Below are 121,896 nucleotides of genomic sequence, written 5' to 3' on the forward strand. Positions count from 1 at the left end.
TACGCTTGACATTGTGCATATTGATCTTCCACTTATATGCAGCTGCTTGACCATGGAAACACTTTTCATGAACCTCCTAATGACACTGCTTATGCTTCTGATGACCAGTACCTTAGTAACTTACGTGGTTTTAGGTATTCAATCTCTAATGTGTATTGTGCGTAATTGTACATTGTAGCCATCTTATGCACCCATAGCCTATTGCCTTGCAGGAAATGAGTTCTGTTGCGTCTTCTGCCCAGCAGTGCTCATTTCCAGTAAAAAGATTCTGTTAAGTGTATATTATTGTTTTGATCCTTTTTAAGTTCATGAGACCTTGGTACAAGAAGTTTATTGAATAACTTAGGCAGTTGAGAAGAGGCTTCACATCCATGTAGGCCACAGTAGCCAGCTAGGGGGTTGTAAAATGTATTCACTAAGCAGAGAGTCTACAGTTAGGATTTCACCTTCCTGACTATATTAAGCTATATGAAAGGTCAACCTCAGCGAGATTCTCCTTCAAACAGAGCTTGGGTGGTGGGGAGGTTAGTTGGAAGTCTGGTACTAACCATGTGTAATGCAAGGCCAGCTCAGCCCTTCTTACCGAAGAAGCTCAATGGGGTTAGCGCATAGAGATGTCCAGGAACTGAAATATTCCGTTCTCTTGCAAACTGTTTTCTTTAAAGTTTAGTGAATACACCTGTAGGAATACGACCAACAGCTAGAAGGCTATACCTGTACAAACATGTGTGAATGTATGTTCCATTTAGTATATCACAAGTATTGTTTTATTTAGCAATAAACTTGATATGCATATGGAAAGTTACCTTGCTATTTAACATATAACAATCATTGACTGACCCCTTCTTAAAAACATTTGCTGATAAAATCGTTATTTTAACAAGCAACATTTGCCTATGGATTTCATGGCTTCATCGTGTATAAATCTTCCTGTGACAAGCTCATTTTCACATAAGATACCATGCCATATTTGTCCAAGAATTACTCTGTGACTCACAAGCAAGCGTTCTGTGATTCTGGATGCATCCCAAGTTTTCTTTTTGTCGGAACAAGTCCTGCTAGATGTTCGAATTAACTTGGATCTCATCATCTGAACTCTTGTAGTACAGTCCTTTCCCTAAAACAGTCATCTTTTCAACTTTGAAACATGAGCCTTGAGACACCAATGTAGAGAATTTCCTTTTTTTTCTTGGCAAGAAACAAGAGGCCTTTTTAAATTAAAGATAAGTAAATAGTCCTTCAGTGCTTATTTTCATAAGCACACACGGTATTTCTGGCAGAACCAATAGCAAAATAAATTGAATTAAACATGGCCACAAACCAACAGTAAAAATGGGTTGGTTAACACTATATGTCCCCTTATTTGACAACAACTGATATATATTTACAATTATTTATTATACAGCCAAAAGTAAAATTGATGTAATTGTGATTACGACTTCTATATTATTTTATTCCTAATCCATTTTAAAAAGGCTGTGAAAGACAATAGGTTTTTAGTGCCTAGTAGGTCATTCCAAATCTATGGGTTTATTCGCTAAACAGTACATTACATGAAAGATGTCAGAAGCAGAAGCTTGCCAGGCTAGGCCCTTCATAGAAAGAAATTATACCACCCCTTTGGTGAAATGTCAGGGTGAACTTTCACGATAAAGTGTTCCTCTTTTAAATCTTAGAGAGTATAAGTGATCCTTACACAACTTTATATCTAGACCAACTTTATATCTAGACCAAGTTACACAAACCCATGTCAACCCACCCAAAACTCCATATTGCAGGTGACAGCACAAGACCTGTATGAGTTGTGTTTGTTTGTTTGCTTTCTCGTCGGCAAAGTCGGCAGCAAATCAGGTGTGGGCAAGTTCCTTGAGCGTTAAGAAAAACCCTGCAAATGAGAGCAGATGCGTTTGATTCCGCAGTTCTGCTAGATTTCCCTTAGTGTGTTCCTGTTCATAATTGTCAATTTTGTTTGTCCAAAAAGGACTGCATTTTAACTGAGCTAAAGTCATCTTGGGGCTCTGTGAAAAGGCCTGAGCACATCTTTTTGTACTCTCTTTTTGTTGCTGGTTTCATTCTTTAGCTGTCCAAACACAGCTTACTATTGACAGTATGTAAATTAGTGTTGATTCTGTTTCTGGATTGTACCTGACTTGAAATTGTAACTTTAAAAGTTTAGTGCCGAAGCGAAACGTTATCGCTTTCCCTAAAACAGTGAAATATGAAACAATGGCATTTTATCTGTGTTTATTCAAATAAATTATCTTCCTGTTTATGTTTTGTTTAGTTCCTCCGTTCTACTTTCAACATCTGGACCACATTGGCAGGAGAGTCGACTACTATGAAAGGCCGGAACTATCTCTTGGATCTTATGAATACGTTGCTTCATTGGATTATTGCAGAGTAAGTAAATTGTTTATATGAACGCTGGTTGGTTTTTTAGCCAGGTGACCTAGACTGTCTGCTAGCTTAAAGGGGAACAATGTTAAAGGGGAACCATTGGCCTTAGTGGTTTAGCGATTGCGTAATACTTGGTACCTGAATGAAAGCAGGTTATTCTTGTGCTAAAACCCTGAAATATTGCTTATTTGCTGACCAAACTCGTTAAGAAGGTACAAATGTTTCTAGAAACAAAATTGATGTATGGAGATAAAGCGTGAGCTTCGCAGATGTTCGTGATTTTGTTTTGAGCCCTAGGTGGGTTCTTCTGTGTCTTACGTAAAATACACATGTGGTTTCAAAAATGCAGCTGTTAAGGACCAGGGTTGTTAATAACTTTATATCTTCTTTTTTGACATTGCAACTTAACATACATAAAAGCATGAAATGACGTTAGGTATCCAATTCTTTTTTTTCTGTTTCATTGCATTTGTTTTTAATAAAATAAGAGTCACTGTAGTTTGCTTACCTGTCCAAACGAGGATCACATGTGCTTTATCAGTGATCGAAAACCAAAAGCGCATACAGGCCTTTTTTTCTTTATGTTTTTAATCTCCGTTTCATCCACACGAGAAGTACATCTGTTTTATCTTTATTTTCAGCCCAGGGGGAATAAGAGAGTAGATGTACTGATCCTTATAAAATTGTTACAGGGCTATAATGGTAAGAATCATCAGTTGCCTATTTAGTTCCCGCCACTTGTCACAGCACGCACGTAATGCCTGTAGAAGTTTTCTGTGTCCTTGGTAAAGTAACACACCGCTTATGAAATGCTTCCCTTGAACTCTCTAGTTTGTTATGAAATGAACAATCATTTCAAAAAGAGTTTGCTGGAAAACGTAATTTCAGGCATTTCTTCCTCTTTAAAATAGATAACATTATTTCCCCTGACATTTTAACATGTATAAGAAGGTGATGTGTCCAAACAAGGAGTGGAAGTTTATTCACATCTGATGATTGTTGCTGCAATTGACTGGGGTTTAGGCACTAAAGATGAGGTTGGCATAAGAGTTTACTTGAGAGTTGCAGTTTTGTCTCATTGGGCTTTACATGACGAAGGGTCTGTGCCAATGAGAGTTTACCACATGGATAGCTTGCATGAACCAGTACCATGCATTTTAAAATCAGGGAGGTTTCTTGAAAATACCCTCAATGATTGAACTGTGCATGATGCAGGGCCAGCTAAACCCTTCTTGCCAGGTCAACAATGCTTAGCCAGTCCAGTGAGATGAAACTTCTCCCACTGGCAACTCTATGTAGTGAATGAAGCCCAATTATCAGACATGTAACAGTGATACCCATTCATTTCATGGATGTTCTGCACAACGTATAACAGGGCGAGGTGCGGATTTGACCGGCGTGGTCTGTTAGTGAGTAGCCATTCCTAATGCTGACGGTTCTAGAGCTCTGCACAGCATCGTCTGCCCTCCCAACAAAGGTGGGCCTGACGGTTTGTTAAAAAAAAGAACTTTCACGATTATGTCACAGAATGCAGCTTTTCACGCACAAACGTTTCATTATTACGGCTCTTTACATGCAAACATTTGGTTCAAGCCAGTACCAGCATTAAATGTCCTGCGAACCACTGTTTGGGAACAGGAATTATTCTCGAGTTACTTAGAATCTATAGTAGACGGAAAGGAAATAAACTTTCCAAATTGTACTGAAATGCTAACGTAAGAATTGTTACAATTCAAAGCTTCCATTGACTTTATTGTCATAACCGGAAACTGCTAATACGTTATTGTATTCCCCCCGACAATTTGTCTGCTTTCTTGACAACTTCTGTAATTGGAACATATTAGTGTGTTCAGGGACGCATTTATTTCATAGGTTTTAGTTTGCCTCCATATCCCCAGCTGCTGAGACTGGAGAAGTGTAATGGATTGAAATCCACAACAAGTATACTGTTCTGTGGACACCGCTCTGGGGTTTATAAGGTTTCTATAAACTCAACCGTTATATGGATGGATTATGGCTGCGGCAACGGCTCAAATGCAAACACTTTTAACGGGACAAAGAAATAAGAGTTCTTTATACCATTAAAACATGAAATAATCGTGATGGTTCAGTCCTGTGCTGTGGCTAAAACATTGTTCGCCAACGAGAAGAGCCCTATATAGCTGAACATGTATAACACATGTATATATTTTATACATATATATATATATATATATATATATATATATATATATATACTGTATTTGCTCGATTATAAGACAAGGTTTTTTTCAGAGTAAATGCTCTGAAAAATACTCCTCGTCTTCTAATCTTAGGTCTGATTAGGAGACTAAGATCCAGATCCCCCGCACCGCTGCAGGGGACCTGGATCCTCCTGCCCCCCCCCCATCATACACACACTTACCGGTGCTTCCTGCTGTGTTGCCGGGGCAGCGGGTTGACGTCTACGCGATCCGCGTAGACAACGTCCGCTGCAGCCGGAAGGAGGTGTGGCTAGCAGCGGGGGTTGTCTGCGTCCGTCGCGTAGACCTTCCCTGACTGTCAGAGATCAGAGCTCCCCGCACCGGTGCGGGGAACTCTGATCTCTGACAGCCGGGGAAAGTATATGCGACGGACGCATACAAACCCCCGCTGCCAACTCCTTCCGGCTGCAGCGGAAGGCGACGTCAACCCGCTGCCCCGGCTGGAAGCACCGGTAAGAGAGGGCTGAGAGGGGGGGGAGAGAGGGGAGAGAGAGAGAGGGGAGAGAGAGAGAGGGGAGAGAGAGTGTGTGTGTGTGTGTAATGGGGGTATAGGGTGGGTGTGTGTGTGTTAGTTAAATGGGGGTATAGGGTGTGTGTGTGTGTGTGTTAGTTAAATGGGGGTATAGGGCATTTCTGGAGTGGCGTTAAGGGGGCATTTAATAGAGCACTCTCCCTCCTGAAATGCCTTATACCTCCCTATATGGCACTCTGCCCCATAATATGCCTTTTAACCCCCTAAATGCCAGAGTGGCATATAGGGGTATAAGGCATTTCTGGAGGCAGAGTGTTCTATACAATGCCTTTTAACTCCCTTAATGCCACTCTGCCTCCTGAAATGCCTTATACCTCCCTATATGCCACTCTGCCCCATAATATGCATTTTAACCCCCTAAATGCCAGAATGGGATATAGGGGTATAAGGCATTTCTGGAGGCAGAGTGGCACATAGGGGGTCAAAAGGCATACCATGGGGCACAGTGGCATATAGAGGGTTAAAAGGCATATCATGGGCCACAGTGCCATATTGGAGTGGCAAGCCTGGGGGCACATGTGCGTAACTGGGGGACAGGTTGGAAAATACAAGAAATAAAAACAAAAAAAATATTTTTCTCAATCATAGCTTTTATTAAAAAAAATAGTTTACATGAATTAACATTTGCTGGTAAAACTTTTTTCCTTTGGGGTCGTCTTATATTCAGGCTTTTTCTTTTTTTCCTAAGTTAATATTCAGATTTTGGGGGGTCGTCTTATAATCAGGGTCGTCTTATAATCGAGCAAATACGGTATATAAATGTAGCTACCCCTTTTAAGTCTATTTATTATTATTATTCATCTTTAGAATGCAGAATAAGGATACGTATTTGTTTATAGGTTTGTTCCCCTATTATTGTTCCAACATAAATACAAACTTTAAGTTCTCTAGCAGATCATCCCCAGAACAAAAATATTTCATTACCGATGGTATGTAACGTGTATTCATAAAGAGCACACAATCAACGTGGCCTTTTGCTACCTAGTGGGTTCGATTTTGGATTACTCTGTGCGATATACTGTCCTGTTTTCAACATTTCTACCACACATTTGAGGTTTTCTACCAAAACAACATTTGAGAGTTCATGAACAATTTATTTCCCCACAGAAAAATAAACCGCCAATTGCACCTGCCTACATCTTCATGATCGACGTCTCCTATAATAACGTGAAGAATGGGGTTGTCAGACTGATTTGTGAAGAGCTCAAGACTCTGCTGGATAGACTTCCAAGGTAATTCTCACCGTGATAAAAACTGTGGAAATATATAACATCGGCATGTATTATTCCCTTAGCTATTTGAGACGTTTATTTCTCTATTCATACCAATTAACACAATTTGCATTGCAATGAGGATTCTGGTGAAAATACCATATACAAGCACTATATCTATTATTCTATATATGCCCATTTTTAAACCGGAGTGTGCTTATTGCATAGAATAAGTAATTATATGGAAGGTCTCATCTGGACATCTTTAGCGTATTTGTTTTCTGGAATGTAGGACTTTTTGTACAATCAAAGGTCAGATTGTGCTATTGATTTTCACATACGCACTTATGCAATCTTTTCGTAGGGGTTTATTCACTTAATTATGAGCTGACAAATGAGATTACATTTTTAACGCCACACTTCGCTGTGCAGTATGAAGCTTTTTTTGGTAAAAAGGGATGCATCACTAAGTCCATGAGATTTCTTGAATGTCTTTTAACCAATATAATCATGCATTGTGTATCAGCCAGTCTTGGATGGCAGACAAACTAGGATAGCCCTTACTAATGCGTAGTGAAATCAGGGAGTAAAAATGTTAATTCTTTCCTCAACCTACCTGAGTTGTAGTGTGTAAACCTCATAGTATTCTGTTTCATAAAAGATCAGTTTAGATAGTGGAATAAGGGTCAATGTAACAAAAAGAAAACAGAAAGTGATAAAAAGAAAAAGTGATTCATCAGACTAGGCCACCTTCTTCCATTGCTCTGTGGTCCGGTTCTTACACTCACGTGCCCATTGTAAGCGCTTTCGGCAGTGGACAGGGGGTTATGTATGGGCACCCTGACTGCTCTGCCGATACGCAGCCCCAAGTGGATGTTACTTTGACACATACCACCTACCTAAGCATTGTTGCAGACCATGTACATCGTTTCATGGAGACTGTATTCCCTGATGGCATTGGCCTCTTTCAGCAGGATAATGTGCCCTGCCACAAAGCAAAAATGGTTTGAGCAACACAAGTTCACGGTGTTGACTTGCCCTCCAAATTCCCCAGATCTCAATCCAATCGAGCATCTGTGGGTTTGCGCTGGACAAACAAGTCCGACCCATGGAGGCCCCAGCTCGCAACCTTATGGACAGCACACCTTTAGGGGTCTAGTGGAGTCAATGCCTTGATGGGTCAAGGCTGTTTTGGTGGCAAAAGGGGGACCTACACAATATTAGGCAGGTGGTCATAATGTTATGGCTGATCGGTCTATATGTACCCCGTGTTAGCTAAACCACTAGCCAATGTATGTGTGTATGTATGTATGTATTTTTGTGTGTGTGTGTTTGTGTGTGTTGCCTATATCAAACTTGTATTTTCAAACAACTTATAGTGTAAAGTGTTTTTAAAATGTGACACGTTTTGATTAACCCATTAATGTTTGTTTGCATGTAGTATCTCTGCAATGCTGCTTAGTTTAATCCATAACATAAGAAATATTATTATGCATGCCATCGCCGTGTGTTTAAAAACACGAAACACTTACAACTTTATAACATAGACTCCCCCGCTTGCTAGTGCTACTGACAACAGATTTGCTTCCAGTCCATCAGTAACGGCTCACGGATGCTCATGTGCCGTATTTGCTAGTTAAATTGGGCATTCTAAACCAAGGAACTGAAAATCTATAAATTTCAATGGCAAACTTGGTTTGTAAACGGAAACGCAGATAGCTTGGTAAAGTTCCATTTTTGGCCAATCTTTTAAAGACGCAAACCATAATCAGACATTGGTCTCGTCCTATATTCTGGATAGCTTTATGTGTAACCCATGCAAATTTAAATGTCCTTAATGTGTCAGCATCTACCACCTCTGTTGGGAGGCCGTTACACTTATCTCCCACCCTTCCAGTATAGCAAAGCTTTTTTGTGTTACATCTAAAGTCAAGGTGTTTCTTTCCAAGCATCCGGGTATCCTGGAAAGCAATGCCATACTCACATACTGTGACCAAATTGCAATTGTTATTTAGGCTAAAGCTGGATATCTTGAATCTGAAGTTTCTGAACAGATCCCATAGATTTAACTGAGTCAGGAATACAATGTTTTAATTGTACGGCTGCGTATTCGTTCTTTTTTTTTATCCGCACCAAGTGCACACCTCGTCACTTTAGAGGGATGTAATCAGTAGGTTTTGTAAAAAGCGGTAATTATTTCCAGCTTAATATGGCGTAATTATATGTCTACAAAACTAGGAGCTTAGTTCTTAAAGCGCCACGACCTCACTGCCAGAAACTGCGCTGATGCTTGTTCTCTTCAGCCCGGCATTTAAAGGGTGTGCTTAGCGGCGCAATATACTTTTTAACAGGCGGGCGATACTGTATTCACATACATTGTCGCTGAGACTTGTTTACAATGATTAGAAATATTCGCCGCGCCCGCCAAATTACCGAGCAGCGACAACGCAGCGTACAATATTATAGCCGACAGGACGGAACGGAACAGGCACTTCCGGACACGTAGCTGACATACGTCATTTCGTCATGTGGTATCTTGCAGCCAACTGCAGCGTGCCTTTTTTTAATATCACATCCTGCCACACAACCCGGAAGTACTCTGCTATCGCACGGTCCGGACGGAGGCGCGTGTGGATGCGCATGCACGGCAAAGGAGTGCAATGAATCCGTTAACAAAAATCAAGTTGATCAACGAGCTGAATGCCCGCGAAGCGAGTCTGGGAGTGAAAGAGTCCGTGTCTTGGCACAAAGACTATAAGGACAGCGCCTGGATCTTTATCGGCGGACTGCCGTATGAGTTGACCGAAGGGGACATTATCTGTGTTTTCTCGCAGTATGGAGAGGTGGTGAATATTAACCTCGTCCGGGATAAGGCCTCGGGACGCTCTCGTGGCTTCTGCTTTATCTGTTACGAGGATCAGAGGAGTACTGTGCTGGCGGTGGATAACTTCAACGGCATCAAGGTAAAGGGCCGTACGATACGAGTGGATCATGTGGCCAACTACCGGCCCCCCAAAGACTCTGACGATATTGACGACGTGACTAAACTTCTCAGGGAGGAGGGCTGTGGGGTACGGACACCCCCACGTCCACCCCCATCTCCACCCCCATCCTCTGAGGAGGAAGAGGAGCCAAGGGCTAAGAAAAGAAAGAAGAAGAAGAAGAGAAAAGATGACAAGGATAAAAAGAGCAGCAAGCACAAGGAGAAGAGCGAGCCAGGGGAGACTGCTGTCCATGTCAAGCAAGAACGTATAGATCCATCGTATGATAAATACAATACTAAGGAGTCCGACTGCAGAGCGACAAAAGACAGACCCCAGGAGCTGAGAGAAGACAGAGACTCTAGGGGTCTTAGTAGGCACTCTTCCTACGACCGGCACAGAGACAGTCATAGAGAGAGAGACCGGCACGCAGACGGTCACAGAGAGAGAGACCGGTACAAAGAGTCTCGCCCAGAATACAAGAGGAGATAGGCCTTCCAGAGACTGTGTACAGTGTTTAGAGAATCTTGCTGAAATCTGTTTTTTGTTTCTTTTTATTAAATACGTCCAATCTGAAACTGGAATTGTCTGGTTTATCGGCTGCTCTATAACTATGAACTGACCATTAGCCATCTATAGAGTGCCTCTTCAGCCAGTGGTTGCCATGAAAAGGCAAACTGCTGTTATCTCTACCCATTTCACTTGTTTGGCTAAATGTATTGTGTGCCTAAACCAGATATGCAGCATCTTTCTAACTACCCCCAGGGATTCGTGGCATTCTACCCCTCAGTAACACCATATAACGTAACTGCCCCATATAGTAGCCGGTTTCTAATGAATCACCTGATTTAGTAGTTGTGGTACAGATAAAAATGCAATGGCTTTTTAAGTTGACTTTTTTTGTTTTTAAATACCGTTTTCTTTGTTTTAAAAAAGGTTTTTACATTTCAGTATATTTTTAACGTATTAAAAGTGCTGAGCGGTTTTCCTCTAATATGGGTGATTAAAAAGAGATTTGTAATCGCTATCATCTACCAACGTTCTGTCTGATTATCTTCAGAGGTATTCTTTGATAAGTGTGCTTTTTACAAGTTTTAGATTATAATGTGTCAATTTCTCTTGGGAATTAAAGTATCCGTTCCAATTTGTGTTCTGTTGGGTTCCTCCGCGGTGACTGCATCTCACTTGTAATGTTCTAGTGAATGACCTTAGTTTTCCCTCATAGCAACATTTATAAAGCTTATATATTACATCACATGAGATGGAAGATCACGAGTAACCAGAACTAACATAAGGTGGACTGTACTATAGCTCAGTACATGAAGTAAATCTAAAATGAGCTGTTTGTGTATTAGAAACACACTTTCATACCATGGCTGGCTGACTGACTATCGCCCTGCTTGCTTTCCATCACCATTAGGTTATCTCTCCCGTACAGCTAGTTTTTGATTGGTCCAGTCAGTCTTTGTATGGTAGGTGAGCAGACGGGAGAGAATTAGAGGACGAGGAAGCGATTAGAATATAACCCTACTTCCTTGAGAAAATGAACCTTTTAAAAGTAGCAATTACGCTGATTTAAAATCAAAGGGCTTCATTTATTAAAAGAAGAGTTGCGCTTAACTCTATTACAAAGGGCTAACGTTGGCAAGTTTCTCCAGTAAGGAAGGCTGAGCTGGCCCTGCTTAATTATAATGAAACGTGCATGGAGACTTTGGAGAAATCTCACTGATAAAAGTATAAGTATCTTTTCTGATGATTAGCTTTGAGATGGTGATATGGAAAAAAACACAAACACCGACTTAAAAGTGTGCTGTCAGAGTTCAAAATAAACTTGGCGCTGCCTGAAGCATCTGCATTTGCTACTGAAAGGGATCAGCTCAAAAATGTGACCAGTCCAAATACCTGTCCTCGTTACCTGCTGCTGCTTGTAGAAGTCAATTCTTCTCTGCCTGGTCTGTGTGGGATAACATAGCAGGGGCCGAGGACACTAGCACAATCCGCGTGTATTCCACTTAACCTCATAACTGCAATATTGTATATGTCAAAGGACGCAGCTTAGGATAACTGGTGTGTGTATGTCGGTTCGCATATAGACAGTTAACCTTGGTGTGTGCATTACTTACTTACTGAGCTCTCGGTGCAAAGCATAAGATACGACCTAAGTCCATAGACCCTGTCCAGGTGCAGCTGTTAGCAACAGGGTCTACGTTAGAGAATACAAATATTCCTGTTTCAGAAAAAAATCTTGTGGCATTCTAGACTGCTCCCTGACTTTGAAAGGAACGTAATTTATAAGCATTGAAGAGTTCTTTACATATGTTCCCCTCCTCAACTGGGTACGTGAACCTTCCATGCAGTGCGTGATTCGGACAGAAGATCATACACAAAGCACCACAGCTGTTACCTCTCTATTCCTACTGTCTGAAGGATGGATGTCTTCTCCTCTATCTGCTGTCCATACACATTCCATTTTGCTTTTCATTTTTTTTTTACATCAAATTAACTATTACCAAACAGGTCTGCTTCAGTTCTAGTTTACATTTGCTTTTTGAAAACAGACGGGCTCATAATTTCTCTTAGGTGGCGCTCATTTATCATCACCATTTCTCAATAGTCTTTATCTCATTAATTTAAAGGCACAGTCATAACAATTTTTCCTTTTACTAAATATTGAAGTCCCTTCCTTGTGAATTTGCCCCTCCTATTCACATGCCCCTGGCACCCTTTTTAGGGCCACTAGCTGACAGCCCTGAAAGGGCCACTAGCTGGGTTCCTTGCTGAGCCCAGTTGGGAGTAGGTAATGCATTGGGAATGCCCAGATGTACTTTCCCAGTCCATGGGTGCACACAGACATCATAAGCAGCTGCTACATGCGTTTGCTACTATGATTACCTAGAGGTCGAGGCAGTGAAGCAAACGTATGTCGTACTTGGTGGCATGGTCACCACTGGATAAATCTGTCTGCTATAATGAAACATGCGCATCCCTGCAAAACGACAGAGGGAGCGCGGGTCTGTAGATAGAGGCACCGGTAGCAGAAATCAGCATAGATAAGTATAAAACTAAATAATATCACTTTTAGGGACTAGCCAACTTTATTACTTATCCCTAGAAAATTTCACCAAAACCTACTTCGCCATATAGGGTATTATCAGGGTATTGTCTGGAAGATCTGTACAAAAGGGTGAAGGGTTTGCCTTCCTTTGTATCAACAAGTGCTGGGGCTAAAGGCCATGGTGTAAAATTTTAGGGAAGCAAATCAACTCTGCATGAACACCTACCTCCGAGCTGCCCTCTGACCTTGCGAGTTCACTGAACAAACACTGTAAGCAAACCAGCAGCAAAAACTATCAGACTTGGGTGTCAGAAGGGACCGAAATTTGCTTACCCATCATATGTTACCCCCAGGTTAATATGGTATTACAGCTTCTTGTGTATTTATCTTTTTATATATTCACGTTTTATTCCAACATTCATTGGTTTCACTCTGGGTAGAGCTCTTTGTTCTATGTGTGCCAGTGATAAGGAACATATTGGTGAGTAAAACATATTTCCCTTTTTTCCACAGTGAGGACAACGCGGAATCATCTGCTATTCGCGTCGGATTTGTCACTTACAACAAAGTTCTGCACTTCTACAATGTGAACAGTAATCTGGCACAGCCGCAGATGATGGTGGTTACAGACATGGCTGAAGTTTTCCTCCCTTTGCTCGATGGCTTTCTTGTCAACTTTAAGGAATCAAGATCTGTGATCCACAAGTAAGAAGTCATGATGTGTTTTAAGACTGGTGGATACACCAAGCTGTTTGCACTGACATTCAATGCTTTGTGCTCGATACTTAATAATAATATTAATTTATTTCCTCACAATAATGTATATAAATAATGTGAGTTGGACTGCTTGTACTTTCCAAACCATGGTGTCTTAAGTGTCCTCCTTCTACTGGTCCAATCCAATGTACTAATCCAGTTCCCATCTTCTACAGCTTATTGGGTCAGATTCCAGAAATGTTTGCAGACACAAATGAAAGTGAAACTGTCTTTGCTCCTGTTATCCAGGCTGGCATTGAGGCATTAAAGGTTAGTGCACAGTATCCATGATACATTCTATTAATTGGATTGCTGTATAAGTGTACACTCAGACTAAAGCCATAGCAAAGGCACAACAGTTTGAGATCTGTGACTCTTTTGCTGCTTCTGTTATTTGGCTTGACTTTACCTGTCTTTTAGAGGGAGACTTTAGCCATATAATTGGTGATGCTGCAGAATCCCCCAAATGCATTTGCCCCCTTCCTCATCCCCATGGTTAAATGCCCTGCAGGACATGCACTCGGCCAAGTGAATCTCCCTGCACATGATGTACTCAACTCCGGTCAGCTCCTGCTCTGGCTCTGCTGAACATTGCATGAAGGGATCTGTTTAGAACTTAGTGCACATCTGTAAAGTCTTCCCATTACCTTCAATGAGGGCACTTTCTTGCCACTGATTGACAGCTTAAGCAGCCAATCAGTTACAGGAATCCTCCAATTGGTGCTTTACTACCAATGATTGACAGCTTAAGCAGCCAGTCAGTATCAGAAATGTCAGATTATAGAGGAAGATAAGTAGTATATAACATAACAACTTAACTGGAGGGCTCTGCTCAAACACGCTTACAGTCTAGAGTTAGAATTAAATATTTAATCTCACTAATTATGAGTGAACAATTCAATTAATATTACTCCTAATTTACTCGGAATTTAGTGAATATAACCCACTGTTGATTTCTGTAATATCAAACCCAATTGATTACATACTGGACTGTTTGATATGTATGTAGAAAAAATACAGACAGGAGGGGGATCAGAAGTGAAATAGGATGAAACACATTAAAATAGCGAAGGCACAATAACAGCAACAGACATACAATTAAGAGGTGATTTTGTTAAAGGGGAAGCAGCGATGTAAATAATGGTTAAGATGGAGTGCTACACACAGTATCTAGAATGGTCCATGGGGGTTATACGCAAGCTTTTTGACACAACTCTCTGTAACAGGCAGCGGACTGCGCAGGAAAGCTGTTCATCTTCCATTCATCGCTGCCAACTGCCGAAGCCCCGGGAAAACTGAAGAACAGAGACGACAGAAAATTGATCAACACAGACAAGGAAAAGGTAATTTTCCTGAAGATGACAGATAACGAAGCATTGCAGCCTGCCTATATTTTAATATTCTAGGGGACAGGCCTTGGATGAGCACCGCAAGTTGTAATGTTTTAGCAGCTTCTGTTCCTGCAGCTCAGCAATCCGTTACTGTCGAGGTGTAGCTAATTACATTAAATTACGTGTGCTATTTATGCCACTTAAGCAATTGTTTACCAGCGATGTGAGTCTGCGGCTACCTATCCTGACATGAAGAGGCTGTCATATAACACGTCTAACCATTTCAATATTTACAACTCGCTGCAAACACCTAAACAATGCAATTAACACAAATATCCGCCTGACAGTATGCTCTGTTAGTTCTTCTCTGAATTCATTTGCTTAAGGATGCTAATTATTCTACACACACACACATATACTAATTCACTCTAATACCATGATAATTATGTTTACTTTAGTCATTCAGACTAATAATATGTTCACCTATTTTGCACTCAGAATTAATAGTTTGGTTTGACAAGCTAATTATTCCATCTATGTTGGTGTTAAATGACACTAATGCTAATTACTCTGTTCTCTTATACCGTGGATCAATGCTATCTTATGCACTTCTAAATATTCTTCTTACTGGTTTATTAATTTCTTCTGTCTCACTTCATTATTTATGTGTGTATGAGAAACTGCCAAAGTACAGCTTTGTTTTCTATTTCATTTAATATGTTATCAGTTCTCTCTTGCTTCTGGTTCTCCTACTGACCAGATATTTAGCCGTAGCAGCCCCACTTGGCCGATTAATGATAAATCCACAGCCATCTCTTTGATTACATTTTTTCTGCACGTGGCTACTGTATCGAGCTGCTGGCCGCCTAGTAAAGGATGGGATCTGCTATTCAAGAAGCAATTAGTGACAGCATATTTCCCATTTTTTGTCTAGAGACATCTAATGTTTACGTGCTTCTTACACCTATTAACATTTTCTCCAATAATGCAGAGAAGCACTTAATAGGTGAGGATCGGCAACATGTAAACATTAGATGTGCCCAGGAAAAAAAATGACAATATGGAGACCCTGGGGGTAATTACGGGCCACTGGTGTTTCAATTTGAATATTTTTCCAGTTATGTTCCTGAATTTTTGTTCCCCATATGAATGGAGAATTGTAAACAAAGAACATTTTTAGAAGGGTATAAAGAATGTATACTTTGAGAGAAACTGGATTTCTACATGACAAACAAACACATGGGGGAACTTCATGAATTAACAGAATGCAAGACTCACTGTATTAACTTTATTTTACGCCACAATTTTGAAGATGTTTTTCTTTGTTCCACAGACACTTTTCATGCCTCAGAACAATGTTTATGAGCACCTGGCCAAAGACTGTGTGGCTGCTGGGTGCTGCGTCGATCTATTTCTTTTCCCCAATCAGTATGCCGACGTGGCTTCCATGGGTCTTGTGACCATGCTCACCGGAGGAACGATGTACAAGTACAATCACTTTCAGGTAAACCTGAGCTTTCATTCTCACTGGTGCGGGGTACCATACAACTCGTACACAGCATATTTAGAGATATATTGGATGTCCAGTTATTGAAAGCCCTGCTACGTTGAGTCAAGTGTCCATTGATGTCAACTAGGGTCACCTTTCTAGATCCCCAAAAGCTTTTTCCTTTATTTAACCCTGTTTTCAAGAGATCCCTCGGTGATTAACTGGGCTCCTCCCAAGATGCACCATGTCAACCTTAGTGGATGCTCTAGTGCAGGGGTCCTCAAACTGCGGCCCTCCAGCTGCTGCAGGACTACATCTCCCATACTCCTCAGCCAGCCCCTTAGCTGAAGGAGCATTATGGCAGATGTAGTCCTGCAGCAGCTGGAGGGCTGCAGTTTGAGGACCCCTGCTCTAGTGGGAGGTGATTTCTCCATAGCTTTACAACCTGACCTACTCAGAGCTTTTATCCTAAATGTTAAGTGACCACATACCGGTTTTGCAGTATATAATGACTTTAGAGTAGATGGACTGGGTCCAGTAAAGTATGGTTTCCTGCTTCCAAACGTAAGAGAATTGTTTTGTTCATGCTTAAATTTAAAGCTTCTTTGAAATAGATATCACCGGGAACAAACATTGTGTTTTGAAGCCATCTACCGTGACTGTATATTGCTTTACAGTTAAATCACCTTTCCTTCCCGTATCATTAGGTGCACACTGATGGTCCGCAATTTATAAACGATCTCAGGAAGGACATTGAGAAACAAATTGGATTTGATGCCATCATGAGAGTTCGAACAAGTACCGGTAGGTATTACAAAAAAAAAAACATTTCCAGTGCTTCAAAGTAAAGCCTTTTGATTTCTGTTACTCTTTTTTATTTACCTTCAAATCAAGGATTTCTCAAACTTGCAATAATGGCCAGAGGGACTATTTGGAAGATGTAAACTATTTTCCGAACAACATCCGAAATGGAATATCATGAGGACTGTGTGCATATGCTTAATAGGCTTCCATTCAGAACATTCATTAGTGCCTCTCTCTGTTTACAGGCTTCAGACCAACAGACTTCTTTGGTGGGATCTTTATGAATAATACTACTGATGTTGAAATGGCTGCCGTGGACTGTGACAAAGCTGTGACAGTGGAGTTTAAACACGATGACAAACTTAGTGAGGACACAGGGGCTTTAATCCAGGTAATAAAACAATGGGACTTAGGTTCTGTTAGCTCTGTTACACCTATACTCAAAATTGTGTTACTTTTCGGCGTCTGAATTGTACACAACACTGACATTTCAGTCTTGTGTGTAAAACGACATTTATTTAAGGCGTTTGTTAGACGCTTGCTTAAGAAGGCATTACAATGTTGGGAATGACCAAGTTGTGCTTGGAGATACATCATGAGATACAATGCATAGTAATACTGGCGCTAGTATGAGGAGTCACCTCTTGATCTTGTCAGTGTGGATGTTAGTTACTCACATGTTACCTGGCTTTCTGAAGATAGTCGTATGGGTGTTTTCGCTCTGGGTAGGCTTTAATTGCCTCTTTTGTAAATCTGTATCAGTTCAAGTCCTTACTAATTTGAGCCATGAACAGTTTGGATGCTGAACCAGCATAGCTCATTGAGTCAGTACCTGCTGTTGTTTCCAATACTTACGTTGTGTTTATTTCATTCCAGTGTGCCCTGTTGTACACGACAATAAACGGCCAAAGACGTCTGCTTGTACACAACATTAGTCTGAATTGCAGTTCCCAGATGGCGGATATCTATAAGAGCTGCGAGACAGACGCCCTCATCAATTTCTTTGCTAAATCAGGTAAAATGGAACACTGTCTTAAATAGCTTTTTTGGGCTATTCTGCAAAATCTGGTTTATCGCAAAATCTGGTTTGTTTTTTTACTGCAAATAAGATCACTATGAAAATCACTGCTAAAATGCATTTCTAAGCTATAATAATTATAAATATAAAGGGTATAAATATTAATGTTGTTGGTATCAATGTTGGCTTAAACGGATTCTGTGGGGCTACTGGGAGCTGAAGTCACATATTACACACATTTAGGCTTCTAGTCTTTTACAGCTAAACCCTTGTCTCTATTTTATTGTGTGTGTACTTTAATGTCAGTTTAATGTAAAGCTTTTTTGTTTTGGGGTAAATATTCACTGTATGTCCTTTATTTGTAGCTTACAAAGCAATACTGCATCACCCATTGAAGACAGTGCGGGATGTGCTGGTCAGTCAGACAGCACACATACTGGCGTGTTACCGAAAGAACTGTGCCAGCCCGTCAGCCGTCAGTCAGGTGGGCTGTGGTGTCTTACTGCCTGTATTACTGCCTGTATCCTTTCTCTGCTCCCTCTACCTTCTTTCTTCCCATTCATTACCTATTAATTAGTCTTTGGTATATATTATGTAGAATTTTCCCCTTCTTAGTCCATTTAGTCATCATCTAATATACTGTACCAACTCATTAGCCAGTTGCTCTTTTAAACCCACACTAGATATAGACACATTTATGCTGGAAATATGTGAGAGCGGAAGTTCCCCAGATACAGAGAAGTATACTGATGCTAGGAATATGGCAGTTAATATGGTATCTGTGGATATTTAAACATCTTTCTTTTCTCATTACCAATAAATATGCGATGAGGCTTTCAATTCTTACATAGCACCAGATGTGTAATAAAAGTAAGATCCTGTATATTTTTGCAGCTTATCCTCCCAGATTCAATGAAGGTGCTCCCCGTCTACATGAACTGTTTGTTAAAGAATGACGTGCTGATCGGAAGCCCAGAGGTTCCCACCGACGAGCGAGCATTTCAGAGACAGCTGGTCATGTCAATGGATGTAGCCAGTACTCAGCTCTTCTTCTACCCATTGCTTCTTCCAATTGTAAGTCAATCTATAATATGTATGGATATACTGTGTCTCATCTCATGAGTACAATATATGTAAAACATAATAAACATAATAAATATAAAAACAAATAATAACACTCAAGTGATCACCTTATCATCAATTAAAAGGATCCCTTGACACAGACCCCTGGAATACTCTACAGCGGGTACACTTGTTGTTACAGATACTATAGTGGGGACATCTTGTGGTCAGCCATTTAATCGCTCATAAAATCCAGAGGATAAAGTATAATTTTGCAACAACCGTAGCAGTCATGATGCACTAGTCATGAACAATATTCTAGAATTACTTGATTGTCAATGTTCAAGTAACGCTGTTAATGCTTTAAAAGTGAGAGGTGGCCCTTGACGTTTAACAATTGTTTTTCACTTTCTCGTAGCATACGATGGACACAAAGAGCGATGCTGCCCCGGCAGCAGTGCGCTGCTCAGAGGAACGGCTGTCTGAAGGAGGAATGTTCCTGTTAGCCAACGGAATATGTATGTTCTTGTGGCTGGGGGTCAGCTCTCCTCCTGAATTCATCCAAGGAATCTTCAATGTCCCTTCATTTGCACACATCACACCAGAAGCAGTAAGTTTTTCTTTACAATATTCATCTTTAGAGCCGCTCGCACTCTGTTCCCTACGTGATCCCGCTGGGCACCTCTTTTAATGTTGTGTCTGGGAGCCATGCACCCACCTTAGCTGGCCCGTTTGGCCCTTTACAGTAGTGCAATGATTACGCTTTAAGCTACAGAGCTTAGTGTTGTGGGTTCATAGATTCTTTACTAGACAACTTTGTCACACTTAATGTATAAACCTTTTCAATGAGGAAACTCATCACCCATTAAATTTTGCCTGAACGTTATAATTTGAATACTTTCAATATAGTATGTTTATATGGTTGGTTAATTGTTTAATTACTCAAAGTATAAATTAAGTCAGCTTTTTTAAATTTCAAGGTGTACAGAACAGCACTTTTTTTTATATGCTCTCCCCAATAAACGTAACTTCTTTTACTTCTACTGTATGGTCAAGCACAGCAGTCCAACTGTGTAAATGCATACATTAATTATCATGTATCAGTCTGATCACAATGTATTGATATTTTATGTTTATTTTATGTTTATTTTTTTATTAAAATTTTTGTATCATCTTGTTTTACTAAATATACGCTTTTATCACAGACATTACTTCCTGAAGTGGACAGCCCTCATTCTAAGAAACTGCGCTCAATTATTGAAAACATCCAGAACAAATGTGAACACTCTATGAAGGTAAGTTGTATGCTTTGAGTGTGTGTTGCATGCTCTGAGCGTGCAACACTAAAGGGTTAATACAGTATGCTGCTCATCAGACCTTTTTATAATTCCCTTCAAACACATCGTTACCAGATTACTATGGTTACCATATAGGGTATGCTGTAAACAAGCACATCAAATAAGGCATGTCATAGGAGATACTATATATATATTATATATATATATATATATAGTATGTACAACATTTTTGACTGGATCTAATTTATATTAACCTGCAACATCCCCTATTATTCTTCTTCAGCTCGTCATAGTGAAGCAGAAGGATAAGGCAGAGATGCCGTTCCGCCAGCTCCTCGTAGAAGATAAAAGTCTGTTAGGAGGAGCCTCTTACATGGATTTCCTCTGTTGTGTTCACAAGGAAATACGTCAGCTTCTCAGCTAAAGAAGTGCAGATTCCTTTGAAGATGTCCGTATATATATTTCTATTTCCGAGTTGTTTCTTCAAGTCTACCCACCCTTTTAGTGCCCCAGCCTGCTTGTTTATATCACTGCCTGCCTTTCACATGACGTTCCTTCAGCTGGTTCTTAATTTCTTGCTTTAGAAGACCTCAACATTTTCAGTAGGTAGTCCATTTGTTGCGTACGGAGCAGGAGTAACTAAAATGGACGTGGCCTAATAAAAATTTCAATGTTCTTAAATATTTTCTGTAATTTTACTAAGAAAGTTTGGTTACTTTTTTTTAACTGTTCTTTACCTGGTGCTTTCTTTAATCCACATACCCTGTGAACCATAAATATGCTGCATCCCCATCATACAGAAATATATGAACCGACTATGTCTTAACTATGGCGGGTTGCATCAGCATCCAGAAATGGCTACCGATTTAATGATAATACACGAGGATTGATCATTGGATGAGTTCCCTTGACGGTAGTATTTATGCGTTGGATGTATTTTAGAGACAAAATAAAACATATCCAGGAATTAAATATGTAATTTATAATTTCAACATTTAGCATGATGACTGTAGTTTTATAGAAATTCCAAGTATATTTTTAAGATTGAACAGTGAGCAGTATTCACAGCTTGCTGATTTGACTTTGTTAATGTTTTGCGTGATCAATGGATTTACTCCATAACCTTTTTGCTTCTGCAAGTTTGGGCATCTTGCACCAAGAAGCATTTTATAATTCATAAAAAATACATCAACATTAGTTAGTAATTTAACTATTAAAAAAATCCTTCAGATCACCACACAAGTAGGTTTTCAATTTCTGCATTCATTATGAATTACGATGAATGTCAAACATTGTCTTCTGTGGCAGGATCTGCGGTAGTTAGTAGATTAGAAATGACATTAAGCTTTTTCATTTGTAACCATCTATGGTGGTTGTCCATGAAAGCATGAGTTTAGTGCTATGGTAAGATGAATCATTCAACATCACTGACTTCAATATTAAGAGGCCAACCCTGCGTTTCTCCTGGAAGGATAGAGCTGGCCCCATCTTGGTGGTTAGTTAAATTGATGAGGCGTTATCCACAATTCACGTTGGTTATGCAGGACTGGCTTGGCTCTTCATAATTCATAGTGAAGCGGATTCATTGAAACAGTTTCTCTCATCTCAAGATGTGATAGATAAATCCCTACGGGTATGAACGATAGTTTGCAATGTGTCATTGAATGGAGGTGTCCAGGTTGCAAAAACAACCTTTTCATAGAATGAGTAGTTTTCAGTTGAATCAAACTGACTTTGTTAAAAATAAATCGGTTTTGCGAGCCATAATCAGATGTCATAAGGACCGTTATAACCCACGCTATTGGATTTGTGTCACTCTGTGGTATGTTCTCGTTTGAAAAGATCACAGTAAGAATACAATCAAGTTTTCTTGCAGTTGGATGAATGGTTGCAAATACATTCCATCCCACTTTAGCCATCGACTCAATATCCGACACTGCAGGCTAAAGAAGCGACATTACAGTGCCTTATAAGTAAAATGTTTTGTAAAGTCTGTGTGTTTTATCCTCTGCGGGAAGATATTTTGTGATTGTTAGGTCTTTAAATAAATGTACGATACCTTGTGAAATAGCAAAATGTTTTCATTTTTTCCTCGTTTAGGACAATGTTCCACACAGTATAGAAATGAAGCTGTCACCATCCTAACATTACTCAGGTATAGCAGATGGTGAACAGATCCCACTGATTTGAAAGCTTTAAAAGATGCTTCAAGCAGGGTAGTATGGATCGTAATGGAACCCCGCAGTACCCTTGGTTAAAGAGAATATTAGAAAAACAGCCGAGCATCACTAGTGCGCTTGTATAAAAGAGACAGAAACATGTCGTAAGGCTGAAATTTGTACAAAATCAGTACAAGTTATAAAGGTGTCCTAAAAAAATGTTTGGAACAATTAAGGTAAGGGGTGTCCCTGTCTGAATCAATGAATGAAAGAACTACATTTTAGCACTGTGAAGGATCACAGAAATACATACAACAGTTTGCAGGGGCTCTTTTTTGTAACCAACATCATCAAAAAAAAATTTCAAAGCTTTATCGTTCTCAAATAACTGGAAAGGAAAATGCAAAATGTGCTTAATGCTTTGCGAGCATTTAATGACCTGTGAGTCATGAGTCCATTCCTTGTTAAATAAAAAAAATATTTATTAGCAAAGAGTTCTGTAAGTACAATTCTTACAGTTTTCAAAAAGTTGCATCACATTCAAAACTTTAAGCATCCTTTCTTAACTTAATGAGTTTTTTTTGTAAAGGATTTAGAGGTTAAAACAAATTTTTTTTTAAAAAAAATCTCATTTTGGAATGAATCAGCGAGGGGCAAATCCTCCCCTGTGTGGTCCACCACGTCCTCGGAAATTTCCCCTATCACCCCTAAAACTGCCCCGGTTCCTTTCTCTTCCTCTTTCTCCACGGCCCGCCGAAGGTCCACCTCGCCCACCGCCTCTGGATGCACCAAACCCACGGTCTGATTTAGGTGGAGGCGTCTTGGGGCGCAGTCTCTCAATCTCCTCTGTGCATCCAGTCAGAGGGGTATTGGGAGCAGTGAAATACGAAGCAAAAGTCTCTGAAATAAAGTTGCTGTTTGTAAGTGTAGGACCAACGGTCAGCCAACCTAAAAAGAGGAAAAAAAAAACAAAAAAAAACAGAATAAGGATATGTGAGAGAGGAAAAATTAACAAGTTTATGTTGGAGGACAAACAAGTATACCCTTATAGTGGACCCGTCATACATAAAATACCACATGAATATTTTCTGCTACACACCCAACGCTGTAAAAGATCATTTGCTTTTATTTCTGCATATTTGTTACACTTGAATGTTTCAAATCAAACTAATTTTATTAGACAAACATAAGCCGAATAAACACAAAAAAAAGCAAAATCAATCCTACCTGGCCCCATAGTTACTAAATCAACCAATTAACCACATTATTCATATCGTCTTGCAAAGTGATGTGGGCTAAAAAGGTATCAAAAGCCAACAGATGACATTTATCAGCCTTTAAAGGGTTAAAAAGCCATTAACTAAGGCTCTGGGACTTCAGCGAACCACAGTGACGACTCACCCAGGAGATCACAAAAGCACCCAAAACGGTCTCAGTTAATATCAGTGTTCACAATAACACAAAGGGAAGGGACATCATTTTGTAACGTTTAACACATTAAAACAAGTTTCAAAATGTATACAAGAAACGAGGACCTGGTCTTATTGTGCTGTCCCGTCCGAAAAGGTGGAGTCGTCTCCTTCCAAGACAGAAATGTTCAATGATGTGAAAAATCTCAACTGGCTTCTCTATGTTGCCAATTTCGGGTTCCTCAGTGATGATGAGGTCAATGTCAACATTTGCATGGATGAAGTCTCCGTCAGTACTGCGGTGCACGGTTCCTCTTATACCCATGAGGCAATGCTCCTATAGGAACATAGAAAGTATTAGCATGAGCTACGTACCTAGATAAATGTAGCTAAACAGTGAAATACTTTTATATTAGTGCCATAAAAAAAACATTCTTTCTATGTTTCAGCCTGCTTGGATAACTCATGAATAAAGCAGACAGCGGTTGAACTAAAATAAGGAGGTACCATACCTTCGTCCTCTGAAATATCGCCTTTGGATCCAATGTCTTCGTTTTTCCAGGGTTGTCTTTGTTTGTTTTAATCCAACAAATATCTTCTGATCTCCTAAAACCCCATTTGCGCAAACACTTCAAAAATGGGAGAAAATAGAAAACAATGTTTGGCTAATCTTACTATATAATCTGTAGAAGTTATCTCGAAATACAAATATTCAGTCTCCAAAGAACATTGCGTTGGATTTCTTGCCTGATATTTCCAATATTCAATGTATATGTATATGAACAGAAGTCCGCAAAGCAATCTTGGACAGGACTTAAAACAAAATTTGGCTTAAAACATCTAAAACAGTTAAAGGTCTTAAGTCATCAAAATAAAGACACAATGTCATATTTTCATCCCACCGGCTCTTGTCCTCTACTTTTTATGTTGCTTTGAGCAGAGCATACTAAAATCTTTTTTTTACATTTACCTGTTAAACTGGGGCACTATACCGGGGGATTAGCATTATAATTCCTCACCATTCTGCCAAAATCCAGACCTTCTCCGGAGCCGCACCACAAAAACACAAAGGCTCTTGAGCCCGCGATGCCTTCTATATCCAACTTCATGATCTAGAAATGAAAAAGAGAAAGGCGCAACGAATAACTCAAACTCAATTATAGAACTCTTTCATATAGCCAAAGGCCCCCCTACTTCTGTACTTCGTGCTAAAGCCCCAAAAGGCTTTTTAATGGAATGCAAGTTTTCACAATAACATATTCGATTTGTAAATGCAGAAGCAGCTCAGTATCCGTAACAGAGAGCGAAAATAATTATAAAAAGAGAAAGCGTGCACACGAAACCCGCTCGTGAAATTAACCTGCAAATTTAAAGGATCAACGGGCACTTCAGATGCCTCACAAGAGGTAAACATGGTCAAAGCTCTAAAACGACCAATTAAAAAAACTAAATATATTATGCGTAACTTATTTCTGCTCAAATTCTTGTGGTATGTTATTAAAAAAAAAAAAAAATATAGGAAATAAAAATCCCGAGAAAGAATCAAGCTGTTTGAAGAGTTGATTTCTCTGGACAAGCGATACATATGGGGTTTCAAGCAATTCCTTTTACTGATAATATGTCTGTGGCCGAGCTGACCTTTGCTCACAGCACTTATCCCACAGCCGGCAAACACAATAAAAAGGAGATTGTCTGGCAAAAAGGAGATAAAAGGAGATTTTCACCCAACACACTGCTGCAAATCAATGCAGCATCTCAGGTGGAGCCTCAAAGATAATCCTCTTAATCCTGAATTATTCACACCGATTTAGACCGATGTATCAGGTACCGGAAAGATGATTTCCGTGAGCATATACATTTAAAGTTAAATTAGACCTTCTTACACTACGGCATCAAATCAGTTTATAAGCAGCATCCAAATACAAGCAGGAAATAGGCGGGACTCACATTTTATCGTAATACAGACTTTTCTTTATGAATCTGCTTGGCTATAAAAAGAATCACCCATGGATGCATTTCATGGGGACAGTGCTTTTTATATTAAGTTATTATGATCATGATGTGCATGTGTGATGTAACCATTACTCAATGTACTGTATTAACTCATTCACCTCCTCGTACCATTAAACATTTTGCAGCCAACACAATCGTGTGTTACTATATACACACAATGTACTTTTTTAAATTTATTTCTTTGGCTTATTTCATTATATTCCTTTTGGTGATATGTATTCACGATAAAGTGTGCTTGTTTATACTTTGTGTACACAACATTGGAGAGCAGTGTCATGACAGCCTACACAATCAGCGTACAACATACTGTGTGTAGATTTGTATGAAGCATACTGCTAGCGCCACCTATTGGATGCTCCTTTACTCTGCAGTGTGCCAAGGATTTTGATGCTGTAAGAAGGCCCAATACATTTAATTTAATTGATCGTGGTAGCCCTTGTTGATATTTTTTTTCTTGCAATACTATTTAGGGGACCCAGAAGGCCCACTTGAGCATAATTCAATGTATAGAATATAAAGCCAAACAACTCAAACACAAAACACTGAGCATGTTTCGCCAAATACAGAGCAAAAAAAAAAAGGTATAGCATTGAGGCTGGCTGTGGAATGGAAGTTAGCTGATTTGGTAAAAATTAGACCCTTTTTTTGGATGACTAATAACAAATTGTTCATGTAATCTTAATCGTAATTTTGCTGTGACTGAGTGAATATAATTTTATAAATATAGGAGCATTTCTGGTTTTAGATCTGAGTAGCCTTAATAAATGTATCCTATTTAGCGCACACACAGACATTAGGATATATATCGTATAAAGCTCGTTTGAGCAGGGCCCCCTCACCCGTTGTCTCTGTAAGTCAAATTGTTATTTAATATACTACTTGTTATGTCCTGTCCACCAATTGTACAGCGCTACAGAATTTGATGGCGCTATATAAAACAATAAATAATAATGATAATAATAAACACTACCGTAAGTGGCATATTCACAATTCCCACAAAACTCAACTTGACAGTCCCTGCATGGCTCAGTAGTACACTATACAGAAGTACATGCAGGAGAGTCACTGTGTTGGGTTAACATAAATATTAATGAAACTACTATATGCGACAACTGTTATGTACGTACTCGTATTACATACAAAGCACGTTTAAACATGTAAACAATAATCCCGAATTAAAAAGTAAATCAAGAAACAATATTCATAACTTACATCTTCCCAGGTCCACCACTTTTCATTAGCTGCGATACCAGTCTCTCTGTAATACTCCTCGAGCGGAGGCTCCAGAAGGATCACATCAAACTCGCTTTTCAGCTCTCGCAGATCAAAGGTTTCCAGGTCTGCTTGTAAGTACCTTATTTTGAAATATAAAAAAAATGGGCATTGTGGTTGTCATGGAAAGTGGTAAAAAAACAAAAACGGCGTAGATTTAACCCACTATAAGATGAGGAGTAAAGGATGAAACGATTGTGATTCAAGACTATCTAATCTCAACAGACCTCAAAAGAAGCAGTTCAATTAGATGGTCTCTACAATAGGCATTAAGTCTGTGCGTGTATGAATTTTGCTGTAGCAACCAATGGAATGGTCCAATCAGCAGGAAGCTCACTTTTCAAACTTTGCATTAGAATCACTTTTTATAGATAAGCTCATTATATCTTCACGTCTTCCCACAGCTTCACTACTGCACAAAACCAGAGACACTACACAATTACCTATAGAGACATTTACCAGCGTACCCCAAACTATACTTGCGCTTGCACTGTTCTAGATACTTTCCATTCTATAGTACATACAAGGTAACGGCAACACAAAAACTAGAATACATGTGATCGCACTGTTGGAACTCTTTACATGCAGATAGAGTTGAGAAACGTGCACTTACATTGGTGGAGTGTTGGATTTACTTATTAGTTCATCCTTCAGCCTGATCAGCTCCCTTAATTTTGGGTATTCTTCAAATCTGTCTGCTAATCCTGTAGAAATAGAAATCCGATAAAATATGTTCTATAACAAAAAATAAAGTGTAAGGTATGTACAGAACTATCATGTCATGTCGCTTGGCACATTAACTTCCTGTATGCGTCACAGCCTGAGTGATAGCTGTCTGTTAATCATCCAGATCATTCAAGCATTCTGGAATATCAGGGTTCCAAATACGACCATTTGCTTGTAATAACAGTTCTAGATATTTAACCTGTCGTCATTAAACAGTTATGACCAAACGAGTCAGCAAGATGTCCCGGCCTTGTAACGTAGCACAGTTTCAACAAAGGAAAAGACCCGATGAATTACGTACACGCTGTTTAAGGGGTGCCTGCATGAAACAAACATACCAACATCTCGAATGAAGTTCTGCGGTCTGTGTCCTGTATCAACAAAATGCTGACAGTAATCATTGTGAGGATTCAGGCTTTGGGTTCCCTGAAAACAGAAATAAAAACTCATATTTTGTATGATTTGGATTTGCGTTTAATCGTCCACCTTATAATGTGTCAACTGTGCAAAGAGAAATTATGATAGAACCATCGATATTATTTTAAACATATGATGGGTTTGGATTGAATTAGACACTTTGCAATGTTTACCCACTCACACACTCTCACACATACTCTATCCCTCTCACACACACTCACACTGTACAAGAAACATGGAACGTTTCTCTTTTAGAACACACTGAGTAAATCTAGAATTTTACTGCTATATCACTGGTCATTACTGGATAAGAGACGCCACATGGAACAAATTCAACACTTAGATACTCTGATGTTACTCAGGTCTCAAATCAGAATCAGAACATAAATCGAACACATCCCGTTTTAATCTTGAAATGTTCTTGAATACTTCATTATTGATCTTTAAAGGCCAAGTCACCTTAATATAAACCTACCTTGCAGTAAGCGTTCGGAAGTATAGATTTCTTCCAACAAAGATGACCTGATAGGACAGTGTACCCAATTTGGTTTGATTTAACGTAAGTGCATAATGACCAGATGTCTACATGTATAACCATTACAGATCCTAGTGAGCTCTTCTCCCAGGTGGCTGGATTTAGCGCTAAAGCAGCACTATGTTTATTAATGCAGACATCAGTGAAAACGTCACTAAACTGCATGACATGAGCTATGCAGCACATCCAGCAGCATTTACACATTATTCAGGAAAACACACATTTCATTTGGCTCTCTACAATGATATCATATATAGTTATTTGTAAAAAGTATTTCTTTACATACCTTTAAAAAGGTGCTGGAGTCTTTATAAATTTCTTCCTTATAAGGCAGATTTTCCTCCTCTTTTTGTGGTTCAACTGTATCCTGAAAGGGAAATCAGCACAAGTGACTTTTTGAACATTAGATTAACGAATGTACATAGATTTTCCAACAGGGACATGCAATCTCTGTCTCACTCACTGCTGTGTACTGCTACTCCTAAGACTCTCAGCCATCTTATCAGCTCCACCAAACTCTTACAGTTGAATGTTTGAAAATGAATAACACTAAACTTTACCTTTTACAACACTACTTGCAAAAGTATCTACCCCTCTCGCCATTGTTCCAATTTTTTTGCATTACATGGAAGGAATGATGGCGCTAAATACAGGGAAATTCTTGACGGAAACGTATTTCAGTCTTCCAGAGATTTGAGACTGGGACGGAGGTTCACCATCCAGCAGGACAATGACCCTAAGCATACTGCTAAAGAAACACTCAAGTGGTTTAAGGAGAAACATTTAAATGTCAAAACCCAGACCTCAATCCAATTGAGAATCTGTGGTATGATTTAAAGATTGCTGAACACCAGCGGAACCCAACCAACTTGAAGGAGCTGGAGCAGTTTTGCCTTTGCGGCTGGATGTGGCAAGCTTATAGAGACATAGCCCATGAGTCTCGCAGCTGTAATTGCTGTAAAAGGTGGCTCTACAAAGTGTCGAATAGTGAATAGTTATGTATGCTCAAGCGTTCTGATTTTTGTATTTTTTCTTGTTTGTTTCACAATACAAAACATTTTGCATGTTGTGTAAATCAAATGATACAAAACTCCAACAAACCCACTTTAATTCCAGGTTGTAATGTCACAAAATAAGAAACTAATTTTGTGACATTACAACCTAGGAAGCTAATTGGGGCACTTTTGCAAGGCACTGTATATAAAAATGAAGGCGAGCACCATTGTTATCTGAAGAGTTTGAATAAAAGAAAAGCCACACTTCCAGTTTTCTCTTGAAGCCAGCAGGCACAACAAAACACCTTCAATATAGAGGCCAGCAGTGTCCATATGTACCGTCAGATCCATACTGAAGCGTGTTATGGACACTGCCGCTGCCTGTGCCATTTGGGACCAATTCCTTATTCTTATTCAACTCAACAAGTAAGAATGGCTAAACATGTTGTATTTATTGCTAAAAAAAAGTATTTAATGTTATCTGAAAAAGAATTGTCAAGATACTGTAAATGAGCAGCACAATAAGTACTAAGGTCATTTCTCATTGCGTATGTTAGAATCACCTTGAGACGTAATACCACAGAATAAACTAACTTTGAAAATATAAGCATCATTTCTCCTTAAGTATTTACCTTGCATTCCTCCACCACCTCTTCGTTGGCTTCCTCTTCAGGTACCTTGCGCTTTGAACTTGAAGCTGCTGTGTCATACGAAGCACTTCACAGAACAAGAAAATATTTATTAATGGCCACTTACATGATTATTGGTGTCTGGGCATTATAACAAGCGGTGATTCCAGGTGTGTGACAGTAAGGTAACAAAAGGTAACACGTTAAAGCTTCGAACTATATTTAAACCAGTATTTGAAAACAGCTCTTATCTCCATAACTCACAACGGAATGTTGCTTCTGATCAGATCAGGTTGAAAACAGCTTTTTTAACTTTGTAGAACAATCAAATTTTTATACGTAACACCCAATGAAATTTGATCTTTCAGGAGTTATATATTTGCTAGCAATTTGGCACAGCCTTTAAAGTATACCATCATCATATTGAATGATAGACTCACTTTACGACTTGCACTTACCCCACCATCTACAGCATGCATTCAAGATTCAAAAGGTTCACCTTTTAAGATGCATACATCGTACGGACACCAGACTGCAGAAATCTAAAAGATCTTCACCGCACAGAAACTAGTTTGGTTTTAATTGAGGAGCTAGTCCAGGGCCATGTGTTTAGGAAGTGTCCACAGACTCTACAGCCATATTTTATTGGGGCACATTGAATACATCAAGTCGTAGCTTAGCATTGCCAAAACTACAACTCCCATGATCCTAAGGAGGCAAACAGCCAGGTGTAGACTTACCGGCAAGTTTCTCTTGTTTCTGCTATCTCCCTTTGCTCCTCTTTGCTGTTTAGTACAGCTCCAATATTGTCGGCACTTTCAGCTCCCAGCTGCAAAGGACAATAAAAAAATAAATAAAGTGTTATTACAGCTACAGAGACATATAGAAGCGACATAGTTTCTACAGTACAAAAATAACGTTGAATATCAATAAACCGTAATTTCTGTACAACCTGAAACAACACGGTATCAATCATTCAAAAATTATTTGGATTTACTACTAAATTCCATGGTTCCCAATCATTTCCAAAGTAGAGGACCAAACTTGGGCTGTCTGCAGCTAAATATAGACTATAATGCAATTCCCATTATTTACACCAGGTACAGCACATATAATTCAGAGACAATTAATTTTACCATGTTAAAACAAACTTAATTTCCCGTTGAACTATAAAATTGATAGAAAATGTCATTTTTTTTCCATTCTAGTTTAATAAACAGATTTATTATCAGACCTGTCTGGCTCTTGTTACATTGTGCAGATCAAAGGAAAGCGTATGCTCTGAAAAAAAAAAAAAAACACCCCTCATCTTATATTCAAGGTTGTCTTATAATCAGACCTCACATAGAGGTCTGACTAGAAGACTAAGATCCAGATCCCTTGCAGCGCTGCAGGGGACCTGGATCCTCCTCTCTGGTAGCCTCCGCTGCTGCCAGCACTTCCTCTGGGGGCTTCTATGACTGGCACTGGAAGGTCATATCACGCCGGTGCTCTGTCATAGAAGCCCTCGCGGAAATAACGGGCAGCAGAGGATGTCTACGCACATTGCCCTGACGTCCACTAGCTGCCCCCACTAGACACCAGGGAGTCTGAAGTACTTGGGACAAGTCTGGGGAAACAGTGGTAAGTCGGGGGGGGGGCAACTGGCATATGGAGGGACATAAGACATTCTGTAGGCAGAGCAGCATATAGGGGGTTAAAGGCATTTCGGGGGGGGGGAGGGCAGAGTAGCATATAGGCAAGTATAAAGCATATCTGGGGGCCAGAGTGTCATATAGGGGGTTAAAAGGCATTTCTGGTGGGTAGAGTAGCAATAAATGGGGGCAGGTTGGCAAAAAAAAAAAACACATTTTTTTTCAATCAGTTTTTATTAAATATGAAAAATAGTTTACATGTGAATTAGTATGTACTACTAAAACATTTTTCCTTTAGGGCAGTCATATCCAGGCTCTTTTTTCCCCTAATAATTGAGCAAATGCGGTATTATCCACCACGCTACCATCTTTCAGTAATCATACGCTGGTAGGAGAGCAACAACTGTTTCATTTGTCAACAAGCAACACGTGCAGGATTTCAACATATACTGTATTTTAACAAATAAATGTGCAGAATGATTCCAATGTGTAACACACACACACACACACACACACACACACACACACACACACACACACACACACACACACACACACACACACACAACTCCATGAGAAAGATAGATACCTCCTGGACATGGCTGGCATGACTAGATGACAATGGGGTGTGTTGTAGGAGGAATCAGGGCCTTGTGCCAATTGTTTGTCACATAAGACATGGAGAGGAAGGAATTAAGGCAAACTAAGGTTTAACTACATTTTCAATCCACTTTGCAGAGGATCTCTGTGACAAAGCTCTATTGCTCTAACCTGCTAAAAGAGCAATGCAATAAACGACGGACTGTTTCTCGGAAACAATGACACTTGGGACGTATGAATTTGTACAACCTGCTGGGCGAGCAGCTTCCTGCGCAGTTTCTGCCTGGCGCGTATTTCCTGCAGTCGGTTGTTCATCTTTTTTACGTTATCGATCACTCTTTAAAACCCAGGGTATTCTTCTGGACTTCCCAGCTGATCTTTCGAGCGTGTAGCGGCGCTTGATCTGACTACGTCACAAACATGCGCACTTACCCAGGGGTATAAGCGTCATCCATGTTTGACACTGGCACAGTAATCGTACTTTTTCCTAGTTTGTTATGTTACTTTCTTACGCCATGGTGAATACACTATACAGGAAGCCGATAAACGTTTATATGTGTTTAAAAGTCACTAACTGTTTTGACCTATTAGTAAATAATTTCAGCATGCCATTACTAAAAATGTCCACCGAGTCCTTAACAAGAAAGACTACGCCGCAAACATTCACTTATAGCAAAAAGCCAATATTGTGTATATAATACTGGGTTGTATGAGCGAGGTTTATACTGTTCAGTAATTTTGACATGAAACGTCCACCGTTTTGGAAACAATTGTAAAATACTGTTTGTCTCGTGTGTTTAGAACCGCCTCAGTGGGCGTTTCATCATAAATTCGCGCGGTTTGGAAGAGGCGCGTTTTGTAAACGCGTGAGAACTAGAAGGGAGCGTGTATGAAATCAGAAAAAGACCAAACCATAACAAAACAAAACAAATTTTATTCCTTTAGCATAAAGGAACTGTAATTTATTGGTATCAGTGCTCTCTATTACAAAAAACAACAACAAAAATACAGGGGATTTTGGTACCTCAAGTCCTGGAGCAATTTTGCCATTTTTGCGATATGTCAGTTCAGCGATTATTCTCTTTTGCTGTGAATAGTGTACCCATGTAAACTATATATTGTTTTTTAAGGAGAGATAGATCTTTCTTTTGATACCATAGTTAAATAATTAGCAGAAAATTTTGGATGAGAAATTTAGTAAAAACGAGCAAAAAAAAAAAACCTTTTTTATATAGTTTTTCTCTGAATCCTCACAAAATTAGGTAAAGTGATGGAAAATCCCCTCCAAGTTTATCAAGTCAGGCATCCTGATTTCATAAATACGGTACCTGATTTATATAGATTTTCCATACTTTTCCAGAACTTATAGGGAACATACTTTAAGGTGTACATTATTCATAGAATTCCTGGGCTTATGGCTTAACGGTTTGGGGGTTGTGAACAGGGGCAGGAGAGTTATACTGGGTAGATGTTGTGTTGTGGGCAATGGGATGTAAGGTTTTTTTTATTATTTTTTTTATATATTTTAGTATTCTTCTATATATATATATATATATATATATATATATATATATATATATATATATATATTTTTTTTTTAAATGGTTAGAGGTCCTCTTAGGGACCTCTTGAACATGTTATTAATGCCAGTGATTCAAAATAGAAAAAGGCTCCAGGCACTCAAGGGTTCCATCAGGCAGATTTATTGAAGGAGAAGGACAACAACGTTTCGACCTCACGATGAGGTCTTTATCAAGTTGTCACAGTGACATCACTTAGATCACTTTTTTAAAAAATTATTTATTATTTATTGTATTATTTTGGTGATTTACTAATTTTTAAAGAACTAACCTTTTTTTTCCCCTTAGTTTCGTGTTTCAGCATGGAAGGAGGGTTTCTCACACTCCTCTCTGCGATCCCCCTGCACCTATCACACTGTGATCTCTATGCAAGTCCCCACAGAGGCGCGTTCGGCGTTAAAAAATTTAACAGTTCGTGCCAGAAGCTGTTACATCAGATCAGGCAGCAGAAAGCCGGTGATGCTGGCTTCTGCTGTCAGGGAGAGCCCAGGCTGTCAAATGACAGCTTGATCTCCCGTTCAGCGGCAGGGATGTGTCCGGTATGTCCATAGAGGATTCTTGGAATGTGTTTTTTGGATGTACTGGTACATCCATAGGGGACTGAAGGGGTTAAATAGAATAAAAAGAAATTCCTATTTGTCCATGTAGATTTTGTGTTTGTGCCCTTAGCAGAGGCGTATCTACTGAAAATAGCGCCTATGGCAAGCACTGAAATTGCGCCCCTGTCCAAATATCTAAAACCCATTTACTAGCCCCTGCTGCCCATATATATATATATATAAAAAAATATTAGTCACTGCTGCCGATAGCAGGTATAGATCAACACACAAACCCAGATCAATTGAAATTCACTTGTGATCTCAGCACTGACGGTATATATCAAATAAACAGAATCAGACATACAAATCCTGTATTTGCAGGTATACAATAATATATGAAACCTAGCATTGCAGGTATAGATCAAATGCATACATGGAAACAGCATTGCAGGTATTAATCAACTGAATAAGACATCTTAACCCTGTATTTGCAGGTATACACAAATAATGTATGGAAACATAGCATAGCACATATGGATCTACAGAATAACACAAAAACCCAGCTTTGCAGGTAAAGATCAATTGGAATTCACATAAAAACTCGGCATTAAAGGTATACTGTATTTGCTCGATTATAAGACGAGGTTTTTTTCAGAAATACCCCTCGTCTTATAACCGGGGTCGTCTTATAATCAGACCTCAAAGTCTGACTATGAGACGACTAAGATCCAGATCCCCCTGTCTCAACCCCCAGCTACATGACAGGAGACTCAGAAGTACCGGTAAGTGGGGCGGGGGGGGAGTGTTAAATGGGGGGCATAAGGCATTTCTGGAGGCAGGGTGCTCTGTGAAATGCCTTTTAACCACCTTAATGCCACTCTGCCTCCAGAAATGCCTTTTTAACCCTCTATACGCCACTCTGCCTCCTGAAATGCCTTAAACCTCCCTATATGCCACTCTTCCCCATAATATGCCTTTTAACCCTCTAAGTGCCAGAGTGGCATATAGGGTTAAAAGGCATATCATGGGGCACAGTGGCATATAGGGTTAAAAGGCATACCATGGGGCACAGTGGCATATAGGGGGTATAAGGCATTTCTGGGGCAGATGCGCATAACTAGGGGGCAGGTTGGAAAATAGAAGGAAAGAAAACCAAAATATTTTTCTCAATCCTAGCTTTTATTCAAAAAATAGTTTAAATGAATTAACATTTACTGGTAAAACGTTTTCCGTATAGGGTCGTCTTATATTCAGGCTTTTTCTTTTTTTCCTAAATTAATATTAAGATTTGGGGGGTCGTCTTATAATCAGGGTCGTCTTATAATCGAGCAAATACGGTATTTAAAACCCCCTAAATTACAGGCATAGATCACAGGTTGCACACCCCAAAGTCAGCCCTGGCGTCCACACTGCCAACACAGAACCTGACCAGCACCCAGATAACACACATAAGATTTGCAATCTTTGTCCCCAAATAGCCCAGCACAAGTCAACTTTGTCCCCAAACAGTCCGGCATGTGCCATCTTTTTCCCATATACACCCTGCCTGTGCCATCTTGGTCCCCAAGGCTCAAACCTCCTGCTAGTGCCATCTTTGCCCTTCCACAATTATACATCTGTGATACACAAACATTTTTACAGTCACTCACTAATTCACACTTTAATTCAGACAACTCATCCACACATTAACTCATGCTCTCCCTCATTCAGATAACTCATCCACACATTAACTCATGCTCTCCCTCATTCAGACAATTCATCCACATATTAACTCATGCTCTCCCTCATTCAGACAATTCATCCACATATTAACTCATGCTCTCCCTCATTCAGACAACTCATCCACATATTAACTCATGCGCTCCCTCGTTCAGACAACTAATGCTCTCCCACATTCAGACAATACATTCACATATTAACTCATGCTCTCCCTCATTCACTTAATGCATCCACACATTATTTCACACTCTTTACTTATATCTACCCCCTCTCCTTCTCTTATCACTTTCTAACCCCTCTCCTTCCCTTATCACATTCTAACCCCTCTCCCTCCCTTATCACTTTCTAACCCCTCTCCCTCCCTTATCACTCGCTGGTGCCCGCTGCTTGTTCTCGTAAGTGGAGTTAATAAGAACCTGCTTTCTTGTTTAGCTTTTGCAATGGAGTGGCATGATCGCAAAAAACCCACTAATATTCGCTGACTATGTTGTAAGTCTACTAAATGACTTGTTTTCCAGTTTCCAGTGATTGAGCATTTTGGCAGGGCCGGCCCGACAATGGAGCGGAGTGGGGGCGAGTTGGCTGCCCCAAGCCCTTTTTTTTTTTTTTTTTTAAAGCGGAAGAGAGAGAGGGCGCCGAGTGGTTTTCACTTACCAAGTTGTCAGTAGCCGCTCGGCGTCCCTCTCTCTCTCCTCTGCGAGCCCTCTAGCTCAGTGCTGGCTTGTAATGCTGAGCGCCGGACGATGATGTCATTTCCGGCGCTCAGCATTACAAGCCGGCACCGAGACCGAGCAGGGAGACTCGCCGCAGGACTGCTGAAGGGTAAGTACGGGGGAGGGGGAGGAAGGGTAGACAATGGGGGGGCGGCAGGGTAGATAATGGGGGGGGCGGCATTTTAAACTTCGCCCCAGGCGGCATTTTGTCTTGGGTCGGCCCTGCATTTTGGGGTACTTAATCAAAAAACATTTTATTTTTATTAGAGTCACCTAAACTCAGTGAAATGTGCTAGTTCTATATACACATCTGCTAACAAATAGGCTGTCTGGATTTTTTTTTAATATGTAGATATCTGTCAGTAAGACTGGCATGTTTTCAATTAGCAGCATAAATTACTTTCTTTCTTTGTATATTTCCTGAGATTATGCTGGGATTACTATGACCCAAATAATTATACAAATTGGACAGGAAGTACACATTCTCCTATTGCACCTTGATTACCAAATCCTACAAAAAGCAGTATTTCATTTTTATTTATACAGATATTTTTTCTACAATATTTCACTGCGGTCATCACCTGTGTTCTGCTGGATGCAGAATTTAAAAGACACTAATAAATGGTTTAAATGAACTCTCCAAGAACAAGGGATTTTTAGATAACTACTATGAAATTTGTATTCTCTATGTTAATGATTATTATTATTTAGTGTTTTATACAGCACCATCATATTACGTAGCGCTGTACAATGGGTAGACAGGACACAACATGTAGTATTTAACATAACTATTTGACTTACAGAAACAACAGGTGAGGAAGGCCCTGCTCAAACGAGCGTACAATCTGTATTAAAGTAAAATGGGTCATAGCTGCAATTAATCCCTAGCTAGGGCAAAATCTGTTGTGATTTTTGTGAGTTTAGGGCTGAAATTCTATTTAAAAAATATGGGATACAATAATGAAAAAAACAGACATCTACAAATCCAAAATTTCCCTGCTATTGACCACAGATTTTTCCTTTCAGGTATATGAATCATCATATGGAATATTATTTTCTTGGTTTATTATTTGAGATACCTTTCCAATCCTCAAAATATGGAAATGATAATAATTTTGTCCAATGGGATGCCAGACTATCTTTTATGGGAATTTTATTCTCATTTTCTCTCTGTTCAACACTTGCCAAATTTTAGTATGAGGTGTCACAAGACAATGGGCCTTTGTCTGGACAACTGATACAAGTGCAAATCCAGAAATGGGACTGCTTATTAACAGACCCTATGGCTTACCGCAGCTGCACAGTGGCTTTCTTACACCACTCTTTTAATTCATTTCACCTTCTTAACAATGCATTTTCCATGCATTACGTCGTAACACCTCTGAATAATGGATGGTCATTTGAGGTTTTGGATACCTGTTAAATCGATAGTCTTGGAAAACGACTACAGTTATAATCTGTGTGCAGACAGGAGCTATATGAAAAGAAAGAATGAGCTATGCAATCTTCAAAACATGCAGCTAGAAATCTCTAAAAACAAAACTAAAGTGGAACCAGTGCACCATATAATATAATCAATTATAACAATGATTTATAAAAAAAAAATAAGTGTATATTGTGTATAGTTATGTATGTGTTTAATAATAACAGTTAAAAATACTGTGTAGTTTAAATGATCTACATGTGTGTGCAAAAAATAAAAGAAGAGGAAACATGTTAACTCTAGACTAGGATATTTATCAAAATAGATGTCCTTAATGTAAATTAATGATAATATAATAACTTAAGCTAAAGCTAGCAGATAGATATAGACAATAAGAAATCAGAAGTGGTGAAATAATGGCAATAAGAGGAACAATAAAAAAATAAAATTAAAAGCAAACCGTTCAACCGTCTGTGAATGTTTCTACAATAATTTAGTCCATAGAGAAGAAATGTCAGCATACTGTCACGCACAGCAAGGCTGGAGACACTGATGCAGGTTGGACTACAAGAAGCAGACTGGAGCAAGGTCAAAGTCAAGCCAGAATACAGGGAACAGCGAAGAACGAGCCGAGATCAGAAATCCAGAGGTCAGAATCAACAAGGTCAAGCCGAGGTCAAATACTGGAGACTGTAACAGACCACGCACTAAGGAGTAGGCAGTATGAAACATGGGCATGACCGTAGCCTATGAGTATAGGCACCTGCAGTTCTCCGTGGTGGCAGTTGTGGTTCGGACCATTCTCTGTAAACCCTAGAGATGGTTGTGCATGAAAATCCTAGTAGACCAGCAGTTTCTGAAATACTCAGACCAGCCCGTCTGGCAACAACCATACCACGTTCAAAGTCACTTAAATCCCCTTTCTTCCCCATTCCGATGCTCGGTTTGAACTTCAGCAAGTTGTCTTGACTACGTGTGTGATTGGCTTATTAGCTATTTGTGTTAACAAGCAAATGAACAGGTGTACCTAACAAAGTGGCCAGTGAGTGTATATGTACACACACCCACCTTCCAGTTCCATGGTGCTGTAGCTTATCCACACCTCACACAATACAAGCTGCTGCACTATTACTGTTGGATCATACAATGTCCCTGTCACAATGTCACAATGACCCTGCTGAGCACTGCCTTTATGAGCGGGCTGGCCCGAATTGGTACTCAGGTTATCCCTTTTGGGAGAATTAGGCCTGGCCCAGACTCTTAACAGTGTTATTACTGCAATGTTAAAAAAGATTCTGCTGATGTTAATACCCTAACCCTAATATTAGTTATTTATAATTTTTGCTGTGAAAAAATACAGACACTAATAGGTTGTTGTCACAGAAACTAAAAAACTTCTTAAATGTTTGCGTGGTGTGATTTAAGCCTTTCAAAAATAATATTTAATCTAAGTAGAACAGCACCTTTAACACTATTTTCACGTCTCTCTGAATTTCTTTAGTCCAAACAGGATGCATAATAATGATATTTATAAATCAAAGGTATCACTGCTTCTTAAGTTACAGAAAAGACTTCTGATCCATGTATTACCGGATGTCTTCATGACCTTATGTCAGCGATCGTAGTAGCTTGTGTGTAATTGTAGCCTCACCCTCATGTCGGTGCTTCATTTGGCCTATTGGTACTGACAAGGGATACTAATTTGATGCAATCTTGTGTGTCAGTAATAAGAGGATACATCTAACACCTGTGGAATTCTGACATTTTTAATAACAATGCTGCAGGTTAGTCTTAAAATATACCGTATTGGCTCGGATATAGGCCGCCCCCGTATATAGGCCGCACCCTAAAAGTTTGGTGCTTTTTTTAAAGGAAAAGTTTTTTTCTTTAAAAAAGCACCAAAAACATGCTGCCACTCCGTCCCCCCCCCAGATATGCTGCCACTCTGTCCTCCCCCCCGAGATATGCTGCCACTCTGTCCTCCCCCCCCGAGATATGCTGCCACTCTGTCCTCTCCCCCCCCGAGATATGCTACCACTCTGTCCTCTTCCCCCCCCCTCGATATGCTGCCACTCTGCCCCCCCCCGACTTACCAGAGTAGCCTCCCGGGTGTCTTACGGGCCAGAGGGGGACATCTATGATGCACATCGTGTATACAGCTCCCGGTGCCGGCACTCAGCGGAAGTGCCGGCACCGGAAGTTGTATACGCGTATTGCGTAGATGTCTTCCGCCGGCCCTGCAAGACACTCGGGAGTCTGCTCTGGTAAGTCGGGGGGGTTAAAATGCATCGTGCGGATGTTCACCGGCAACGGCACATCGCCGCTGCCGGTGAACGTCCGTGCGATGCGCTTAGACAACCTCCCGTGCCGGTACTCCCCCCGTGGAAAGTGCTGGCACGGGAGGCTGTCTGAGCATATCGGGGAGTAGGATGCAGGTCCCCTGCACCGCTGCGGGGGATCTGTATCCTAACCCCGCTGCCTGCCCGGCGCCCGGGACTGCATGTCCCGGGCGTCGGGCGCTAGACCCCGAATATAGGCCGCACCCCCACTTTAAAGACTTAAAGTGGGGGAAAAAAGTGCGGCCTATATTCGGGCCAATACGGTATATATTTTTAACCACAATATACAAAAGCACACACCTAAAAAGCATATAAATACAGACTTTGGGTTGCTGCGAAAATGAGCAACATCTACAACAACAAACTAAGGAATCATTTATATTTATCATTTATATTATAGGGCAAAATGAACCAAGGTGCACATAGAGTAAAAGGGGGCTCTGAGTCTTCATTCTGTGGTACACTTTCTTGATTTGTAGTATCCTGAGATGTTCCACTGCTGTCATAAACAGCGCTGCCTGTGACATCTGGATTGTTTTATTTAGGTTGACATAAAAAGTTTTGGGCACAAGAATAGGGGATCGTTTTGTATAAATGCTCCAGGGCCCCAAGCTCCATTATTACTTCAAAGTACTTCAAAGTCCTATTGATTCCTAACATGGCTGTATTGCTTGCCATGGTAGCACATTAATACAGCTGTATGGGCTAAGGGATTGAATTCCATAAGTATGTCAAAGCCGGAAAACCCCACTTCCACACGTATGACACCATTTTACACCTCTGATGCGCACCCATTTTTAAGGGCTACAGCTCCCATCACCATCACTTTCCATTCTATTCTGGTTCAGGGTTACAGGAAGTGTTGTTCATTTGTCTATTAGTTTTATTTTTCCATTTTTATTATGGGGGGATGGTTTTAATGTGAGGAGCATGCTGGCCATCTGACCTCACAATAGATCAGCTGGCTGCCTCATGTTTTTTTTTTGGTTTTTTGCATATTACCCATTACAAGCTCTATAAAAAAATAAAGCCCAGTTGTCCGTCTTTTTTTTTGTTTTAATTGACAATATGAAGAAAAATATAAGGGAGAAATCGACACAAATGGCTTCTAGAAATAAACTTCTATTTATACTTTAAAGATTCTATTTGCTTTTGGTTTAATTGTGGGCTTCAATTACAACTAATTTCTAAAATAAACAGTGTAAACAGCCTAATTGGCTTGTATACTATTTTATTACACTAAAGTACACACTTTGTTATTTCAGATCAGGCTTTATAGGAGTTAGTAATACTGGTTAAATATTTTGCCAGACCTGTTCTCCCTTTTGTAAGTGCAGATTCTCTCTTTTCTGTAATCATGTGGTCCTGTGTGGCGACGATGTAAGTGCAGGCAAGGAAGGTGGTTATTCTTCATTGACTACACAAATAACTATGGCAACATTTGGAACAAACATAATTTACTAAATCCGAGTTCCTTTGATATTGTATATCTTATTTGTGGACAAATTTTTTTTGCAGTTTAAATGCATTAATGTGAAGTTTTAAAATGCCAACATACCAAGTTGTATATTAACCCGCTATGGACTGAGCAGTTTTTTTTTTTTCTTTTTGTACCCTTTGTGACCGAGGCTGTCCCACAGACAATATATATTGTTTTTTTTCAGAACAAGAAGGACATTATTTTGATCATATCATCTAATTTACTATAAAAAATTAAATATGGTGAAAACTTGAAAGAGAGCACTTTTCATAACTTTTTATTTGAAACATATTTTACTAATCTATACAACATAATGAAAAAAAGCTAAATAGATTCTAATATTTGTCCTGAGTTTAGAAATACCTATTTTTCTGAGAGTTATAGGACAATAAGTAGCTTATTGTTTTTTTAAACCTTAGGCTTTTTCAAACCTTGTATTCCTGCTCCTATGTCTTATTTGGGACATCTCTGAAGCCGGCCAATTCAATTTACCCCCATCAAACCATATATGTTTAAAAATTAGACACCCCAGGGTATTTCAAATGCTGGTATTTTAACTCTTTCCATCCACTAATTGTACCACCAATTTGTAGAAGTAATTTGTCTTGTGTTTTTTTTTTCACACAAATTGTTCTTCAGGTATACCCCAAGATGTGTTCAGTAACATGTCCTGAGTACAATGATACCACCTATGCATTGGTTTGTCAGGTTCTCAACTTTGAAAACTGTTTCCCATCATTATGTTTTAGTGGATAGACTAAGCAAACAAGGCTGTGATATTTTGTTAAGATAGCATGAGCATGGCTGATCCTATCAATAACTTATTAATAGCAAAAATGGCTCAGACAAGCCATTTGTGGACGACACTGAAGCATCACGGGAGACTAGTGACTCCTCTGCCATTGATTTACTATTATTTATTATCACATAGACACTAAGTCACATATACACACACACTCTTATGTACACAAAAAATACATTTTATATTATAGAAATTGTTAGGAAGCTTTGGGAACCATGCTTATTTCAGATTTAATAATATATTTATATTATAAGAAACATACAGTCATTACCAGAAATGAGCAGTCTTAGAAAATTAACCCCCTCCATGACCAGACATGAGCAGTCTCAGAGAATGAATCCCCTTCATTACCAGACATGAGCAGTCTGACGTTTTGCGTCAGTCCATTGCACATATAAATGCAAAAGGTGTTTTAAGGGCTAAAGCAAATGAAACTTTATCTGCCATATCCTTCTTTAGCAAAACCAAGGGGATAGTAGACAATACAAATAACTTTATTGCACTAAAGATTATGAAAGACTGGAGGAGATGTAAGAAAGCTGTCATAGACAGGAGGCAACTAATCAACAAGGAAATACTTTTGCAGTTGCTGGAAGAGATATATCGTATTGGCTCGAATATAGGCCGCACTTTTTTCCCCCCACTTTAAGTCTTTAAAGTGGGGGTGCGGCCTATATTCGGGGTCTAGCGCCCGATGCCCGGGACATGCAGTCCCGGGCGCCGGGCAGGCAGCGGGGTTAGGATACAGATCCCCTGCAGCGGTGCAGGGGACCTGCATCCTACTCCCCGATATGCTCAGACAGCCTCCCCTGCCAGCACTTCCCACGGGGGACCGTCCGCACGATGCGTTTTACCTCTGCCCACCCCCGACTTACCGGAGCAGACTCCCGGGTGTCTTGCGGGGCCGGCGGGAGACATCTACAGAATAGGCGTATGCAACTTCCGGTACCGGCACCGGAAGTTGCATACGCGTATTGCGTAGATGTCCCCCGCCGGCCCCGCAAAACACCCGGGAGTCTGCTCCGGTAAGTCGAGGAGGGGGGGCAGAGGAGGACAGTGGCAGCATATCTCGGGGGGGGAGAGGAGGAGGACAGTGGTAGCATATCTCGGGGAGGGAGGACAGTGGCAGCATATCTCGGGGGGGAGGAGGAGGAGGACAGTGGCAGCATATCTCGGGGGGGGACAGTGGTAGCATATCTCGGGGAGGGAGGACAGTGGCAGCATATCTCGGGGGGGGACAGTGGTAGCATATCACGGGGAGGGAGGACAGTGGCAGCATATCTGGGGGGGGACAGAGTGGCAGCATGTTTTTTTTGGTGCTTTTTTAAAGAAAAAAACTTTTTCTTTAAAAAAGCACCAAACGTTTAGGGTGCGGCCTATATACGGGGGCGGCCTATATCCGAGCCAATACGGTATAAGTATTTGCATAAATAGATACAATGTGTAGGACATCTCTCTCTCTCTTGCATTTCACAGAGCCTTTAGGATAAGAGAGCTGGTGGTCCCCTCCAAGAGGGTAGCCGGGTCGGTGCGTTTGTACAAATACGTTAAGATGTCAGGCATAGCAGTCCTATGCTGTATCCACAGGTCAAAAACTGAACAGGAAGAGCGCAGGAGATGGATCACCCTGCAAGCAACTTCAAGTGTAGCATGTCCAGTCTCCATGGTAGGGGTTTACTCTTATTAATTGAGATCAGTCCTGAGAAAGGCATTAGCATACAGCAGGGTTAGACCCCAAGCACCTCTAAACTTGGTTTACAATAGGTGCAACAACACCAGAAGGTAGGCCCAGGAAATGAATTCAATGTCTGGGCATATTATGCTCCACTTCTTATAGGAGATACATAAGACCCTTCAGTTAATGTAGGCACTAATATAGCGGTTTTCCTTAATGGAATGGTCATGCTATTTCTCCTAGTTTCCCTAAGGAAGGAGGTGCTGATTGTTGGACACTCCTTCATCCACTGAGCCGACAGGAGGACAGCAGCTAGATCTTACGGGAAATTCACTGGCTTAGAAAGTGATTGATGACTGCCTAGCATGTAAGACTGTGCTGAGTCCAACAGGACCATGTTAGCTTGCACACCAGGGGTGTTTTACTACAGTCTTTTAATTTAGAGAGGAAGTCATAGCCTTTTACTCAGAAGTCAGGGAAGCAAACTGAGTGACATGTCAGTTTGGAATACATGCATGTACTGGCATTGGGAACCCATACATTTTCCCTAGGGACACAGAGTTAGGTTTATTTGATGCTTAAAGGCCAGTTAACCAAATGTAATGAAGGATCTCACACATACACTACTGTTTAAACGTTTGGGGTCACTTAATAATGTCCTTGGTTTTAAAGGAAACGCAAATTCTGTGAATTAAAATGACATCAAGTGGATCAGAAATATGGTGTAGACATTGTTAATGTTGTAAATGACTATTGTATTTGGAAGCGGCTGATTTTTAATGGAATATCTTCATAGGGTACAGTGGCCCTTTATCAGCAACCATCACTCCTGTGTTCCAATGGCACGTTGTGTTTGCGCGAATCCAAGTATTTATATATACGGAATATTATAAATAGTTTATACACACATACATACATACATCTGTGCGTAGCTGAAATATTCCTTGCTCATGCCATTCCAATCCTACGCTGTGCTTAAATCTGTATCTAACAGTATGAACATGCAAATGAGGGACCCCATTTGAACATGGGTAAAGAATCAAAAAGTGACAAACCTTGTGTCAATATTTGCATGTCTTCTCCTAGCAAGCGTTGAAAGTTCCTGGCAAGCACTGGAAACTCTGGACTTCTACAGATTCAGAGCATAATAGTTTTAGTTTTAATAATTTAATTTTAGACTGTCTTATATATATATATATAAATTACCACAATACAACAATTTTCTCCAGAATACCTAACATACCCTGAAGCACAAGCGGTTAAAACTTAACATAGAGGCTGCAATTTAAATGCTAATATGCATTCCAGTGAATAGGTCTGAAGAAAACAATAGCTTTTAAAGTGAATTATTTGCACTGCTGCCAGCGTCAAACAACTCAAGGTTATTTTCCCTTGTTTTGCTATGTGGCCTTTCATAATGTAGAAGATATTATGACGAAATATTTTTATATTTAACATTTTCACTATAAAGCTTCCTTCTCGTTCGATCATGTATGTAAGATATATTCATCAAATGTCTTGATATCGAAAATTAACCTGAAATATAATAATAAAAAAAAAAATAAAAGTTGCTGGGACGTTTGTATTCCCCTTCCCCTACTTAACAATGCCACAAAAGTGGTTGGCAATCATGTAAGTAAATGGCAATGTCTTCACAACTTACTTGGAATTAACTACTATAATTGCTCATAAACAAATTTATACGCAAAATGTTATTTACTTTATTAATTTTGTTGTCATGTGAACTACTGTCTGCCCAAAGCCCAGCCAAGGCGTCTGTTGAATAGTATCTTGACCGTTCTCAGAGCTATCAATTTTAAATAACTATCCGACTGTTCTAATGTCTTCAAAATATGTTGCCACATACAGAATTTTACATTGTCCAAACCCGTCTTCTGGTTCCAAGCGTCACTGCGCATTAATGCTAAGGAAAAATATCATATAAAAATGATATGAAAATATCAGATGATAAATATCATATATCACTAAAGCCACTTTGTGAAACGTCCCTGTTGGAACAGTTCGACTTAGTCTTCTCCCAAACTAACTATGAACACACTGTAGTAAAGCAAGGGGTGGTATTTATTTTTGTCGCTCTAATCACTGCTTGGACATTGCCAGCATTGGTATCATCTGACGGCGTGACTTGCTGTACTTTCCCTGACTGCCTGCTCTTTAGAGCTGCTGGAACACACAGACCGAGAGGGAGAGGCACAACCCACTGCCTTTATTCGACTAAATGAACTAAGAGCCTTGCGATCAATAACACAGACTAAAGCAAGTACTTTGGGAATAACTCTGGTAACATCAGGGGATGGAATACTCGTCGGCAAGCTGGAAGAACCCTTAGAAGGACACAGACTTACACGCTCAGTCGACTGAACTGTTCTGACAGCTCCATTCACCTGCGGTTATTACAGCTCTGTTGGAAACACGGATATTGCAGAGACACGAAGGGGCATCATCCATATCTTCCAGGTTGCTTGGAAATCAAACATCTCCTAGGAGCAAAAGAGAAAAAAAAACATAAAATGGTTGTAAATCCTGATCTGAAATTTCTACGTTTAAAGTTGTTGTTTTGTTACATTGTGTATACTTATTGTATATAGTTGGATAGTTTTGGTGGGATAACAGAGTTGTTTTTGTTTGGGAAAACTATTGCGCTGTTTCCTTTATAATAGTTTGTGGATCGTTGGACTGTTTGCAGCCCTTTGTATGTTGAATGCCCCCTTTTCACACAGGAGTTGAATGTCATGTATTTAGTGATTAGCACTTCAGTTAGAAAATGTAATCTCTTCTACTCCCACAGTCTTAACAGAAGAAAGAAAAATGGAAAAAAAACCCACACATTTTTTACCATCTGTCTCTAATTCTGTTTCAGAAATGTTAACATTGCAAAAAATGCAAGGACGGAACAGCTCTGCAGATGTACAATAACCGACACTCAACGTTAGCTGGCAGCCTCGCTCTCCGGACACCTTCAACTTTACTTTTCAAACAAAATTTGAAAACAAAACTTGGCTCCAAGAAGTATTTATGAATATCGGAGACATTCAAATGTTGAGGGTTTTTTTGTTTAAAGAAGGGGAAAAAGGAATGTGACAAACTTTAAAGACATTTTTGTTCTGTGCAGAGGTACATATGATTTCTGATGTTTTTTTTCTTACAATAAGTAACAGAGCCTTCTTCTAGTCTTTCCTCCTATTGACTCCACTCCACCTCCTTCTTCTGCTTCGCCTTGTCCTCAGCTGTGGATTGGTCACTCTCTGTCAGTCTTGGTTAACTCCGCGCTCTGCACTGGAGACCTGCGTTTCTCTTTGCATGAATATGTAATGGGCTGCTTGAGATTAGGGGGAAGTGGCAGCTCCGCCTCCCCCATCAGATGCAGGACCAGATTAGTTGTGGAGATGGAACACAACAGACAGTACTGGCAGCATGACAATTACCAGCTTTGCTGTGGCTCTTATTTTTGGGAGCATCCCTATAGTGTGCTGCTTCGACAAGCCTTCAAGTACGTCTATTTACCATCACCAGCCCTTACGGCCACCGCTTGCCTCTGTCCAGCACCAGCAGACCCACCACTCTCATCGCCCTTACCACCACCACCACCACCATACAGGTTGCCCTAAGTACACTGGAAAATGGGGCTCGGTTGGAGACTTTGTAAATGTGACAGAGTTTGGCGCGAACTGTTTAAACTGGGTGGAAGTGCCCACTTACTTGGAGAGAACGCCGGGCAAAGGCTTAGGAAACCACAACTTCTGCAGGAACCCGGATGGGAGGAGTAAGCCGTGGTGCTTCTTCAGGAACAGCCATGGGAGGGTCGACTGGGGCTACTGTGACTGCAAGCAAGGTGAGTGACCGCAATCCAGGTTTGTCTATAACTCCTGTAAAAAAAAGAAAATATGACCATTTGAAAGCTGAATTTATCCATATTTACCAAAAAAGTGGTTTCCTAGCTCATCAAAACACACTCGAAGCCTCGAAGCCTCGAAGTGTATTGCTACGTAACTCTAAAATAAAAGAAAAATAACATAAAAAGTTGAGGGCTACCTGAATCCTTAAAGTAAATGCAAAAATGATGATACTCCTAAAGGCACGTCAGACACATTTGTGAAACATATTGAGTCGCCTTGAGGCACCGTTGAGAAGCTACATTCCTGTTATTGAAAAATAAAATCTGCACACAGGGAAGAAAGCATTTTGACTAATTCTAATAGATCACTGCTGCTTCGCCTCGGGCAAGTTTACAACAAAGTTATTATTTAACGTGTAACATGTTCAATGATACATTGTCACTGTTTATACTGAACATATTGTTATTACAAATAATGAGCGATCTCGGCTGTTAGGTAAGTATGTTTTCTCGATTTAATATAAAATAACTCTCTGGATGTAATGCAAGGTGGATGAATGGAACAGCCTCCCTGCAGAAGTGGTAGAAGCTAATACAGTGAGGGGATTTAACCATGCATGGGATAGAAATATGGCTATCCTGAATGTTAGACAAGAGCAAGGACCGATTAAGGTGCGAGTTCTTACATGTGTATGTTTTGGAAAGTTTTACAGCTTGGTAAATAAAGACTATGGGAAATAGTACTATATGCATTCACGCCAGGTAAATAATCACAACTTATTCTATGGGCATAATATCCCTTTTAATGCTTAGGTATCTAATTAGCGTCGTCTGGTGCGTGGCAAGTTTCCAGACACAATAACGTGTTATGAAGTAACTGTGCCAATAAGGGCGCTAAACCCAAGATAAGGAGCGCAAATATTTACGCTGTGGGGGGAACAAAAAAAAAAGCTTTAGAGCGTAGTACTAAGCCTTGGATATCAAGTGCTAACACCTAGACTTAGCCAAGGCTTAGTACTACGCTCCGAACATGTCCTTCCTAGATAGAAGTGCAAAACATTACATTAGAGTGTAAGCCTTTAAGTATCTAGTGGCGTACATTAGATAATGGGTGATATATGTTAAAGTGCTAGAGTGATATTAAATAAAAGTCTCCTCCTTTAGATAAAGATTGATCCACACGAGATGCTAAACTTAGGACGGGGAGTGCTAAACACAAGGTGAACATGCTTACTCTTACATGATGGAGTGCTAAACCCAACATGAAAGTGTTTTCCCTGAGAGAGGGAGTGCTAAACACAGTGTTAAAGTGTTTTCCCTTAGATGCTAAAAGATGAAAGTGGTTGGCCTTAGATGAGGGGTGCTAAATGCGACATGGAAAAGGAGTGATAAACACCAGATGAAAGATGGTTGGCCTTAGGTGAGGGGTGCTAAATGCGACATGGAAATGGAGTGATAAACACCAGATGGAAATGTTGACACTCAGATTAGGAGTTGTGAACCCAGGATGGATATCCCGAGGGGTGGGAATTAGAAACATAGTCCCAAACAAGAGTTTACAAACCTTTTAGTTAAGGAATTCCCTCCCTGAACTGCCGCTTCATAGATATATACCGCTGGAATAATGACTGATGAGCCATAAAGCCGAACAAAAGAAATTAGAGAATAGGGATTGTCCTGCTGTGATGTCTCCGCATTATTCAACAGAACCATTCCTTACCACTGCAAGCCCTTGTCTGCAGATCTAAAACATACTATTGCCTATATATATATATATATATATATATATATATGTATATATATATTCGCAATGACACTGCATTGGCATCAAATTCATAGTATATAGAAAAATAGAAAACACTTATATGTAATTTTAATTGTTATGCTGTATACTGCTTGTTATGTCCTGTCTACCCATTGTACAGTGCCACGGAATATGATGGCGCTTTATTAAACAATAAAAAATAATAATCTTTATTATTATTATTATTAAGGACATGCATCGTTTTTTTATGATGTGCGTGAAACAAGTTATTTTCAATGATTTTTCCATGTTACCATTAAAATGCCTGTGCTATTAGTTATTGAGTTTATTATTGGTTAGAAATTTTTTCACGGTGGCATTTAAATAAGTTATCATTATCTGTTCTTTTACTTTGCAATGTAAGGAAGTTTCTCACTGGGAGGGTAGTAGATAAGGGGAACAGCCTCCCAGCAGAAATGGTAGAGGTTAGCAGTGGAATTCAAACAGGCATAAGAAGAAACCAAGGGTTGAGTGTTTACAGCCATCAAATTCTATGTTTCTATGCTTTTATTTATATTATGAATTTCTGTTTCTCATTATTATTTATTGCTTTATATAGTGCCATCAGATCCTGCTTCACGTATAATTAACGCAAATTTCCACTTTGTAGAAAAGCTTAGAGGTCACTATTTAATGAATCAAATAACTCCCTTTTTGCAAAAGTTTCTTTCTACATAGCAGACTTTACTGCAGTTAGGTATACAGAATGCCAGGTGTTAACAGGAAGAAGAAGCCTAGAAGTAATGGTAATTATATCATCAGCGTCAACAGAGGTGCAAGAGACAAAGTTACTGTTCACCTTAAGTGGATACACAAAACCAGTTACATAAAGTTATGTGTCGGAGAAATATGTGTATAAACAGAAATGGAAGTTTAAAATAATTTAAACATCTGGTAGTTTTTTGGCCGGCACACACCTAAAGTGTTTCAGTCTGTCCGTCTGTCCTGGATAGTCACAAGTCTACAATATGAGAGGATCAAAGATGAAGGGGGGGGAAGAACTGCATTGTTATTTCTTATGAGACAAACAATATGTGTTTAAAAAGGGTATTTTTTTGGGGGTGGGGGTGTAGAATGAATGTGTATATTTGAATAGATCTGCAACGTTCTGCCCAAAGTGTGAATTCATGAACCAGATCATGTAAGAACCTACCAGCGACCTTGATGTAGACAGCAAAGAGCAGAAATAAAATCAAGAGGAATATGCTGGAATATGTTTTTTTTGTTATCTTTCCTTTAACTGTTAAACAAGAAAAAAACAGTTCATGTGGACTGATCATAGGCATGTGCTGCATTGGAGCTGTGTTGGCTTATTCATTGTAGTGAATATATTTTTCAATATATTTTATATATTTATATATATATATATATATATATATATATATATATATATAAAATAATATAAAATAAATATATATTGTATATTAAATATTTTATATGTCTATAGCGTATCATTGGAAAATATCTATGGTATCTATAGATGGTTTCTACCTCTTAATTTAGTCTCATTTAGCTCAATTACTGTGACGAGTTACAGATCTGGCTGAGATACACTAACAACGTGTCGATATACAATTTGTATTAAGGCTCACCAAAAAAGGGCTTAACCCTTTAAAAGGTAACCTGACATTTAACAGAAGAAGGGAAGGAGTGGAACACTAACATTGGCATTTATTTACATCTAATTAAAATAATTACTAACCTCTATGGACCAACTTTGAAATTTAATGCAAACCATCCATCGAGTGTAAGCACTCGAACCACAGTAAAGTGTTGCGGTTCCTACCTACCTATTAAGTATATTAATAGAAATTGTAATTTGTATTAATATATTTAATATGTAGGTAGGGATCAAGGATAGTATCCAAGATGGCTAAAGGTTATTTTTGTTAGTTTGGTAATTATTTTAACTAGAAGCAAATAAATGCTAGGTCTTTCCCTTTTCTGTAAAATTGTAACAAGGTGTCAGTACTAGAAAAAGCCGAGCAAGAACACAATCATTTATAGTTATGTATAGTTAGTTAACTTGTATACACACATATAGAGATTACCCCGAAGGACTGTTGCCTGAGAGGTGAAGCGGACTTGTTTGAACTTCTTCGCTGTCAGCTAAGATTGCACAAGTGAAATATAAAAAGGCACAAAAGCGTTTGGACGGAAATCAACCCCCTGAAGCACGGCGTAAGCCCTTTATATGGTATGCAAAATATTCGGCATCCTTTCGATGGATATTACTTTTGCTCAAGTGCCATAGGTCAAATTTTCAAGTCAACAAGATTATTTTGTTTAAAAAATCCAGAAAGTGGCATTGAGCAAAAGCCCGCACACTGAGTTGTTTCTATTGTGATATGTCTTTGTGACATGCAGTAATTATTAGACTTGGGCACCAGGGGGCTCTTCGTGTTCGTCTTCGTGCTCGTCTTCGGGGAAAAAAAAATCTTCGTATTCCGCGAATATTCGCCCGTTCCTGTCTTCTCTTCGGGCGAATATTCGCGGACATTCTTCGTGCTCGTTTAATCTTCGTTTTCCTCCTGGTTGCCTAGCAGGGGTTAATACGGGGTTAATAACACATCACAGCAGCAGCAGCTGCCGTGAAGGTACGTGTGTGCAGCTCTATTGGTCGTTTCGGCAGGGGGCTGGTCTGGCATCAACGAGTGAATTGCAGAACTGCAGAATGCACTTCATTCGTTGATGGCAGGCGAGCCCCCTGCCGAAACGACCAATAGAGTTGCACACACATACCGAGGTGTACTGTCCATAGATGTTTAATAAAAGAATAGGGAATATTTTACATTTTTAAATTGATTTTGGACCACTTTACATGCCTAACATTTGCTACCTATTTACAATGGCATACTTTGCAACAACCCAACTTACTTATTGGACAGGACTGGAAAATAGCAGGACTGTCCACCAAAATCTTGGGTGTGTTGGCAGGTATGCTGATGGAAAAATGTTGGACAAGAACTAAAAAATAGCTTAGGGTTAATGTACGGTTATGTTTAAGATTAGTAGCAGTGCACTGGTTTGGTTAAAGATGGATTATGTCTAAATAATAATAATTTAATTTTAATGTTTTTTTTTTAAAAAAAAATAGGGGTTTATTTAAATGTATTTTAAAGTTAGATTTATTATTTAGTACTTGATTATATTTATTAAATGTTTATAGTAGCGTTACCTACCAAGCTATAACTACCTATGTGTATTTGCATTTTGCATACCTAGTTTAGCTAAATTAGATGGGACAGGACTGGAAAAAAGCAGGACTGTCCCTGAAAAAGTTGGGTCTGTTGGCAGGTATGTGGATGGAAAAATGTTATAGGGTGAAGTGTGAGTTATAGTGTTAATGTAATGCTATTAGTGAGTGAAGGCCAGGGCAAATAACAAGGAAAACGTCCTTGTGTTTTGTGCATTGTAAGTGTGTGTGTATGTGTGTTATGTGTGATGTCACTGTGTGTTATATGTGTTATATGTGTTATTGTGTGTGTTATGTTTGGTTGGTTGTGTATCAGAAGGAAAATAATGAAATGGAAAAGGAAATGGGAAAGGCAAATGAGTGGGCAATTGGCGACCCGCTCACCTGTTTCACCCCAGGGCAAAGCACCCAAACACTGTCAGTCTTAGACGTTTGGCAGCAGACTTCCAGAGCTCAGACACAAGGCCCTAGCGTAAGCTGGCCACTCCGGCGGAGGTAGCAGGCGTTGCCACACCGCAAACAGAGGCAGCCAGGGGGGAGAAACTGCCCTTACCATTAGGGACATTTTGGGCATGACTCTAGCCAGGAAGCGAACTGGCAGAGAAGAGATGCTGGCACCACCACCAGCAGCAGCATTGAAAAGGCGAATGAGTGGGCAATTGGCGACCCACTCACCTGTTTCACCCCAGGGCAAAGCACCCAAACACTGTCAGTCTTAGACGTTTGGCAGCAGACTTCCAGAGCTCAGACACAAGGCCCTAGCGTAAGCTGGCCACTCCGGCGGAGGTAGCAGGCGTTGCCACACCGCAGACAGAGGCAGCCAGGGGGGAGAAACTGCCCTTACCATTAGGGACATTTGATTCATGACACTAGCCAGGAAGCGAACTGGCATCGAAGAGACACTGGCACCACCAGCAGCAGCAGCAGCAGCAGAATTGGGAAAGGCGAATGAGTGGGCAATTGGCGACCCACTCACCTGTTTCACCCCAGGGCAAAGCACCCAAACACTGTCAGTCTTAAACGTTTGGCAGCAGACTTCCAGAGCTCAGACACAAGGCCCTAGCGTAAGCTGGCCACTCCGGCGGAGGTAGCAGGCGTTGCCACACCGCAGACAGAGGCAGCCAGGGGGGAGAAACTGCCCTTACCATTAGGGACATTTGATTCATGACACTAGCCAGGAAGCGAACTGGCAGAGAAGAGACACTGGCACCACCACCAGCAGCAGAATTGGGAAAGGCGAATGAGTGGGCAATTGGCGACCCACTCACCTGTTTCACCCCAGGGCAAAGCACCCAAACACTGTCAGTCTTAGACGTTTGGCAGCAGACTTCCAGAGCTCAGACACAAGGCCCTAGCGTAAGCTGGCCACTCCGGCGGAGGTAGCAGGCGTTGCCACACCGCAGACAGAGGCAGCCAGGGGGGAGAAACTGCCCTTACAATTAGGGACATTTTGGGCATGACTCTAGCCAGGAAGCGAACTGGCAGAGAAGAGATGCTGGCACCACCACCACCACCACCACCACCACCAGCAGCATTGAAAAATTGGAAAGGCGAATGAGTGGGCAATTGGCGACCCACTCACCTGTTTCACCCCAGGGCAAAGCACCCAAACACTGTCAGTCTTAGACGTTTGGCAGCAGACTTCCAGAGCTCAGACACTAGGCCCTAGCGTAAGCTGGCCACTCCGGCGGAGGTAGCAGGCGTTGCCACACCGCAGACAGAGGCAGCCAGGGGGGAGAAACTGCCCTTACCATTAGGGACATTTGATTCATGACACTAGCCAGGAAGCGAACTGGCATCGAAGAGACACTGGCACCACCAGCAGCAGCAGCAGCAGCAGAATTGGGAAAGGCGAATGAGTGGGCAATTGGCGACCCACTCACCTGTTTCACCCCAGGGCAAAGCACCCAAACACTGTCAGTCTTAGACGTTTGGCAGCAGACTTCCAGAGCTCAGACACTAGGCCCTAGCGTAAGCTGGCCACTCCGGCGGAGGTAGCAGGCGTTGCCACACCGCAGACAGAGGCAGCCAGGGGGGAGAAACTGCCCTTACCATTAGGGACATTTGATTCATGACACTAGCCAGGAAGCGAACTGGCATCGAAGAGACACTGGCACCACCAGCAGCAGCAGCAGCAGCAGAATTGGGAAAGGCGAATGAGTGGGCAATTGGCGACCCACTCACCTGTTTCACCCCAGGGCAAAGCACCCAAACACTGTCAGTCTTAGACGTTTGGCAGCAGACTTCCAGAGCTCAGACACAAGGCCCTAGCGTAAGCTGGCCACTCCGGCGGAGGTAGCAGGCGTTGCCACACCGCAAACAGACGCAGCCAGAGGGGAGAAACTGCCCTTACCACTAGGGACATTTTGGGCATGACTCTAGCCAGGAAGCGAACTGGCAGAGAAGAGATGCTGGCACCACCACCACCACCAGCAGCAGCATTGAAAAATGGGAAAGGCGAATGAGTGGGCAATTGGCGACCCACTCACCTGTTTCACCCCAGGGCAAAGCACCCAAACACTGTCAGTCTTAGACGTTTGGCAGCAGACTTCCAGAGCTCAGACACAAGGCCCTAGCGTAAGCTGGCCACTCCGGCGGAGGTAGCAGGCGTTGCCACACCGCAGACAGAGGCAGCCAGGGGGGAGAAACTGCCCTTACAATTAGGGACATTTTGGGCATGACTCTAGCCAGGAAGCGAACTGGCAGAGAAGAGATGCTGGCACCACCACCAGCAGCAGCATTGAAAAGGCGAATGAGTGGGCAATTGGCGACCCACTCACCTGTTTCACCCCAGGGCAAAGCATCCAAACACTGTCAGTCCTTGGCGTTTGGGAGCGGACTTCCAGAGCTCAGACACAAGGCCCTAGCGTAAGCTGGCTACATTGGCGGAGGTAGCAGGCGTTGCCACACCGCAGCAAGTGCAACCAGGGGGGAGAAACTGCCCTCACCATCAGGGACATTCGAGGCATGACACTAGCCAGGAAGCGAACTGGCATTGAAGAGAGACACTGGCACCACCACCAGCAGCAGCAGAATTGGGAAAGGCAAATGAGTGGGCAATTGACGACCCGCTCACCTGTTTCACCCCAGGGCAAAGCATCCAAACACTGTCAGTCCTTGGCGTTTGGGAGCGGACTTCCAGAGCTCAGACACAAGGCCCTAGCGTAAGCTGGCTACATTGGCGGAGGTAGCAGGCGTTGCCACACCGCAGCAAGTGCAACCAGGGGGGAGAAACTGCCCTTACCATAAGGGACAATTAAGGCATGACACTAGCCAGGAAGCGAACTGGCAGAGAAGAGATGCTGGCACCACCAGCAGCAGCAGCAGCAGCAGCAGCAGCAGCAGCATTGGAAAAGGCAAATGAGTGGGCAATTGACGACCCGCTCACCTGTTTCACCCCAGGGCAAAGCATCCAAACACTGTCAGTCCTTGGCGTTTGGGAGCGGACTTCCAGAGCTCAGACACAAGGCCCTAGCGTAAGCTGGCTACATTGGCGGAGGTAGCAGGCGTTGCCACACCGCAGCAAGTGCAACCAGGGGGGAGAAACTGCCCTTACCATAAGGGACAATTAAGGCATGACACTAGCCAGGAAGCGAACTGGCAGAGAAGAGATGCTGGCACCACCAGCAGCAGCAGCAGCAGCAGCAGCATTGGAAAAGGCAAATGAGTGGGCAATTGACGACCCGCTCACCTGTTTCACCCCAGGGCAAAGCATCCGAACACTGTCAGTCCTTGGCGTTTGGGAGCGGACTTCCAGAGCTCAGACACAAGGCCCTAGCGTAAGCTGGCTACATTGGCGGAGGTAGCAGGCGTTGCCACACCGCAGCAAGTGCAACCAGGGGGGAGAAACTGCCCTTACCATAAGGGACAATTAAGGCATGACACTAGCCAGGAAGCGAACTGGCAGAGAAGAGATGCTGGCACCACCAGCAGCAGCAGCAGCAGCAGCAGCAGCAGCAGCAGCATTGGAAAAGGCAAATGAGTGGGCAATTGACGACCCGCTCACCTGTTTCACCCCAGGGCAAAGCATCCAAACACTGTCAGTCCTTGGCGTTTGGGAGCGGACTTCCAGAGCTCAGACACAAGGCCCTAGCGTAAGCTGGCTACATTGGCGGAGGTAGCAGGCGTTGCCACACCGCAGCAAGTGCAACCAGGGGGGAGAAACTGCCCTTACCATAAGGGACAATTAAGGCATGACACTAGCCAGGAAGCGAACTGGCAGAGAAGAGATGCTGGCACCACCAGCAGCAGCAGCAGCAGCAGCAGCAGCAGCAGCATTGGAAAAGGCAAATGAGTGGGCAATTGACGACCCGCTCACCTGTTTCACCCCAGGGCAAAGCATCCAAACACTGTCAGTCCTTGGCGTTTGGGAGCGGACTTCCAGAGCTCAGACACAAGGCCCTAGCGTAAGCTGGCTACATTGGCGGAGGTAGCAGGCGTTGCCACACCGCAGCAAGTGCAACCAGGGGGGAGAAACTGCCCTTACCATAAGGGACAATTAAGGCATGACACTAGCCAGGAAGCGAACTGGCAGAGAAGAGATGCTGGCACCACCAGCAGCAGCAGCAGCAGCAGCAGCAGCATTGGAAAAGGCAAATGAGTGGGCAATTGACGACCCGCTCACCTGTTTCACCCCAGGGCAAAGCATCCAAACACTGTCAGTCCTTGGCGTTTGGGAGCGGACTTCCAGAGCTCAGACACAAGGCCCTAGCGTAAGCTGGCTACATTGGCGGAGGTAGCAGGCGTTGCCACACCGCAGCAAGTGCAACCAGGGGGGAGAAACTGCCCTTACCATAAGGGACAATTAAGGCATGACACTAGCCAGGAAGCGAACTGGCAGAGAAGAGATGCTGGCACCACCAGCAGCAGCAGCAGCAGCAGCAGCAGCAGCAGCAGCATTGGAAAAGGCAAATGAGTGGGCAATTGACGACCCGCTCACCTGTTTCACCCCAGGGCAAAGCATCCAAACACTGTCAGTCCTTGGCGTTTGGGAGCGGACTTCCAGAGCTCAGACACAAGGCCCTAGCGTAAGCTGGCTACATTGGCGGAGGTAGCAGGCGTTGCCACACCGCAGCAAGTGCAACCAGGGGGGAGAAACTGCCCTTACCATAAGGGACAATTAAGGCATGACACTAGCCAGGAAGCGAACTGGCAGAGAAGAGATGCTGGCACCACCAGCAGCAGCAGCAGCAGCAGCAGCAGCAGCAGCAGCATTGGAAAAGGCAAATGAGTGGGCAATTGACGACCCGCTCACCTGTTTCACCCCAGGGCAAAGCATCCAAACACTGTCAGTCCTTGGCGTTTGGGAGCGGACTTCCAGAACTCAGACACAAGGCCCTAGCGTAAGCTGGCTACACCGGCGGAGGTAGCAGGCGTTGCCACACCGCAGCAAGTGCAACCAGGGGGGAGAAACTACCCTCACCATCAGGGACATTCGAGGCATGACACTAGCCAGGAAGCGAACTGGCATTGAAGAGAGACACTGGCACCACCACCAGCAGCAGCAGAATTGGGAAAGGCGAATGAGTGGGCAATTGACGACCCGCTCACCTGTTTCACCCCAGGGCAAAGCATCCAAAAACTGTCAGTCCTTGGCGTTTGGGAGCGGACTTCCAGAGCTCAGACACAAGGCCCTAGCGTAAGCTGGCTACACCGGCGGAGGTAGCAGGCGTTGCCACACCACAGCAAGTGCAACCAGGGGGGAGAAACTACCCTTACCATCAGGGACATTCGAGGCATGACACTAGCCAGGAAGCGAACTGGCATTGAAGAGAGACACTGGCACCACCACCAGCAGCAGCAGAATTGGGAAAGGCAAATGAGTGGGCAATTGACGACCCGCTCACCTGTTTCACCCCAGGGCAAAGCATCCAAGCACTGTCAGTCCTTGGCGTTTGGGAGCAGACCTACAGAACTCAGACACAAGGCCCTAGCGTAAGCTGGCTACACCGGCGGAGGTAGCAGGCGTTGCCACACCGCAGCAAGTGCAACCAGGGGGGAGAAACTACCCTTACCATCAGGGACATTCGAGGCATGACACTAGCCAGGAAGCGAACTGGCATTGAAGAGAGACACTGGCACCACCACCAGCAGCAGCAGAATTGGGAAAGGCGAATGAGTGGGCAATTGACGACCCGCTCACCTGTTTCACCCCAGGGCAAAGCATCCAAGCACTGTCAGTCCTTGGCGTTTGGGAGCAGACCTACAGAACTCAGACACAAGGCCCTAGCATAAGCTAGCTACACCGGCGGAGGTAGCAGGCGTTGCCACACCGCAGCAAGTGCAACCAGGGGGGAGAAACTACCCTTTCCATTAGGGACATCTGAGGCATGATTTCAGCCAGGAAGCGAACTGGCAAAAGATACTGGCACCACCACCAGCAGCAGCGTTGGAAACGGAAAAAGGTGAATGAGTGGGCAATTGACGACCCACTCACCTGTTTCACCCCAGGGCAAAGCATCCAAAGACTGTCAGTCCTAGGCGTTTGGGAGCGGACTTACAGAGCTCAGACACAAGGCCCTAGCGTAAGCTGGCTACACCGGCGGAGGTAGCAGGCGTTGCCACACCGCAGCAAGTGCAACCAGGGGGGAGAAACTACCCTCACCATCAGGGACATTCGAGGCATGACACTAGCCAGGAAGCGAACTGGCATTGAAGAGAGACACTGGCACCACCACCAGCAGCAGCAGAATTGGGAAAGGCGAATGAGTGGGCAATTGACGACCCGCTCACCTGTTTCACCCCAGGGCAAAGCATCCAAAAACTGTCAGTCCTTGGCGTTTGGGAGCGGACTTCCAGAGCTCAGACACAAGGCCCTAGCGTAAGCTGGCTACACCGGCGGAGGTAGCAGGCGTTGCCACACCACAGCAAGTGCAACCAGGGGGGAGAAACTACCCTTACCATCAGGGACATTCGAGGCATGACACTAGCCAGGAAGCGAACTGGCATTGAAGAGAGACACTGGCACCACCACCAGCAGCAGCAGAATTGGGAAAGGCAAATGAGTGGGCAATTGACGACCCGCTCACCTGTTTCACCCCAGGGCAAAGCATCCAAGCACTGTCAGTCCTTGGCGTTTGGGAGCAGACCTACAGAACTCAGACACAAGGCCCTAGCGTAAGCTGGCTACACCGGCGGAGGTAGCAGGCGTTGCCACACCGCAGCAAGTGCAACCAGGGGGGAGAAACTACCCTTACCATCAGGGACATTCGAGGCATGACACTAGCCAGGAAGCGAACTGGCATTGAAGAGAGACACTGGCACCACCACCAGCAGCAGCAGAATTGGGAAAGGCGAATGAGTGGGCAATTGACGACCCGCTCACCTGTTTCACCCCAGGGCAAAGCATCCAAGCACTGTCAGTCCTTGGCGTTTGGGAGCAGACCTACAGAACTCAGACACAAGGCCCTAGCATAAGCTAGCTACACCGGCGGAGGTAGCAGGCGTTGCCACACCGCAGCAAGTGCAACCAGGGGGGAGAAACTACCCTTTCCATTAGGGACATCTGAGGCATGATTTCAGCCAGGAAGCGAACTGGCAAAAGATACTGGCACCACCACCAGCAGCAGCGTTGGAAACGGAAAAAGGTGAATGAGTGGGCAATTGACGACCCACTCACCTGTTTCACCCCAGGGCAAAGCATCCAAAGACTGTCAGTCCTAGGCGTTTGGGAGCGGACTTACAGAGCTCAGACACTAGGCCCTAGCGTAAATTGGCTACACCAGCGGAGGTAGCAGGCATTGCCACACCGCAGCAAGTGCAACCAGGGGGAGAAACTACCTTAAACATTAGAGAGAAAAAATTTAACTTTCCAAGCTAAGAGCTGGGTAACCCAATTTGGGCAGATTGAATTTAAGAAAGGCAATCTGCTCCATCAGATGAGGTGCCATGCGTGAGCGCTGTGGACTCAGTATGTTTCCAGTCATAGAAAACACGCGCTCACTTTGAACAGTGGTTGGCGGACATGATAGAAGCTGCTGCGCAACCCATGAGAGTGCAGGCCACACACTCTTCTTTTCATCCCAGTAGCTAAGAGGATCAACATTAGGAGCAGAAGGAACTTCACAGAGGTAAAGTTTGACCATTTCAGCAGCACTACTCTCCTTTCTGCTGCTAGCTCTGTCAGATGGTCCAACTATACTGCCAAGTGCCTCTTCCCAAAACGCAGCTGCTCCACTCAGCTGTGTTGTGCTGCTTGTGGCACTGCTGCTGATGCTGCTGCTAGGGGTAGCAGACCACATCATCTCTTCCTCCTCCTGCACCTCACCCTCCTCGGACAGCATTCCCATTTTACGCTGCCAGTCACGCACCTTGTTGACCAATTGCTCCCGGTAGCTACTGAGAACATTGAATTTCAAAGCTAGCTTTCCCTTAATTCTTGGATCACAAAGGCACGCTAGCATCATTTCGGGACTCTCTTCCATTCGCTTGCGAAGGTGTACTTTTAGCAGATCCTTCAGCTTCCTGACTATGGCTGCTACGTCAGGATGTAGAGTGCCACCTTGAACAGCCTCACGGTTTCCAAGGAACACATCCATCTTGCTGCCTAGATGGGAGAACACTGGGATTACCTGGGCCAGACTGGCAGTGTTTGAGCTTAAATTTTCTGTGGCATCCCTGAATGGTTTAAGGACTGCCACTAGCTGGGCGATCACTGTCCAATCCTCCCTATTCAATGGAGAGGTAATCCCTATATTGTGCTCTGAGGCAAGATTATGGATTGCCCTCTGCTGCTCCAAAATCCTCTCTAGCATGTCTAACGTGGAGTTCCACCGTGTACTGACATCCTGACGTAGGCAGTGTACGGGAAGACCTGACCTCTCTTGCTCTTCCCTCAAAAGTTGGCTAGCCTTAACACTATGGTGAAAGTGCCCAGCGATCTTTCTGCAGCGGGACAGAACTACTGCTGCCACATTAGTTCCTTCTGACATTGCTGCCTTCACTACAAGATGGATGATGTGGGCTGCACAGCGCACACCAACAATATGACCATCTCGCAGCGCTTTCACCATATTGGCACCTCCGTCAGTTACCACAAAACCAACTTCAACATTGGTGCCCGCCTCTGCTCCCACCCAAAGGCTAAACATTTTCCTAATCGCATGCAGAATATTTTGGGAAGTGTGCTTTTCATCCATCACTTCTGCATGGAGAAGGAATGATCGGTAGCCTGCTGCAGCAACTTCCTTAGACACACCGGGCTGCCACCAGTGTGCTGTCAAAGAAAGAAAGGCATGCTGGGCGCTAGGTGCACTCCACAAATCTGTAGTGAAATGAACACACTGACCAGCAGCCTTGGAAAGCTCCTCTTTCACTGCTGCAACACAGGACCGATACAGCGAGGGGACAATGTTCCTGCTGAAAGTGGAACGTGACGGAACTGTGTATTGTGGAGCCACAGCCGCCATCAATTGTTTGAAAGGCTCCCCTTCAATCATGGAGAAGGATGCCCCTCCAACAGCAATGAACTGACCAATAAGTCGCGTTACTTTATTGGCCTGCTGTTTGGGCATCGTTCTCTTGGAGTGGAATGCCCCAAATTCTTCCAGGGTGGGCTGGGCATGCAGTGCTCCAACCTGCCTTGGTCTCTGGCTGCCAGCACTAGTTGCTGCTGCTGCTGCTGCTGCTATTGGCTCAGAAGAAGAAGCTGTTGGGGTTTTTCCACGGCCACCAGCTATGCTGCCTGCACTAAGTTTTACCTCTGCATCTTTCCCCAATAGCACAGCGTTGTGTTGAGTGCTGAGGTGATGCTTCATGCTAGCACTGGTAAAATGGCCAGACACTTTCCCTCTGCTTATTAGCTTCCCACAATGTTTGCACTTTCCATAGCGCCCTTCTTCAACATTTTCAAAGTGCTCCCAAATTGGGGCGCGCATAGCCTTGGAGTGTGCCTTGGGTGCTGCTCTTACTGCTCGGGGTGGATGAACAGAGGCAGAACTAGTGGTGGTGGGACTGGTGGTAACAGTACTGGCCATAGTGGGACTGCTAATTGCTTTAGATTTGCTAGGTTTTGCTGCTGCTGCTGGTGGTGGTGATGGTGATGATCGTAGCGGAGAAGGTGGAGGCTCAGGGGAAAATTGTGCACTAGTCATTTGGACACTGCTCCCTGAGGAATCTGATTCCTGACCACTCATCTCCTCTACTTCCTCTGGCTCATAGTCTAGCTCTTCATTAGCCAGATCGAATGGAATTCCTGCTAGGCTGGAGCTAAGACTGATATCGTCGTGAGACTCGTGACTAGTAGTAGTGCGAGCAGGAAGAATAGACTCTGCACTTGGCCTCTCAGTCTCAGGCTCCTCTGCTACCTCGCTAGGTGGAGTTCCACTATGTGTAGCCCTCTCTCTAACTGTCTTTACAAAAATTTTGTAAGGACTTGGTGGCTTGCTAGAGGTACTAGGAGGACATGGCGTGGCGGTACCAGTGGGAACAGTAGGCGCAGCACTAGTGGTGGTAGAGGCGGTAGAGGTGGGGGTGGTGGTGGTGGTTTTCCCTACAAAGGAATGAGATCGCTTTGGTTTGGGACCCCTCTGAGTCTTGCTGCTAATTTGGCTCTGCTTGGTACCTTGCATGCTGCTGGTGGATGGGGAAGATGCTGCTTGGGGCAAAAGGCACTTCTTTTTAGTCACTGGGCTGGTACTACTTGTGCTACCCTTTAACTTTGAACGTGCTTCTGGTGCTTTAGGCTTTCCGTAAAAAACCATAGAGCTTGTGGGCCTAGCCGCACTACTACTGCCTGCTTTTGGTGCCTTTCCTTTACTTGATGATCCTTCAAGCAATGCTTCCCCAAATGATAAGCGAGAGCTTGGCCTACTTGGCCGACTAGACTGACGCAAAGGCTGCATCTTAGAACTGGTGGTGGTGCTGGTGGTGGTGCTGGTGGTGGTGGTGGTAGATGGAGCTTGTCCCTCCTTAGTCCCAAAAGGAGGATCCATTTCAAATTTTGTGTTGTGTGTGTAGTGTAGTGTAGTGTAGTGTAGTGTAGTGTTTAAAAAACTATAAAAAAAAAATAAAAAAATAAAAATAAAAAAAAGGAAAAACGAATTAAAGACAAAAAAATTAGAGGAAGTTCTCTTCAGTGCTACTGCTTAAAAAGTAAAACTATGCACTACTGCACTGTGCTGTGTGCAATCTGCCAAAATCCTAAAGTTATTTAAATTATTAACTCAAGATTAACTATTTAATAACTAGCAGTATTTTATTTTTAATTTGAATTTACACGGGCCTAAGAGCTTAGCCTACTACTATGCTAGCCTAAAGCTATATTTCCTTACTATAAGTCTACCTCTAGGCAGACGCTCTCAAACCCACTAAGCTAAAGTGAGGTTAAATCAGATTCAGTATATGATTTATTAATTAATATTAAGTTATATAATATTAATAGATTAGAACTAATTTACTTATATATTATGTATTATAGATAGAAGAATATAGATTATGAATTAGAATTTAGAATTAGAATTACTTATATTATAGATTATGAATTAGAATATTATTATTTATAATATATTATAGATTAAGATTAAAGAAGATTAGAATTATTTTAGTACTACAGCTAGTAGCTTGAAGCTTTGCTTAGTACAGCTCGTCACAGTCAATTTTTCTTGAAAAGAATTAGAAATAAAATAAAATGTCACAGCAAAACAGTTATCTTCACTGCTTGCTGCACTCACTAGCCCAACAAGTTCACTTCACTGATGGACTGAGGTGAGCAAAACACTAAGGGTACTTTTAATAAAATTGAAATAAAATGTAAAATAAATGAGAAAATCTTTGCAAAACAGTTAACGTCACTGCTTGCTGATCAAAAAAAAACACAGCACTTATGCGGCTGCACTCACTAGCCCAACAAGTTCACTTCACTGATGGACTGAGGTGAGCAAAACAAATGAAATAAAATGAAAGATTAATTAAGAAAAATTGACTTGGTCTCTTACTGTTGCTAAAACAAAGCACAAACTATAGAGCTGCAGCACCAGTACTAATAAGATTAGCTGAACTATACGCTAGTAGTAATTAATTAATATTATTACTTTTATTTATAGCTAATTTAATTAACTATTAAGATAAGAAAGAATTAGAGAATTATTGATATTACTGATTTTAGATTAGACACTAGTAGATGTTCTGAATGTCTACAGTACACTCTACACTAGTATACTATTACTAACTATAACTGACAAATATATATATTTTATAATGAATTCAATTATTAATTATATTAATTAATATTACTGATTTTAAATTAGACACTAGTAGATGAATGTCTACAGTACACTCTACACTAGTATACTATAGTATATATATATATATGACTGACAAATATATATATATATATATTATAATGAACTATTAAATTATAGATTCTATTAAATTGTAATTTATAAATTCTATTTAATTTATTTAAGCAGGACAGGCAATAGGCACTAGTGCCAGCCCAGGGCAAGGGCACCCCAGTGCCACTGAGGCACTGGGTGCACTGTCAACTCAACAGCACTTACACTAAAGTTGATGACAAATTAATTTTAAAAAAATTAAATTAATCAAATTATTATTATTAAATTAATTATATTAAGTAGCACTGAAGTGAGGATGAAGTACACTGTGAGAAAGGCTTACCAGTCTCACACAGAACAGAACAATCTCTCTCTGTAACGCTCGGATGCAGCACAGCAGTGTTGCCAAAGCAGTCACAGCGAAAAATGAATGGATCTCTCAGGCAAGCTCTGGTCTTATAAAGGCGCCTTCAGAATTCAAAAAACAGCAGCACAGGCATTGGACGAGACCCTTAGCGTTACGTCACAAGAGTGAGCTGATTGGACAGACGAGGATCAGCTCACTCCTGTTTGAAATTTTGGCGGTTGCGCGGCAAAAACGAAGACGATCACGAAGAATCTTCGATTCTTCGTGATTGTGAGTCTTCGTCTTCGCCTACGGTTTGCCGGCACTGTATTCTGTTCTACGTTCCTTCGGAACGAACAAAAAAACGGCCTCTTCGTGCTCGTTTTCATGTTCGCCCGAAGACGAATGCACAAGTCTAGTAATTATATTCTCTCTCACTATCGTCATGCTGTTCATTCATTTGATTAAAGGAATTGCTATGTGCCTTTTCATGCCAACAAGTGTCCAGGGGTTCATTCATTAACATCAGTTGTGATCCAAGCAAACTGTGTGAGGGCTATGTACTGGCACGGCGTGATCATTATTATTATTATTATCTTTTATTTATATAGCGCCAACAATGTACGCAGCGCTTCTTACAACACATATATTCAAAGGGTATGACAAGACGAGAATTGACAGACTAAAGCAAACCAATATATTAGATAAAAAGGGCCCATAATTAAATAAATTTTGCTAAAATGCTGAACAGTTAAGGAAAAGATGTGTTTCTAGATTGTATGCCAGGCTGAACAGGACCCTTCTTTCCTTTTAATAAGTACAAATTGTTATGTGATGCTTATGCCATGTTTGCCCATTGGATAGTACTTTGGAATAGGATGGACCCATAAATAAAAATAGTTGATAGAATAAGTTGATGGCCAAAAGGTTGAGAACCAGTTTAATCTTTTTTATTCATTCATTTGTTGTGATGAGCTAACGCAGTAAGCCTGCTAGTAATGAAACCGCAACAAGCAGACTCTTTTAATGCTACAGGATTACCAATGTTCAGTCTTGTAATTGCAACAGAATGAGTGACAAAGGAAACTCTTTAAACACTCAAGCGAACACCGAGCCTGCTCTGTCTCATCCGCTGAAAAGGTTATTAGGATCCGTGTAAGGACTGCATGAATAATCCGGGAGAGATAGTCCCAGGCTGTGAGCTCCGCAAACCATTACCGAGCCGTCTGTAATTTAAAAGATACCTACAAATGAAAAAGTGAGGAAATGACCCAGGAAACTATTATCCTCGACCAACCTGAATCTATTATTATTATTATTATTATTATATTTTATTTATACAGTGCCAGCATATTGCATAGTGTTATCACAAAAAGAACAATTACATTAAGATTAACAATATGCAAAATTAATAACATGAACAAATGTAAGACGCATTAGTAAAAAAACAGAAAGGTCTATAATAATCTATGTGGCATCCAACACTAGCAAAAAGTGATGCATATTGTTGTGTCCTTTTGTGTTGTACATGCTTGTATCTGGATTGGGGTGCCTTACATTTTGTCAATATTTACACAGAAAACATTTTTGTCATTCTAGAATTCCTAGAGTAAGGCGGCGTTTCTTTGATACTGGATCCTTTTCTGCACCATTAATGAGTTTTCTGTACATTACTTTTTTTTTTGTAAACGTTGTTTTGGACATGGCTGGATATTGCTCACCGAACACGTTTTCTGCCAGATGGGTTGTAGGCAGCTTTATTACAGGGGCCGCCATGTTGGATTTGCCTCCTGAGCTGAATATATGCAGTCTCCCCCTGCATATGCATATCTACAGCTATTATCTATCTTAAACAATGCAAACTCCGCTGACAGAGAGCAACCCATGTTGGTAAAATAATAATACACAGTCCTTGCATACAGGACTGTGATGGTTTGTTACTGCAGTGTAGTGTGACCACGTCGGCCATGTTTTCCAGGATACATATAATTTTTACATATTGCTGACACACCCAGATAAAATGCCGCTCTGAAGTATGGGGGATTTATAACTGACCAATTGGTTCCCTTCCATAAATGTATACATAAATGTATACATCCCAGATACTGCAGGGCAGCATTTTAATTTGGCTGGGCAGCCATATGGAAACGTTATATGTGTCCTGGAAAACATGGCCGATCCGGTCTTCCTAGGGCATCCCCACTCTGCGTCCCCGTAGCCTCCTACAAATAATATTAAATCTTACTAAAAACCAGGGTTACCAAGTACTTTTAAAACACGTGTGAGACCGTTTTATTACAAACAGAAACGAAAAACATTACTGTGCTCTAGACTGCCCAACGGTGTGTTTATCTAGCAATTCAATAGCGCTTGGTGTTTAAAGGTGCGCTACACAGTTTACGTAGCTTTTTGTTTTTTCAGGTGTTTAATGTAAAGGAGTAGTTCACATTTTGGCTAATGCTACCCCTGCTAATGGCATTTCCTCCGCTTAAACGATTATTTAGCAACCGAGGAAACTTAGCTGTAATTTTCACATTGTTTTTGTGTCGGACATCTGTATTCTGGTAACTGCTAATCTAATGCCATAAAGACCTTCCAGACCCTGGGAATACACGGATTTATGTTATTGTAGACGGCGCTTTCGTTGGCCTGATTGAACGAGTTGTGTTTGACATTAAATAGTGTTATATCTTTAGGAAGAAATATTTCCCAGACTTTTGCAGTCAACTTGGCCACGCTGATGGAGCGACTGTCAATTATTAATTGACTATATTAAATTATGTCTGGCTAGAATTCCCTAGCCGATTTGACACTCAGTAACAAAAACGAAAAGAAACATAGAATAATTGCCAGGTGTATTCTGGAAGAAAATAATTGGAGGCTCAAAAATTAATTTATAAATGTTTAGTGTGCAGTGACACAAGGGTTAAAATAATTATTAATTCGTTTAATTAAACCTGCAAATTTTATTTATTTTAATTCAATTTTTTTAAGTGTTTTTATTGTGTTATTATGATTTAAAAGTCAATAGATATACGTTACGTTAACACAAAATGATAACTGGCTGTATGAGAAGAATTTAAATATAGAATATTATGTGTAAAAGGCAATTTTGATGAAAAGAATAGAATTCCGCTTGATATCTAAACTTCTTAGTATCTTTGATAATGAATTGTATGGTGATCGACTAATTGATCGCTAATGTTTGTAATTAATATTGAGTAATACATGAGATTTTGAATCTGTAAGTTATCGCCGTCATATATAGGGTGCAATGTTTTTTCTCGTTTCTAAGAATTACATGAGACCGGTATTTGTCTAGACTGTCGGCAAGGAAGGGGCACATTTACACTAACAGCTAATCATTTTCGTCAGAGGTATAAACATCAGAGTTTGGAGGTCAGTGGTGGAGGCTTTAGAAACACGCCAGTCTCTGGAACTTCCTTCTTTAAGCGATAATAAAAATCCATATATATATATATATATATGAAAATCATATGGATTTTAGCCATTCCAGAAAAATAGGACAATAAAATAAATATATTGGTATATATTTCTTAGGATATACTGGTTGTATTTATGCTCTAAAAAAAAGATATTTTGGGGAAATAAAGTTCGTCCCCCTCGTTCTATTTTATTCTTACTCTATAAAAGGCTCCATAGATGAAGGTGGGATGTTTAAAAAAATTAACTCTAAAATGAAAATAAAACGGGATGTAATAATCTGTTGGGGTACAATAAAGGATGATATAGCAAAAATGACGAAATAGTTTTGAGGCTAAGGTTTATTATGGCCTTAGTCATGGAGATGGGGTCAGATTAGGTAACTCACCATCTGAAGACCCAAATAAGTATCATGATGGACACCACAAGGACCAAGTCGTGACCTGAGTGCCCAGCTGTAATAATTGATACCCGTTTTATTGCAGGTTTTAAATTTAAATTGAGCAGTAGCAGGTTGCCTAAATATTTTGGTGTTGATAGGGTCAAACCAAGCAAAATCCGTAAAATTACGTTAAGAAACCAATGGCGTTGTTTATGAAAAAAACTCTACGTCTTTTCTTTTGCCATCTATGATTTTTCCTTTGGAAAGGACAGACACCTTGCTTATAATGAAAACCAAAGCTTTATTTTATGCAGAGGAGCAGCTTCAGAAATGTAAAAAAAAAAGTTAAACTAGAAAGCAATTTTCTTATAGCTAAACACTTCCAGATGCCAAGAGCTACTCTTACGTTTTACAAGGATGTAGAAACTTTAAAGAGTAAAGCACTAAGAGAGTGTCCTTGAACCATCACAATTATTTCCTTTATGACTCATGCATTTTATAATAAAAAATTTGGACTGCAAAATGTTTTGCTACAATTTAGCTGGAATAAAAATAGTAACCTAACAGACAGTTGAAATGACTTTAAATGTTTCATCTCATCATATTAAAGTTGATCTTCACCTGCACGGCTGAATTTTAACACTTTTGTAACACAGATTCAGCATTAGAAAAGCATTCCTGGCACTCTGGAACACCCGAAACGTGCCTAGAAATAATTCTTTAATTATACAAAATTTTGCCTCATTCATAAATTTTGACAGGAACACCTAATTGTCATGTGACACAAAAAAATGCAGTGATAGGTTGCTAGTATAGAAACGGATATGCATGATATGTGTGTAGTATGTGGTCATATTTCCCCAGTAGGTGGATACACGCATGTGATTTGTGATTTTGAGGCCGTTAATTTTAACGTGTTAGGGCCAATTTTCATCCCCTGTTTCTAGTGGGGGTGCAATTAATGGTTATATACATACATATATATATATATATATATATATATATATATATATATATAGTAATGGCAGTTATTAGAGGTACTGTTTAGTAAATAATCCCCATAGATATCGATTACGGTCCACTGGTTTCTAAGGAACATTTCATAGGTGTAGGACACAGAACAGTTTGTCCGTTTCCCCTCCTAGCATTTCTCTTCCATACTATCTTCTATGTTATATGGTGACGTGCGTATACGATGCCATAAAGAAGCAGCCTTTTGTTATATTGCTTTATAGTTGTAACTTGTTCATTTGTACTCCAGTTACTCTACTTTGATAAGATCATACATATTATTTTTAAATTGAATGGAGGGGCTGTAATACTTACTACAAAGTATACTTTTACATTTTAGACCAAATCAGCTATTTATGTTAATTCGCAAGTATATGATGAATTTGTGACACAAGCGTGGAAACAAAAGATGGCTGGCCTCAACTAATTATGTTGGTATCTGATATATATCATTGTAAAGGAACATGTTTTATTTGTTGCTGTTTATAAATGTATACCATAAAAAAAAAAAGCTTAATTTTTTTTTTTTTTTATTTTGTTCCCATTTTTATAAAAGGTACACAGGCTCAATTATGTAAAGTAGAAAGGTTACAAGATGGGGCCAGAAAATAAATTTCTTTGTTGTTTTTTTGCTTGAGTTGACATTCCTTCTCAAATACTTTTGCTGACTTTAAAATTTATGGCTTTACTCTTGAAGGTAATTGTGAGTAAAATCTTTTTCTTTTGCCTTCAAGCAGAGAGGAGATATCTGGGGAATACATGCATCACTAAATTGTTCTATGATGCCATTTTTTGTAAGTAACACATTGCCTAAATGCCTTTTTAACAATTAACAGGGTCAGTGCGTCTGCGGAACAGCAAAAGTGAGTCTGATGGGAGTGCAGTGGAAGTATATATGAACGGTGCCTGGGGGATCATCTGTGGCGGCCAATGGGACGATAACGACGCATCAGTAATATGCCGTCAGCTTGAGCTTGGGTAAGCTTTTCGTTTGCAACAGCACTGTACTATACAAAAAGCAGACAGTGTGTGACTTACTGAAACAGAACATATGGCTGTAGAACCATTTTTGTCTCAGCTTAAAGGGACCATCAAACGTCTCTGACATCTCCTCTAAAGAATAATGCATATAAAAGCACTCTGTGTCTATAATGAGCATGGTTCCAAAATTTGTTTAATAAGAGAAAAGAATAAAGCACTTGACCTAGAAATGCCCTCCTCCTCCTCATTGGTCTGATACTTCTTGCCACAGATTGGCTGTTTGAGGCAACCAATCAGTTGCAGGAAAGCATTCCCATTGAAATCAATGGGAATGCTTACCTTCCATGTGCACGAGGGTCTAAACAGCCCCCCGCCGCAGCATTTGCCAAGCCAATGCTGGAGCTAACTGGAGATGAGTATATGACTGCAAATAGCTGGGAGACAGGCAAGAGGCAAATGCATATGGAGGAATTCTACAAAGCCTTTACAGCAGGAAAATGGGCAAACTAAATGGGCCAAATAGTTCTTATCTGTCATCTCATTCTATGTTCTATATGTGCGTCCAACTACGCTCTGGGGACATCAGCAGCACCCAGAACATGGCTGTGGTGGCATCATCACCTTCTAGAACGTGGCTATGACCACACTAATATTTCCAGAAAAAAATCCTCTTACAACTATTCCTTCAGTGTAATTATTATTATTTATTTTTTTAAATAGTGCAATCAAATTCCATAGCGCTGTACAATGGGTGGACAGGACATAACAAACCATAACATAATAAGGTGTAAAAGTTTCCATTGCCCAACCGATGTTTCTAAATGGAAGCGGCTCATTGCAACCAACATTGGACAACACTGGCCTAAGGGATTGATGTTTAATAGAATACCTCAAAGCTCTACCACCTCTGCTGTTTTGGTGAATGGAAATATATGGTCATTTTGATGTGGAAGTTTCACAAGTTGAAAAACATTACTATATGAGTTGTCTTTCACATGTACCTCATTTAATTCTTCATGTCAAATTCCTAATGTTACACTGCACAGCACACTAGTTCTTTTTTGTTAGCAGACAAGTAGATGATGAATTAGTGATCCATTTGGCATATTTGCAATGACCCTTAACAAGAATTCATTTAAAAACTTCAATAGGTTGTTAAAATGTGGAAATATAACCTTGTCTTAGAGCTTATAGCTTTCCCAGCAGACAGTGTCCATAATTTCCTGAGGATGATCGTTTTTTTTTTGAATTTTTAAAACTGTGTTTATTGTAAAGGCATATCAAGTGGTCAACAGGGAGGCTATGTTGTAGATAAGGGTGAATGCCTTGAAACAATCTGTGTATTTAAATTGTGCTCTGTGAAGAAGACAGCTTGCAGCAGGAATGGTGAGAAGTTCTATTCATTCCTACACACTCTTGGGAGCAGAAATTCTGGAGCTCCACATGAGGCACGACACTTGCAAGATTAAAGCAGCTACCCTAAACTTATGGTAGTAAGGCACCACCAATGGCGTCTGAACAGCTAAACCCTGGATGTTTTTAAAAGACTAGAAAGCTGTTGGTCAATTATCTTCTTGAAAATCAGTGACAGCTTATCTGTGCAAGTGATGATTCTAGTGACATAGTTAAATATAGCAAAGTTTGTCATCTAGACCATCTTTAACACTGTGGAAAAGGAGCAGCAGTGGCCCTGGGCCCAGGCTTAATGTAGGATCTCCTAATAGCTGTTCCTTGAACAGCCACTATTAACCTTAGGGTGGAGGTCTGTGCAACCGTAGGCACAAACAGTTCATTGTGTCCTGCATATGATGCTATTGGTGAGAATGCCAGGGTAAGTCATGATATCTTCAACAGCAGGAAGCATGCCAACCTCAAAGGAGAAATAGTTGTTGGAGATGTAAGTACCAGCGGCTGCACAGATCTTTACCTGGCACTTTGGTACGATTTGGTGTTAGTGACACAAAGCATATAACATTTTGTTAGTAGCATACATTGAAGAATGGAGTAAACATTTACCATTGTGTATCTTTTGACAGAAACAAAGGAACAGCAACAAAGGTGCCATTATCTGGTCTTGGCATAACTTCTTCTTTGTGGAATGATGTGCGATGCCGTGGCAATGAGGAAAATATATTACAATGTGAAAAAAACATCTGGCAGGGTGGGGCATGTCCACAGAACACAGCAGCTGCCGTCACGTGTAGCTTTACGCATGGTAAATGTATACATCAGCCATATATGAAATCCAGGTGTCTAGAAAAAGTAGTATACTGCTAGATTTGGTAACGTACTGGGTTCTGCTTGATTGGATTTTGTGTTAATGATGTTAATCTCTCTTTTTGTCTCCAAGTATGTAAATCTTAAATGTATATCTTGTTATATTATATCTTAAGAACAAAACAACGCAATGTGGTTTGTGTAAATTTAAGTTGCATCATGTTCTGGTGCAGGACGCCGCTCCCTATAAAGCTTTTGGCCAAGTTATGGGTTTGAGTCATGTATTGAGACGGGATTATATATTTAGTTGATAGAAGTGAAATATAGGGATGGAAATGCTTAGTTCTTAGACATGTTCTGGGAAAAAGGAAAATCTAAGATTGGGCGCATTGAAGATTTTGAAGGTCAATTGTTGACCTTCACTGGCTTTTCAAAAGGGTTCCCATTATTTTGGTTAAATAGCATGGACGCCTTTGTGTCTATCCCCTCTGGCATACAAAAGGAAAAGTTTAAACTTTTTGTTTGCTTCTCTAAGTGTTCCTTAGTATTCTAGAAGACAATATAGCTGGCCAAACCAAAAGGACAGCAGAACTCTCAAAATAGCTAAAGGGCAACAGCACTGTCAAAATAGAAAGAAGAAGAAGAAGAAGGAAAAAACAATTGTCTGCCAGCTGGTTACTTCATCATGCAGCCAATCAATTACGGTAGCCATAGAGAGGGGGAAATAGCCTGGTGTTTCATTTATAATTCAAGACTTATACATTAACGCTAGAAAGTTAGGTTTAATACCTTTAAGTAACATCAAAAAGGAGGAGGAAATATATTTTTTCATTCTAATTGTTCCTTTGTTTTATGAAATGAAATAGTAATTCGAAGAGACCCAATATATCTTTTGCTTGGCACTTGTTATAAAAAAGCTTTCTACCCTTTATAGGCTTCAGGGCAGCCAATATGATTTATTAACAGATGAGTTCATATTTATTTTTACATTATGTATGCCACATTCATATATATAATGAGTAATGTCTTTGCATGCCAATGTCCATTGACCTTTTTTAACGTATGAACATAGTAACCTTATAACATATACTGTGATAATAGTTTTGTAAAACAAACTGGTCTCTATGGATACAGTATATTCCTTTCTAGCACCAAAACCCCCCAAAAAACTAGCAGGCTACTAAAATTTTCTGGTGTCCAGATCCTACACATACAGTAATTGCCCAGCACCGTAGAGCAATTTAATAGGCGTTATCTAAACTGATCCTGGTGCAATAAGTCTTAGCCAACCAACAAAAGAGTCCTGGTGATGGCAACCAATGGAAATGCTGACAGGAACCAATGGATTATATGTTGTTCTGCGAATTCTTAATGGAAGGAGACTGATGATAACCAACCAAGACACATACTTTTTCTCCCCTTAACATTAGAACACTTGCACTGTGGGTCTGTATTTTACACAGGTATAAGGTATTTAGTTCTGATGTTAGCATGTACAGTATACTTGACATGAATGTATTTAAGACTTAAGATAGGACATAGACTTAATCGCTACTAACATGAATAACAAGACAAATGAGAGATTTAGGCTCTTTTAATAACTGATTAGATACCATCTAATGTAGTATTTTTGTCCGGTAGAAAAAAACGTTACAGCTTAAACTCTGAATGTTCAAAGACATTGTTAAGTAATATATCACAAGCTGTAAAAATTCCTCTTCTTCCAGCCTCAGACTCTGTTTTTGTCCCTGCCCGTCTGGTTGGTGGGACCTCTGCCTATGAGGGAAGAATAGAAGTCTATCATTCTGGCCAGTGGGGAACAGTGTGTGATGACCAGTGGGATGATGCTGATGCCGAAGTGGTCTGTAGACAACTGGGATTTGGGTAAGAATCCAAGACTGTAACACCTATTTTACAGCTTGTAAGAGAATAGCTGTTTTTAATCATTCTGATGGTTCTTATTACAATTATGTCCTTCGTGCTATAAGATGGTAAGTAAGTTCCAATATGCTATTAGGGGAGAGTATAAATCCATTTGTAATTTCGTATTAAGATGAATTCTCTTGCAAGTAATACATGTTCATGCTAATTGCTATACTTTTCACACTTTGCACCAGAATTCTATTTATACATATACAAAATGAATTTTCAAATGAATAAATAAAGCAAAAAAAGCTGTTTCTCAGTAAAATTCAAGGGGCCAAAAATGTAAAAATGTACAGAATGGGCCCGATCTGTTGCTGGAGCGCAGTATGCTCCCCTACGACCACCAGGCCTGGTGTGCCAGATAGTCAGTCTGGGCCCGGATCTGTAATTTTCCAGTATTTCATGTTTTTTCTTTTCTCTCACTTTTACTTTTTTATTCTTCCTTCCTAACAATACATTAAAAGTGATGTACAAATGATAACAGATCATTAATATATTTATAGTTGGCAGTTAATGTAATCAGTTTGAAGCTACATAGTTTCACTAAATGGAAGCTGGGCCTCAACATTACAGGGCCATCATAACCCAATCAATTTCCCATCAGCAACTACATGCAAGGTGCAAATAAATAAAATAAACATTAATTTAAAGTAGTTTTAATTGATTGTTATAGACTTCTAAAAACCTCCACCAGCCATCAGAAAGTGCCATCGATCTGTACCATGTAATATTTAATTATGCATCAGTATGTTTCTTGCGCTCACTCACATCAATATATATTTAGTCTGCTCTAATATGCTGCCAATATATTGGTTGTTGTTTAGAAGTAGCTTGATATAGTATATTACGCAATAAACACATTTTTTACATGGTTTGCTGCCATCGGATTTTAGTTTTTTTTTACACATTTATGCAACTGGAAAGGATCTGTTGTGTTGTACACTGTGCTGTGATTTTCATTTCCCATAAAAGTGCTAATTTGACCTTCGCTTTTTTTCACTTCAGTCTTCCTCATACAGCAGTTTTGACAGCGTTCAATGAATGTGTTAAGTCTTACTTCACGCACCTTTCATGAATATTTTGAGCACATGAGCTCATAAAGACTGTTACATCCAGACAGAGGGTGTTGATGTGTAATTAAGGATTACGTCTTTTAGCTGGCAGCATGTGTTGTATCGGAGATCCTACAAACAGATAGTTGCTCTTTTGAGAGGAAAGAGAAACGGTTCTGGCATAACTTATTGGTAAAGTATAGTTGGAGACAATGTTCCATTGGGGCTTTGGGAAATGAGGCAGCCAATGTCTATACTGATATACATATATTAATTGGCAGACTAAGCGTCCAGAATAGTTCTCATCTGCTGTGAAATTCTATGTTCCTAAGGCATGATTCCATGTGTGGAAAGGGTTGTGAAGCGCGCAGGACCATATAAGATGTATTTGGCATTTTCTTACAAAAACAAACAGAATTAGTGTATGCGATATTGTGTGCTGAAAATTTCACGGTCTGTTTAAATGATCTGTTCTTGCTGAGCAATTTTCTGCCAATAAATGAATTTTGATTTCCCAATTTTCCATCTATAAAAGACCTCATCCGTATCTGTTAAATTAGGATTCAATGCTCTTATATATGGGTCATGTCATGTAAACACACTTTGCTAGTATTTTTGCTCACACGCTTCATCTTTGAAGGTTTCTTAAGGATGAGCTCACCAGCTCTCAGCTAAACATGTGTAAATCTTCATTTCTAATGATAATATTGTAAGGTTTTTTTTTACATTAAGTACTATGTTTCTTTGATTGACAGGGGTGTTGCTAAGGCATGGAATCAAGCTCACTTTGGGGAAGGCGCGGGCCCAATTCTTCTGGATGAAGTTCAGTGTACGGGGAATGAACTTTCTATAGAAGAGTGTCAGCGGAGTCCATGGGGAGAACACAACTGTGGACACAAAGAAGATGCAGGAGTGTCCTGCACACCACTGGCAGGTATCAAGTTTGTACACAACAAAAGTGACTATTCTTTGTTTTATTGTTGTTGGTAAACAATGTTTAATTCTGGAAACAGTATGTGAGAATGGAACTTTCATTTAATGCTTAAAAAAATATTCTTTGCAACTAATGTATGTTGAGAGTCACTCTTAATGTTTAGCTTCTTGTGCTTATCAGAATTCCTTAGTCCATAGTCTTTAACTAAATGATGCCCTCTAGTTCCAGTACTTTTTTTAAAAAAATTATAAGGCAGTGAACAATAAAATTATCATTCTGCTGGAATCTGTAGTAATGATGTTCTCTGTGTATTTTCATGCAGATGGTGCTATAAGGCTCGCAGGTGGTAAAGGTAGCCATGAAGGACGCCTGGAAGTTTTCTATAAGGCACAGTGGGGAACAGTATGCGATGATGGGTGGACCAACCTGAACACACAGGTGGTGTGTCGCCAGCTTGGGTTCAAGTAAGCTTCTCTGGGTCTCTATGATATAATGAGTAGATAGAATAAAAGTGTATAGGGTTTACGTTCCTTGGTGTAGCTGGCGTACCAGCCACGTTATGTTAGTATGTTTAATAGCTGCTCCTATGGTAAGAGAAAATCGAAGCAGCAGAATAGTTTTCTGTATTTATGCAATTTATGTTTTTCTGTTTCCAAATCACTATGTGGTATCTTAGTTGTTATGTCCTGTTTACCTATTCTACATAGCTGTAGAATATGATGGCCCTAAATAAAATAATAAATAATATTAGTAATAATAAAACTATAACCAGTGTTCCCTAAGGAAAAAGAAAACTTGCTTTTTTCACATATATCTAGCTGTCTGCACCAAGGAGTACCCTGGAAACCTGCTATTTTTTTAATGGTCGATCAAGTATTTTGTTTAATCATATATTATTACTGCACTGTAATGTGTAGCAGCAAGAAAGAGTAATCAAACCCCTTGGAATTACCTGGTTTTCTGCATTAGTTGTTCATAAATATGATCTGATCTACATCTAAGTATAGACAAACACAATCTTTATTGAACACACCCATTCAACATTCACAGTGATTTAAACAGGTCTATCTTCCTTTGGCAGCAATAACTTCAGCCACTGGAAAGGGCTTCCAGTGGCTGCAGATCAGACCTGCACAACTTTCTGGAGGGATTTTAGACTCTACTTCCTTACAGCACTGCTTTTCTCAGCCATATTCCTAGGATGTCTGGTGTGAATGGCTCTCTCAAGGTCATTTCACATAATCTATAATGGGTTATGGTCTGGGCTTTGACAGGGCCTCTACAAAAGGCAGCAAAAATTTTGGATACCCCAGCAACATTTTTGGATACCCCAGGTTTAACATAGTCTCCTCAATAGCAATTAAACTACTTGCTTTCAGGCACAGATATAAGACTTTTGGGAACTGGAATTGTGCAGCTCATAGAAAGGAAATGTTTCAATGATATTGGCCTTGCTAATCAGGGGAACACATGAAAAATAAACTACATTTTACGTAATTATCAACCTACAATTTCTGATCACAATAGAGGACAGAGGTCGCATAATTATTTAGTCACCAAAACCAAGACAATCTAGTTTGGAAATATTTGGTATTAAAATGTGACACAGTTCCTCAGTAGTTGTGAATCATGTGACTGATGGACATAAAATGAGTATTTTCAATTCACCTTTTAATCACAAACTCACTTTCTAAAGCTACAGAGGAGGACTAGCAAAGATGACAATTGCTCCTTGACATTGTGAGCCACTACCAGAAGCCTTGTGTGTTACTATAGTCCAACCAAAACATGTCTTACTTAACCAGGATTTTATGCAGCTTTTACAACATGATCCTTTTTTGTGTATCTGTTATGGGACCTCATTTCTATGTAGACCCCTCGAGGTTTTATGTTAAATCCCAGATATGTTCTATTCTGCTGTATTAATTGGCCACCTGGCTGCCCACCACACCCTCCAATGTGCTCCTCTACAGACAGTCGAAACTGACCTGGTCCAGCAAATAGTAGAATAATGTAATGGGAAAGAATAATATGTAATACTTAAATAACTGTAATATTAGGCAATTAAAAGGGTACATCCTGTTTAACATCTGTCCTATCTAGTGTTTCCAAGTGGCCTCTATGTGACCACCCTGATTACAAAATTGTAATGTGGGTAAATTGTGAATGGATAAGGAACAAGAGATGCGCCTGCCGTGCATTTTGCCAATATGAAGATTAGCTTTGTCGGGGTAAAAGTGTCAAGTGGCTTCCCAGAATATTTAATAATTATATGACCAACTTGGTAATTAAAGTACTTCCCACAGTTGCGTAATTGGTGTTTTCATTTATCGCATGCTATACATCCATTTATAACTTTTTATGTTAAACAACATACCAACGTAGCACTAGCAGATACAAAGCTTTTATTCAGTGTTCTGTTCGTAGCATATCATGAATGTATCATAGAATAAACATACACAATTATATATAAATGTGATATAGCCTATTCTTTAAGAAATGAGGTATACTTAAAATCTTCAGTTAACACTTTTGGTGATAGGGTCTTCATTTTGTAAATCCAAAAAGATTCATATTATAACAAGATCTGATGCACCTTATCAATCGCCATAAACATTAAACAATCAGGATTAGAAGGATCTGTGGTCAAAATTGGCCAATATCTCATTAATATATCTCTCTCCTTCTCCCAAACACTATCATATAAGCAAATACAGCATATGAGATATCTTTTTTCATTATTTGGGATTTTAAAGTATCAAACTGCAGAACCCTCATATATGCCTTTTTTTAAAACATTTAAAAAAAAAAACAGTTGGCCTATAAATAAGAAAAATTGTGAGTCAATGCAAACTGTAAGAGATCCAACAAAAAAATCAGTATAGCCTTCTGTAAAATTGTCCTCTGACTCCAAAAAAATCTCTCGTGAGGAATGTTACTATAAAAAGATTCTAAATCTAAACTAGCCAGATAGCCATTAGTTGTAATACAGAGCTGTTTAAAATGTGCAGTTGTAACCATAGTATCATGTAAAAAAGAGGGAAAACAATGAAAGAATGGTATAAATACATTTTGGGCCAAACATTGGTTTCCTGAGACTATCGTCTGCCAGAAGGATTATCCTTACCCTTATGAATTTTTGACAAACAATAGAAAGTAGCTATTGTTGGTTTTACGAGTAGTCAGAATTTAAACTCATCTTCAGTGATATATTTACAATCTCTTGTAAAGTCATTGTTAAGTGTATTATGTCACCAAATTCCTCAAATTAAGGAATCACATATTTTCATAGTCGAATAAAAATATATTTCCTCATTTATCCAAGGGTTTTATAAAAAAAAACATCAGAGCTTCCTGCTTTTGATACGACAAGTTATATGAGAGTTGGAAGATACATCCTCTATTAACATGAATGGTCCCTATAGATTTAAATAGGGCCCAATCAATGTAGGAATCGGATACAGGTGCAGGAATGCACATACTATAATATACTAATACTATATTTTTATGCCATGCCTATTTATGAGGCTGTATCATCCCATTAAACATTTGTTACAGCTGTCAGTGTTTATGTCTTCATATGTTCTGTGTTGAGGTAGACTAATTATTATATTATATATATATATTTTTGTATCATGCTCAGACAACAGTAACTGTGATGAATTAAAAAAAAAAACATAAAGAACAAACTTGTACCAGGAGGGCAAAACTAAGAACTCCTTTCCATTATTCCTTTTGGTAACCCTGTATAAAGAACAATGCCATGTAATATTCTCATCTGGTATCATCTGGTACCAACAGGAGCTTCAAAAAACCATTATAGACGTTATACTGTATATGCATAGTGTGACGTAATTATTCACTGGCACAGGATATTAAGTCCATTTGTTATAATATGATTGTCAGCACTGCGAAAGAGATTACTGGCAGCCAAAATACACGTTTACTTCACATTTGTGTAGAGGAAGAGGACTGTGAAGATCAGAACCATTTCATAGACCTCAGGACTCTCGCATCTGGAAATGAAGAGGCACTTTTTATGAAAGTAACATAGATGATATCTAATATGTATGGAAACAAGCCCTATAAACGTTTCCAGAAGCTTTCAGTCAGAACATGATGGAGTAATGGGGCTGCCGAAAGGTACCAAGAGCCTTCATGTTACGAGGTGATGTTTTGACACGCCATTACTCATGTGTGTGCTGTGCTGGGGCTTTCTTTTATATTATTTCCACACATCATTCATGAGTTTCACAGGCTTCAAGTTATCTACCTAACAAGCAGATATGTAAGGGATCACAGCCTTCGTCTGTCATATAGTTACATCCAAATTCATTATCTTATTTTTTCCTCCCATACCTTGAGGTCATGTCAGTTCAGCAACATATGACATCTTGTGCCGTGATGTGTGTATAGAGACTATGAAAAAACATAAATATATATATAAAATTATGTTTATTTTTTGTTTTTTTTTTACCATTCTTCACGTTGCTCTCCTCCAAAATTCACATAAACAAAAAAACATACAGTAATATTGAACTTAAATGTATATTTATAAATTAATATTTGGTTAAATCACTCATAGGCATGGAAAGAATGCATTAGAAAATCGCTTTGAAGGAAGCACTGGAGTTATCTGGCTGGATGACGTTAGCTGCACAGGAAAGGAGTCCTCCTTTGTCCAGTGCTCTAAGAAAGACTGGGGGAAGAATGACTGCAGCCATCAGGAGGACGTCCACATCACCTGCCATCCCGACACTGACAATCACAGGTCATTCACAGGTAACAGACTCAAACGAGTGAGATTAATCACAGTTAGATCATTAGCTACAGTATATACAAGTAGACGTGAAGCCTTTACATGTTGCAGAGAGAGAGAAAGAACCATATTTAGCAGTTTGCGTGTTCTGTATGTGAAGCTTATAATAAGGTGCATCTTTGATTCTGTTTCTTAAAATATATAAATAAGAAAAAAAACACAGAACAATAACACTGTTTAATGCTTGCCTTACAATCCAAAGACCACCTTTTTGCAAGTCAACCAATCAAGGCCAGCCCTTGTTATTGGCCCGGGTCCAAAGATTAAATGCTGTCACCCCCACATACGTTTTTTTTTTTAATGAAAGGAAATATCTCAGCCTCAAAATCATGCAAAAAATGTATATCAAGCCCCTTGTTTTGAACACCCCTTTTTCATTTTCTATCCTGTTTTTCTTTATATAATATCTGCTATTTCTCTTTATCGCTCCTCTTATTTCATTTGATCTCTCCCTTCTCTTTTCTTCCTGCCTCTCCCCTTTCTCATTTATATTCCCCCTCTCTCTTTATCTCTCCTCCTCTTTCTTTTCATCTCTCCTCCTTTTTCACTTTATCGCTCCTTTTTGTTCCTGTCTCTCCCTTTTCTTATTATCCATGATCTCCCTGTCCAATCCCTGCTCCTCCAGAGGTGGGAAGTCCAGTTTGCCTGTGGAGAGAGCCGGCGGGGTGATGGACTGCACACACACAGGGCGGCACCACCTTACCAACCCCTGATTGCTGACCCTTATGGACCCATTCAGGCCAATGTAAGGGCTAGCTCTACATCCAATAACCACCAGTGAAGTATTTCTATTTGGTAATTTGATCTTACCCGAAAAAAAATGTGATGTGGCAGTCCATATCATCAAAAATGACCCAATTTAGCCATTTTTCTTTTAATTCACCCAAACGTGGAAGGGAATGGACATACCATTTTGAGAGCTTGTGTAAAAACAATGAATAAGCACAATTGTGCTTCTGGAGATGAGTAAACAGGCCATTGCACAACACAAGCTGACCAATGGCAGATCATATTTTAGCATGGCTAGCTGAGCCTAAACATAAATGTAAACCCAATAGTGCTATAAAATTATTGTATTTCAAATGTAAATGTTTTACGAAACTTTCCATAAAACTAACAAAAGGACCGCATTTATTTCTACTACCGCATTAAGGCTGCAAAATACGTTTTGACAAAACTAGGAAAAGACAAAAACCAAGATGTATATAGAAGGACAGTGTGTACTGCCAGAAAAAGAAAACATAACACCAAAATAAACCATTAACCATTATGGGAATATTTATGTTATGACTTGCACATGCATTGCATTGTTCCCACTGTAATCCAGCACAGTCCTCATACTCTAACCCCAACATATAAAATATACAGCTTTCTGAAATAAATTGTATTTGCATATACAAGAGCTAGAACATTTTATACTAATTATAGGTAAGAGCTGTTCAGACAATAAGCCAAATAACCGTGCATGTTTCTATACCTATACAAATATTTTGGGTCATATTGGACATGGTATATTTAAAATATTATAAAATCATACAAACTATGGTTGGGGATTTAACATCTGGGAAGACCACGGCTGATAATCTTTGGTGCGTCTCGAGGTTTACAACAGGGCCTGGCCTGAATGTGAATAAAGATAACATTATGCTGTTATTCAAGGTCTCCCTGCCAAATCATTGATGCAGTAATGTCAAGAGTATTGTCAGCTGCACTTGGCTTGTATTCTCATTTTGCTTTCTTAATGCATACACTATTTGAGCAGAAGGCCATATTTCCCATGAGGCAATGCAGACACGTGCCTGGGGGGCTGCCTTTTTAATAGTGTTTCTTAAAAGCTCCATGCTTTTTGAGTCTCTGCGTGTATGTGTGTGTATATATATATATATATATATATATATATATATATATATGTATATATATATATATTACACTATTCAAAAGTTTGGGGTCACTTAGTTGTTTCCATGGAAAAGAAGGACATTTCTAGCTGTGCTAATATAATTGCAAAAGGGACTTCTAATGATCAACATGCAGAGCCAATGTGGAATCTTATGTTTCTATCATGTAGTGAACGCTGCTGGACCCCTGAGTCTTATACCATCTTGCCAAATGTGTGGCCCGCCTTTAACAATAGCAGTTGAAATACATTGATAATTTAATTACCGGTTTGGTAGGCATTTTCTGCTTTTGGTATCTCATCATTCCCAATGAATAGAATTTTTCCTGCGTGCAGGTCAATGATTAATTTTACAATTTCTATGGGTAAATGTGAACATTTATTCAGCATCCCTTAGTTGGAAGGCGGCTGAGATGGAAAAGGATAGGCTATTCGAACAGCTGGGTTTCGAGGCAAATTGCAATGCAAGTGAAACAACCAAGAAATGATTGACAGCCACTCATCAGACCCTAGAGATTTGCAGGCTGCCAATTTTCTGCCTGACTGACTCCCTGGAACAGATTTACACCGTCCGCTAATTACGTCAAGTATAGCGCGTTCCAGAACTGCCACCAAATGGGAACCTATTGCTCTTGTTTTCTATGAACTTTGTTTCTATGTAATAGAACAAACCTCGTCAGCTCATAATCTGTTCAGTTGGAAGATTTAGCGATGGCAGTACATTACTTTGGAAATATGCATGTATAAATCCCGGTATGTTGGAATATAAATAAAATTAGCCGCAAAGAGGGGAAGAGTAGGTGTAATCCCCTTTTATAGCAGCTGCTTATAATTTGATGGCCCCGTATCTTACAGAACCACGCAGCTGCCTCCTATAAAATAAAAAAAATATTACATTACCAAGCCTGCGACAGATAACAATTACAGATGTTTCTTGTGCACATTTACTGGTATTGTAGTCCCAGCATAAGTGGTTTTCTCTCTCTCCCGAGAAATAATAAGGGCAATAATTATGTGTGACTTTGATAGATAAACTTAGGTTATTGAAACAGTCTATCCAGCCAAAGAGTAATAAGGACAAAGTATTCAACCTGTCTGCAAAGACACGGACCATCTGTCCTGCCTCCACCAATATCCCATAGAATGCAGTATCTGCAAGGCCCCGTCTTCTTAACACGAGGTCTGCTCATATTTCCCCATTTCATTACCTCAATTTCCCTGCTGCTAATGTGAATTGCAGGGCTAGGAACAGTGCCTTTAACCACAGAGGATTAACTGACACATGCTTTTACTATATACGTGAACATTATTTATTTAAGCTTACATATTTTCATAACTTTTAAACTATGTTCACATGCATTGGAGAATGGTGGAAATAGCGGAAGATAGACATAAGTTGTATTGGCTTATTAACCTTTTTTGTTGCTGTCATGGTTTTGTAGGTGCTTTTTTGTTTAATATTTGGTTTTCCAGTGATCCATATCCTTTAGGTAATTTAGGGTAAATCAATATTTATTGAAGTTTAGTATTTTAACGAAGGGAGAGGGGTACAGAAAGAAAAAAAGGGGGGGGAGGGGAAAATGGCATGAGGATTCAATCGAGATACAAGAAAGAGCAACAATGCTCCCAGCAAGTGAATACAACATGGGCTGGACAGCAAGAAGTGCAAAACGTAGTTGACATAAAATATATAACACATCTAGCCAGGACGGTCACAAGAGCATTCAACAGACGAAAACCTAGCGTCCTCGTCCGCGAGAGAGACAGGAAGTGAATAGAGCAGGTGCTCAATAGCAAGGAAGACACCTTGGAGGTGGCGTAAAATATAACACATCAAACCAGTACGATCACAAGAGCATACCACAGGTGTAAACACGGCGGCTGCGCCCCGAAAAGAGACGACAAGCGAGTACAACAGGAAGCGAGCATCAGGCCATACCAATCAACAATGCCTTTAGGTAATTTATTATGTAACCGCCTGGTCAAAGTTGCAGGGTTAGTGTTGAAATTTGATGCGGAAACCACATTTCCTGTTTAATTCGTGGAACAAAATATTCAAAGGTCAGCGTATGATTAAAACAAATTTAGACAATTAAGGGCTGAATGACATTTTGAAGTATAAACCAATTCAAACCTCAAGCAGTTTCCTCTGTTTACATGGTTTCAGCGCACACACATCTCTGCTATCTTGTGCTCTGAATGCATCTGTCCTCATATCACAATTGCTGTCATTTTAGGTCCTCCTCTGAGATTAATGGATGGGGAGACAAAGAAAGAAGGGCGTGTGGAGATTTATCTCAATGGCCAGTGGGGAACTATCTGTGATGATGGATGGACTGACAAAGATGCGTCTGTTGTGTGTCGGCAGCTTGGCTACAAGTAAGACTAATGATTTTTAGCAAAGTATATCTTTATCATTACCAAATCTCTTGAGAACTGGAAGAGAACATGAAACCGTCTTAAAAGACAAACCACCGCCCATCATTACTCAAAAACGCCTTAATCTATATACCAACACTTTAGTCTTCTTATAGTTATTTTATGAATTTTAAAATACTATATATTGCATTTTTTTCTTCAGATTTTAGGGTCTAGTATTTTTTCTGTCCATTAAGGCTTAGGACCCGTATCATATATTATTCTACCTTAACTGGAAAATGAGGAAACATCCCAGTGGATGTATGACTTATGCCAATGGTGCAAGTGGCACTGTAGATACATTTATAATATTTGTGACTGCTTAGTTGCTAGTAACACAACATAATTAAGTATCGTAAGGAGTAGTAAGCAGCCTATGCTTGTCTGGATTGTCTTTAGCCAGAGGGCCAAATAGCTAGCTGCCTGGCCCCATGCTTCCTTTAGAGGCCTAAGGCAGCTGTAATTTGGTTGAAGCGGTAGGTTGGAGAGCTGACCTGGTAGCTAAACAGACCTCCTCATCAAATCACGTATGGTTGGGCTGAGGTGCTCACAGAGAGCGTGCCTCAGGACCCTTTCTATTAAAGATGGCTATGATGTTTGTAGATTTAAAAATATGCGAGTTCCAAAAAGCACAATAAAGTTTTATAGTAAGACTAAACTAAAAATGCAACTGATATCTCTCTATCAACCTCCCATTGTTATGTATGAAAAACTCTGAAGAGCAGCTTGGCTCAACTGTTTCAATGTGATGTCTGCTCTGTAGAGAGAAAATGGCACTGAATATAAACTGAATGCCTACGCCATTTATACGTTATTTACTTATTTTACAATTTTTAATCTATAACTTTTAGAAAAAACAGCAATTTTGGAGAGATGGCTGGAGGCACTATTTATGATACTAATTTAATCCCCTTATTATTCTTCTTTGTTCTTTAACATATGTATAATGGCTTTTTAGACATATAACTATATTTCTGCACTTTTTTTGTATTTTAGTATCGTGACTTTTTGTTCTTAGACATAGTAGGAACCAAGTCAGCTGTGCAAAACAAGCCTGAATATTTTGCACTTTTCATCTTACTAACGTTTTTGAATATCAGTTCAGTTCTTATTTTGCCACTAGTTTTTCTAACAACCTTTAAAAACCAAGCAGGTGCTGATTGTAATGCAGTCACTACGTTTAATTTGGATCTGCTAGAATTTAGTAGTGCTTTTTTTTTTTTAGCATATTTCCTTGCTGCAATACATTTCTATTTCACAGTGGGAGAGGTTTTAAAGTATTTATATTTAACTTTGCCTTGCGGTTTAAAATTTTATCTACATAGTGAATGAAAAATTTCCTTTCGGTGCTGTACTATCAGCAGGAAGTCAAGAGTGGAGTTTCATACACTTTGGGAATATGGGGTTTCCTAAGGCAACTCTTTGTATGTCAATTCATTTTCCATATGGTTTCTTTTAATAATTATTACTAATGTACGGAAAAAAAAAACGTACGAAACAATAGTTTAAACTGGAGTTCAAGAAGAATGTTTAGAACGTTATTTCATTCTTTCAGGCTTGAGATGGTTATTATTGGTGAGCCCTTAATGTCATTGTATAAATCTGAGCTACAAAAAAATGTAGATCACATAAAAGCCCTGTCTTCTAAATTGAAAAGAGCTATTAAAATCTTAACTGCATCATAATATCTAATCACAATGCAGTGAAGCATCACATGAGATCACGCACTCATTATCTGTTGTATTACATAATGTCTGAAGTCTGACAACACTAAGCCAATTTGGGCAGGAAGCCTAAAGATCGGCGGTGAAAGGTTTGACATGAGTGACTCTAAATGGATCTTGTATGTCATTGCTCCTAAAAACAAAATGATGTATTCCACATCTGTTAAGGGAGATGGCAGTGTTCTTCTTTATTGCAGTGATTACTTTGATGGGTGAGATGTACCATATCAACCTGATTTAAAGCCATTGTTTAAAACACAGTAAAGTGTTTCTTATAATTAGTTTTTCCCAACAAACTTATAACCTTTAAGTTAACCACACAAGTATTATATATATATATATATATATATATATATATATTAAAAAAAGAGTACTGCAATATAAAATAATACTTTTTTATTTGACTAACATTCCATTTTAAGGACAAGAGTATAAACCTCCCTGCATCAGTGTGTCAAAAGTTTATTGCTTTTGACTTGACAAAAGGAAGTTTATACTCATAAAAGCTTGTCCTTAAAATGGAATGTTAGTACAATAAAAATGTATTTTATATTGCAGTACTCATTTTTCTCAATGTGTATATATATGTGTATATATATATATATATATATATATATATATATATATATATATATATATAAGCACAATATAGAACTGATTATAGTAACTGATTATCATAACTTTTGAAACAAAGTGCTTCTTTCTTATGGAAATATATGTATGTATGTGTATATATTATTATAATTCATGACATCCTATATATATATATATATTTCATGACATTATTATTTTCCAAAAGAAATCCAAAACAAAAAAGTCAACTAAAATCATCAAAGCCCAAACTCTACCCAGAAATAATTCTTTAAATATGTAGAATTTTTGCCTTAATCATATATTTTTTGACGGAACACAAAATTGTCAAGTGACAGCAAAGAATGCACAGGTGGTGTTGCCATAGAAAGCGAAAATGCCTCTGAAGAGTTTCTCTGTTGATTTTATATGATTAAGATTTAAGAATAAATAATAAAACGATAGCTCTGTTAAGGTTAATGTGCTTAATATGCAAAAAATGAATATTTAGTGTTTTGTGGCAGTATTGCTTGCAAAGTGTAAGTAGGTGTATAGATGACATTAATGCCATATAGTGCTTTGGAACAGTGTGTTACATGTTCTCCTACAGAGCTGCTCAAAGCAAAATAAATCATAAATACATTTCCTTCCATAGCAGTCTGTTAACCCTCTGGCACTGAAAGGGTAAATACTGGCCCATATCAGTGTGTACTGAATTCTCATATGACTGCTTGGTTTATATTGGGAAACTTTATACTGCAATCTGATGTGCTAATAACCTGAAATGACAGCTGGTGACAATGTTTTATGTCCTATTACTCCCAGGTGTCACATTAACGGACAGACATGATAAATCCAACTCTGCGCCGAGAGTAATAGAGAGGGAAAAAAACCACATCTTTTTTATTGTCTTTGGTTTTGAGCATGATTCTGTCTGACTAGTGGGAATAGTAGAGTCTGGGGGGAAAAAACGCTAAATTCATTTTTTGGGTTAGTTATTTGATTCGCTGACAAAGGAATCAAGCGGTAGTTAAAATATGTGCTTGGTATGATTTTGATTATTTTATGTCCCTTCTATTCTTTTGTCCAAGGATTCACGCCGTATGTTACCTATATAATTATATGATCTTTTCAGAGAATGGTAGCTAGACCATCCTATAAAGTTAGGAGGGTTTATAAAGAGTAATTAACGACATTAGTAAATTCACCAAGATAAATGATCCTACTGGGTACTTGGGTATGAACCAATTTTAGCAGCTCAAAGTCAACTCAGAATAAACTCTGCAGGGTCTCAATCCTGGAGGGACACATCCAAACTCAAACCCAGTGGATAGTCGGGTTGTAGCAGAGATTGTCTGAAGTTAAATGATCTACACTGACACATTTTTTATTGCTGAACTTTTGGAGCATTAGAACGATGTACCCCCCAGCCATGTACGGACGCAGGATTTCTTTCAACAACTAATGGTGCTTATACGGTAATTTAATTCTAGGGGTCCAGCAAAAGCCAGAGCAATGGCTTATTTTGGAGAAGGAAAAGGCCCAATCCATGTAGATAATGTGAAGTGTACGGGAAACGAAAGGTCTTTGGCTGACTGCATTAAGCAAGATATTGGACAACACAACTGTCGACATAGCGAAGATGCTGGTGTGATTTGTGACTACTTAAGCAAAAAAACAACAGCAGGTGGGATTAAAGGTATGGACACATTCATGCAATTTTTGTCTGAATAACAGGGATATGAGAAACTATGATACCCGAGTTTAGTTTTTGCTACAATATATTTTAGCTGTAGTTTGCTGTATAATTTAACAGGCGCTTTTCCACTTATTATTATTATTATTATTTATATAGTGCCATCAAATTCCGTAGCGCTGTATAATGGGTAGACAGGACATAACAAGTAGTATGTAACATAACAAATTGACTAACAGAGACAACAGGTGAGGAGGGCCCTGCTCAGACGAGCTTACAGCTTAGACTAAATATTTCACTCTCAACAATTTTTAGCAGGAAAACCTTAGTTTTAATCCTTTAAAAAGAAACCAAAAAAAAAAAAACATGCAGAAGCTTTTCAGAAGTCTAAGAATAATCCATCAATCCTGCTATTCTCTCACGTGACAAGTAAGTGTTCCTGGACCAAATATAGATAAGGAAGAACATACATCCTGCAGTACTAAGAATGAGATTTCAAATGCTGCATTTACTTACAAAAATTTGGAATTCAAGAGGGTGGATAGAAAAGTTATTATGAGTTTTCCAGAAACATATTTTAGTAGGAATCCTGAAATACTAGCTAGAAGCTACATGTCGTTTTAACACTAAGATGGTTCCTCCTGTACTGAGAAGCAAATGGAAGGGGTGGGTGATTGAGATGTAGTTTGATAATGGTGCCAGTCTGGTCTTGGTCATCCTATTCCTTGGGTACATTAAGCATTATTCATAGTGCAAAACATATTTGCTATTGTAAATGCACTGAAGAAAACATTGTTACTTTGCAAATATAGAATCGCTGTTCTCCCAGACCAAATAATACAGCTAGCTTTCTGTGTGGATCTTTTCTGTTTTGTTTGCAGACACTTCATCGTTTGTTTGTGGCTCAAGGTTACTGCATCGTCGACCTAAACGTATTATTGGTGGACAAAATTCTCTAAGGTTTGTAAATTTATACTAAATTACACGATTACAACTGAATTACACTATAATGATTGGTGACATTGTCAAATTATGTTAAAGTCTCATTTAGGCTCAGCACATATCAGTGTAAATATGTGTGTGTGTGTGTACGTGTACAGTACCATTCAAAAGTTTGGGGTCACTTAGAAATGCTAACTTTCTCCATTAAAATAACATCAAATGGATTAGAAATACAGTGAAGACTTTGTTAATGTTGTAAATGACTATTGTAGATGGAAGAAGCCGATTTTTAATGGAATATTTTCATAGGCGTACAGGGGCCTTTTATCAGCAACCATCACTCATGTGTTCCATTGGCATGTTGTGTTCCCTACTCCAAGTTTAAATTTAAAAGGCCAATGGATCATTAGAAAACCCTTTTGCACAGCTAGAAAAATCCTTGTTTTCCATGAAAACATCTATAGTAGGAACACAGTCTCCTGATCTAGCCTACCAGTCTGTATAGTTAAAACCTCTAGCTTTGTATGTCCAAGTTGGTTCTCTATTCAATGTGTTGTCTGTGGTAGGCAAATAAAAATACAGCTTTTACCTCCAGTAGAAGGTAAACGATGCAACATACAGTGCACAAATACAAGCCCACAGACATTTTTTATATGTAAGTAAAATGATGCAGACCTGTTTTATCTGTACTAGGATTAAAGCATGCATATACATACATACATTACCATTTTTAATCAAATCATGAGGCAGCGGCGTGACAAAACCCATGCTAAAGTTAGTACAAGCAAAAAGCAACGTAATGTACATTTAATTATAAACTGCTGATTTGTAGAGTCAAAAGACCTATTTTTTTAAAATCTGCTTACCTTTTTTCGGCGAATAATATTACCATTCTATTACTGTCATATATATTGTTCTCAAAGTGAAAAGGTCAGAAAGGGTAGCAACGATGTAATATGAAACACAGATGTGCCATGTTTTTGTGAAGCCAGAAAACACATACTAAGTCATTAGTGATTCCAGAAACCACAGAAGGACTGGGAAACCAGAATCACTACTTATACATAACTCCTACAGTACTCCTTTCATAACATGCCTCGTAGCATTTTATATAGAGGTTTTGTTCTTCATAAATCATCTTCAAAATAGTTCCAGCTGACCTCTGTGACAACTTATATATATCGGTGTAAAGAAAGCGATGCCATCATTAACACACCGGTGACTTAGCAGTGATAACCTCAACTGGAAATGTTTACAACAGGTGTTATTACTATAATGGGCTCACAGGAACAGACCTGGAAACGTACTTTACGCGTAATGACATTTTCAACTCCTGATCCTTATTTGTTTTCACACAGAGGCGGCTGGCCTTGGCAGGTAGCTCTGCGGCTGAAATCATCTCATGGTGATGGAAGGCTATTATGTGGAGCTACGCTTATCAGTAGCTGCTGGGTGCTCACCGCTGCACACTGCTTTAAGAGGTACATTGACACGGTCACGCTGTGTTTCCAATAATACAGATATGGCTTAATATGACACTATACTCTCTTCCCTGAAAAGAACAAATATCATTATAGTCAATGAAAACTAATGCATATATGTGTTGTTTCATGCAATTATTATAATTATTATTATTATTATTAGCTTTTATTTATATGGCACCAACAATTTACGCAGCGCTTCTTACAAACTAGAATTGACAGGCAAAGACAAACTGTTACATTAGGTAAGGAGGGCCCTGCTTGCACACTTACAATCTAGGGTGTAATATGTTATATTACAATAATATATTTTATGTTTTATATTTTATGGTTTGTTATGCCAGGTTTTGTAGAGGTCTAGAATAGCCCGACGAAGAAACCTAAGTAGGTTTGAAAGCTTGCAATATATTGCAACTCATTTTGCCAATAAAAATATAATCTTTACCAAATGTATGAATTTTATTTCTACTTTCTTTATCTTTGACACCCATAGAGAGATAAATACCAAAATACATTTCCACACACTGGAGCAGTACACATTTTGGATTCTTAACAGTGATTACTAGAAACTCCAAATATTCTATGTAACCTTTGTCATGTCCTTTAAAGACCCTATAAAAACATCTGAGATGAATGCATATATTGGAGATAATATTTATCAATGGTTTATAACAGCAGTTATTTACATGTGTAATATGTATGTTTAAAAAAATGTGTAAATAAATGTCCTATGTTATACTGGAAGAATTGTGAATATTGATACCTGCACAGTCTTGATTTCAATAGGAAATGCAAGAAATTCTTTTAACATTATTTTTAGCAGGAACTTGGCTGACATTTGACAAGGTAAATGTGAACCAGATGTGTGGAATATTAGTGGAAAATAAAACTCTTGGGCCAATGGAGCCCTTCATTGCAACACATTTTTTCTTAGCGCCTGGAATGAGCCATACTAAAACTTAGTAGTTAGTTCTTTTGCCCTCCTTGCTACTGTTCAGCATCCAAAGAGTTAAATGAATACAGCCTACCACAATTGCCCTCCAAAGAAAAAGGGATGTTTGTTTAGTGTGGCTTTTGAAAAATGTCCAAATTCTTATTTTTCTTATGGATTCAGTGCCTCCCAGAAAAATAAGTGGTAGAATGACTAGAGTTAAGACAATGAGTTGGGTTAATCTTCTTGTCAAACTAAGAATACCAGCTTTTAACAATCGAATTGCTTCTGTATCCCACTTTATTGTGTAAAATTGTCTATAGGTGAAATAGTCTTCTGATAGCAATTCCTTCTTAGAATTCTTAGCAAAACTGTTTTAATCAATTGTACTTATATAATGTCCCCAACCTTATATCACATCCCAGGCATTTTAATAGCGTCATGACTTTAAAAATATCCTACATATTACTACTTTGTTATGGTATAATTGACATAAATACAAAACTGGCAGAACTGCGGGTAGATAATTTGTTGATCATTTATCACCACACTTCTTTAAAGCTTGATATAGGCCCGAACTGGCCATCTGGCATACTGGGCAAATGCTGGCCAAAAGAACCACACGCTCATCCGATCTGCTGCTCCAGCTATGTGAGCATGAAAACATAACGTGCAGGCGAGATTATCCAGCTGTCGGCCGCACTTACGTCATCGGACGGCCGCTGGCCTTAAAGTGCCAGGGTCCTCTTGTTATCTCCTGTCCAGCCTTGAGTGTAAATGTAACCCTCTTTTAAAGCAGACCGAGATTTATTGCGCTTTCAGAAACATTAGTTTGTCCAAACCTTAAAAAAATAAAAACCTATTGTTCTGTTTATTATCTTATTATTATATTAATTATATATTTGCCAGACAAAAAAAAATATTTTTGCAACATTAAACTTGTCTAAAATGGTGTATAAAATGAGAGGTTCTAATAGGAGCCCGCAGGGAGCTGTAAGCAAACCTGGATCTCTATATGATATATAGTACAGTGATTGACACTGTTATTTGTCTGGTTACATGCTGATATATGTTAGTCAACCATTCTACTGACAAGTACCACAAGTGGTGGCATTTTTTCTGCCCATGGAGGCAAAATCACAATAAAATGAATTTCTGTGAGGTATTTAGCTCTGTTGGCCAAGGTACCGTAAAGATTCAAGTTACAGGTGAAAGCGAGATCCTGCCGTGCTGCTAGGCTACTAAGGACTAAGTGGTGCTCAGAAAATCGTCGGCTTCCACCATAGCTGTCGCTACATAGCTGCAAAGGCGCTGTTTCAATCTCTAGTATATGAAAAAATAAACCTTATGAGAGTTGTCCATTTTCCCCCTTTTCCTGATGGTCTAATCAAATAAAGGTTTCTGTGTTGTTCTTAAGTTTTTAGTTTCTATGGAAACAAGATATTTTCTAGTTCACTCCAAAAGTTATGAATGAAGCAAAATTGGCTTTGTTTAGTTATTACAGGGAAAGCCGTGGGCATTTAGCAGCACTAGGAGTGATGTTTCTGCTGCCTTCCTTAGTTGACTGTGTAGAACATCATCTTTAAGGAAAAAGTGGGGTTACATATTCTATGGGTAAAGATGATATTAAATGCATTATTAGTAGGGCACAGAGAAATATAAGGGATTAGTTTGATTAGTTTGATTGGCTATGAGTTGAAGTGTGTGGGGTTAACATTCAATCACAGTCACTTATCGCCCACACAACTTTTAAAAAATAACACCTCTCAACTACCTTTTTTGCTCCTTAATGATATATCATAATACCTTGAACACCCATTGGGATTTTCTTTGGCCAAAAAAGGGTTCTGAACATTCAGGTTGATACAATTCTTCTACCCTTAAAGTAGTATTCTTTTGCTTTAAGAGTTAATTATCTCTTTTATCAGGAGGCATTTAACTAGGTTTAATAGATTATTTTTCCTTTTGGAGCTAGAATCAAGGATGGAGCCAAAAAGAAATCTGGCTTCCGCATAGACAATTCATTCCAAAACTCCTCTTTTCCTCCAATTTTATTTTGTTTCCGTGAACCAAAAGCATACAAACCAGCAATGTAAACATAACAAAATGTAATATATACAAATGTAAAGTTATAGAGCCAGAAACATTGTCAGCATTTTTTTTGGAAGATTTCTGTTCAATTTCTTAGGAAATGTGTTTATAAATTGAGAATACACTGCCAAAAGTCACATGCCCTTTGGTACACAAGAATGTAGTATTTTATGTCAATTACAGTCTAAATGTTTTATTTCAGTCATCCCCTATTATTCCTGGTACCTCTCTCCCTTATGTTAATATTAACAAATGCTTTATGTTATGCCTGAACGACACATACCGTATTAGCCTGATTATAAGACGACCCCCCAAATCTTAATATTAATTTAGGAAAAAAAAGAAAAAGCCTGAATATAAGACGACCCTATAGGAAAAAGGTTTTACATGTAAATGTTAATTCATTTAAACTATTTTTTTTAATAAAAGCTATGATTGAGAAAAATATTTTGGTTTTATTTCCTTCTATTTTCCAACCTGCCCCCCAGTTATACACATCTGCCCCAGAAATGCCTTATACCCCCTATATGCCACTGTGCCCCATGATATGCCTTTTAACCCTCTAAATGCCACTTTGCCCCATGATATGCCTTTTAACCCTCTAAATGCCACTGTGCCCCATGATATGCCTTTTAACCCTATATGCCACTCTGGCAATTAGAGGGTTAAAAGGTATATTATGGGGAAGAGTGGCATATAGGGAGGTTTAAGGCATTTCAGGAGGTAGAGTGGCGTATAGAGGGTTAAAAAGGCATTTCTGGAGGCAGAGTGGCATTAAGGGGGTTAAAAGGCATTTCACAGAGCACCCTGCCTCCAGAAATGCCTTATGCCCCCCATTTAACCCCCCCCCGCCCCACTTACCGGTACTTCTGAGTCTCCTGTCATGTAGCTGGGGCAGCGTGTAGACTCACGCTGCAGCCAGAAGGAGGCGTGGCTAGCAGCGGGGGGTTGTCTGCGTGCATCGCGCAGACAATCCCCGGCTGTCAGAGATCAGAGTTCCCAGCGCCGGTACCGGTAAGTGGGGGGGGTTCAGGGTTGAGACAGGAGTATCCAGATCCCCTGCAGCTGCGGGGGATCTGGATCTTAGTCGTCTCATAGTCAGACTTTGAGGTCTGATTATAGGACGACCCCGATTATAAGACGAGGGGTATTTTTCAGAGCATTTGCTCTGAAAAAAACCTCGTCTTATAATCGAGCAAATACGGTATTTGTAATTTTACATTTCAATACCATTTTAGAAAAGCTAGTAGTTTCATTGCTGTCGTCATTCATTTACAACAAACGCCTGCTCAGATTGAGTTACATTGGCTAAACGTGTATGGGAGGTTGAGTGGACAGAACTTGTTGCTTGACTATGTGCCCCCGCTATTTAGTAAATATTACATTTTAAACAGTCTTGTTTCTAGGCAGGTGATTGAATCGAGCCCCATATGTTTTACTTTTAGATTTTATTTTACAATATCACTAGCAAGATATACCAGTTTTTCAAGATGCATCTATTAAGAAACGTGTTCTGAACCACGTCAGAAGGAACGAGGATATAGAGTGTTTTCATTTTCTTCCATCATAGGGCAAAATTAATAAAAGTCCTAATAATTCTATGACTCCGCTTTACCTTGCCATTAATATCTATTAGGTTACAACGGACGTAAACATTTGTTTCAGTACAGCATTAGATTTGATACACATTATGTCTATTTTACTCAAACATGCAGGTAAAGAAACCTTGTCAATTGCAACAATTGTGCTATGTGTCTTGATCAGTATTACTGGATGATAAAATATCTCATAACTATTATCATTATTATTACATTTTAATAATACCAGCATATACCAACTATACAAGCATTTTCTGCAGTGCTATTGCAATGAATGCAGAATACAAAATAAAATCTGTGAAGAAGAATAGGAAACTGGTGACTTTTAAAAAAAAGATACACTTGTGCATTTGTCCATCGATTAATGATGTCATGCCCTCACCAGCCTGGACCCTAGGCAGTTGACTTGGTTGCCTGTATGGTAGGACTAGCCCCGTGGTTTAAGTGATGAGTAGTTTCAGTTGGCTGCAATTCTTTTCCTTTGTTCCACAAAAAAATATCTCCCATCTGCTCACCAACTGGTACTGTCTCCCAAATATAGCACTCTGTGCTGTGAAGGTCAGCCATTGTAAAGTATTACTGCGTGGATATAACACCTTAATTATTACCTATCATTGGGTTTGTGTATTGGATTTTAGCCTTTGCCACGACTTCACGCTGGCTAGCAGCCAGCCAACAGTTACTTTAAATTAATATTTTCAAGGCTGTGCATAACTACCTGATGACAGAAGTAATTTTTCATGAGACGCAGCGCACCGTGAAAAATTATTATATGTATGTTTTTTGTGCTCTTTCCAATCTACGCCTGGGATATATTGATTGATTATTTACCTTCCTTCAACATGAGATAACCATGCCAGCTAATCCAGAACATGCAGAGAAGAAAGAGTTGTCTGTATTAATTACATTTCTGGATGACTTAATATCCATTCTGATAGCAATTACCAGCTGCTTGGGTGCCCAGTGTTAAATTGCAATCCCAATCCACATATAAACCAAAGCGCTGCCAATCTGGTCACAGATAATAGGCTGCAACATTTCCTAGCAGATAACATCTCTTCCTTTCTGGAACACAATTCCTCAAAATTATTACATCACTTTTCTAGTCAATTGCTTTTTCATATTTGCCAAGAAAAAAAAATTAGAACTTGCCCAGGATTTTCTTTTTTCCAATTAGAAACCAAAATGGAAAAATGTAGGATCTCTATTAAACCCTAAATAACCTACTTACAAAAATGATCTGTTTTTAGTATCACTATGAATTAAATATTTAGGATTTGGCATATAAGAATTTATATATATATATATATATATATATATATATATATATATATATATATATATATATATATATATATATATATATATATATTATTTGGTATTATTATATGTACAGTGTAGGGTACTCTCTTACCTACAGGGATTGTCATATAGATTTTATCTGTATCCATGAGAGCATTCGTGTGAATGCTGGATCCATAATATAAAATTGACAGGAGTGATGACCCAGATAGTGCTGTGTGACCCAAATAATCACTACTATCCTCCTGGCTTATTCACTGTGCCTTTTACAAGTAAGGAACACTCTCTTATCGCATTAGAAGCATCAATGAGATTAGTGCTCTGTAGAATGGTGAAGAAACATAACTTGTATAGGGCTGCAGTAATGTCACACTGAGAATAAGGCTTTACAGGTACCCAAGGACTACTTCAAATATACTTTGGACGTGATTTATAAAGTTACTGCTAGCACATGATATGCATGATAACTGTGCTACTTTTTTGGAGAAAGAACCCACAAATATTTATACATGAGAGGCATCACTTGGTATATTTGCATTCCTTTTTGCTCAAAAATGTTTTGGTGTGACTGTTAATTAAGTCATTAAGTTTTGCTATGTATTGCAAATAGCGAACTCAACCTGTTTTTCCTAAAGGACCCGGTTCCTGCATGGTGTATATTAAATCTAGGGGCATTTCGAGGAATTGACCTCACCATGCAATCCACAGCTCAGCCCATTTTGCAGAAGTCACTAAGGATTGGCCCTTCTGATGCTGCAATTAGATCCATAAGTCAATGATTATGAGAATTATTCTTATACTCTAAGAGGTGCTATTATACTATATTATTATCTTTTATTTATATAGCACCAACAATTTACACAGCGCTTCTTACAATACATATATTCAGGGTATATGATAAGACGAGAATTGACAGACTAATACAAACCTATACATTAGGTGAAAAGGGCCCTGCTCGCAAGCTTACAATCTAGAGCATTATAGAAGAGCTCTCTATTGTACATATGTTGAACATGGAAATATTCTTTGTTCTTGTCAATTAATTACCGTACATCTGCAGTATCCAAACCTGTGGATTTTTTCACTTCCAAGCAGGCGATAATTGAACATATTGTTGTAACATCTAGTTACTTAGAAAAGAATAAAGGAATAATATTAAATAAAAAATATAACAGCACACCTCGAAAACACAGGAGTCACATTTTATGAATGCATTTATTTTTTAGACATGCCTTATACATGCCAACACAGAAGTAATGCTGCCCACTCTGACAGATTGGCAGGTAGTCAACTGGCAACGACATCTGCTCCAGACACAGGAAGTATCTGGCATTCCGTGCACGGAATCGCTTACCTAAATGATGTCTGGATGAGTCAGTTCCAAAGACAGGCTGTCAGTACTAGCTGGGATTTTTTTTTTACCCCTTGGCCTTTACGTGTAAGGATGTTTGTGTGGTCACAGATATCCGTGGCTTTAGAAAGCTGCTCTCATCTCACACGCAGGCTTCCTAGGAGGCAAAGGCTTCTTAATGCCATTTGGCCATATAAATTAAAAATTGTAGACATGTTTAAAACACAGATTGTGATGACAGAAAATAAAATAATGATGACAGATCACAAACAGTTGGCGTATCAAAAGTAAGGGTAGATAAACTTCATGCCGTCAAATAAGAATTATTATCTTATGCCATTATATATATATATATATACTCATATATACACACACATATCTAAAACTAGGGTATGCATTTAAGTGTTGACTACATCATCTGAAATGAGTGGTTCTGTAATGCAAAAATCATGTTATACTTGTTATTGTCATTCACAATAAAGGTACGTGTTTTCCAAATTGCCCTACCTAATATTTTTCAGAATATATATTCCTGGGGGATGTCAGACCCACCCCATCTTGGTGACAATTTTTTTTATCCTTGACCCAAAACTTGGATGCTACTTTCTTGATTTTGATGATCAGATTACATATTTTATATGTTTGTAGCAATGTAGTTTAAATGTTTAAATGTTTCAGTCATTTGAAATCCATCAGAGGATGAATTATTGTTTGGGTCAAAACCTATACTTGTCCTCAGGCTAAACGGTGTGATGCAAATGTAGGCTGGAATAAGCCCACTTGTGCCAAGAATGACTAGTACCATATTGGTTATTTTGCTCCCGAATCAGGCAAATAGTCTTTTGATTCACATAAATGTTGAAAGTTGAGCCTACATGTAAAAGCTTTATTATGTAAATGTACTTTATTAAATATTTCAGAATTTGATCACTGAAGATAAAGTGTTATAAGTTATAACTCATGACCTGTTGTCTCTTTAGGTATGGTAACAATACCCGTAGCTATGCGGTACGCGTCGGGGACTATCATACGCTTGTTGCGGAGGAGTACGAAGAGGATTTGGGAATTCAAGAGATTATAATCCATAAGGACTACAGACCTGATGGTAGTGACTATGATATTGCACTTATAAAACTACATGGATTGTTGGATCAGTGTGTACAGTTTAGTACCCACGTTCTACCAGCTTGTCTACCTCTTAGACGAGAAAGGCCGCAAAAAACTGCACGCAACTGTTACATTACAGGATGGGGTGACACAGGTAATATATTCTTGTGACAATGATTTCTCACATAACCAATGATGTGTTTTATTTTCATTAAATATTTGTACAAGTATTAGTGTTGTAAATAAAGTACAAAAGGGTTTTGTTTGAACATCACAGACCTACCGTTTGGGAAGAAAAGTTCCATTTGTGACATTTTATACCATCAGTCTGTATAGAATATTCATCGTGCAGATTAGTTAATATCACCCCGAGATTAGGAAATACAAGACAAGAGTTCTGAGAAGAAAAATCCCATTGTCTTGTTTATTTGCTTTAATGTAATCTGTAGAAATATACTAATGCCATGTATAGGAAATCCATGGTTCTGCGCCTTCCTAAAAACATGATGCTTAGGTGTTCCTAAGTGATTTCCCTGCCTCAAATAAGACCTGCTGGTTGTGTCCATAGAACTAATACCCTATAACCTAATACAGGTTAATTGATATAATACAGATTGGGAATTATTTGGCACTGCTGCTGGTCAGCAGAAAGCTAAGTGTGTATGTAGGAAAGGTATATAAGGAGGGGTGTATGTCACTTATATTGTAATTTATATAATTTAGTAAGTTATAGTATAACTAATGTTAATAATGAAAGTTGACTTCATGTTTGTAGGACGGGCGTATTCAAGGACTTTACAGCAAGCCGCTGTGAGATTACTCCCAAAAAGGACCTGTGAGGAGAGATATAAAAGCAGGTTTACCGGAAGAATGCTTTGTGCCGGAAGTCTGGAAGAACAGAAACACGTGGACAGTTGTCAAGGAGATAGCGGTGGCCCTCTTGTGTGTGAACGTTCAGGGGGTACTTGGAGTGTCTTTGGGGTAACCTCCTGGGGATATGGCTGTGGTGTGAAGGATTCGCCGGGAGTTTACACAAAAGTGTCTTCATTTATACCGTGGATTAAAAGTGTGACCAATTTATAATCCAAACAGGAACCGAAAAGTTTTCAGAGAAGACTAGACCAAATTGTCATTTACCTTTCAATGTCACCACTGTGCCCCTACGGTGCTGGACTCTCATTAAGTGTTATTACCTCAGGGCAACTAGGGAGTGCTACAGTGTTTCTGGTTTATTGATTGTCCTGGAACGTGTTTGCTTTTTTTCGTATAAATGAAAAATCCAATATGTGTAAATCTAAACTACTCTGACTTGAAGCAAGGTTATTGCTACGGATACAAGTGTCAGGTACTTTTATTGTGCGTCACAACATACTATACAGGTCACTGGCTTATGAGAGTGCTATACAATAAAGACATCTTGGATAAATACTTTTAGTCTTAAAGCTGATCAAGATGATTTTTATATAATGGGGCACAGTGGGTGGCAGTAGCGCATTTTGTAAGGGAATACGGATTTGGATTAATCTATTGCTTTGTCACCTGCCAGAGTACATATACATTATTCCACAACAAAACAAATTAATTGTTGATCAAGGGGCTAAACGTGAACCTTAAAGTACAACATCGCCTTATGAAGACATGAATTGTTTCATTTAAGGTCAAATCCATAGCCAGGGTGGATTCTACGGGCAGACTACACTGTTTAATACAACACATCATTAATGACTGATTAAACAATTGTTTGCTTCCTCAAGCATAACCCACGGAACATTTTTTTACAGGTATTGCATTTACAGATATTGTATTTATGTAAGAAAAGCTCTGTTTCGAAAATACGTGGATTAACTGGAATGTATGAAATATAGTCAGCACTTCAACTGAAGAATTAACATGTATATATATCAGACTATAAGTCACTCGGTGTGGACCTAGAGAATTAGTGGCATAATTATCATTATTTTTTCCTTTAAGGTACTTCATTATCTCTCTTTTTGCCTGCTCTGTACCAGCTATCTGCTTCTACCTCCTGAGCTTCTACCTCCTTCATGAATCCTTTTTCTGACTCTATACATCTAACCATCAACCTTATGACTCTTCACTGTGCCCTTCAGGTTATGAAATCCAGGGGTTTCTAAGTTCTTTTACTTATTTGCTCCAATGGCAACTGCTGGAAGATTATTCCAGGAACCTAACACTTATAGTAAGACAGCACTTTCTCAAACAATATCTTCATTATTTACCAGGCAACTATAAATCTTGTCATCTTGCTCTGTTCTCTAGAAAAAAAAAACATACCTGTTTTCCCTATGAACTTTTATGTTTAATATTTTATGTCTCTACCCCCTCTTTATATCACTGTGTGTCTACACAGTTGGAATAAACTCATCTGTTTTTGTATGATGGTTACAATTCAGGAATGGACTTTACTGAATCGTGTAGCTGGCATTCCAGTGTTTTTGTCAACTTGCTTGGTGTACATTAATTTGCAATGGAAAAGATAATAATGGTGCTAATAATGCAATTGTCTGTATTTTTTTTCCAGTTATCAGGATCCACAACCCTATTTTCTAAACTCATGTGTAACTAGGGTTGTAAAGGAGAAATTCATAAATGAAAACCGTCAGCTTATCCTACATTAATCATGTATGAAATAAAGTATATCCTACCAACAGCTGTTCACTATTATTTAACCAAATCACAATATTGCATTTAATTGGTGGAATCCTCCATGGAGAAGCATGTCGGAGTAATTGTTGACCGTAGACTGTGCAGCTGAATGCAGTCTCTGGTGGCATTTGTAAACACAAACAAGATTTTATCTCATAAGAGAAGTGGATAAGTAAGCGCATAGACTCAAAACATCATATTCACTTAGAATTAAAGCTTGTGAAAGCTCACCTTGAACAGCCAATTCAATTTTAAGCACATCCCGTATCATAGAAATGTAATTTGTCTAGAGACAAGCAATGTAATTAATTAGGGAAGATTTGAATTATGAAGACAGCCTTTCCAAACAATATGTGTTTACTTTGGACAAGAGGCACCTATAAGGGATTATGGTGGCCATATACAAACTATCCAAGGTCAATACAAGGACTTTTTTGATATTCAAATTTTGTCTGTTGTAATTTACATTTTGGTTTGGCCCAAATATTTAATTACACATGCGTTTTAATTATATATGCCGCATTGTTATATAGCCTAGTATTGCTTGTTTTTTTTAATGAATAAAAGTTTTACTACTAACTGGCCTAGCTGATTCATTTCGACAGGTGTATTTTATTTAGCTCATAGTCACAAAAAAATTGGAATGTTGAAATACATCTATGGAACTCAATCAAATTACATATTAATATGTGTTGTGTATATAAATTCCCAGTCTAAAGAGAAACAAAAGAGGGTTACCCTAATAACTATAAATATAAAACTGAGAAATAGAGTGAAGTATATACAATAAAACAACTTTTAACAAATTAAGAAAAATAAATTTGCCAATTAAAAAAAAAATATTTTATCTAGAAGTGAAGGTTATAGATTCACCTTGAAGACTTCTGTCTGTAGGCTAGTGGATAGTTTTATTTCTTTCTCCTATCAACAGTTTCATTCAGGGCTAGAATTTTTATTGGTAAATTTAGGGATTTTACTTTATTATAATTTTAATTTTTATTGTATCCATTCTTTTGGGGAAATACTTTACTCTCTTTTTCAGTATCCTAAATCTAATATTGAAATAGATGAGAATTCCTTTGCTGAAAAACAGAATGTTCTATCAGAAGGTTAGCTTGTAAATTGAATGCATTGAATGTGTACTGGGCATATTGAGTTCATGAAACACGATCTGCTCCAATGGACCTGATTCCAATTGTCTTTTTGGATTTTTCATTTGTCTTCATTACACCCTGCACTACAACATTCACCTGCCTGCTGGAAAGATTAATAAAATGCTTACCTACTGTAGAGGATTATACCTCAATTTTGTGAGCAGGTTATTGCTGTATTTTAGGGGAGGATGGGCGAGATTTTCAAATGCAGCGATTGTTGCTGGTTGCAAATTTGTTTCCTCCATAATATTTCCAACTCTATTGGTCACTCGTACGGACCTTTAACTCCTGGAGCAGGATTGGTCTCCCTAGGTGGAGTTTCACCGCTCATACGGACCTTTAACTCCTGGAGCGGAGAGACCAATGGTCTCCACAGGCCTAGTTTTGGCGTCAGGAGTTAAAGGTCTGTACGAGCGACTCTATTGGTCGCCAGCAGGGAGCTCGTCTGCACTTCATTGGTTGATGGCAGAGGAGCTCCCTGCCGGCGACCAATAGAGTCGTTTGTACGGACCTTTAACTCCTGGAGCAGGGTCTCCCCCGACTGAGTTTCGGCACCACGATTTTAAAAGTCTTCATTGGTTGTTGGCAGATGAGCTCCCTGCCGGCGACCAATAGAGTCGCTTGTACGGACCTTTAACTTCTGGAGCGGAGAGACCAATGGTCTCCACAGACCTAGTTTTGGCGTCAGGAGTTAAAGGTCAGTACGAGCGACTCTATTGGTCACTCCAGGATTGACCAATAGAGTTGCTCGTATAGACCTTTAACTCCTGGAGCGGGGAGACCAATGGTCTCCCCAGGCGGAGTTTCGCCGTCAGGAGTTAAAGGTCCAATAGAGTCGCTCGTACCGACCTTTAACTCTTGGAGCAGGGAGTCCCCCAGGCGGGGTTTCACCGTCAGGAGTTAAAGGTCCGCACAAGTGACTCTATTGGTGCACTTCATTGGTTGATGGCCCCTGCTGGCGACCAATAGAGTTGCTCCTACAGACCTTTAAAATCCTGGCTGCTGTGTACCCCGTTAACCCCATATTAACCCCTTCTAAAAAAAAAAACGTGAAAAAGCGAAGAAAAAAAACGAACACGAAGAATGTACACGAATATTCCCCCGAGCCAAACACAGGAACTGGCGAATGTTCATGGAATACGAAGATATTATTCCCTACAAAGACGAACATGAAGAGTTGGCCGGCGCCCAAGTTAAATTATAAAGCATGATGTCGATAACAGCGGAACTTGATCAGGTACTCATGCTACCCTTTTCCAGCTCTGGGATCTTTGCAAAGACAAAAAGTGTCTTCCTTCATCTGGAGCTCTTGGAAGTCATGATGCTATCCGTATTGATCCCCTAGAACTGCCCTTGATAACTTCTACTAGGGTGGCCTACTACATAGATGTAGCATGGAGCTTGCCAGATAAATGCTAGTTTGGTTTATTAAAAGTAACTTGCCCCCATAAGCCTCACCAACAATGAATGCAGATTACAATACTTCAATATCCATTTTATACCTTTAAAGTAAAAAGACAGTTACTTGTGGAAAACACCATTGTGCTTTCTGCCCCCCAAAAAACCTAAACTGTTCTCCAGAAGCCAACAGTGTAAAGTTACCTTCAAACATTAGTTTTTTTGTTTTTTTCTGTTTTTGTTTTACAGAGGGCCATGACTTAGAAAACTGAAAATCACAAAGATGCTTCTGTCAGGTAGTGCTTCCTAAGTGGGTTCCAAAAAAATATTGCCCTATAAATTAAGACCTTTAAAAGGCCACATAATGACAATGACTTATTCAATTAGATAGTTGACCTTTAGTTCCTGTTTTGGCAGACATGATGGGACCATATTTTAATCATTTTGACATTTTATAAAAAAAATATTTTACCTCAACTCCTTTTGCTTCCCCCAGAAGATATATGGTTAATAAAAAATTTAAGTGAAAGGTGATGGATAACTACTGGTATTTATAAAGAGCGGAAATATCTGCACACATTTATTTATTTAATAACAGAAAACATACCCAACCTTAGCTATGATTTTGGATAATCAATCACAGTACCTTGATAAACATCTTCATTCTCATTAGTCAATGCATGTCTAATATATGCTTTATATATGCATAAATATGTTGCTTATTATTTTGTGAACAAATGTAACACCTTTTTGTTAAGGTTTATAAAAGTTAGTAGTCAGAAGTAGACTTGTGCATTCGTGTTCGGGCGAACATGAAAACGAACAGGGTGAGTTTTCGTTGTTCAGCCCGAATACCGAAGAAACGAACATGGCGGCGGCAAAACGCACAGAAAGATGAAGACGCACAACATGTTCATGTTCGTCTTTGTTAGAATCTAACTAATCTCCCTGGTCCCTCCTCCTTCTAGCCTACCTTGTCTACGCTACATCGCAGGGGTTAACGGGAGCGGGAATCCGTAGGATTGCGCAGGGAGTTAAAGGTCCGTGCGAGCGACTCTATCGGTCGCCAGCAGGGGCCTCCTCTGGCAGCAACCAATTGCCTGGAACCTCTGAAGGCCAAATTCCGCCATCAGGAGTTAAAGGTCTGCTATTGGTCGCTCGTATGGACCTTTAACTCATGGAGATGTGGAGTTTCGCCATGAGGAGTTAAAGGTCCGTACAAGCGAGGAGAACACGAAGAGCTGTTTGGCGCCCAAGTCTAGTCAGAAGTCCGCTAAGCAACCAATTGATTCAAGGTATTAATGTTATAAATCTGATTTAATGGACTTGAAACAGCACTAAAGAGTGGAAAGTGCTTCTAAGTAGAAAGTGTTTCTATGCTATGTGCTTGTGTTGCAGTTGATGATGCCACACATTGTCAGCACATTCAGTTGTTGGCCAGTTGTGCAACACAGTGACTCATCTAGAGGATTCCCAGCTATAATTATGACATTTCACCTTTTTCAAAAAATATTAATTTATACTACCGGTAGTACTTTATGCTTCACTTTTCCAAATACATTTCATGAATACCTAACCAGGAAACCTGAAAGTTTTCTGGGTTATTCTGGGTTATCCTGACACAAATTTGTTGCTCTTATTTGTGTGTTTATAGCAGTCTCATTTAGCAACTTAGGTGCCTAATAAAATATGTAACCATGACAATTTTTACTACTTGAAACCATAACTTCCTATAACAAAAGGTTGATTTTTTTTTTTATTAGTAGTATTTAGCAAACCTAATAGATTTTTAAGTGACAGACTGAAACGCCTACTAAATTGACTTTCAGCACTGTCTCTCAACTGTTATTTGTGGTGTAAAGTGTTTTTTTTATTCAGATCAATTTAAATCTCATTAGCTCGCTTCAGACATGCTGCCAAAGCAACATTTGTGTTGGTTCTAAGTAATGTGAAATCTATTTAAGTTTAAAACTTGTCATTCAGCATAACATTCAGCACTTAACATTTTTCTTTAAATTGGTTTCTTTGCCATGAACTCAAAACTAATGAACCCACTAAGGTGTATTAAATGATATCAAATTGAGTATGCAAGAAAAGCTTCTGAACTCATATTTAGGCATTTTTTTGTTCTTCAACAAAATATATCGGCCTGGAAACTATATATTTTAACTTAAACTGATAATCTTGAAGGGTTTAAGTGTTCCAAGCTATATACTCCACTGTAGTTTGCAATGCAATAGCCTGGCTACCTTCCACACCCTGATACAAAATGCATGATGGGAATCTACATTCATAAATGAATGCTCTTAATATACCTAATGGGGATAAACGGGTATAGAAATTGATGAAAAATTAATATTGAGGCATTCAGTAACACCAAAAAGTATTGCAGGGGACCCTTCTGATCACTCCCTGGAGCGGATATTCAATACGGAAGTGGACAGCTGCTTTAAAAGAGCTTAGAAGGCAATCAACAATTGCCTTTAATCATGGACGCAGGATAACCAGATGTCAAAATTTCCCAAACATGCTTACTTCTCAAATGTGGCCTTTTAGCCCCCAAACCCAACAAACCTATGTATGGGTGGGATCCCTGTACTCAGGAGATGTTGATAAATACTAGACTTGGGTGGTGGCCAAGTCTTCGTGTTCCACGAATATTCGCCCATTCCCATATTCGTTTCACGTGAATATTCGTGTACATTCTTCGCGTTCATTTTTTGCAGGGGTTAACACGGGGTTAATGCAGCAAAAATACGCAGCAGCTTTGGCAGCAGGATATTAGAAGTCCGTAAGGGCGACCCTATTGGTCGCCGGCAGGGGGCTCCTCTGCCATCAGCCAATGAAGGGCAGCTGCTCTTCATTGGTTGATGCCAGACGAGCCCCTGGTGGGGAAAAATAGAGTCGCTCTTACAGACCTTTAACTCATGACTCTAAAGGCATTAGTCTCTTCAGGCCAAGTTGCTCCGAGCTGTACCTTGCCCTGCACTTTGCCAGGGTGACTGAAATCCATGTTCCTCTGAGGCCAAGTTGCGCAGAACAGTCGTCTAAGACTCAGACAACCATTCTGAGCAACTTGGCTTGGGAGAAATCGGGGTTTCAGTCTTTGAGAAATGGCAGGACAAGGTAGAGCACGGAGGAACTTGGCCTGGGTAGACCAATGGTCTCCCTGCTCAGGAGTTAAAGGACGGTATGAACGACAGTTGGTCGCCAGCAATCATTGGTTGATGCCAGAGGAGCTCCCTGCCAATAGTCGCACATACAGAACTTTAACTTCCGATGGATAAACTTGGCCTGGGGGGTTTCAGGAATTAAAAAGGTTTGTACCAGCGACTCTAGTGGTCACCAACAGGGGCCTCCACTGGCATCAACCAATGAAGGGCTGCCCTTCATTGGTTGATGCCAGAGGAGCACAGTGCCGGCGACCAATAAGAGTCACTAATATGGACCTTTAACTCCCGACGATGAAACTTGGTCTGGGGAGGTTTCAAGAGTTTAAGGTCCGTACGAGCAACTCTATTGGTAGCTGGCAGGGGCCTCCTCTGGTGTTTACTCGCCATCATATTAGGTTATTCCGTATTCGGTTTGAACAACGAAAGCGCACATTCTTGTTTGTTTTCATAGTTTCCTTAATACACATTCATAGTTTGGCAGTAACCTATGTCAGGAGCTAAAAATTCATACCTGAAGTGTGTGTGTGTACGACAAAAAATTGACAACAGCTGGCGAAAGAATTAGAGAAGTTAGCATTTGAAGTATCCCGAGGCGTCTAGTTTTCAAAATGAAATTGCAATATGCTATTTGTACTTCTTGCACTATAACTTGCAAAAAACCAAAACATGTTCAGTGTTGCTAAAGGACAACCATGTATTTAGCTGTTTTTCATCGAGGAAAAGATTTTTCAAATAAGTCAGTAAATGTCCTTCCAATTTTTTTGTATAGTAGAATAGATATGATCAAAATAACGTTATCTAAAAAGGAAGCCTTTCTTGTCATGTAAAAAAACAGAGTGGGTAGCTGTCATTTTTGTATTTCCTGTAAACAGAAAACACCACAAAAGTGTTAACAGCCATTGTCACAAAGGGTACAGAAAAAGGAATGTTCTTAAAGGATTAAACTACTTGTTTTCAGGCAGGGATACACATCATTCCCAACCTGTTGGCAGCTTTTGACATGCTCCCGACATCACTATGCAAACATACTAAGAATTATTGCCCTGTGTCTTGCTGTGGCTGTATAAAATACATCTTAGCTTCAAATGCACAATATGCCTGAAGAGACCATCAAATACATATATTACACACACACACACAGGTATATTTAATGAATTGCTCTTCGGTCTTTTCTGAAAAGATTTGAATACAAGCCACTGGTCGGTTTTGACAATTGTTAGTCTTACACTTTTCCCTTCACTACATTTTGTTTTACCCTACATGCATACATTTAACTTTAGGTGTATGGAATTGAAGTACAGTCACAACACTTTTGTTACAAAACATTTATTTACACAGCACCGTTACAACAGGAATCAATGAAAATAGTGGATACAAAATTTACTAACATCTACACATTAAGACATACTAGTAGAGAGTAATTAGTTTTCTGTAGAAGGAAGCGTAGATTGAGAAGATTCCCTAGAACTGAACCCTGAGGAACACCAGGGAGTGATAGGGGAAAGGAACATGTTCCAGAGAAGAAAACAAAAAGGGGGGTGGTTAACAGGGTCAAAAGCTGAAGAGGTTCAAGAGGATAAAAAGTGATAAGTGACCTGTCTCAGTAGCGTTGTGGACATAAAACCAGGATCACACAGAGAAAAGAAAAAGTAGTTTGACAAATGTTCCAGTAGTTTAGAAGCCAGATGGAGAAGGGAAACAGGATGGTCGTTTTATGGAGGGTATGTGCAAGTTAAGGAAGATGGGAGATGAAAGCATGTGTGAAGAAGGGATGGGAATACAACGGTGGAAAGAGGTTAAAAAAATGTGGGAATAAGAGCAAGAAAAAGTTCTGAGGGAATAGTTTCATGTTGTGCAGGTGGTGAGGTGAAACAAGAATTTTTTTAATGTTTCGGGACTGATTTCCAATAGTTACATAAATGCAGCTTTTATATCAATAGATGCAGATATCACAACCAGGTAGTCAGTGAAGCAATCCCTGTAAAATAAGTTTAGAAAAAAAGATTTAAAAATGTGAACTGTACACACTTGTCATTAAAATTATGTGCAGTCTTTCCCTTTCTTCTCTCTTTAATAAACTCCCCCTATTCTTTTCCTCACCCCTCAATCCAGCATCCCTCCCTACTCCTCACATAGTACATCTATTTCCAGGCATCTACTACCTCACTGTAAAGTAGAATTTCCAGCATCTATATTGCTACAGACAACTGAAAAACTATTAAATCTTATGACAGCAATAGCATTCCACAGTCTCACCCTTTAAAAAACTGGTGAACGGTTGAGCACAAGGAACGTGCTATCTCTATGCAAGGCTACAAGTAGCTTCAATCTTAGCCAATGTAAAGGTTCCATGGTGACATACACACTTTGCAATAAGTTATTGCTAAATATGACTGCTTATACATGATTGGCGATGTAGAAGGCAGGCAGATAAGATGAATAAGTGCTAATACAATTGTTGATTGCTTCCCTGTGATCTGCAAACCATGAATGGTAGCAGGCATAGTAGGGACCAAAACATTTTTATTCCATGGCTAGGAAGGGAACGCCACCACGCGAGGCAGGTCCCATGGACTCATGGAAAGATCAGCATAACCATATAGATGGCTGGTGAATGTTTAAACACGTTTCTAAAGACTGACCTGGCAATATGAGCAAGACCAGTACATGCAAGACATAAAAAGCAATGGAACTACATAGCTGCAACATCTCCTAAGCCTGCGGCCTACTAAAACCACTAAAAACTACTAAAAATATAAAAGCGCACAAAAAATGTTTTGCAGGAGGAAAAAGTCATACTCATGAGAGCGTTTGGCACCTTATGCTATTAACCAAAAGTTACATTTACATATCAAAAGCCATGTGCTTTGCTCACATAATCTAATGTACCTTAAATTCTTTGATATACCTAGTGGAGATGTAGTAAAATTCTTTTAACTTCTGCCAGATTGCCTGAGGATACTAAAAATCTGTACATAAACACATTGTATCTTCTGCAATGTCTTCCAGGAGAACTTCACTAGATGCTTTGTCCATTTTCTTTTAAAGTCAGTGGGCCATCAGCTTACTACTAACTTTAGTCCCCAATTCCTATAAAACATAGATCAAATGATAAACATTAAAGAGACAAGTTACCTTATCAGATTCAAGATTACAACCTCAGACAACTGTCACTTGCATTTTAATAACTGTAACCAATTTTGTTGAGACAGCTACATTAAAATGAAGTATATACTTTTCCATGACTAGGAAGGGGAAATGCCACTCCAGACAAGCCCCATGGAATCATGGTGGTTATCCTTCATTAATACAAACCAGATGCTGATTAAACAAAAAACAAAACATCTGAAACATTTACCTGTTTTGTGCTGGAGTAGCCTGCATGGTAACCAGTTCAGCCAGGATGCCCTAGTCATAGGGATAAAAGACGCATACATTTAAAATACGGTAATACCAGCTACATAGAAAGATAGCCAAGAACACGAGCTGCCTCCACTGGAAGGAGGGAGCATATCATTAAAACTTACAGTCTATTCAATGGGAGCTGAACTCTTATGGAAACCAACTGGAGCTGCATCAACTGCAAACTTTCAATTTGTCTCCACATGTAGCTGCCTTGAGCTTGTTGAATGATTTGCACTCTTATATTGTGCACTGGTCTGTACGTACATACATACAGGTTCATATTAATACTTATTGGATTCAGCAGAGATGAAGATCTAGAACTATAGCCTATCTATGTCAACTTGCATGAAAGTGCTTTGTCCAACATGGCCCCCAACCTGCATTACAAGTAAAAATACAGTTTGGGGAATTAGACAGGTCATTTAATATTCTCCAGATCCAAAAGCTTTAATGTTGCTTGCTTTCCCACAGCCCGCAAAGCTCAAATGGCAGCAGGTATACAGAAAAGCAAGACATTTCTATACCATGGCTAGGAAGGGGGTCTGCAACATGGAAACAGCCCCCATGGTCTCATGGAAAACTGCACAGTAACATTCATGGAGGGCAGAATATGCACTTGATGATATATATATATATATATATACACACACACACACACACACACACACACATTATTGCTACATCCTAGAAACTAAAAAGAAGAAATAGTTCTGCTATATTTATGACAGGCCATATACCAGATATTTATGTGCCATTTAAAGCCATAGGTTTACCAGTGAGAATTAGTGTAATACACGGGATTTTTAGCGGCAATTACAAAGATCTCTCGTCAGCCAGGGGGCGTTAATATTAAAAGTACAGGCAGGGCCATTCCCTTTGGGTCTTTACTCAGCACGCCTTGCCATAGTTCCTTTATAAAGCGTTAAGTACTGCTCACAGAAGAGGCTGAGAAAGTCCTTTAGAAGACATGTAGACGATAATGAGATAAAGCATTTGCTTGGTTTGTTCCTATCAAATAAAAGCTATACCCCTAACAGCGCGCGTAAATCACCTCACAGACACAAAAAAAGCCAAGCCATTTTAACGGCAATTGAGTTATACAGTGCACTCTATGACCTTTAAGGCGGGGTGGAGGTTAAGAGCGGCTACTACTAATTCCACCCAAGTTGAAGTGAATCAAGGGGAATAACCAGAATATTCCTCTCAGCGTTATTCCTTACCATAGAAGTACTTACAACTCGTACTAATCGCCTGCTGCTTCCTGAACATACCGACCGAACGCTCGCACATGGCAGGCGCCGACAGACGACCATAGTGATGACGCGACCTCACTTCCTGCTCTGAAAGAACACTGTCCCTATCAGGACGCCTAAAGACAGTGTGACTAGACTGACCAATCGCCAGCGAGCACTGGGCGTCCAATCAAATCGGGATCGTTTCCCTCAATCAAAATTTCGCTAACGCTGCGTATAGGATGTTTTGTAACCTTTTGGGTGACAAATTTACGTGTAACGTAAGGGACGGTCCTCGGAGAAAGTGTTTGTGCGGCTACATGTGTTTGCTTACATAATGGAAAACAAATTAACACTTCATATAAAATCAGGTTTATATCGGTTAGCGTAGATCGCGCTTGGAAAAGCGAAGTAGCAGAATTAGAAGTTTTTAAAAAATATATCTTTATTTGTGTGTGTTTCCCAAGTATTTCAACGTAGGCTTCTCTATCCGTGAGCAATAAGATTCCTAAAATAGCTGCAATAGCACCAAACCACCTCTTGGTGGCAGTATACAACTTTCCACCACTGACTGTCTACATTACTATTTCTATGAAAATTGGGTTTGAGACAATGTTTTCACCCCAAATTTTTGCAGAAAAGACATTCGCTTTCTGAGAAAAATGTGTAAGACATTATAATATCTGACACTGATACAACTCCCACATCCATCTAGGGCACTTACCACACCCACTCCCCAAATTATCCGCCCTCTGTGAGCAACCCATGTATTTAGCATAATTTATGGTGCATTTTGTATCACCAGATTTGCCAACTGACTTGCAATCTCACCCGCAGGACTTGCCACGTCCCACCCACTAGATTTAGCATTTCGCATACACCGTATACTGACACAATGTGGTCACTCCCCCCAGTTTAATACTGTATACTGACCCCCCCAAACACACACTCACTCTAACGCCGCCGTACACTGATGCAAACATAGCTTAAGACTGTACACTGACACCCCCATACACACTCACTCTAACATCATACACTGAGACACCACACTGTACAGAAACACACACTCGATCTAACACCATACACTCAACCTAGAAGAAAACTGAAACACTCAACCTAGAAGAAAACTGATACACTGACACACCCCAAAAACACACACATGAAAACTGTACACTCACGCACAGTTTAACATTGTACACGTTGTATACTGAACCACCACCCTCACTCACTCTAACACCCCGCACAGTTTTGGATTGTAACACACATTCTAGCACTGTGCACTGACACTCTCCTCACTAACACACTATATGCCGACACACACAGTCTAACTCTGACACATACTGTACACTGTTTAATTTGTACACACATCCCCACACATGCTTTGTTCTAACCCTATATATTGACACCCACAGTCACACACACACTCATTTTAACCAAGGATAGGCACAGACATATACAGGGTCCAGGTGGTCTCGCGTGCAGGGGAGCTGAGACGCAGTTGGCTATCTCATGCATATTAGGAAAACTAAAGGGAACATTATTGATTTTACTCCACCCCCTAATTAGATGGGAATGAGTGTCCTGAAGCTTGGAGAGATATTTAAACCCTCAGTTTGTGAACTATCATTGCCTGTGAGAGTGGCTCATCAGTAGTTTACTAGCGGTTTGATTATATTTGAGCCTCTGGTATTGACTTCTTCTCGTTTCCCGACTTTCACAGTTTGCTGCCTACCCTGAATTGAATCTTTTGCCTGTATATTGTATATTTCATATTCGGTTCTGACTTTGGCCTGCCTCCTGACCACCAGTTGATTCTGGTTCCACTGCTGTGTGCCAGTGTACCTTCTCTGCCCTTGAGGCGCCCGTGTATATCATTCTACGCCATCAGTAGTGGTGTCTCCTGTAGGCCTCTAGGAGACAACCTTCTTCATTTTACTCCATTGAGGATCCTCTTCCAGATCTGCCCAATAACTATATATACATTGCTCTTACACATGCCTGCCCATACACACACACATATACTCTGCTCATATATACACATATATACATTGTCCTTACAGAAATTGCACAGACAGGGTGTTTGGGGAAAGAAATGGCACAGACAGGGTGTTTGGGAGGCAGAAATTGCACAGGTAGGTTGCTTGGCACAGACAGGCTTTATGGGGCAATGATTTCACAAGCAGGCTCACTTAACTGTTTGGGGACAAAATGTCACTGTGGGACACTGCTTGTGAAGTTGGGAGTCTGTTCCCCAGGTACTTATTTGGGCCTTTTAACACTTTTGGTTCTCGGAATTCCAATAATAATATGGTATTCTGTTATTATTACAGGAACAATTTAATATAATTTTAAAAATAACGATTTACAGCCATTTGTTGGCAAATAGTGTGAATCAGATAGGTATGTTTAGCGGGTGTGGCTTGCGGGCACGAACGTTTGACCACACAATGAAATATATAGGGCTGATGTCCAAATATTTCAAGGACTGCTTTAATTCCGAGTCTGGCCCTGGTGTTAGCTATAGTTGAGTGTTGCCTTTCCTAGTCGGATTTCAGACACTAAGGGGCTAGCCTGAGATGACATCAGGATTGCCATATGTGAAGCTAGTGTATTGTTGCAAATGCATTTTTGTGATAACACATGGCTTGTGTAAGGACTTTTGACACCATCTGCACCTAATTATTTAAATGAATTTATATGTTGTGTGATAATATTTACATGGTTATGTTGCATCCTGTGATGCAATCAGTTTTCCAGGTCAAAAGAACTAGCTTCCCAAATCCTTCTTGAATGATGCAGTTTTTGGTGCTGAATATTTCCATAGGAAGCCCTTAATTGTGTCAAGGGGTAGACATGATTTTGGCTCATATGCTTTGCTTTTCTACTCCACATGGTTTCTGATTGCATTCAGTCTAGTTTCTTTTAATTCACTGGTCATTCATTAATCCTTGGTAAATTCTGGAACAGACAAAAATAACTAATTCTAGTAAAGTTTACCTGATATGCCTTTATTAGTGGGTTTTTTTTCCCCTCCATGCATTTCCCATTTATCATTAAACTCACATGCAGACACAGTGGGAAAGTAGTTCTGACTGGGAATATATAGACCAGATTTGCCACATGTACAACAAATTGCACAACCTAATTAACTTATTTCAGATGTCAGCACCTCAGGGAATCAGAGAGAACATTCTGAATGCTAATCACAGACAATGACAGGATGACAACATAGTGAACTTCACATACCGACACCCACGAGTAGAATAACATTATTACCAGAGCTCATTTGGGAGAAAGATGAACAGAGACCTTATACCCAGTATATTGTTATAAGGAACAACACAATATCTTGTCATTGTGACCTGCCATTTTTGTAATATTACACACTTTAATGAATCAAGCTAGTTTTGGCTGTTTCTCTGCATATTGTTGTGTCATTTAGGGCTGTAGAACACCGTGACACAATCCAAAAAAATTCAGAGCTTTTAGAAAAGAGTAATATCAGGGGGAAAAATGGCATACAGGTGTTGTGTCCTATAAGGGCTGTTCTTTCTAAAATGGAACAGACATAAGAACAGCATAACATATTTTGACATATCTGTATTCATGTAGGTGAAAGAGTTCGGGAGGTTGCTAGAATGTGGGTCACATTTAAATTTCAGCTACAACTGGTGGCCTACATACGTCGATGTATATGTTTGAAGATAGAGGATAATTCTTCTGGCATTAGTTGGCGTATAGGCAATTATGAGGCTTTGCATGCCTGATGGAGCGGTCAGGTTTTTTATTTCCCATATATAACTTAGAAGTGTTGGATATTAATTTGTGACTTGTTCTTCCTCACTGAAATGTCACTTTACACAAAGTTGCTAGGTATGGTATTAATGCAAAATGTTTCATAACTAATACTTTTCATGCTGTCTATGTTTCAGTGTAGAACATAAACCATATACATTTTAATATATTTGAGCAGAAGTTGCAAGTTCTTCATCTTCTGCATTATTATTATTATCTTTTATTTATATAGCACCAACAATTTACGCAGCGCTTAATACAAAACATATATTCAAGGGGTATAACAAGGCGAGAATTGACACGCTAAGTCAAACCGATACATTAGGTGGAGAGAGCCCTGCTTGCAAGCTTACAATCTTCTGTAGGGCATTTTGAAAGTGTTCCTGCTATCTCAGGGAACATTAGTAATTATATTTAAATATACCACTGCTTAAGCAATGAAAGACTTTTTCTCAGTAGTACTTATTTATTGCTTACCATTACTAATCCAATATAGTCATATGTATTGTAAAGTTAATATAGAAGACACTTGATTACCTTCCTTTGGTATATTTGAATCTGCAAAAAGGCAAAATGTTTATGAATATTATTAAACTATTGTAATTATATCTCAAGCCATCTTAGAGCTGCGATTTGGAGTTCTGTAACACACAGCAGTAATCCTAACAGAGAAAGGCGTGTATCGTATAGCACAAAGCAGAGATAGGTAGTCTTAAACACAAAAGACACAGAGACATCCTGACAGTTTACTGATAAAAGCGTCAGGCAGGTATGGCAGCTATGTCTTTTTTTTTCATCCAAAAGCACAGATGGTATATTTTAACATGCTTAAAATTTTAAACGTTTGTTGGAACTTAACCTTGAAATTCACTAGCATGCCATTGGTCCAGTGGTGCTCTACTATAGTCAGAAAACTGTAAGATGATGCCCTGCCAGCACACTACTATTGTACATTATATGCATTCTTCCTGTAAGCCCTAGCCAAAAGTACTAAACATATGCAATTTCACGCTCGTTAGTTTTCACCCTATCGCAGGTGAGGCATTTCAGAAAAAGAACTGAAGCCCTGGAAATCATCTGGCTGTTCCCTTTCCTTTATGGTTCCGAATAATGAAACATTAAATTCAAATGAGTGCCTGCTTTGTCCTAGTTTGAAATTCAAAGGCATGGTGTTCACTTCCATAAGCACCATATTGCATTTCATTTGGTACTTTTCTAAGTACACTTACTACAATAATGAAAATGGCAGGCTTCCTACAGGCTGTTACATATTCAAATTATGAGCCATGCCTTTAGGATCTGTGGAAGTGGAACAGTGCATGCGAAAACTGGAATTAAGGCTCTTGTTATATGGTAATCAATAACTCTTGCTGATTCCATCGGTGTATTATCACAGTGCAAAATGCTGTTGGACAATACAATTAAGTAGTTAGTGCAGAAATTGAGTCCTGTGTTATTTAGTATAGGAGATGTAGGCGTCATGAGATAAAAAAAATGTTTCCTATGCAGTCATGCTTAATATTTTTCTCTTTGAGTCTAAAATCCTAAAATACAGTGTTGTTTAAGTAGGTTAACACTGACAAAAACCTGGTTTTATGTTAGTAATAACAAATTATGGGATTTTAAACAAATGGTACTGTGCTGTGTTCCAGTAGACACAATTGCCAGATTTGTGTATTTTTTAAATGATATTGCCCATTACAAAGTATTACTTGTCCTAATCCCTATACCTGTATACAACACATCTATTATGTGTTTTTCTACATTTGACATGGATACCACAAGGATTCAAACAATCTCATATATCAGAGGCTTGTGTATAGCCTTATGAAAGGGACAATTTGCTTTCCCTGAAAGCCTCACCACAGCGGATTGCATATAGAAGAACTTGAATATGCGTTTGTTAAACGTAAATAAAAGATTTACCTTAAGTAAGCTCTGCAGCTGCCCGTCTTCTTTGTGGTCTGGAGATTGGCGCTGCTGACTGGCATGTGGCATAATGGAGGCCCTGTCCAGCCTCACGTCACATCACATAACATGACCCTACTGTGAACCTACTCAGTAAAACAAGGCGAGGAGGTAAGTAAGTGAAAGAGAAGGTGTAGGAGGGAGTGTGTGAAAGGCAGGATAAAAAGGGAGTGTGAGCATGAGTGTAAGTGTGTGTTAGCAGGAATGAGTTTGCACAAAACTGTGAATGTTTGAGCATAGGTGTGTGTGAGGATGAATGTGTGAGAGGAAGTGCATGCTAGCATGAGTGTGTAAGTGTGTGTTAGCATGAATATGTATGCATGTATGTGTGAACATAAGTGTGTGTGAGAGGGAGTGTGTGTTCCCATGTGTGTGTGTGTGCTAGCATGTGTCACCATCCCGGCTCCGGACGCCGCCGGGAGTGTCACCATCCCGGCTCCGGACGCCGCCGGGAGTGTCACCATCCCGGCTCCGGACGCCGCCAGGAGGAGGACTGTCCACGGTTCCCGTACGCCGGCTGTTCGGGACGGCGGGCGGTCCTCTGCTCGCGGCACAAGAATCAGTAGCGGGCGAAGGGTTGTCCGCGGGTCCCGGGAAAACGATCCTCCGCCCGAGGTATAGGGACACGGGGAGGATTCGGCCCCGGGAACAGTAGTTCCCGGAGCCTGTGTACTTACCCGTCCTCCGGTCGTCGGTCCGCCTCCCGGGCACGCTGCACGTTGCAGGAGGAATGATGGACGGCTGGGGGGCGTGGTTTTGGTTCTGGTCCGGGAGGGGCTTGTGGAATGGCGCTAGTTTTAAAAAGCCGGCTGTGCCTTTCACAAGCACCCTGTTGTGGTCTTACAGTTTGTGTATTTGGCTCGTGCAATCAAGTTTCCTGTTTTTGACCTTTGGCTTGCCTGACTCTCCCTTGCTCTACG

The 121,896-nt window shown here is 39.9% G+C and overlaps 4 protein-coding genes, 1 long non-coding RNA gene and 2 other non-coding genes across 9 annotated transcripts in view; 3 read left to right on the forward strand and 4 right to left on the reverse strand.

Moving 5' to 3' along the window:
* The window catches only part of SEC24D (SEC24 homolog D, COPII coat complex component), a 40,116-nt gene extending 18,967 nt beyond the window's left edge, over positions 1–21,149 (forward strand). For all 3 annotated transcript variants that reach the window (XM_053461425.1, XM_053461427.1, XM_053461426.1), the window contains exons 10-23: positions 2,285–2,400; positions 6,280–6,404; positions 12,933–13,124; positions 13,352–13,445; positions 14,402–14,518; positions 15,840–16,010; positions 16,703–16,799; positions 17,045–17,190; positions 17,676–17,814; positions 18,183–18,301; positions 18,712–18,891; positions 19,298–19,489; positions 20,085–20,174; positions 20,461–21,149. In XM_053461425.1, the coding sequence (XP_053317400.1) occupies positions 2,285–2,400; positions 6,280–6,404; positions 12,933–13,124; positions 13,352–13,445; positions 14,402–14,518; positions 15,840–16,010; positions 16,703–16,799; positions 17,045–17,190; positions 17,676–17,814; positions 18,183–18,301; positions 18,712–18,891; positions 19,298–19,489; positions 20,085–20,174; positions 20,461–20,601 (1,919 nt within the window). In that variant the 3' untranslated portion in view covers positions 20,602–21,149. The remainder of the gene's footprint in view (positions 1–2,284; positions 2,401–6,279; positions 6,405–12,932; positions 13,125–13,351; positions 13,446–14,401; positions 14,519–15,839; positions 16,011–16,702; positions 16,800–17,044; positions 17,191–17,675; positions 17,815–18,182; positions 18,302–18,711; positions 18,892–19,297; positions 19,490–20,084; positions 20,175–20,460) is intronic.
* RBMX2 (RNA binding motif protein X-linked 2) lies at positions 8,969–9,942 on the forward strand. Its single transcript, XM_053461434.1, has one exon. The coding sequence runs from the start codon at positions 9,044–9,046 to the stop codon at positions 9,854–9,856; it is 813 nt and encodes a 270-aa protein (XP_053317409.1). The 5' UTR covers positions 8,969–9,043; the 3' UTR covers positions 9,857–9,942.
* A 1,726-nt stretch (positions 21,150–22,875) lies between the features above and the next one.
* Positions 22,876–32,966, reverse strand: METTL14 (methyltransferase 14, N6-adenosine-methyltransferase subunit). Its single transcript, XM_053461431.1, has 11 exons — positions 32,816–32,966; positions 31,073–31,161; positions 30,336–30,420; positions 28,995–29,075; positions 28,095–28,182; positions 27,644–27,734; positions 26,971–27,112; positions 24,765–24,857; positions 24,258–24,374; positions 23,872–24,082; positions 22,876–23,284 (listed from the first exon to the last, which is right to left on the reverse strand). Exons 1-11 carry the CDS (start codon positions 32,879–32,881, stop codon positions 22,980–22,982), a joined length of 1,368 nt encoding a protein of 455 aa, XP_053317406.1. The 5' UTR covers positions 32,882–32,966; the 3' UTR covers positions 22,876–22,979.
* A 15,156-nt stretch (positions 32,967–48,122) lies between these two features.
* Positions 48,123–103,622, forward strand: PRSS12 (serine protease 12). Its single transcript, XM_053461438.1, has 13 exons — positions 48,123–48,689; positions 71,984–72,125; positions 74,165–74,343; positions 76,073–76,229; positions 78,079–78,257; positions 78,580–78,721; positions 82,843–83,039; positions 87,211–87,352; positions 91,179–91,384; positions 92,263–92,341; positions 93,682–93,804; positions 102,058–102,338; positions 102,960–103,622. Exons 1-13 carry the CDS (start codon positions 48,272–48,274, stop codon positions 103,265–103,267), a joined length of 2,553 nt encoding a protein of 850 aa, XP_053317413.1. The 5' UTR covers positions 48,123–48,271; the 3' UTR covers positions 103,268–103,622.
* An 8,783-nt stretch (positions 103,623–112,405) lies between these two features.
* On the reverse strand, positions 112,406–115,314 carry LOC128485402 (uncharacterized). Its single transcript, XR_008351744.1, has 4 exons — positions 115,202–115,314; positions 113,935–113,984; positions 113,485–113,666; positions 112,406–112,554 (listed from the first exon to the last, which is right to left on the reverse strand). It is a non-coding gene; the product is annotated as an uncharacterized LOC128485402 (long non-coding RNA).
* Positions 113,065–113,159, reverse strand: LOC128468479 (small nucleolar RNA SNORA24). Its single transcript, XR_008345846.1, has one exon. It is a non-coding gene; the product is annotated as a small nucleolar RNA SNORA24 (small nucleolar RNA).
* On the reverse strand, positions 113,742–113,869 carry LOC128468472 (small nucleolar RNA SNORA24). The gene has a single exon (XR_008345845.1). It is a non-coding gene; the product is annotated as a small nucleolar RNA SNORA24 (small nucleolar RNA).
* Positions 115,315–121,896: the final 6,582 nt, after the last annotated feature.

Source organism: Spea bombifrons, chromosome 1, assembly GCF_027358695.1.
Source record: "Spea bombifrons isolate aSpeBom1 chromosome 1, aSpeBom1.2.pri, whole genome shotgun sequence".
NCBI classification, from domain to species: Eukaryota; Metazoa; Chordata; class Amphibia; order Anura; family Pelobatidae; genus Spea; species Spea bombifrons.

What these genes read in the sequence shown, in the direction of transcription:
- RBMX2 (XM_053461434.1), top strand. Translation starts at nt 9,044, where the DNA reads ATGAATCCGTTAACAAAAATCAAGTTGATCAACGAGCTGAATGCCCGC.
- METTL14 (XM_053461431.1), bottom strand. Translation starts at nt 32,881, where the DNA reads ATGAACAACCGACTGCAGGAAATACGCGCCAGGCAGAAACTGCGCAGG. An exon ending in AGTGGTGGACCTGGGAAGAT is followed by an intron (nt 24,858 to 26,970) that starts GTAAGTTATGAA and finishes TTTCATTTCTAG; the next exon opens with ATCATGAAGTTGGATATAGA. An exon ending in GTCTGGATTTTGGCAGAATG is followed by an intron (nt 24,375 to 24,764) that starts GTGAGGAATTAT and finishes CCATTTTTGAAG; the next exon opens with TGTTTGCGCAAATGGGGTTT.
- PRSS12 (XM_053461438.1), top strand. Translation starts at nt 48,272, where the DNA reads ATGACAATTACCAGCTTTGCTGTGGCTCTTATTTTTGGGAGCATCCCT. An exon ending in GTCCTGCACACCACTGGCAG is followed by an intron (nt 78,258 to 78,579) that starts GTATCAAGTTTG and finishes ATTTTCATGCAG; the next exon opens with ATGGTGCTATAAGGCTCGCA. An exon ending in TGTCGGCAGCTTGGCTACAA is followed by an intron (nt 87,353 to 91,178) that starts GTAAGACTAATG and finishes ATTTAATTCTAG; the next exon opens with GGGTCCAGCAAAAGCCAGAG.